Source organism: Sprattus sprattus (genome assembly GCF_963457725.1).
Source record: "Sprattus sprattus genome assembly, chromosome: 1".
NCBI lineage: Eukaryota > Metazoa > Chordata > Actinopteri > Clupeiformes > Clupeidae > Sprattus > Sprattus sprattus.
In genome coordinates, this window is record NC_137920.1 from 72748033 (window position 1) to 72868660 (window position 120628).

The 120628-nt window shown below is 43.4% G+C and overlaps 3 protein-coding genes across 5 annotated transcripts; all 3 read right to left on the reverse strand.

Annotated features, from left to right (window-relative positions):
- Window positions 1-7929: 7929 nt before the first annotated feature.
- On the reverse strand, window positions 7930-33752 carry slc7a1a (solute carrier family 7 member 1a). Of its 3 annotated transcripts, XM_080851361.1 has the most exons (13): window positions 27935-27961; window positions 26580-26771; window positions 25461-25907; window positions 23988-24146; window positions 22756-22924; window positions 22172-22305; window positions 18644-18866; window positions 15500-15636; window positions 14222-14324; window positions 12600-12805; window positions 11971-12122; window positions 11436-11544; window positions 7930-11057 (listed from the first exon to the last, which is right to left on the reverse strand). In XM_080851361.1, exons 3-13 carry the CDS (start codon window positions 25828-25830, stop codon window positions 10849-10851), a joined length of 1971 nt encoding a protein of 656 aa, XP_080707487.1. In that variant the 5' UTR covers window positions 25831-25907; window positions 26580-26771; window positions 27935-27961; the 3' UTR covers window positions 7930-10848. The 3 variants fall into 3 exon arrangements, with proteins under 3 accessions (XP_080707487.1, XP_080707486.1, XP_080707485.1); XM_080851360.1 differs by lacking the exons at window positions 26580-26771; window positions 27935-27961 and adding an exon at window positions 33615-33752; XM_080851359.1 differs by lacking the exon at window positions 26580-26771 and having other exon boundaries at window positions 27935-28059.
- A 240-nt stretch (window positions 33753-33992) lies between these two features.
- paxbp1 (PAX3 and PAX7 binding protein 1) lies at window positions 33993-47129 on the reverse strand. The gene is made up of 18 exons (XM_080836740.1): window positions 46691-47129; window positions 45856-45987; window positions 45049-45240; window positions 44184-44402; window positions 42883-42986; window positions 41753-41961; window positions 40825-41014; window positions 39710-39833; window positions 38862-38964; window positions 38107-38222; window positions 37718-37917; window positions 37275-37422; window positions 36962-37083; window positions 36670-36746; window positions 36375-36441; window positions 35953-36099; window positions 35204-35364; window positions 33993-34529 (listed from the first exon to the last, which is right to left on the reverse strand). The coding sequence occupies exons 1-18, from the start codon at window positions 47016-47018 to the stop codon at window positions 34412-34414; spliced, it is 2757 nt and encodes a 918-aa protein (XP_080692866.1). The 5' UTR covers window positions 47019-47129; the 3' UTR covers window positions 33993-34411.
- A 2098-nt stretch (window positions 47130-49227) lies between these two features.
- Window positions 49228-104028, reverse strand: gbe1a (glucan (1,4-alpha-), branching enzyme 1a). Its single transcript, XM_080832955.1, has 16 exons — window positions 103862-104028; window positions 95424-95593; window positions 90585-90700; window positions 84925-85050; window positions 84469-84604; window positions 82343-82433; window positions 79835-80044; window positions 70808-70923; window positions 70367-70494; window positions 68566-68664; window positions 61808-61918; window positions 60945-61116; window positions 58546-58730; window positions 57848-57978; window positions 56434-56551; window positions 49228-51398 (listed from the first exon to the last, which is right to left on the reverse strand). Exons 1-16 carry the CDS (start codon window positions 103954-103956, stop codon window positions 51336-51338), a joined length of 2067 nt encoding a protein of 688 aa, XP_080689081.1. The 5' UTR covers window positions 103957-104028; the 3' UTR covers window positions 49228-51335.
- Window positions 104029-120628: the final 16600 nt, after the last annotated feature.

Consider the following 120628-nt stretch of genomic DNA (forward strand, 5'->3'; position numbering starts at 1 on the left):
CATCTGCAACCCCCCAGACCCCTCCCCTTCCAAGTGAGCATTCCCTTTGTCCCCCCTCTTGCTCTCTCCCTCTTGCTCTCTCTCTCTCTTATTCTTTCTCTCACACACACATACGCATGCATGCATACACACACACACAAACACACACACACAGATGCGCACACACATACATGCAAGCATACACTTATATACATACAGACACATGCATGCACACAGACACACAGACACACACACACACACGGCATACCCACACACTGCAGTCAGTCAGTTAAGGTCTCTCCTGCATTGCAACCGAGCTCAACCCCTCCATTTCAGCAGTATGGAGGCGCCTCCACACAAACCTCCGTCCGACTGAGGAGACCCTCCGTCATGTTTCTCACAGACTTCATCACGCGCATCAGCAAAGGCGTTTTTAATGCCGTCACGCCTGATTTACTGCTTCCCTACTCATCTCATTCTGTACGTTGTATCTTTACGTGCGCCATGCTCACAGTGCAGCCAACACATTGCCTTGGCAGGAACGCTATGTTGACGGGGCTACGTTAGCGCACAAATTAGCACATTCTAACTCCTAACTTCCTTAAATCTGATTATTTTTTTTTATTTTTTTACATGTCCCCGGCACAGCAGGATGCTGACAAACGATGGGGACGGATCTGATTCCTTGAGAGCAGACATGCTGGTGGAAATGTATCTAGACACTACTGGAATCTGCTTTGGATAAAACAGGATAAAACATGTACCACCAAATGAATAAACGTATATTCATTATTTAGTTCAGTTTAGTAATTAATTTCCCCTTGCACAAGAGCGGCAAATCTAAACATATCTGTGAACACACAGTTTCAGCTCACCGTGGTAGATATTTCATGGTGTTCTCTCCGTGTTGCGGTCAGACTTCCAGAGGCCACACTGGAGGTGCTAGTCATTCATCTCCCTCAGTCCACATTTCCCAGGCAGGCCGGGCATGTGAAATGTATCGCCCACAGACCTGGTCAGAGGTGGACCAGATGAAGGGGTTTCCACCTGCGGAAAAGACAAAAGAAAAATGGTTCCGTGTGGAGTATTTCATTTTGAATTATGGCTCCCTGTGTGGCCACTACTTGTCTTTGTTGGTCTTATCTGATGTTTTTTTTTTTCATGTTCCTGATGGTTAGCTGAGTTTGTCTGAGTGAGCTATAGATCACTACACAACCCCCGGCTCCATCCCCCCCACACCCCCCACACCCACACCAACCCTCCTCCCTGGATGGTTAGATGTTCAGCTCTCAAAGCATATTAGGTACATATATTCTGATTATCTGACAGCAGACTTTACAATGTACAGTGGGGAAAATAAGTATTTGAACCCCTTGCGATTTCACAAGTTTGGCCACTTGCAAAGAAATGTGTGATCTATAATTGTAATGGTAGGTGTATATTAACAGTGAGAAACAGAATATCAACAAAAAAATCCAGAAAAATGCATTTTATAACATTTATGACTTTATTTGCATTTGATGCAAAAAATAAGTATTTGAACCCCCAAAACTGACTGACAAAAATGACTTAGTACTTGGTGGAATAACCCTTATTGGCAAGCACAGACGTCAGACGTTTCTTGTAGTTGGTTACCAGGTTTACAAACATCTCAGGAGGGATTTTGGTCCACTCCTCTTTTCAGATCCTCTCCAAATCTTTAAGGTTGTGTTTTCAATGGGAGGGAATGAGGGAATGAGGTTCAAGCCCAATATTCCACGTTACATGGCCCCATCCATAGCCCCCTTGATGCGGTGGAGTCGTCCTGTACCCTTGGCAGAGAAACAGCCCCAAAGCATAATGTTTCCACCGCCATGCTTGATGGTGGGTATGATGTACTCTTGGGGTCATATTCAGCATTCCCCCCCCTGTCAAACACGGCAAGTCGAGTTGATGCCAAAGAGCTTGATTTTGGTATCATCTGACCACATTCTGTCTCCCAATCCTCCCTAGAATCATTCAAGTGTGCAATGGTAAACTTCAGATGGCCCTGTACATGCGCTTCCTTGAGCAGGGGGACCTTGCGAGTGCTGCAGTACTTCAAAAAATGACGGCGTGGTGTGTTGCCAATGGTTTTCTTGGTGACTCTGGTCCCAGCTGCCTTGAGCTCCCCCTGTGTAGTTCTGGGGTTATTCTGCACCTTCCGAATGATCACTGATTCCGCACGAGGGGATATCTTGCATGGAGCCCCAGACCTAGAGCGGGTGACAGTTGTTTGGTGTTGCTTCCATTTATGAATAATCGCACCAATAGTTATCTGCTTCTCACCAAGCTGCTTGCCGGTGGTTTTTTAGCCCATTCCAGCCTTGTGCAGGTCTACAATCTTATCTCTGACGTCCTTGGACAGCTATTTGGTCTTGCCCATGGTGGTGAGGTTGAAGGTGTGAAGTATGATTCTTTGGACAGGTTTCTTTTATACAGGTCATCAGTTGAGATCAGGTATACCTTGTTAGACATAATGAGGACTAATCTGTGTGCTTTTTGGGCACATAACTGGCCACTGGGAGCCAGGATTATTGCTGTTTGCTTGGGGGTTCAAATACTTATTTTTTGCATCAAATGCAAATAAAGTCATAAATCTTATAAAATGCAGTTTTCTGGATTTTTTTGTTGATATTCTGTTTCTCACTGTTAAAATACACCTACCATTACAATTCTAGATCACACATTTCTTTGCAAGTGGCCAAACTTGCGAAGTCGGCAGGGGTTCAAATACTTATTTTCCCCACTGTAGATAAAGTTTACATACTTTACTTTACAGTATAATACAGACTAGACTATGCAGTGTGGAATATAGAATAGACTATAGGGGGTAGCAGGACAATATAACAAAAAAAGATTAGTAAGAAGATCCCATGAGATAATCTGGTAATCTAAAAATAAGGTAATAGTCTGGTATTTAGCAGACCCTTTTATCCCTAAGCGACTATAAAAGGCATCCTGTCGTTGGTAATATGATAAAGGTTCTCTGACAGATATAGACATAGATCTCACAGACAGAAATATGGACAGTGTTACTGACTGGCAGGTTATTCTGCTGTATATGATAAAGTGCTGGGATGGGAGGTTTTTATTATTTATGAAAAATGATCTTAAATCTGTACGACACAGATTTACTTTGTTCTCCTTGTGGCCCTTCAAACCTTATGGACCGCAAACATTTATGGCACTTCACATCAGGTGAAAATGATATTGAGTCTCGTAGTATTTCTATTACGTCATGTTATTTATTTATTTTGTGACACTTTCTCTTTAATCTGCCATTGTTTGGGTTGTAATCCATCCCTGCTGTGCGTCGCTTTAGATAAAAGCCTCTTGCCAAATGAACCAAATGCAAATCTATGGAGATGAGTATAGCGTGTTTGCAAACTGCTTACTAATACAAGACGCAACATAACATAGATGACCAAAAAAACTGTGTTAATCCATGGCTACCCTGTAAAACTACTGCACATACAGCTCTTTCATTTACATACAAACAGCACATTCCCACGGCTGCACTTCAATGCTAGTGGAGAGAGAGGCATGGGGGACTATGGGGGGGAAATGTCCTTATGACAGAGTCACTGCCTGTCCTCAGACTCGGTGTGAGAGAGAGCCCATTCTCCCATTTGACCTTCTGTTGTGGCAGACCTACCCCCCCCTACACCCACACCGTCCTGGTGGGTTGGGCTGACGACAGCTCCGCCATCACTGCAGAACCGTGATTAATTAGTAGGAGGAGAAGCAGCTTCAAGCCCACACAAACAAAAGCAGAAAATATGCAATTAGGAAATGAGAGGCAGAGAGAGCGAGAGAGCAAGAGGGAGAGAGAGAGAGAGAGAGAGAGAGAGAGAGAGTGTGTGTGTGAAGGGGCGAGAAAAAAGACAAGGTAGACAGTGGTAGAGAGAGATAGACAGAGAGGGAGCAGAAAACAGAAGGGTAGAGAGAGAAAGAGTGAGAGAGAGAAAAGATAGATAGATAGATAGATAGAGAGCGACTGAGACAAAGAAAGACAGTGGAGAGAGAGAATTCGATAAGCACAGATTCACAGATGAGATAGGGGGTAGTCCTTTAATCTTTGCTCATTATGAAGAGGAACCAATGAGGAGTCAGAGACGAGAGCCACCCAGGCAATGGAGGAGAACATGTGACACTCAGCATGCAGGTCCTACACTGGCAGATTCTCAGATTCAGCATGTAGGCAAAAAGGACATGAGGGTCGCGATATACATGGAGAGGGCATCATCAGGGATTTCATACCCATACTTTTTATATAATGAAGCGTCCCTCTACTGAATATAAAATAATTACATAATGTATATAATGAATGAATACGTAATTGGATTATTTTGAGATTCATGTTGATCTAGGCATCTAGGTTATGCATTACATAATCTGAAAGGAACTTAGTCATCTTTTTTTTCTTTTAAAACTTATCTATTAAGAGTTTATCTCTCTTTTTTTAGCCATATGGCTTCTGACAAGCCAGACAGGTAGTGGCGGGTGCTCTGATGTATGATGTGCTGCATGTCTGGCATCTAAGACGTGCCTGTGGGCCAGACTGCTTTTGAGTGGAATGGCTCAGGCAGCGTGTGAAGCTAACAGATGAGCTGGAGATAGAGGAGACAGGATAACAGATCCCTGAATACTTAAACACTCGCATGATGGATACGTATAGAGGCTGAAGGCTGAGGAGGTGAGCGAAGGGGTCATTCACACCTCTGGAAGCGCTCCAGAGTCCTAGACACCGTGAGTTGACACACACACACACACACACACACACACACACAGGCCTATAGACATACACACACCAGACACACACACACACACGCACGCACGCACACACACACACACACACACACAAACACACACACACACACCCACACTCACAGGCCCTGTAGACACACACACACACACACACTCTCTCTCTCTCTCGCTCTGCATCACATCCATTGATAAGAATCGTCGATACACACACACACACACTTTTACATCCACTCTTTCATGGAGTTGCTCTTTCATGGGGACCAGGAATGTGTTTTTATTAGCGTGGGGAGACACCATGTTTAAGTGGTGCAGCCCAGCAGTTTTAGTGTGAAGAAGTCTATGAGTGTACAAGCAGACTTATCCATCAGTAGTGGAGAGCGGAGCCCAGACACCTTTAGCTCTCCGTCGGGTGCTATATCCACTCCCACGAGAGGGAATCAAGGGCATTTTAAAGGCTATAATGGGAGAGGCAGCTTGGGTGGTTATTTGGCCTGCCATTACTGGAGGTCAACATGAGGGGACTGAAGTCCATCTCTTTCTCTCTCTCTCTCTATCTCTTTCTCTCTCTCCCTCTCTCTCTCCCTCCCTCTCTCTCGCCCTCCCTCTCTCTCTCTCTCTCTCCCTTGCTCTCTCCCTCTCTTTCGTATGTTTCTCTTTCGCCCTCTCTCTCTCTCTCTCTCCCTCTCCTCACAGGGAGGTAACATTGACCACTGAGTGACACCCATTCTCCATGTCTGATGAGAGTGTCACTCACACGCTCTCTCTCTCTCTCTCTCCTCACACACACACACACACACACACACACAATCACACAATCTGACCCCCTGATCCAATTTAATCTATTATTCCATTAACACACAATTATAAAAGACTAGCACTGGAATCAATAGCCCGACGCGACAGGAAAAAGCACTATCCTGTTACCATCTAAACAAGCTTGTATCAAATCCTAAATAAATTAGATTTCTCGGCTAGGCTACTGTTTTTGTTTGAATGCAGCGACACTAAGTGTAATTGGCAGAGACAGCAGATGAAAGGGATCAGGCCAAAGAAAAGTCCTTTTGATTTGCTTGCCTTGATGATGAGCAAAGGTTCTTGACAACTTATGGGATAGCCTGCATTAATTAACTTCTTTCATAGATGAAAAAATATAGAGATAAAAACCCCTCTGAGTGGAGTTAAGTCCTTCACTTCCACGCAACCCATTTCATGTATCTAATTAAAATCCTTTGGTGTAAAAAGACATCTCCTTAAACAAAGACGAAAACACAACACACAGCATAAATACAAGCACTAAGAGAAAAGGCAATACTGCTTCCCAGAGACAGCTCACTTCTCCTGCTTACAAGTGACTAATAACGTTTCTTCTCGACCCTCAGACATGTTTAAAGCATCAGTAGAGTTTGCTGTGAAGCACACACTGTGCTCTGGAGACTTGATCCAGAACCTCACTGAGGGAGGAGAGAGGACTCTAGGCTCCCCACACCACTTGCAAAGGATGAAGAGACAAAGAGAAAGAGGCAGGCTGTTCTACAGACTTTCCGTAGGACGATATGCTCACAGTGAAAGAATAAAAAAAGAAAAATAAATTCTTTCTTTTCATTTTGGGGCGCAGACAACTGGGCATAGATGTCCACATTTTATGATCTCCTGATCAGATTCATCATCACCATCATCATCATCACCATCATTATTGTGCTGTTTTTTCCCAGAAAAAAAGCGGGTGCGCTATGCAAAATCAGGCTGCAGGATAGCAAGTGCTAGTCTACCTGTGAGGAGACACATGTGGTGGTGTGATGGTGACTGTGAGGAAAGATATATAGGCTAAGTCATAAATCTGCAGACTCAGACAAGTAGTACGCAGGGGGAGAGAATGATGCATGTGGACATTTTCAATGAACCTGTGATTGCTTCCTTTTTAGTAGGATGCATCGCGATGACATGACAAACGAAAGAGATGGAGTTGAGGACTGTGTGGCCACCACAAAGATCCCCGCAAAGCAACGTTATTCCACAGCAGTCTGAGGGACTCAAAGGTTAAACAAAGACGATCTAAGAAGCTTTGGAAAAGGGGGATGAACCCGGCAGCTGAAATCGGTCTAATGGCCTGCACTACACTTTCTCCAAACGGTGTGAAAGGTATAGGCTAAGGGGAAGACAATTATCGAACAAAACTGGGCTTGAGTCTAGTAATTTCACGTAACGGTGATTCGTATGTAAATGGCAAATGAGAAGGCAGAATGCCCCGTTGTGGTCTTACTCCTGAACAACTGAAGTAGTCTTAGTAGCCTATTCACATATCACTCGTCGTGCGACACAAAGCTCAGGTTTCGACAATGGCTGTAGTAGCCAGTGCACCTGCGTTTCATGTGGCGTTTAATTTGCAGTTACCTTGCTAGAAATAGGAGTTCATAATTTGCGTTGTCAAGGATGAAGACACCATTATTTTCAGTTCTTCACCAACAACAGCAGGAGCAAGTCATCCGACTTTATTTAGATATTTTCTGAAAAATCATTAAGTACTTCCATTTTATTGTAGCTAATTTCTTAATCAATTATAAGACCTCAACCAGAGCTAAGGTAAAGAACGCCGTCAACAGCTTACCTTATATTTACGAAATGAGCAGTCTATTCCCTCTTCTGCACTCCAGGCTGCCAAAAACACAACAGCGTTTTCTCAGCTCGACCGAGACCAAAGAATATCAATAACACAGACGCGCACGGCGCACGCTTTCAGTGCATGGTATGGGTTCAGAGCATCCCCTTGTCCGCGCCCAATCTCTCCCAGGTGCAGCAGATCAGTTAACTCAAGTTGTCAAATGGGCTGCGTGCGCCCCCTATAGGTTGATATTTGAACCTACATCTAGTCAACGGAAAAACCACTGACAAGTGTTCTCTGGGGGAAACCCCTCAGACTGTACCGGAGGACATTAATTAATACGCATGGATTATACAGTATTTGAACAAGGAAATGTATGTATAAATATTATATTCTTTGTATAGTTGTATTGTCCACTTGTACTTGTCCAGAAATGTACTGTTCCAAATGGAAATCGTCTGTGTGCTACTAAACTACAAATATACAAAAAAGGACCTGAAGTCGTTTTATGAAAGGTTCACAACCAGGTCCTACACTGTCAGGAAAGACATGTTAAACCAAAGTACAGGTGCACAGTAAGTAGCATTTAATGCTTCATTTCAAGAATTCAGAAAACAAAGCAGACGCCATGACAAATAAACAATACAAGCATCATCTCATTACATGCTGCCTATCACAAGTATTGTAGAGTGCAGAAGTACATAGAAACAGAGAGCTTCCCACTGTGTAACCTGTGCTCTCAGGTATTTATGCAAAGCATCACACCCTTTTAAGTCTACATGACAGAAACCAGTCTTTGCCTCAAAGACGACAGAACAGGGTGAAATGTCACACTTAATAATCATAAGCAGACGCTAAACAATATTACGCCTGTGTTGTACCAGTAGCCAGTGTGGGTTTGGTCGAGTACGTTCCATTGCAAATCTTTCAGTGAGACCACACCACAGCTTTCATGGCCTAAAACAACTTCATCATAAGGTGAGTTTAGATTGTCCATTAGATGTTCCTTGGATTACAACAGATAAGGCAAACTTGAACCCTGACCTTAGATTAAAACAGATAGCCACTCAGGAGCTGGTGTTAGTACTTGAGATCTCCACAAGTTCAGCTAGTTACTGAATACTTTTCACTTTTTATTGTTTTTTAAATAAGCCATCACAGGAGATAATGAAACGTGTTGTACTTTTTTGACCAAGGATATATATATATATATAAAAATCCCACTGAGCTGTTCCAGGTTAATTTGGTGATATTATTTGTTGTTTTTCAAGCCACTGAAAACAAACTGTTCAGAAACAAAATGTGCAGCTGGCCTTGAGTCAAACATTCTTAGGCTGGTGACACATTGGGAAACATTGTGTGCAATACTGACAGACAAACACTGTTGAGTTGTTTACCAAATGATTCATACAAAAATAATTATTATTTGTTTGAGGCAAAAAACATCATTCTCTCTGCCCCTCTGTCTGACTATGTTGCTGAAAAATATCAAACCAAATGTACCAGGGTATACATTCAACCTGACTCTAAGAAAGCGTATTGTCTTAGGTACATAATGTGTGTATGTGTGTGTGTGTGTGTGTGTGTGTATATATTTATAAATACATTATGTTGCATGTATTCAGTGAGATTATTTACAGTTGCTGCAATGCTCAATATCATTTTCACATCTAATGTAAATAATTATAATAATAACAATAAAAAACTGATAATGAACACTGATATCTGACACACTATGATATGATATACATACATTTAGTGTTAGTGCAACACAACCATTCATGTGGAGAGATTAAAGAGACAAATGCTTTCTTTCTCTTTTTTCTTTTTACAAAATAGCACAACATAGAACAACACAGACACTTTGCACAGGCACTAGACAATGAGAGCAATATACACAAACCACAAAACATCTCTTCTTAATCTAGCACAGCCAGTAGCGGCATCTTGACATATATTTAAATTTTAGCTTTTACAAAAGCACAATTTTCCATTTACAAATTCATTCATTCATAGAGCAAGTATGAACCATATCTTATATACAGAAAAGTCTGACTACATGCTTTATTGCTAGAAGGCTAACGTTACCTTTTTCCTAATAGGCAAACGCCAATACAAGCAGGTATGTCTGGGACACAGAATGCAATGAGTTAAAACTCATGAAATGCTGACCAGACAATTCTGACAGTCTTATAGAGCAAGACGGATATTGCGAAATGCGTCTGAGGATAAAGAAAACGGGACAGGGTCTTAACGTGGGCGGGAATGATCAGCATGTTGGATATATTTGAAACATCCTAAACCTAATGTCTAATGTCTTTTGATGCTCTGGTTTATCTTGCTTGGTACTATTTTTATGACTGTCGTGGGTAAAGACCTTCAGGAAAAACAACGGAGAGGGGACTGTCTCTCAGAGATATGTCTGTACAATATCACCACTGCTAAACATGTCTACATAACTCACTAATACATTTGTACAACTCATGTGCAACATGTTTCTGGAAAAGTTAACTAAGGAGATAAAACTACATACAATTTTCAACCCACAAGACACTTTAGACGTTAGGTGCTGAGGTCGACTAGTTTAAAAACACAGTATCCAGCACTGTGCATATGTTCAGACCAGCTTTATTTCATGACAACACCACTATATATAACTACCTGATGCAGAGACGTAAAGCTCTTGGGGTGTTGGCTAAGAAATACTTGTGTCAGCCACGTCCAGACCTTAGCAGCTCAAGCGGAGTTTAAACGACAGACACAAATGTCTGATAAAAGCCAACACTGAGAAATGCGTTCAGATACACGCTCAAAATACGCTTGAGTATTAGGCTTGTCCAAACTCTATTTAGTATTATGTGACAGATGAGTCTTTCTCTACTGGATTGTCAAAAAATCAAGTCATGCCCACAAAAATATACCACCCGTAGATCAACAACTGAAATGTTCATCAGGGGACTGACGAAGGCAAGCCTTGCAAAGAATCATATGTTAATCGCTAATACTAAGTTAATACTTGATCTCCTGTTCCATTTGATAACACTTGTCATACAAAACTGAGCGATATCTCAGCACCCTTCCTCCAGGTGAGCCCCTAATCTGACACGTACATACAGAAGCACATCATTTGGATTTTTTTTCTTTCTTTTTTTTTTGGTTCGTCGGAGATGAAATACAGAGTATCATAAACCCTGAGCTTGCGGCGCACACACACACACACCGTAAAATCCAGGCAACTCAGCAGCCTTCAAATGCTGAAACGTCTGTCAAAGAGCCACCTTCTCTCTCATGCGGAGAGGCAGCTAGGCGTATGAAAGTCACACAGACGTGTCTCTGACAAGGTTTCCCTTTGGGCTGTGGTGTGCTCTCTCCTTCAGGCAATGGTTTGAAAAAAAAAGGTTTCCGGGTATCTAAAATGTAGACATCCCATGGTGTCCAATACACATTCTTTCGTATAAAATGTACAGGGAAGGTGTTTTGTTTTATGACGACTCTATGAGGTCACCCTCGTCGTCGTCGGCTCCAGCGCTTAAGCCGTTACTGAGGAAGGCCTCTTTCTCAGGGGACGCCCGGGCGGATCCGTTGACGGCGGAGATGGGCTTGTAGTCTCTGAGTTCCTCGTCAGGAATCACGCGAGAGAGACCAGCCTCAGCGCTGTGTCGTATTCCATACCCAAAGTAAATAACGAAGCCTGAATAGAGATGAGAGAAACACAAGAGAAATAAAACAAATTATTGTGAGTAAAATACGTTTTAGAGTCTTAAAAGAAATCTACTGTTGCTGTCTGGATGTATGTACTGACAATATAAACCCAAATTACTGTATGTGTTACATTTTGTGCTTCATCAAATACAAAGACAAATGTGTATGAATTAATTAGTCGTTCATTTTGAATCCCTTGTGAATACAAATATGTGAGTAACACACTTATCAACATTGTTATTATTATTATTATTGTTATTATAGTTATTATGAGAAATCAGCCCTGGTACACATCTCATACGAATGCATCTGGTTGATCCACCCTGACCCAGGCAGGCTTTTAGGCCACCTGACCTGAGGGACTGACCTATAGCCATCCAGATAGCGAAGCGGACCCAGGTGCCTCTGTCCAGCTGCATCATCAGGTACACGTTCACGAACATGCTGACCACAGGTAGGAAGGGGAGTAAAGGCACCTGTTCAAGTGGAGAGGATAGAAATGTGTTGTGTGTTTTACAGGAATCGAACCTCACAGGAGAGAAATAAATAACAATAAAGGGTGCGGCGGAACAAAGTAAGAGGTGACACATAACATAAAAACATGGGCTTCGCTTGCCAATCAAATACCTGAATTCCAAATAATTTAAAACATTTCACACTATTGGGTCTAAGGATGCAGAAACTTCAAAATCGAGTTGAAACGGGAAGAGTGGTTGTGAGTGCAAACCTTGAAAGAGAGTTTGGTCCTACTCTTGCGTACAAATAAAGTTTGATATGATTTGATTTGATTTGATTTGACCTGAATTCCAAATAATTTAAAACATTTCACACTATTGGGTCTTCTTAGGATGCAGAAACTTCAAAATCGAGTTGAAACGGGAAGAGTGGTTGTGAGTGCAAACCTTGAAGGAGAGCTTGGTCCTGCTCTGGGGTTGCCTGGAGATGATGAACACCAGGCCGAGGCAGACCATCACCAGGACACTCAGGGCCACGATGTTCCACCACACCGCGCCCCCCTGCACCGCCAGGATGCTGAAGGTCAGAATCAGCAGCCCTGCAAGGTGGAGAAGGTCATGAGAAATGTGTGAAATAAAACACAACCCTTCCACCAATCAGATCATTAAGCTATCATGTGCAATTTTGCAAAAAAGAAAAAGTCTTGTCTTAGGGTACATACTATAATAAAGAAACAACTGCTTTCTTCCTTGTTTATTTTTGTTTTATTATGTGCAATTCTGCAAAAAAATAAGTAGAAAAAAGATGAGGTTTCTATTGTATTGTCTGTTGTATCATTAGTGGCCACTGTGGTCTGTATTTCCTGCACAATGCAACATAGCAGCAAGATTACATTCTTCTCTTGGGATCAACAAACAATGTAAGTCTATGAGGAAATGTGTTGTTATTCTACAAGGGAATGTGTGTGCGTGTGTGTGAATATGAGACCAGCAGGGGCTGCGTATGTGAATCCTAAATCCATGAGGGATTGTGTTTGTAAATATAAGACCGCAGAGGAACGTGTTGCCGATTTTACCGAGCAGGCTGGTGCAGACGTTGACGGAGAAGCCTGAGATGGGTGAGGGATCGGAGTTTTCCGGAAAGAGCAGGGTTTTGAGGCTGAAGCGCTCGTTGGCACCGGGCAGGATGCCCATGCTGGGGGCACCCATGGACTCGGTCAGCTCCACCTCCTCCTGCGTGCTCGCCATCTGGTACGCCATGCTCGGCTGCTCAGGCTGGTACCTAAGCAAAACATACACACACACACACACACACATAAGCATGTGTAATCACACACACACACACACACACACACACACACACACACACACACACACACACACACACACACACATAAGCATGTGTAATCACACACACACACACACACACACACACACACATAAGCATGTGTAATCACACACACACACACACACACACACACACACACACATAAGCATGCATAATCACACACATATACACATACACACACACACACACACACACACAAATACCAATCCTCGCATAATTTAACACACACACACATCCAAACATAAGCATGCATAATCACACACACATACATGTACACAGAAACACACACACACAAATACCAATCCTCGCATGAATATACATACACACACACACACTCACACAGGCATATACATGCATATACCCATGAGGGCAAACACACACATGAATGAACAGAAACCATACACACACACACACACATACACAAAGGATACAGAAACACACTCAGAGACATCCACATAGGAGAATAAGCCACACAAACTTGCTATGTTTCCTTTTTCTCTTAACCTAACACAATATCACCTCTCCAAGAAGTCGTTTAACATCATCCTATGAGTAAACCAGTTTTCAAGCAGAACAACAATTCAAAATATAATAAAAGACTGAAAAATGTCTTAGTCTTCACTAATATGCATTTTATTGGCTGTTTGTGTTGAAAAAGGACTTGATAGATTTCCTTCCAATACCATGTATAGGTAATCGTCTGGCCTACCTAAGAACTAGGACAAAGACTGTGATAGGTAATCATCTGGCCTACCTGAGGACTAGGACAGGCTGTGATAGGTAATCGTCTGGCCTCCCTGAGGACTAGGACACAGGCTGCGATAGGTAATTGTCTGGCCTACCTGAGAACTAGCGCTCTGTTCCGTTGTCCATACCCTCCGTACCTACCATCCTTAGTTTGAGTATGTAGGGTGTTCCGTTTTCCGATTTCCCATTTCCGCGTCGAAAAGAAGTATACCCACAGGACCCGTATCTGTACTCATAACGGTCAAAACGCTGAGTGTGGAACCAGGGTACACTTTCCACACTCAACAGCCGCCATCTTGTCAACGTAGCGGAAGAGGCGGACCCAGGCAGAGCCGCTCAGCTCGAAAAAGACGAACGCGGGGCTTGTGGCGATCGTAATTTCCGGTAAGTGCACCACGGAGTATTAGATTTGGAACAGCACTCACCTGCTGAGAATCTGCGTACCTAGTGAGTGTGTACTGTGTACTGCGTATAAGTATAGGTACGGTAGGTACGGTAGGTAGGGAAAATGGAACATAGCGTGAGACACAGGCTGCGATAGGTAATCGTCTGGCCTACCTGAGAACTAGGACACAGGCTGGGATAGGTAATCGTCTGGCCTACCTGAGGACAAGGACACAGGCTGCAACGAGTGTGTAGGCCAGCAGGGTGCCGATAGACATGAGGTCAACCAGATCCTTCAGATCAAACAGGAAGGCCATGACCGCTACGGAGAAGTCAAAGGATGGACATAAGTCACAGGACAAAGGCTTGCTGATTGTTATGACAGGATTTAACTAGGACATTCTATTTGGAAATGTATTTTCTGAAGAAAAAAAAAGAGTAAAGCATAAAAGTATAAAACAAACATTTTGTGGAAAACGGGGATGAATATGAATGAATGTTTGTTAATGAATGTTATATATGCTTTTGTTAGTTATATAACATGGCACGCATAATATTGCATAATTACAACTAAATTACTATTCATAAGTAGCACAAGCGAACCAGCCCAGCTGTTCATCAGACCTTTGCCCTAAATCGTGAAATACTGTTGTGAAAAAAAAGTAAACTAGCACAGAAGGTGTGAATTCACAAGGTCTCATGAGATCAGGGGATTGAAACTGGTCCTGTGAAACTTCACATTAGGGAACAGCAGGTGAAAACCCTTAAGGGGGCTTAGAACCTCCTTGATGAGCTACCCCACTGAAAGACCTGCTGATACGGAGCTTACTGCGACCAGCAAATACATTTGGTTATGCAATCAAACGTGTGACCTCGCGGATGTTACACCTGCCTTGCTGGGCAGTCTTAAAGCAAAGAATGTTTTGTCAACAGATCAAGATTTGTGAATCAAATATTTTATTTTCTTTGAACATCCCCTATGTAAAGTTTCCTGGAAGCCTTCATAGAAATCATATGGGTCTGGACACATGATTTATGTCCATCTTATGGTATCAAATTACCTACAGGAAAATATAGTCTTGTGTATTAATATACTGTAAATGGCAAAATGAACAGCATTAAACAGCATTGCATAGATAGATTGCATAGCACTGCTCAAACACTGAACGGTTTCCCCCTTTCCAATTGTTAATCATGGAAACAATAGACTATATATATAACCATATAACATAACCATAGTAATCATTTCATCTGAGAGAAAAATGCACCACATGTACAAATCAATAAATACACATCCACCTTATGTGCCCTAAAAAAATCGTCTTCAAAAACATACAGTGTCATTTATCTGAAAGGATGTTTGGGGTAAACATGCACTAAATGTCGAACCCATGAGCAAAAAATGCTGTGCCCGTCAGACTCCCCCTCTCCCCCTGCCAGTTGCAGCGGCAGCGGCCCAAACACGTGGTCTCTGCCCTGCCCTGCCCGCAAGCTTACCGGACATGGCACCAGCTGCCATGGTGGACATGATGGGCGTCTTCCTCTCGCTCACGCGCGCCAGAGACGAGAAGAGCAGACCGTCGCGGGCCATGGCAAAGATTATACGGGGAAGGGGGAACATGGAGCCCAGCAGGCTAGCAGACAACAGAAACAAGGAAGAGGAATGGAGGAGGAGGAAGACAGGTTTCAAAAACAACAAACAAAAAGAAAACAACAAACAAACAAACAAACAAAGAAGGGAAGAATGAAAGAAAGAAAGAAAGAAAGAAAGAGAAGAAGGAAGGTATAGAAAAGTGGAGCTGCAGTTGAGAACACACTCTTGAGGCTTTGTGAGTCCAAACCGCAGGGTTAAAGCCTTCACCTGGAGAGGCTACGCTAAAGACCCTTTAGTAGCCAGTGCAGAGAGCTGACACACATACACACACTGAGGCCCATTCCAGAGCAGAGACAGAGGAGTGGGTTAGAAGATTAGTAACAATGGAGGCTCGTTCTCACCTGCCACTATGCCCGAGGTCAGAGTAGCAAGTAAAGGGGTTTTGGTTCGGGGGTTGATGTCAGCCATGTATTTGAAGAGCAGGCCATCTTCAGCCATGGCCCAGATTACTCTGGGCATCGGAAACATGGCACCGAGCAAACTGGCACAAGACACAAGACACACACACACACACACACACAGGCAGAGAGAATACAGCATGCCATGCAGGTCAAGTCGGTCAACCACAAACACCACAGACAACAGACAACAGTCCTGTGAGTTCAAGCCTTGCAATGTTAATGATGTCGCTGCTCAAATATAGTACCAGTCAAAAGTTTGGGCACACCTTCTCAGTTTTTTGAGAAGTTTTTTCTTAACTTTTATTATTTTCTACATTGTAGATAACACTTTTTTTTAGTTTAGTACATTTCGTAGTTTAAATGTCTTCAGTATTAATCTACAATGTTAAAAAATAATAAAAGTAAAGGAAAACTTCTCAAAAAAACTAGAAGGTGTGTCCAAACGTTTGACTGGTACTGTTTATGCTTCTAAATTTAGGATCTACCGGTCCGCATTCAGTGCCCGGAAACCACAGTATTAGTCTGCGGAGGACAAATCAAGTCAGTCTAAGACGCACAACTCATCATGGCTCTTCATGAGTTGCTTGTTGCATGCGGTTTGGAAAAGATCATGATCACATACAACATTACAACATTACATAGAGTAATAAAAGATATATGATGAAAGATATAACAGGTCAACTTGACCACCCATTTAAAAAGTGATGTGAGACTGAATCACTCTTACATAACCAGTCCAATGATTTATTACTCCCCCCCCAGAGACATTTTTAGCTACTTTTAGTAAGAGGCTCATATTTAACCTCAGTTATATATATACACATGCACTGACATGCACTCAGCCTCCCACTCCCACACCCACAAACGCACGCGCACACACACACACACACACACACACACACACACACACACACACACACACACAAACACACACACACAAACACACACACACACACACAAATACACACACACACACACACACACACACACACACACACACACACACACACAAACACACACTCACACACACACACTCACACACACACACACAGACACAAACACACACACACAAACACACACACGCACACACACACACACACACACAGACACACACTCAGACCCGACATGTCATGTAGGGGTGTAACGGAACACAACATACACGGTTCGGTTTACCTCGGTTTTGGGGTAATGGTTTGGTTCGTTTTCGGTGCATGCCGAAAAATGTGTTCCCTATTTATTTTGAACATTCATTTCATATTTTGGCTCATTACCCATAACTCCTCCTGTAACAGTTCAGGCACTCAAATACTGGCATATTGACAATAAGAAATAAATGTCAGTAACGCCCAATTGTAAGACTCGGACCTGTTGGTAATTCCTGAACTGCAGCTTGTGCTTGTTTATACAGGGCTGGCAAAGCTGACTGGCTAAAAGACACACTGTAGCCGGGCTCAAGCTCTTTCACCATCTGCTTTAATCCAATATGTTCTGCGACCGAGTATGGTTGCATATCCACAGCGATAAAATACTCTATGGCATTAGTTATTACTTAGGCACAGTACGAATCTGCAGTGAGAATCTGTGGAGAGAAGGACTTGCCTCCCAGTCGTCCATATGCATATCCTACTTCAATCGAACAAGGTTGGCATGCAGTGTAATGCAAGTCCTTGTCCATCCCTGCCAACATTTCAGGTTTCAAAATATGGGAGTTGTTTTCGGCTTGGGCGGAGGGGGGGTGGGGCATGGATAGTATATAAAAAAGTAAGTAAATAAATAACCGGATTTATTTATAACTTTATTTCTATTTGTATTATGTTATGTTATGCAGAAGGCTTGGGTTAAGGGTTGCCATGTTGCCGTGAGGGGTTGAAATGGTATGTAGTTTGTGAATTTTGTGTGTAGATTGTGATTCATAGATTGTCTGGCTATCTGGCAAACGTGGGTAACGTCAGACAAAACATACGGAATTTTTTGGATCCGTGTATGACGATTATTCCTAAAAGGACCATGCAATTACTTGAGTTTCCCGGGGAAAATAACAAAACGGGAGGGCGCTGGGAGAAACCGGAGAAAAGCAGGTGTTGGTAGGTTTATTGAGCTTGACTAATCCGGCTCACCAGGCTAAACCGACTAGCATCATACAGCTGATTCCGGGTAAAATACGCACTCTAGATATTTTTTTTCTGGGTGCGAGTAGTAATGCTAGACATAAACAGACTCTTCTGCCAGTAACTGTTTGGGTCACAGTGTGTACCGAACCGAGGAAGTCGTTCTCCGAACCAAGCCACCTGTGCCTAACAGTTTGGTATGTATATGCATACTGTTACACCGCTACTGTCATGCCACGTCAGGGCCAGAGCCGCAGTGCAGTGGGGACTCACGTGTGTGTGTGTGTGTGGTTGTGTGTGTGTGTGTGTGTGTGGTTGTGTGTGTGTGTGTGTGTGTATGTGTGTGTGTGTGTATATATATTTGTGTGTGTGTGTGTGTGTGTGTGTGTGTGTGTGTGTGTGTGTGTGTGTATATATGTGTGTGTGTGTGTGTGTGTGTGTGTGTGTGTGTGTGTTTCGGGTAGGCAGGCAGGCTTACCTGGTGGAGAGGGCGCAGAGGGAACCCACGGCCACGGCATAGGTGGCCCCCTCCCAGCCCACGTACTTAAAGGCCACGGGCAGAGGGCTGTTCTTGTCCAGCATGTAGTAAGGCATCATCATGGTGAGGGCGGCCGACACGCCGAAGTAGGCCACGAAGCAGATGAGGAGAGAGGACACGATGCCGATAGGGATGGCCCTCTGGGGGTTCTTCACCTCCTCACCTGTGGAGCCACACACACAGAAGTGGGGTGTTCTCAGGATCAGGCATGAGTAGGAGAATATGATGTTCAGGATCAGGCATGATTAGCAGAGTATGATGTTCATGATCAGGCATGATTAGCAGAATATGATGTTCACGATCAGGCATGATTAGGAGAATATGAGGTTGACGATCAGGCATGAGTAGGAGAATATGAGGTTCACGATCAGGCATGAGTAGGAGAATATGATGTTCATGATCAGACATGATTAAGAGAGTATGCTGTTCATGATCAGGCATGAGTAGGAGAATATGAGGTTGACGATCAGGCATGATTAGGAGAGTATGCTGTTCATGATCAGGCATGATTAGCAGAGTATGCTGTTCATGATCAGGCATGATTAGCAGAGTATGCTGTTCATGATCAGGCATGATTAAGAGAATATGATGTTCACGATCAGGCATGATTAGCAGAGTATGCTGTTCATGATCAGGCATGATTAAGAGAATATGATGTTCACGATCAGGCATGATTAGCAGAGTATGCTGTTCATGATCAGGCATGATTAAGAGAATATGATGTTCATGATCAGGCATGATTAGCAGAGTATGATGTTCATGATCAGGCATGATTAGGAGAATATGAGGTTCACGATCAGGCATGATTAGCAGAGTATGATGTTCAGGATCAGGCATGAGTAGGAGAATATGAGGTTCATGATCAGGCATGAGTAGCAGAGTATGATGTTCATGATCAGGCATGAGTAGGAGAATATGAGGTTCACGATCAGGCATGATTAAGAGAGTATGATGTTCATGATCAGGCATGATTAGCAGAGTATGATGTTCATGATCAGGCATGATTAGCAGAGTATGATGTTCATGATCAGGCATGATTAGCAGAGTATGATGTTCATGATCAGGCATGATTAGCAGAGTATGATGTTCATGATCAGGCATGATTAGCAGAGTATGATGTTCATGATCAGGCATGATTAGCAGAGTATGATGTTCAGGATCAGGCATGATTAGGAGAATATGAGGTTCACGATCAGGCATGATTAGCAGAGTATGATGTTCAGGATCAGGCATGATTAGCAGAGTATGATGTTCACGATCAGGCATGAGCAGGGAGGACAGAGTGCCAGTAGGGATGGCCCTCTGGGGGTTCTTTACATACACAAAGGTGTGTTCAAGAGCAGGATTACGCAGAAAATTGTGTTCAGTATCAGGGTCAGGCGTATGAATATGAAGAAAGACACTAGTATTAACAGTGAGGACATGAGGCTAGCGGGGATGGGCCTCTGGGGGTTCTTTACATACACAAAGGTGTGTTCAAGAGCAGGATTACGCAGAAAACTGTGTTCAGTATCAGGGTCAGGCGTATGAATATGGAGAAAGACACTAGTATTAACAGTGAGGACATGAGGCTAGCGGGGATTGGCCTCTGGGGGGGGGGGGTTACACAAAGGTGTGTTCAAGAGCAGGATTACACAGGTAAAAAGTGTTCAGTTTCAGAGATACACACAATGGTGTGCTCCGCACCAAACATATGAATATTAAAGACACTAGTATTAACAGGGAGGACATGAGGCCGGCTGAGAAAGGATACACCAACAAAGGTGTGTTCAAGAGTGACATTACACAGAAAAGTATGTTCAAAAACAGGGCCAGACACAATGGTGTGTGAGCATATAATTAAGACACTAAGATTAGCGGGCAGAACACGAGAACAATGGCGAAGAGGTCCGCTATCTGTTCTACATCCCCTTACCGGGGGAGGGTTCTGCACACACAAAGGGGAGTTCAATCTCAGAGGAACACAGAATGGTGAGTAATAAGCAGGTTAGAAAGTAGGACACTAGGCAGATGGGGAGGCAGGACAAAGTGCTGAAGGGGATGGCATGCTGAGGGGTCCTCAACACCTCACCTGTACAAGGGAGTGTTCAAGATCAGAAGTAATTACGAGAGCATGAAGTCAGACAGCAGACAGATTAAAAGGGGGGGGACTATGCCTGTGGTTAGGGCCTCTCACCTAATCATATGCTCATGACCAGAGAATATTCTGAATATAAAGGGATGTATCTGATATCTTATGATAACAACTGTTTTGTTGTATGACAGTGTTCTGTTGGTCAAGCAAATGTTTATTATGGAACGCTGGATATTAGTACGGAACACGGGAGTTTAGTATGGAACGCTGGAGTTAAGTGTAGAACGCTGGAGTTAAGTGTAGAACACTGGCGTTTAGTATGAAACGCTGGAGACCAAATGACCTACGGCTGGGAACACCAAGTAACATTGTAGTGGAATGTCTCTCCTTTGCAGTTAATGGCGAGGGGTGCAGTGAGAATGCAATAAGCCTTGAGAAATCAGCTAAACAGCATTTCCTTGCATTATTTCCTAATGTTACAAACCCTGGCACACCTTCCACTATTACAAGCTGAGTCCCCAAGGCACAATCTCCTTAGTCCCATCTGTAGCTCACAGAGGCCCTAAGCCTGGTCTTACTCACGGTGTTGAAATCGACTGCTCGACTGCACTGTGTGGGTTTGTGGGTTCAGGCCAGTTCAGGCAGTGAGTGGGGAGTGGGGTCTGACTACACAAAACAGGCTGTGATATGTTCTCGCTTTCTCCCTCTCTTTCTCTCTCTCTCTCTCACTCCATCTGCCCTCCTTCTCTCTGTGTCTCCCTCTCTCTCTCTCTCTCTTTCTCTCCTTTCCTCTCCCTCATTTTCTCCTATTTTCTCCTTCTCCTCCCCTGCCCTACCTCTTTCAGCCAATAAAAGGAGAGGATGGCAGGGGAGTTCCCCATGACAAGGCTGGGAGTGTGGGGAAAAAGAAAAAGAAAAAAAAAAGAGTGAAAGTTCTTGCGAGAGGTGAAAGCAGGAACACACAGCACATGTTTGTCAGACCAGATTTAGGGTAATTTCTCATAACAAACAATGCATACCATGGTCTTTTAAACTTTTAAATACCCTAAGAGAGTTGATCCATAACTCACTGGACAGTGGTGCCAAAGCAAACCAAGGCTTGATTTCGTACGGAAAACGTGCTAACGAACGACATAAACACGGGCAGCACACTTCAGTGTTCTGTGATGGAGCCACGTGTCATCTCGGGGAAACTGCAACCTAACACGCGTTCCGGACTCTGCACAAAAAGTTCCTCAGAAGCAACGTCCTTGAATGTCTTGGAGTGTCTTCCATATTCCCCCTCTGGGCAATGACTCATCTTGTAATGTTCTCCGAAGCTAGTCTAATGTTACCAGTGTTGCACGCACTGGCGCTCGGTTGCCAAGGCTGGAGACCTCGGCACTGGCACTAACCTGTGGTGGCGATGCAGTCGAAGCCCACGAAGGCGTAGAAGCAGGTGGCAGCGCCGGAGAGGACGCCGGTGAAGCCGTACGGCATGAAGCCGCCCACACCCAGGTCCACACCCACCAGGGCAGGATCAGTCCCACTGGTGCAAAAGAACAGAGAAGGGGGCATTTGAGGAGGGCATTTGAGGAGGGCATTTGAGGGGAATTCACTCTCTCATAAATCACCACAGAGTCTTATCTAGAGCAGAGAATCTGAGGTAGAACATCAGCCATTGGTTCAGATAGGCCTCTGTAAAAGTAAAAAGCCGACTGACACAGCGAAACATAGCTAACTTACTGTGCTCTGATAATGTTCATTTCTATTCACACAGACAAAAATATCCTCCTGAGAACCAACCCATAGACTTCGGTCCTCTGTAGTGGACATTTGTGTTTCTCTCTTTTGAGCTATTCTGTTCATTTTTTCTTGGTTCCCAGGAGGATCTAAATGAAGTTCATGGGTATGGATAACATGGAAGTGTCTACTTGGCATATGGTCCATTTCAACAGAAAAGGCAAATCTGTGGAAACCTCACTTCACTGCTGCTCACTTAAGACTGGAGTTGGTTCCGTTGAGGATCTCCTCAGGCACCAGCTGCCAGTTCTTCAGGGTGCCCTTGACGAGCCCAGACACCACCATGAACACCAACACCAGCACGTTGATGCAGGTGAACACTTTGTTTACTACGGCCGACTCCTTCACTCCAAAGGATAGCAAGCCTGGAGACAGCATTGGAAGAAAGAGAGAGGTGTTAGAAGAATATATAGTATACAGTAGAAATATCGTTACTGAGAAAGTTTGTCAAAGAAATATCAATATAGATATATAATCTTTGAGAAACATTATCATAGAAATATTCAAATTCAAATATCCTCGGGGACAAATATAGACATAGAATATAATTACAGAAATATAGAACTAGCTTTTTAGATGAGAAGATGTAGGATAAATATATGCTGCTAGATTGTATCTCAGGTAAGGCTTTGTGAGATTGTGGTCTAGAAACTGTACAAGACTTAGTTTGACAGATTTCTGGCGAGTCATTCAATGAGCTGCAGGTGGTGGTTTAGGTCATAACAAAAAGGAAGCACTTTTTCTTTTAAATTCAATTTTGACAACATGGCTGCTTTCAAAGAAGTTTGAATGTTTGACAGGACCTCATGCTTATGAAGCTGTGATGTACTGACCAGGAAGTCATAATGGCCTTTAGGAAACAAGTCAGTTACAAGAGTATCTTGTCAAATGCAATGCCAATGGCCCTTTTGAAATTTAAGGCAAGATTTCCAGACTAGCATTTACATGGTGGAAACTCATGGAGATTTTTAGCACCCGAAATTTTACTGAGAATCACATGCCTCTTTGAGAAACCAACATACACATTCTGTGTAACAAATAAAGGTGTTAAAACTGACCCATTGCTATACTGCACAAAACATTACTAAAACACACTGAAGCACACTGCCTAATTACTCTATGAAGCCACTGTAAGGTAGAGAGTTTGCCTAATTACCTCCGCCAAGGAGGTTATGTTTTCGCCCCTGTATGTTTGTTTGTTAGCAGGATTACGCAGAAACGCATGGACCGATTTCCATCAAACTTTGTGAGGAGATTGGGTCATATAATGGCAATAATTGATTAGATTTTCAGATGTCAAGGTCAAAGGTCAAGGTCACAAGGCGGAGGTTTGCATTCTCTGAATGCTCCCATTCTTGTTACTCTCTGAAGCCGCTGTATGATAGAGAGTTCCAGGGAACTCCCAGGGCCTCTCCCTGCATTACGCACCTGTGAGCGTGATGATGATGAGCACTGCGAACATGTCGGGGTACTCGGCCAGGATGCCCGGCGCGTTCATGGGCATGTTCAGGCGGCAGAAGGCCTCGATGTGTTTGCCAATCAGCTCATCGAACGTAGCGCTCCATGCCCTAGCCACACTGGAGGTCCCTGCAGGGCGCATGAAACCATGAACACCGCATCAGGTATGGACACCTCTCCTCAATAACACCAATACATTGGACTTAATTCATAGAAAGCTGCACACATTTAGTTGCTCAAAGATGATTGATATATGAAGAGGAAAACATACAACATGGATGAATTTGCATCCATGGTGTATTTCATTTGGTTAAACATAAACATGTAAACATAAAAGCACTTTATGCTTACATACTCATAACCCTACCATTACTCCGGTTACTCAATATGTTACACCAATTAGTATAGTTACAATGAGTATAGTTATGGCTTTCAGTCATGAACAAAAAGTTTTAGATCACTCTGAACACAGGGAATGCATCGGAAATTAAGTCATTTGCATGAGACTGTGTGTGAGATCCTTACATCGGCCCATTGTTGTTACTTTTCAATTGACCATCACACAGTAAACACATCCTTATGCCACATTTCGCTGTGTTTTGCCTTTTTAAAAACACACGAAAATTGGTAAAAAATAAATAAATAGTCGCCAGACTGCTTTCTGTCCAAATATGTCCCTGAAATCCTAAATTTCACGACTACATTGTGAACTGCAGACTTACTCCACTTTAACTACTCACTCATTGCTCTATCAGAATATCGCCCCTGACAATGAACAACAATATGTGCCCTCTGGACTTCTGTGAGTGATGCTGACGTAAACATGACGCAGTCTCATGCAATCAGTTTCATTTCAGATGCGATCACTGTGTGAAAAAGGTATATTTTCCCAAGAGTGATATTAAACTGTTGTCCATGACTGTACAAAGTATGTATTATCACTACTACCATGAACCACTTACACCCAACCCTAGAAAGCACTAACCTGCCACTGCTTACCTAATCTCTTACTCGCAGAGTTACACTTTATTTACCAGAGAAGTTATGACGTAACAAGGGCTAACTGACAACAAAGAATGGCCCAAAAGCTGAAGTAGTATCTATAATAAGGACCAGTGATGTATAACAGTAGAAAACACCAACATGCCGTTACTCTCGCTTTTGTTCACAGTGTTATGCTGAATGTAACTGTACACAAAGTTACATTGTAAGAGGGGCTAAATGATAGCAATAACAAAGGTACATTGTTAGAGGAGCTAACTGATATAGCAATAACAAAGTTACATTGTGAGAGGAGCGAACTGATAGAGAAATAACAAAGTTACATTGTGAGAGGAGCGAACTGATATAGCAATAACAAAGGTACATTGTGAGTGAGGCTTCCTGATAGAAAGCCTGCCTAAATATTTGAATTGGTGTCTCGTGTTATTGCTCCATTGTTACCGATGACGTAGGAGAGGATGAGGTTCCAGCCGGTGATGAAGGCCCAGAGCTCCCCGACTGTGACGTAGCTGTACAGGTAGGCCGAGCCCGTCTTCGGAACACGCGCCCCAAACTCGGCATAGCAGAGCCCAGCCATCACAGACGCCAGGGCGGCGATGAGGAAGGACAGGACGATGGCGGGGCCGGCGCTCTCCCGAGCCACCGCGCCCGCCAGGACGTAGACGCCCGCGCCCAGGGTGCTGCCCACGCCCAGCGCCACCAGGTCGAAGGTGTTGAGGCAGCGGGACAGACGGGAGTCCTCCACGCTGCAGTCTACCACCTTCACCCTCAGCAGCTGCTTGCCAAAGTCCAGTAGCTTGTGGAGAACCATGGTTCCGTTGTTCTATCTTCTGCTACACGCTGCTAGATGCGGGACATGCAGGAGCCAAGGCTTGGACTTCACTGAACCTGTTGGGAAAATGAAGACAATTCTTGTGAAAATAGGCTCTTTTTTTGTGATATAGTGAGATAGTGACATTCAACAAGATTACTCATTGCAATATCAAGTTCAAGACCTCTGTTAAAAGCACTGTTTCAAGCACATCTTGTGCAAAGACATTACTTATTTACTCATCTACTTCTCTATCCCTAAAACAGACTTTATTTCAGTGTTAAATATATTTAAATGCATTACTGGCTTTCTGGATATTAGATGTGACAATTTCTGACCGTACGAGTGACTCTGTAGAGAAAGACATGCTGGCTGATGTAATTAGGATTTCATGTTTTTCCCCAGAATACAGTAATTAATGATTCATATTTAATTGACTTTCAGGTCCTGTATATTGGAAATTCTAGAAATGTCGATGTCGATGTGTCAAATCACATTGGATTATTTAGATAATTGGATAGTTGAGATAATTTAGTCAATTATTGTTTATGTTATGATCAAGGCATCATTTATAAAACCTCTGTTTAAAACATACTCTCTAGAACATTTATCTACTTTCTAGAACAATAAGACACCAATTCAGACGTATTGATTATATGCTACACAACCACAGGGAAAAACCTAAGGGCTTCATTCATGAGTACAGTAGCTAAGACTCAAGCATTGTGCTTCTCACTCATACAGATCACCTGTAGTACTGTTAAGTATTGCATTGTTTCCCTGGCATCATTGGCTAAGTCGTACGGAAATCCATAAAATGTGACTATTGGCAGCAGTGACGAAGCACGCAGAGGATAATCCACTTCCCGAGGAGCCGGACTTCATTCAGTCAGCAGAAATGAATTATGCGATAGGAAATGTGCTTATGAAAAATGTACCAACTGAAACACAAGATTATAACTGAAGTTAAGCAGTATAAGTACACCACTATACAGTTTCCTTAGGGTTGGGGAGTCCATAGTTCTTATAATTCCTGTGATGCAAACACAGTTCTGTAGTTCATACACGAAAACTACAATTTAATGCTTCAAATGTGTGGCAGTATTTTGATAAGCCCTTGATAAGCCCATTTACTTTTACCCAGTACCACAGAGGAAATCGACCATACTTTGATACGTTAGGCGGGGGGGGGAGAAGGTAAGCATTGAGGGGGAGCTAGAGAATTGGGGGGGGGGGGGGGGGGGGGGGGGGGGGGGGGCGTAGCCATGCACCCCTCATAGTATGTCCTGCAACCCACGGCATGACCCAGTTCCTCCCGGGCTAGCATCCAGAACCACATCAAAGACGGAAAAAAAAGAGGTCCAGGGAATTTTGCTTCCTGTCACGCCACTGCAGATCGGAAAGTTCCACAGACAGGGGGTGACAACCTTTTTCACCTCTCAAGATGCCTACGGGCTATCAATGTCCCACTTCAGATGCAGTCCAGTACCAAGAAATGTACCATGTTTTGAATGGAGGTATGCAGGGTCATACACGCAGGGGCACTTTAGACAGTTCACTAAGAGAGAAGCAACCAATCAAATTTGCCTTAGATTCTGCAAGTTTGGCAGCTGAAGCCCATTGGCCGATGCTGGCTTAGTAGGTTCCCCAAATTAAGCCAAAATGCCGAAGGTTCATTAAAAGGAGATTACCATCTGCAACATAATGCAACGCAGACAATCAAAGGTAATCTGGGGTCTTACGAAAAGTGCTGAAGCCTTGCAGGAGTGGGCCATGCTCCAGGTGTCAAAGTCTTATGCATATTTCATTGAACTAAACTAAAACATTGATAATAGCAGATATTATGGTGACTTGACTTTAGACTTGTTGTTGACAGGAACACAATTTTCTTTAAAGAAATTACCTCTATCCAGTTAAAATAGCAACAGGCTATTTATTAAAGTAAATAACTGAGGTACATTTCCTGGTTCCTATGACTACATGAGAGACTACGTATCCTAAAACCATTACTGAAGTAATTACCTCAAGATGAATATAACCGTAATATGTGCCATCATATATAGACATTAAATCATTAAGCTGTGAGAAAGCAACATGTACTCACACAGAATTCACAAAGGCTTCAGCTAGCACACAGCACTAGAGAAAAAAGCGAGACAGAGTGAGAGAGAGAGCAAGCGAGAGAGAGAGAGCGAGACCTATCACTGAACTCTATTCTTCAGACACCCCTGCAACTGTAGCCCATTTCCAGGGACGACCTACAAATAGAACGTCGACACATCACATGGCCTGGCTATTCCCAGCTGCCTCCCCCCCCCCCCCCCCGACGACGACGGCGAGCCTTAATGCTGTCAATCAAGCCGGTTTCCCACCACTAACGTACGGAAGCCAGACGCCAGACCTCCCAGAGACAAACACACCTGTCCCGCTCACCAGGGCTGCCCTGGCACGCTGGCACACTGGCACACTGGCGACAGCGACTGAAAGTTGTCACCGCACATAGAATAGAATTGAATAGAATATATTTATTTGTCATTGCACAAGTGCAACGAAATTGAGGTGGCAGCTCTCAGACTTCAGTGCTTTTGAAAAATAAAAAAAAAAAACAATACAAATATATACAATATAACTAAACAAATTTACACTATGAATACTCAGCTTAAAAAAAAACCACAAGACATATTGCACATTAAAGAGACAAACAGGTTAATTTTGTGCATTGTTAAGTGCTATGATGGCTCTTAAGGAGAGAGTAGAGAATGCACCTGCCTCTAAATAGGCTAACAAATATGCGTTGGTCTCTCAGTCGTCCTAGGGCATATTGCCTCAGGTTTGTCTGTTTGGAAAAACCAGCCCCTTAAACCCTGACATTACACATACATCTGCACACATGGTGGAAATGTACACATTCATGCGTGTGATCATGTTCCGAAACTTCATTTTAAAGACACACAGTTCCACGTATGTCCATCAGCAACGCGGAAAATGTATCTTAGCAGTGATGTTTGTGTGGAAGGAAAGGAAAGTAATACTCGTGTTTATTTCCTAAGAGACAAATCTTCTGCCAGCCAGCCGCCACCGTTACCTGTACCAAGTCACGACTGAACCAAATATGCCAAAGGAGAGACCATCTTCTATTACACCTTCAGGTCTTTCTGAAGTGTTTAAATTGTAATAATTTGCCAGATGCCACGCTATTATTCAAAGTTACTTAAAGTAACACTATGCAACAACTTGACACTTTTTAAGGTATGGTTTTATAGGCAACTAGTTTTGGTACCATTCTCTAATTCATTTTGATAGCATATGGTCATGTGAAGGACAGATAAACACCTGTGTTTTCCCCACTAGCCTTCCAAGATATGCCCTATGTAGTTCTGTGTAGTGGGCTGGAACAACCTGCAAAAATGGAAGAAAAGCTTTCACACGCATGACATGCCAGCTATACTGCCAAAAGACACCAGTTAGTGTGTTGGGGTGGTGTTGGCAAGGTTTTTGCATGCCTTTTAGGTAGTTAGCTTACTAGTTGTAGAACAGGACTCCGTATTGCTGCTTTAAAGCACAGGTCAGGCACACATGTTATCACAAGATCAATGTAGTAATTTCATGAATTCAGCCGGCACTAGTCACGCTGAGACCAACCCCCTGCGGTAGGCATGATTCCTCACTCCTTCAGCCAAGCTGAGAGAGAGGCGGCAACCGTACTAAGAAAAAACCCTGGGCATTATAAATAAATCCCACACTTCCATCTGGAAGTGAAGGTTGTGCAAGGTGTAGGGTGCACATGGGCATCATCTGATACCGCTGGAGAGATTAGGCTAGGAGGGTTGGCAGGAACACACACACACACACACACACACACACACACACACACGCACCCACTCATGCGGGCACACACGCACGCACGCACGTACACCACACACACACACACACACACACACACACACACACACACACACACACACAAACCACACACACACAGCAATGGGATTGAGGTACACAGTGGGAGTGAGGGACGTTGGGGTGCATATTTAAACTGGTAGCCAAGGCAACGGCTCTGTCTAACTTTGACACTAAATAAAGCCGCTGGGACAGGAAGAGGTGTGGTGTCTGTGTGAGGCCCCAAATCAGGATCTTGGACATAAACTCATGTAATCATATAGGATCCTGGACATGAACTCATGTAATCATATATGATCCTGGACATGAACTCATGTAATCATATATGATCCTGGACATGAACTCACTCATGTAATCATATAGGATCCTGGACATGAACTCATGTAATCATATAGGATCCTGGACATTAACTCATGTAATCATATAGGGTCCTGGACATGAACTCATGTAATCATATAAGATCCCGGCCAGATAGTGCCCTCTCCTACCCTCACTGGCTATTCCAATCTTTAACGACAGGAAAGGTTTGTTGACAGAGAAATTAAGGTACAGAGTGTGTTCGAGCAGAGCCTTCTTCTGGTATGTATTAATGGCAACAACCACAAAATGAGAAGGAGTTTTCCTCAAGCTCCCAATACACACTTGACATTTCCCTACCATCATGCTACACATCGGAAAGGTGAGCGGCCCCTTTCAGTTGACAAACTATGGGTTGATACGTAGGAATGAAATGCTAAATGTGACCCATGCAAAAAATAAAATACTTTACACGTACAGATACATTCAGTTACAATCTAATACATTCAATTTGTACAGGGAATACCTAGACATCTCCAGGAAGAAAAATATTTGTTGTCAATACAAACTACTAAAGAATAACGCATTTTGTCAGATTTTCCCATGAGTACGACAAAATATTGGGCCTTGGGTTACCTTGAATCTATCGTATTATTTTAGAAGAGTGCTTGAAAGGAACATGAACGATATTCAAATATGTGCTGCTCTAGGTGCCAAAACTCTTATGCAGGTGTGCTAACAGTGCATACGTAGTTTGGCTAGGACACACCTTAAAATTGCTCAAGGCTAAAGGGATCGAAGCAACACACGTCAGTACGTTTAAAACCAACACAAAGTTCAAGGTCTACACAGTGAATCCACACAAACAAAATAAGCATGAGTGCCTAACTCACGATGCCTCAAACATGCCGCTAATATTAAAGATTCAGAATAGAATGCAGCAACTGTACTGGTAATAGTGTTATAAAAACTAATGGACAAAGCAACTACATTGGTGATAGTGTTATAAAGACTTGTTGATAAAGCAATTGCTTTGGTGATAGTGTTATGAAGACTTATTGATGAAGCAAATGCTTTGGTGATAGTGTTATGAAGACTTATTGATAATGCAACTGTGTTGGTGATAAGTGTTATGGGGACTTATTGATAAAGCAACTGCCTCGGTGATAGTGTTATGAAGACTAATGGATAAAGCAACTGTGTTAGTGATAGTGTTCTGAAGACTTATTGATAAAGCAACTGTGTTGGTGGTAGTGTCCTGAGGTCTAATGGATCAGCTATGACAGGACAGAAGGACAGAGGAGTGGCAAATAATGTATATTCACACAACTGGTGAACATCACAGCCCAGTGCAAAGCACTAAAAATGTGGATAATAGAGAGTCAACGAAGGTCACTGAGTTTGTGGGCATAGTTGAGGAGCCTCACAGCTGTCCAGCACTGCCGAGCACCTGTGTGGCAGTCACTGACCTTCCCACAGGGAGATTTACTAGCGCTCACACCACCACCACCACCACCACCACCCCCCCAGCTGCCTTGGCATTCCCACAGACCCAGGAGGACTTGCTGACTATACATGCGCTGCTTCTAGAGAGAGGATACAAAGGGCTGTTTAAGATGCATGGATGACACGGATGAGTGTCCACTCCGTCCTGTCTTGTCCTAATTCTTTGATAGTGTGCTTGGTCATACTACATTTTAAGTAACATAACGTAGTGTGCTTCAGAAAAAAAAGTAATTAAGGGTTTATTATGGAGTAACATGTTATTATACGAAGCTCATGTAAGAGGTTATTAAACAAACTTCACCTTTTTAGTGGATACCAACTAGACTATTCAGTGGGAGTCATTTTAGACCAAACCAAACGAATCCGATCAGGGATTTCATCCTTTGCAGGTCATGCACTTCCTGTGGCTTCCTGTGTATCAAGATTACTTTATCTGTTCCTTATTCCTCTCGTCTTTCTTCATATCTCTCTCACGAAATGAACAACAGGACAGGATCACAGTTGGAATGGAAAGATGGGAACATGTCATTAACCGGCCTTATAACATACAACTGGATATGCTTCCAATATACACTCCCCATCCACCAAAATAATCTCTGCATGCTCCTACTGTGTCTGTGTGACATATATAGTTGACGCATGATTTTAGACTTTTGAATAACATGAAATATAGATGACAATGACCTCTTTTAAAAGTGGAAATCATTTTTTTTAATGTTAACCATGTTGTAGGCTATTTATTTGATGAATTGTTGATGACTTGATCCATAGGTCTAGATAACAGAAACACAACATACTAAAATGTTGTTATGAAAAGATGTAGGTGTCGAATTGGATTTTTTCTAGTCCTGTATAACAATTGCATTAAAATGCGTACAATTCCTTCTAGGCTTTGCAGTAGAATTATTGTAGACACAGAATTTGGATTTTTGACAGTACAACTACTTTTTACAGCGTCAGTTTTTCTCTCAGGGTAAGTGCTCTTTCTAGCCAAAGGAACCACTCTACCGGCACAAATACCCCACAGCCTTATTATTTAACCATCCTAATCTCAGATAATTACATTAGACTTACAGAAGGCCTGACGTAAATCAAATACAAAATAAGTAATAGCCTACTCAAAGTAATACCTTCCGCTTGACTCAAAGTAGCCTACAGCGCTACTCACACAAGCATGCAAGGATCGCGGAGGTCAAATCGGGTCTACTTAAAAGCTCCCTTTTAGTGAGTCTCTAGCCTGGCATTAGTGTAAGATTTGTCGCCTCGCTTTCTCATGTGCCCTATTAAAATGAGCGCGACCCTTTAATGAAAGGGTCCCTTGGTGAACGTAGTCTTTTTATGAAAAGTGCATTTCAACCCCTACTGCTTTCTTATTCTGCAAGATTTGTTGGGCAGCGACAACATCTGGCTACCGCACAAACTTCCTCTCCAGTGTAACATTACATGCGCTACATGGCTATGGACGCATGACGTAAGGCACGATACAAGCAAGCACATGAACTAAATGTTCTACGTCCACCGTCAATACCAACTAAGTTTGTAAGCTGGGACCCAAATGTTTGCAAGATTAATGAGTCTTCATGCATATATGCAGTTTTCACGAGTAAGTGTTGTTAATATCCCAGATGTTTGTTTACAACTTAGATATCAACATTACTTAATATAATTGTCACTGATTTTGGCGACAATTTATAAGTATATCGACATTATGTAGATAACCAAATGCCCTTTTCCAGCGTTGCAGCACTATACTGATTTCAAGACATCAAGTGAAACTACTGAAATTCAAAGAAAGTGTCTTCCAGCGAGGAAGACCCCGCATAGACTCCATGCAGCGAGGGAGACCCCGCATACTCCATGCATGCATAACCACAATCCAGACACCATGTGGGCGACTGAACTAAACATGCTTGCTTGATATTCCTGAGTGATACAACTGGCTGCAAAGTTTAACCTGCTCAGAACATAAATAGAACCTATACTGCCCTTAATACTGCACGTTCCACGTGTTCCTCCCGACGGTTCACGCAATCAGCTCAGACTTTCTATGACCAAGACTATTATCCATACACGGAACTTACCTGAAAATGTGGTCTTTGTGCAAAATAACCCAAGCAGTCCACAGAACTTTAGTTGTTTTTAGTTTGGGATTCAACCTATTTTGAGTTTCTTTTCGCTTCAGGAGTTCGTTCGGAAAGAGTTTGTGTCCTAAGAAGGCGCGCTGGAGTGGTCTCTTGTACAGTAGTCGAACCCCGCCCGTTCATTGGGATACCATTCACACTGCGGTGGGGGCCATCACACACGCATTACATGGACTGCGATGCAACCTGCGCGACGGCATATGTACATCACATTACCTACACTGCAATCTCCATCAATCAACGCGAAGCATCATTTTGTTTTGTTTAAAAAAAAAAATGCAAGAATGGTATTACAACTTCAATAAAATGGTGACAAACTTAAGCATAGCCGTAGTCTTTATTTAGTCATTGAAAATCTATCAGGAAAATTAAAATACAGATGGCATCTGAACCAAGGAAGGTTGAGGAAGGATTTTGGCACAAGTTTCAACTCTGAGGTGAACCAAGTGCTATAATGAGGAGGAGAAAAAAAAGGCTGATCAGTCACACAAGGTAAAAACATATCCCAAAAAAATAAACATGTACATGTTGGAAAACAGAGGGTACAATTCCACCACACTACGGCGTGAGGTCAGGGTGCAAGACGTGTTGAAACAAGAGCGTGTTACTAGTGCACTTCACCAGACGAGTGGAATCCTTCAGTAGCTTTCAGTAGTCCAACAGCCAAGTCCTCCCAACATAATAGTCCATGATTAAAACCGCTAGCAAGCTAGCAAAGTGAGCCAGTCTATAGTTCTTCACTTGCCCTCCAACAAGGGCTTGATGTCTTTGATGCCATACTCTGTAGCCATAGCGATCACATGGTCGACAGCGTTAATACGACACAGGAGCTTCATCACCTCCTTGATGTGTTCCCTGTTAAACAATAGGACATAAAAGACAAAGTACAGTGAGCAATACTGTGATTGTCATTAATGTGAGCAAAGAACCTACTTTAAAAGTTGGCTTTAATAGAAACAGTTTTGAGTTTCATAATTGTCTCTAAGCTCCGTTATGAAATACATCATCTCTCCTCAGTTTCAAGAAAGAAAAAAAAAACCTCTGTAATTGTTATTTTCTGAAGCTGATAATGTCTATCTTTGACAGCGCTGAAAGGGTTTGTCCTGTTTATATGTACACTCATAGCCTGCTTCTCCCAAGGGTATTACCAACACCAGTGAACCAAACTGCTGTAATGTAATGGAGAACGCGATGTGTACATGTGCTACACCTACATCTATGGGTGATGGGGGGACAGTGGCTAGCATTAGCACAGGGGCGCATATAGCACTGGGGACGGACATGTCCCGCCCAGATTCATATTGATCCTGATCCGTCCCCACCACTCTCCCTACGTAAGGCTACAATCATCAGTAAATAACGTTTAAAAAATTTTTTTGCGTCCCCCCCAGTTCTAAAATCCTATCTGCACCACTGCATTGGCATCATGTGAATGGCCCTTGCAAGTCGTTTGGGATCAAAGCGTCGGCTACGTATCGAACCTTTACCTTCCCCGTTTCCTCACAGATAAGTGTGTGATTCCTCCTCACCTGCTATTCCTGCGCTCCAAGTCTAGTCCGCCCAGGCCGCCGCGGTACAGCGCGCCCGCCAGGTGCTTCAGGTAGCGGCAGAAGTTCTCCAGCTGAGGCAGCGTTGTCTGCTGCTGCCCCTTCAGTGCACTGAACCACTGCGGGGGGAAGCACTCCACCACCTGGGGGCAGCAGAGAGCAAAAAACACACACACAAACACACAAGAGGATGTGAGTTTGTTTTGAAAAGGCGTTGCACAACAGCGTCACATCGCTCCCGAGAGCCGGTGTAAATACCTGGAAGGGGGTATTACTGTTTACTGCAAACAGCTTAACACAGCTTTTTACCTGACCTGCCCAATAACTGTTATAGCTGCACAACAGATTTGTGTAATTTACCGTGAAATTTCAATCTGTCAAATTGCTCACAAGGGAACACACTTCATTGCAGTTGTGCAAGGTGTTACGTATAAGTTCATTGTTGTGAGTTGGGTAAGCATTCATTAATTCATTAAGCCTCAAATCAAAACACTTTAAAGAGGTGAGAAAACCAACAAAACAGAAATGCATGAAAGTTTATCCAAGCCAATCTCGGTCTATCTTCAGTGACCAGATGGTGTTGTTAACCCGACGGTCATTGTTTTGATTCCCAGTGAGCTTAGAGCACATAATGATAAACAACAGGAATAACCTGTAACAGTAACTCAGTCTGGTTAAATGGTTTAGCATTGGGGATATACATTTCGGGCGGTCGCATCAAAGGTCCTCACCCTTCGGCTCTTCTCGATGCAGTCCTCCCCGGGTTCCGTGGTCTGAAGGGCGGAGAGGATGTAGCGGTTGAGGGTGCTGTCTACGGCCAGCTCCTTCAGCATGGAGTTAGACAGGATGCTATTCCACTGGAGGATGTTGCTCAGCAACTAAATCAACGAGAGAAGAAACGTTACTTACATATGGCTGCTATAGTCTGCATAAACAAACAAGGGTCTGAAGTGGATAGCTTGATTTATTTTTTCTGAAGTTCGGAGATGTACGTTATATAAAGTTAGGAGGTGTACGTTATATAAAGTTAGGAGATGTACGTTATATAAAGTTAGAAGATGTATGTTACATAAACACGTAAACAGAAGCACAACACGGTGTGCCATCATACACAATGTTATAGATGTCTTAGACCACGGAAGACTGCGGTTACCTTCACACAAGTCCAAAACTGTCTGTGGAAAAACAGACACGGCCCAGAGTTCTTCTTCTCCAGCACGCTGTGTGAAACAGACAAGTCAAGTTTGAGGAGAAATGAAACTTTGCTTTAAAAAAGTACAAATAAGATAATAGACGAGTTAGAAAACTGTCAGAATAGGATAAAAGAATAAACTTTGAGGTGAAGCGAGTAATGTAAAAAAAGTGGGAGAGTAAGGAAACTGTGAAAAGGGGACTGACGACCAGAGGTTAGCATTCTGATCCCTTTCTCTTTCTTGATCAAGACTCACTTCTTAGGGAAGAGAGGCATGAAGATGTCATCGTCCAGGGTTCGCCTCGTACGCATCACAATGGTCTTCAATAATTCCTAAAGGTTCCAGAGGAGGAACACAGGAGGAGACGTTACCATAGAGACGTGGGATAAAATCACTCCAGCTACTTAAAAGGAGTCCAGCTAGTCAAAATCAGGTAAATAACCCTCTACATCCACTCCCCTTCTCTGTGAACATCTCTTTGTCATATTCCTATTGTAGTTGCATGGAATAGTCCAAACTCGTCAGGGTTGCGGTTTGCAGTACTTACCTGTGTGTTTGTGTTGCTCCCATTCAGGACTGTAGGGTAGCCTTTGATCAGTTTGTGCATGAAGGCCACCATCCTGGACGTCTGACTAGTCGAGAGGGGGTCCCACACCTGATCCGCAAAAACTGTACAACCGAGATAAAGAATCCCTTTTAATTTCATTCAAAATGTGATGATGGAGCCCTTTAAACAATCAATCAATCAATCAATTAGGCTATGCCAAAGCCTGGGTCTAGGAACACCAACAAGCCCGGGATAGTAAACTCCTTCCCCCCTCTCTTCCACACTTGGAAGGGCTTCATTAACGGGTACATACCGGCCAGTTTGGGCAGGATGACTCTCTCCACTATGGAGGGTAACAGGCCGAAGTCGTTGTCTCCTGTCTGTAACGTGGGGTGATCCTCACAGCCGTAGAACAGCAGCGACTCGAACCACAGCATGTACTCAAAGTTAGGGCACTCGGCCTGTTTGGACAAGCACACAAACGTAAGGTCAGAGGAGAAGCGCACTCAGGAATGCAGCGATCAAAATAAGCTTGCAGTTCCCTTACAGTTCCCTCATTTGGCACAGCTTACAAAATTCACCCCTTTACATGTGCAAGTTATTATCGTTAGGCTCTAAATAAATAAATAAATAAAAACAAACAAACAAACAAACAAACAAATAAATAAATAAATAAATAAAACAAATACCCATCGTACTTAACAGTAAGCCACTGGCACAGAGATTGGTAGTCATAGTGACGGAGTGTGTATGTACCTCCAGAGGGGACCAGGAGATGAGCTGCAGCCGGACCAGCGGGTTGAAGAGCTTGGGCAGGCACAGGCCTATGTACGCGTCCCGGTAGCAGGTGAAGTAAAACTTCCGCCACACCTCGAAGCGGGACTTTATGCTGTCCAGAGAGTGGAAGTCGTCCACAACGTCCTCAAAGATCTTCTTCGACTCCTTATTAATGTGATCTATCGGGAAGAAACGGAACAACAGTTACGGCTATGGAATCATTCTTGCCTTGAATATCGTGCAATTTTTTTTCCCCCGACTGTGTGTAAAAAGGTGGAAATATCTGCTAATGTGATTATGTAGGGGAGGATTTAAAGCTTGTGGAAATATCTGCTAATGCATGTATGTGTTTACGGGAGGGAGGATACCTTTCTCTAGGTCAAAGCTGGTGAGGTCAGTGGAGGTCTCCTCATCGTCACTGGAGAGACCCTCATTGTGCTCCGCCCGCTTCCCGTTCTGCTCTCTGGCTTGCCGACGCCTCGTCCTGTCCAAGGCAACAACAACAAATAATGCGGACCGTCACCGAAAGTCACCAAAACCAAATGTAAATACATTAGTCCAGTGTTTCCCAAACTTTTTACAGTCCCGTACCCCTTCAGACATTTAACCTCCAGCTACGTACCCCTGGACTTCTCTCTGGAATGGGGATTAACTCTTTTTAACCATTTATCCATTTCCGTGCAGCAAACGGAATTAGCTCCCGCTTCTTTAAACAGGGCATCAGCGAGTGGAATTCTGACGAGGGAGCTAACCGTTGTGCCAATGTTTTGACCAACCTACCTGTAGCTATTTTTGGCAGTGTAATTATTTCGCTGAACACTACAATGTATGCATGAGTGTTTTCTTGGCATTGCGACTGGGCTTTTCAGACTATTCAAGATGTCATGTCTATTTATAGGTCAGTTTGAAAATGTAACAGGCTGTTTCACTTTGGAAATGCAAATCAAATCCCCTCCGTGTACCCCCTATGTCCCTTTGCGTACCCCAGTTTGGGAAACACTGCATTAGTCCAAACAAAAAAGAAGCTAAGCCACGTATATACATCTGTAGATGACACAATGAAATGGGAATATTTTTTGGTTGAACAAAACGTTTAGATTTTGCATAATTTTTTTGTGCATACCGTCTAGCCTCGCGCTCGGCAATGCGTCTCTGTTTGGCCTGCTCTTGATAGGCTGTTCGGTCTCGGCCAAACGGGTCAAGATTGGGTGCCATCACAGCCTTACCTGAAACCGGGAAGAGTTCCCAATTACCCAGCAGCACCAACAACTCAAATAACACAAACACACCAAACTCTGATATTAACCTACGAGAGAGCCAATAGACTAAGCTCTGAAATATCTTCATTCATCTAATAAACATTGCACTACTTCTTCTGTTAAATACTTGCTGGAAAAAATACAGTCAAATACTTAATGTCTCTTTTTGAGGTAGAATACATGTTAAAATATGATAAATTGGTCAATTGATTGTCATCTCTGGGATCATGAAATCAGCTCTTTTCCAGAAGATTGTCTCGACATTTCCTCTTCTCTGAAGCACTTTGCCAGTGACTTGAATGCACTTACCTTCCATCCGCATTTACTAAAGGCAATCACAGCTTCCCTTTTACAAACATAACCACAGATAAAATATCCATGATCTGCAAGACCAGCTTAGCCACTTGCATGATCTCCTTTGGCTTGCATGTGTTTTCCCCTAGTTCCCCATCATAGGGGGCTGGGGGTCACATGCGCTACATTGTCTCAAGAAGCACAAAGTGCCAGTTTCCAGTACACATAGGTATAAACAGGACACTGAAAACTGGTAGTTTACGTATTAGCATAACGCTCACATACATACATACATACATACATACATACAAACATACATACATACATACAAACAAACCAGACACATTCTCTCACTTCAAACAAGAGAATGCAACGAGGCCGTTCAAATAAATAATAAAAACCTTCAAGATGGACTGACTTGAATGGCTTGAAAACTCCGATGATTCATCTTTAATATCATCCTGTCTTCTCTGGACCAGCCGCGCTGCCCGCTGCCTTAATAACTGGTGCATGGCTGCCTCCAGCTCCAGGACGGCCGGCACCTGAAAAATACGATGGCTTTTGTGACTTTTGCTGAACGATCATCACACGTGGTGCAGGAGACGACCTGCAAAGGCCACCACGGGCTCCGCAAGCGCTACGGCTGGGGGGGGGGGGGGGGGGGGGGGGAGAGGACGTTAGCGGGTTTTAAGAGCCAGACGCACACAATATTCACTTCCTGTTTGACCTCAGAAGTCTGAGGAGAACAACAACAACAACAACAACAACAAGCCAGAGAGGGCCTCTGCAAGGGCTTTGCATTTTTTTTCCAATCAAAGGAAAAATTCATCAAGGTTCCTCCTCAAACTATTTTGTGTGGGGCAGTTGGTACCAAGATGAAGAGCAGATCATCAAGCCACTTGGTGGCAGCTTAACTGGCTTAGTGCCCTCGACTTGTCAGATCAAGTCATTGCAAGTGAATTATAACAAGTATAAGCGTGACCTAAGAGTATGTCTTTATATCATTCTGAGAGCTCCAGGGGGATACTTATTAGGGGGGAAATGGATAGAGGTCAGAGGCCCTATATCTCTCTCTACTCCCAGAGAAAGACTCTGCTGATGTCAGATCGCTGTCTGAGGAACTGGCATGCTGGAATAGAATACAGTCAGTGGGAGAGAGTCGTGTTAAAGGGCAACCCTAGCCACGTAGCCAAGCCAGTTTTCTGGATAACTCCCATTTTTCAAAATCTGAGGAGAAAGATGATGCGTTTTTTAACGATGATATGTTATGTAAAATTCACAATGACAGGTTTGGTCAACATCTGGGTAAGCTGTTTTTATCCGACCTACCAAATATGCCTAAAATAAATAAATAAACAATCTTCTAATATTTTACAAACACAAAACTAAGAATTGTGTGGTACAGATAGAAGTCTCTCAGAGCAGTAAACTTTACTATCAAAGCACTAGAGACAGCTTAACTGAGTCCAAAAGCATCAGGTATTTAGACAAAGCACAACAGCCGTAAGTGGGCGTCAACTGTTTCTCCCTTACCTTTTCGCTGAAACACTCAAGCAAGTCTCGAACATACCCTCGCATTTCTTGCAAGAATTTATACTGGTCAGATACGTCTTCAGAGCTGCCCTCCAGCCTCTCGATGGCACTGTTTGAAGCTTGCAGGTCCTCCTGGATCTGATCAAAGCGCCTGGAGTTGATATTATGCCCCTGGCGCAACACGCTGAGTCTGAGGAGGGGTGGGGTGGGTGGGGGGGGGGGGGACACACACAGAAGAGGTACATACAATAGTCAAATCACGCCAGCACCACAACACACCATCTCATCATACTCATCCCCACAGTCTGGTAATTCATAGTAATTCACTCCATCTCTGTGTCTCCTATACCTCGCCATTATTCATTCTGTATACGGTTAATTGCTCAAGCATAGCAAGTGCAGAGACTATGCAAGATTCATTGTTAAAATATTAACAATAAGAGGCCAAGGCGGTTCCAGAAGAAAGCAGGTCGCTAAGCAACTTGAGAAACAGCAGCTTTTACGAGGCCTTAAATAGTGGGGGTTACCTGATTTCAGAGGTTAAGGCTTTTGAAAGGCTACATTTCAACATTATAAAAAAAGGTAGAGGGAACTGATTCTGAACTCCTAAACCCAGTACTTCCTCGAAAAGAGATGTTTTGATACAATTTTATAAATATGGTAATACGCATATGAAATCTTAGTAATAATATGTGTTCTGGATTTAGTTTAAAGTCCACATTACAAAACCCTGTCTTCTTTGACTGTAAGTTAGTAAACTAAATTCAGTTGAGCCAAACAGGTGTGTTTGAAACAAAGACAGAAGGTCTGTGACCTTTTTTTCCATAGATGCATTCTTGCTTAGAATTACAAATGCATCACGGATCTGATGAATAGAAATCTATGGGTGGGGTTGTCCCATTTACAGCAGTATGGGATCAAAGCCTACCTGTCTTTAAGGCGTTTCTTTACCAGATCTGTGGTAATTGGGATAAGTTCGTTACTGGGGACAGAATAGTTTACAGAGTCCTTGGGTTTTGGTGCCTTCTCAACTTGAGTTGTGTATGTGTAAGGCATGTTGTAGGACGACCCATAGGGCTGGGTCTCAAAATTGCTTTGGTAGTACAAGTTTGTATCCTCAGGTTGGCTGGCTAGGACCTGCAAGTAAAAAAAGAAGAGAGGACAAGGTAGAAGAGGGGTAAACAAACAGTGGTTCCAAACAACATTCTTTAATTCAATTTCACATAGGGATGCTAAGAAGATGAATGAGTGCTGTCAACGCTTTTACAACTATGTGTCATTAAAAGAGTGTGTTGTCTGGGTGTTTACCAATGGGATGCTGATGTGATGTTAAGAGAGTGTTTTGTCAGGGAGATTTCGCTGCAGGAATCTGAGGTGATGTTAAGGGGAGTGTGTTGTCAGGGAGATACAGCTGCAGGAATCTTGAGGTGATGTTAAGGGGAGTGTGTTGTCAGGGAGATATCACTGCAGGAATCTGAGGTGATGTTGGGGAAGTGTGTTGTCAGGGAGTGCGTTGTCAGGGAGATACAGGTGCAGGAATCTGAGGTGATGTTAAGGGGAATGTGTTGTCAGGGAGATATCGCTGCAGGAATCTTGAGGTGATGTTAAGGGGAGTGTGTTGTCCGTAAGATATCGCTGCAGGAATCTAGGGTGATGTTGGGGAAGTGTGTTGTCAGGGAGTGAGTTGTCAGGGAGATACAGTTGCAGGAATCTTGAGGTGATGTTAAGGGGAGTGTGTTGTCAGGGAGATACAGCTGCAGGAATCTGAGGTGATGTTAAGGGGAGTGTGTTGTCAGGGAGATACAGCTGCAGGAATCTGAGGTGATGTTAAGGGGAGTGTGTTGTCAGGGGAGTGTGTTGTCAGGGGAGTGTGTTGTCAGGGGAGTGTGTTGTCAGGGGAGTGTGTTGTCAGGGGGATCCAGCTGCAGGAATCTGAGGTGATGTTAAGGGGAGTGTGTTGCCAGGGAGATATCGCTGCAGGAATCTGAGGTGATGTTAAGGGGAGCGTGTTGCCAGGGGAGTGTGTTGTCAGGGGAGTGTGTTGTCAGGGAGCCGTACCTGTGGGATGCTGATGCCCTTCCTGATCTGCTCCTGCTCCCAGCGGTTCACTTCCTCATCCTGGCCGCTTGTGTCCAAGGCTTCGTCATCACTGCCTTCAATACCTGAAGCAAGAATAACGTATTATCAATATATTCATCAAGGGTATATAGACATGGATTCATTACTGCCAACAGGGTTTGTGAAAGAGCTAACATATATTAGCTTGCACCATTAGTGGCAAGGTAGGAAATATAGTAATTGGTTTAAGGCTGGTCCAATGGTTATACAATATTAACCTGAAGTCTAAGCCCATTAGGCTGTAATAACTGGAATCAATCTCATATGATACGTCGCCAGACCCAATCTATTCAGGAATTGAATTTGGGTCTGTATAGCTATATATACCCTGCTATTACTCTTCCCCACTAGAGAACAGGATTTAGTCATCCACCTCAGCTGTACCTAGTAGGTACATAAGAAAATGAGCCTGTCTTGCTGCTGCAAACTTCCTCAGTAAACAGAATCCTAAGACATCCACCACTCTCCTTCAAGTTTGGGTTAATAATGTGGTATTTCCCTGTGCAGGGTGAACAAAATAAGTTCAGTGTTGCTAAAGTTAATTCTGAGAAGTGATTTGAAATGAAGGGGCTTCAGAAATTGTCCCACATAGTCTGATCACTTCTGGTTTGGTCTCACCGTTTACCTCTTCAAAAGCTCAAGAACCATCACTCCAAATATGAAGGAAAATAACATTTTAGCCAATGGGAGAGCTTTTTCGGGGTATACAAACAGCTAACTAATAACACATACCTCCCACCCTAAAGCATTCCTGGATATTAGACAATTTCAAATCACATGGGCAAAATCAAGCTCCTTGATTGGCTGAAGAGTTTGTTCATGTTCCAGGAAATCAATGTGTTGAACAATAACAAAAGAAAACGGTAACAATTTTTCCAATCTGCCTCAGCAATTACACATTTATTGGTCGTTCACTGTTTAATATTCACTGAGCAATATTAATTTTGCTTGTCCCAAAACTACACTTGTCTTATTTTCTGTGGTGTTACGCAACCAAATGTTTAACGAATATTTAAACGGCATTTACGGTGCCCATGCATATAAAAATCAGCTACCCATCACCTGGTAGCACGATCTTAAGTTCTAAAAAAAAAAAAAAAAAAAAAACTCCGGGTCTACACTGATCTCATAAACAGCCTCTCTTCAATCCAATTGACGGAAATCCACCGTAGCGACGGATAACTTTAATCTTGAGTATACTGATGTTACCCATTTTATTGTTAAAAACCCTGCCCACTCACCGATCTCCTCTGCGATTTTCTGCCGCTGGGTCTTCTGCTTGACGCCGCTGAAGTCGATCCTCTCCTCGTCGTCGTCGTCGCTGCCACCCTGCTCGTCCTCGCGCACCAGCCGCTTTTTGGAAGCGCCCGGGTCCACCAGCGGTGCGTCTCCACCCAGCTCCCGCGCCAACTGGCGCCGCTTCCGCGCTGCGTGGATGAAAGCCGCATCTGGGATCTCACCTGCACACAGATGGGACATGGGTTATCTACAAGAGCATACTAATGGAGACGTAGTGAAACAAGTTGATAAAATCCCTATGAAGTGTTTGATACGACTGCTTAAAAACTGCTTTCCAGTCCTTTATTGACACAGGACAGTGAAGATACGACAGGAAGAGAAGGGCATAGAGAAAAATGGGGAGAGGGCTTGAAAAATGGCCTCAGGTTGGACTCAAGCCTGTGTCCTGGTGGACGCTGTGCCTGTGTGTGTGGCGTGGGACTCCGGTGCCATCACTGCTCTACAGCTCACCCGCTTGATACCACTACCGAAACGTGTTGGATATCAGGTCAGTTGGATGAAGTATACTAAACTACTGCTTACTGATTGAAACGTGTTGACATTGCATTGAGTTTCCTAGACTTCCCTAGTTTCCAAATCATACAGCAGTAAGTTAGGAATCAAAATGACTGTGAGAATAAAAATCTCATTGAACTATTAAACCGTCAAAAAATATTGGCTATGAAGTAATTTTTGAGACGCTTACTAGACTACCATAGCTTCCAAAATCACACAGAAGTTAAGCACCTTAAGACTTCTCTGTTTGTTAAAGTGTGCTATATAAATTAAATTCATTATTATTCGAAGTTAACTAGTTTCCGCAGGCACCTGGTCTCAGAGAGCTGAGTGTCGACAGGGTCTGGAATGAGGCTCCGCCGCCGGCCTTCACGTCACCCTCGCCGTCCTGCTCGTCGTTGCTGTCCACCTCCATCTCCTCCTCTCCTTGCTCGCTGCTGGCCCGACTGCCTTCCAAGCCCGGCTCCTCTTTAGGTGTGAGGAGAGGAATATGCGCAGAAGCCGCTGAAGGACACAGCAAACATTCAGTTTCAGTATGAAGAGACGCACTTCACCGTGGCACAACACATTCAATGGTCACACTGTGCGATACACCCATTTATCTGACTTTCAGGGAATCTGACAGGACGCTACTAAGGGTAAATTATTAAAAACATATTTTAGATATTTTTTACAAAGAAATCACACAACCATATTATTAACCATTCACAAGGATGTTATTTGTCATAATTTTTTTTTTGTTCACATCAAACAGACTGGTTACTGTCAAATATGTCAAAATTAAGCTGCATTGTAGTGCTACATTGGTTGGCCATAGTTAAAAAACAGAAAGCAAAATTTTTATAAACAGATTATGGCTATTCCATTTCTATTTACCTATTCCTATTAACTGCCTCATCTACCACATCAGCCTACATGGATAAATGACTGGTACAATCCAGTAACACACAATTAGTTAACCAACAACATACAACTTCTTATCGCTGCATTTTAACTTTTTTGTAGGACAGTGTAGTCCAAACAACTCCTAAAATGAACGTGAATACGACTGACAATAAACTTACAGAGAAACAGAAGAAGAATATACGTGATCCAGTGACAAATGTTATATAATCTTACCATCGGTGCTTGTAACAGGCTCAGATAAAACATGACCGCTCTTCACCAAGTCCTCCTTGTATTCCTTCTTCAGCTGCTTATAAATCTTCTTACTATGGTTGGATTTCTTCACTCGAAATACCTCGGTGTCATCTAAAAAACATGATTCATGTATTGGCAGTTTTAGTTTAGTCTTTGGCAGCAATGCGGCATGCCTCTTCGGTGCATTATTTTTTTTTTACTTTGTCACAGGGAAGGTGACAAATCTTTTTCCCGATTCCCCCTATAACACAACACTGTGCAGTGCTGACTAAGCAGATAGACAACACACCAAAACTAGTCATCTCAGCAAAGTACGTCAGTGGAGCATAGCGCTGAATCGCCACAACCTAGTTTAATGTCATGGTGATGTGTTGACAGCAGTCAGTTTCCACATGGTATAACGCTGTTACGGTACGGGGCTGTCGTGTGTTAAGGTGACTGTACATGTTAGGTAGTTAAGCTGACAAGACATTTCCCATACGTTTAGGTTAGGGTTATTATAACATGATGATAACCGACGTGCATTGTCCTCTAGCTTGATATGTAGGTAACGTTAACCAGCTAGTTCACGTTAGCGGTCAACTACCTAGTTACCAAACTAGCTAACATCTAACTGTTAGCTATTTCAGTCTACATTGACTGATAATTGATTGCCTATAGCTTAAACTGAGTGTTGTAGTACAATGGGCAATCTAAACGATACATTAACTAAACACGAGGCTACGTTCCTCTCTACTATTCTATTAAGGCTAATTAGTTACAAGTTGTTTACGTTTGTTAGCCTAGCCAGCGATTTAGCCAAGTTAGCAGTTACCTTCATCGTCTTGAAAGCTCAACAAACTTGCTTTCGGAGCTTCACGGTTATCCTTGGTCCGCTTTTTATCTTTATATGCTTTAGAAGTGGTTGTTTGAAATCCATTTCCATTTTGTATGTCCAAAACGACACTTGTAACGTTAAATGTCTCTGGAGTGTTCAAATTTGCCTCCCGGTCTAAGCCTTCTTCTGCAACAGGCCCGCATGGTTGCATAGGCTGCGGCAGCGGCGGCTGCTGCTGCTGCTGTTGCTGCTGGACGTCTTCTTTCTCGTCGTCATCGGATTCATTCCTCCTCCTCAAGTTAACCTTTTTTACTTTTTTAAACATGTTGATCTATTTCTGAAAAGCTATTAGAGATGCACATGAAAATATACCATGATTTCTAATGACTCAATGAGAGCCGCAGAGACAGCAGATACCTGTGCGCTAACCATTTTAGCGATAGCGGATAGCTGTTGTCCCTAAATGCTTGAGAAGAGGCGGACCCGCCAGCTCGGAATCTGTCCACGAGGCTTATTACTTCCGGTTTACGTTTGACACTTACATTTCAAATTAAAAGCTGCTGGCTGTCGTTTATCTATGGTAGGAGATCTATTATACAGTTTATTTGCAATCATTTTTTTTTATATTTTGCGTTTACCTATTGAACACTAAACAGTGAAATTCTTAATGGTATTTGATTGTGTTTATTTTCAGCACACCATATGTAGTGAATAAGCCATTATCATGTAACAGCCAGAGAATGTCTGGTTCCAGGCATATCTTAACAGAAAAGTCTGTTTTGACTGGACTGCACTGGACATTACTATTGATTATATGGCAGTCTTTTACTGCCATCTAGTGGGCTGAAGTCAGTAATATCGTTGTGAATGTAGGTAAACAGATCACGATACGATGTGGGTTTTTCATTTGTATTTATTTTTGTTAGACCAAGGAGAACTTCCCGATTGCGGAAAGGGCGAAAGTAGATGGTCACCATGGACATACAAACAGACTGATCGTAACTGTTACGGTCATGGCTTATGAGGAATGCCACTGCAATCTCTTTCTCTGTGAGAGGAGTGATTTGTTTCGTGTGACATCCTAAGATGTCATTTAAGTGTACAAATGAAACTCAAGAATAATGAGTTTTTCGAATTCCTGTTTAGCTGGACTGTCAACAACCCAGAATTTATCCAGGGGGCCTGTCCACATGGCATGCATTGAATGGGTATCTGCATAGACACATGTGAATTTTGTATGTCTCTTGGGTGAAATGTTTTTATTAGCCTAAGCATATCATCTGGCTGTCAGTCTGCCAGACGGACCTGTCCCCAAAATGGTTTATCTCTTCCTGTAAACCTCCTGGCATAGAAGGATTAATCATATTACTGGATTTGAAGATGGCTTCTATTTGTCAGTCATGCTTTAAAGGGTACAGCAGGCAGAGGTACACTTGTGTCTGTCAAGAAACAGATATATTGTGAGAAAATCACCAAATCTTTTCCACCACTCAACTCCGCAGGCACACCTCTATTTAATTCAAATGTGAATGGTTTTTTTCACCCCTGTGCAGTTTGTGCTGTTGAGTTTTAGCATTTTATTCTCCCCTCAGATTTGGTCCCTTTCTGCACCATCCCGACTCTGACTCCACGGAGATGGAGAGAGAGCAGTCACCTCCCTCAGCCAGAAACCCTGGGATTGGTGCAGTAATGTAGCATGGCACTATAAGCACACACTCGGCTATATATAATTATGTGAATCTTTGCCAAAAACCAAGTCATCCCACTGTGGCATTTCCCCCTATAGATGGCAGTATGTCCTCACTCTTACCTCAGTTCAGTGGTTTCTCCATGAGCCATTTCAAAGCTGTAGTGCTGACTTGCTCATATCTTGGGTTGGAAAGTGAACAGCTGTCTCTCTTCATAGCTAGGTGAGCTGTCAAACTAATTATTCCTTGCGAGCAGGAGAGTACTCCCGAAACCATAGCAGAATGAAGTATACTAAAACCACTCAGCTCTATTTTGATTTGTCTTTTAAAATTGTCTAGTGAAATACAAACTCATCAGACTGTTATGCACACATTCAAATGCCATTGAGGAAATGTCATGAATTATTTTAGACCGACAGTGTAATGACTTTACCTCCTACAATTTATCAGATGTTGCCTTGACAGACTGAAGTACAAAATCGCCATGACTACTGTCTTCCTATGTCACTCTTGGCTGCAGGTGAACATGATTGCTGCACACGAAGGTAAACGGATGGAAGAACCAGGAGACCGTTCACTGAATATTGATGTGCTTCCTCTCAATATTTTTCCAAAGGGAAATCCAATCAGAATGAATATTTCAGATAGGGGTGTTCTCTGAAGGACAGGGAGGTAACAATCAGATCATAGTAACACAGGGACATGGGGAGTATAGTGGATAGAGAATACAACACCATGACGAGATAAGCCATGGACAGCCTGAGATGTATCTTACACAAGTCAATTCAGACCACAAAAAAAACAGACATATATATATCCCACACTTGTAGAATCTTTTAAGAGTTATTTATTTATTGCAGGCACTAGCCTCCACAATACATGGCTGAAATGCATACAACTATTGCACCACCAGGAGAGTACATAATATAGTCATGTTCCCCCAAAACGTCTTTAAGACAGAATAATCATCACATAGATGGGCCGTCATATTTCCCAGAGGAAAAACAGCCACTGAACTATGAGGGTTCCCCTGTAGTGTTTCCTGTGAATGTGCAGAGAGGAAGACACAGTGACTTATTTAACCAATAAACTATAATACAGACTAAAAGAAAACTATGGAAGGTCATTCTAATATATATATATTTTTAAACACATGTAAAGAACACATATATAAAGAACATTTTCATGACTTACAAATGATTATTCCAGAGAATAATAAGCCAGAAACTAAATTTGAAACTATTTGTGTTTAATCGGTTTGAATTCCAAAGTCTGAAATGTCCTACGATAGACAGCACTGCCCTTTAAAGTTGTATATCTAAAGATTAATGAATAGGTTTCTTAATGCATCCAAGGGCATTGGGAATGTTGAACTATTCATGATGCTCAATACTGTTTTTTTAATGAAACATGCTACCTCTAAGAACCCCAATGTCAACTCCGTTGACTAACGGTCACATTACATGGCAAGATGATCACAGAAGAAATGTAAGTGCCACAATAGATTTCACTTTCTGTAAATTAAGTGAAGTAATTAGAGAAAAGGAATAATTGGCCATTCAGACTATAAAACGAGATTCTTTTTTTTTTGTCCCTGCTGTCATACTTCCACTCTTGCATTTAATCGTTTTTTCCTCAGGGACCTGAGAGAGCAGGCAGCTCATTCGTCATGTGACCCCTGAAGCAGTTCACGGTGAGAGGCTCCGATACCGATGTGATGTTACCTCATAAAGTAAGACATTTAATGGAGCTCCAAATTACCAGTGCTTATTAAAGCTCCGCGAATGAAAGTGGGGTTAAAAGTGTGTGTGTGTGTGTGTGTGTGTGTGTGTGTGTGTGTGTGTGTGTGAAGGAAGAAAGCGAGAGAGAGAAGAGGGGAAGCACACACTGCCAGAATGAAGGGGATGAGGAAGAGGGGTTATATTGATCTTAGGATTTTCAAGAGCTTTGAAGAGAGGAAGGCTAAATGTATTCATCATCTCATCTGCAGTCAGAGAGGTCTGGCCCTGTTATCATCTACATCAACTTCATGAAAAAAAAACTATACTCAAGAAAGTGTATTTACCAACCAGTCCTGCCTCACTAAATGTTAGATATGCCCTCAGAGTGATCAGCATGTAAAAGAAAAAAAATAGATTTTCTTTTTCAGATCAGTTTTCTTTCTAAAAAAAAAAAATTTTCTGATGACACTAATCAGCCTATTCCCCCCACAGCTATCCAACATGCCAATGTGAGTTATTATACCCCAGAAAGTGTATTTACCAACCCACCCAGCCTCACTTAATGTTACATATGCCTTCAAAGTGATAGTCAAGTAAAAGAAAAACAGATAGATTTGAAAAAAATAAAAACATTTATCCTCACACTAACTACCTATTTCCCCCACAGCCAGCTAACAGGCCACATGTGATAAGTCATCTTCTCACCCCAACTTCTCCTCTCTCTCATTCACTTTCTATGTCCACCACACATACTGTATGTTAACAGAAGTGCTGATTTACACAAATGGCAATTGGGCTTGTTTGTCTGCTGACGTTAGGCTCATTCAAGTGTTTTACAAACTCCTCCCCTCAGGTTCAATTAAGTTGTTGGCAGACATTGCCTCTATAGGACGAGTAAGTCAACAAGTATATATCCAGTGACAACAGGATCAGTGGGGGCTATTTTGTCCTTCCAGGTTGAGACGAGCCATGTGGATTTGGAATACGACAGGACAGAACAAACACTGATGACAAGATGGCATCTAACTCTAAAGTGCACCCGGCCCAGATTAGGGCCTGGTTCGGGGCCAGTCTCGGCTTTGATTGGTGTACAGTTGTAATGTTACAGAGCTGAGTTTTGCTTTTTTTTCCCCCAAAGGGACACCAACACTTCCTGGAACCCATGAGTTGGCGGTGATTACGGCTTGGTCCGGCGCTCCGCTTCATTCTCCGCTCCATTCTCCGCTCCCATGGCTAATAACAGTAATCGATGTCCTCATTTGCCAGGACAAGAGCCGTCCTGCAGGGTATGTAGATCTGTGGAGACAGGAGCAGGAGGAAACACTCAGCAATAGTGAACAAGGGAGGGGGAGAGAGAGAGAGGGGGAGAGAGACAGAGAGATAGAGAGAGAGAGGGAGGGAGAGAGAGAGAGAAGGAGAGAGATAGATAGAGAGAGAGGGAGGGAGAGCGAGGGGGGGAGAGAGAGAGAGAGGGGGAGAGAGAGAGAGAGGGGGAGAGATAGATAGAGAGCGGGCATGGAGAGAGATAATTATTTCTGCTGCCAACGGACTCTTAGCAGAATGTGTTTAAAAAGGGAAGGAAAAAAAAGAGGGAAAAAAGGTAGGTCTCTGGTCCTCTTGAGGCCCGTAACTGGAGACAGTGTTCACCATGCTGAAAAATGCTTCTCTTTCTGGGGAGACCAGCAGAGGCTAAGAAACTAGCTTTAACTGTGAGAAGCTCTGATAAATAGAAGCTGTTAAGATGCAATGCAAGATACCCAACACTGAAAGCTAAGGGGAGAGGGAATAAAGCCCCGACGGTAAGTGGAAAATCCTGACAGGTTTAAAGGCAGCCCCATTTCTGGTAAACAGAAAAATAAAAAAATGCTGCCACTTTATGTAATGTACAAATCAGATTAATTGGCTAATCGTGACCCCTGAAACAAACTGCACTGCAACAGAACGACCAAGAGAATAGAAGTAAAGTGACGAGGTTAAGCTGTGATGGAAAGAAGGGGGGAGGCAGAGAGGCAGTAAATGGAGAAATGTGGAAAAAGAGGAGTCAGGAGTTAAATTATGGCGCAGTGAAAGGAAAGGTCATTCCCAACATTGCTATGAGTCCATGAGGGGGGGGGGCATCTGCTGCAGCTTCATTTGGGATATGGGTAACCTGCGTCAAGATGATCACAATACCGCACAGGCAGACATGGCAGGCGGAAGTGCTAGCAAGGAAGCTAAACCCCATTGGTGCTGTGGTGTGTCTCTTACGGAATTGGGCTGTGATGGCCACCATTAAATATGCACACACTCCATTGGGATTCCTAACCAGTTGGGGATTGAAACAAAACCCTTTGTAAGATTTTTATCATGGAAAAAAAAAGAGCTGATCGGCGCTCTCAAAATTGGTTTAGAGTGAGAATGTCTGTGTGTGTCTGTGTGTGTGTGTCTGTGTGTGTGTGTGTGTGTGTGTGTGTGTGTGTGTGTGTGTGTGTGTGTGTCTGTGTGCGCAAGTATGTGTGCGTGCATGCATGTGTGTGTGTGTGTGTATGCGTGCGTGCGTGCGTGCAAGTGTGTGTGCGTGCATGCATGTGTGTGTGTGTGTGTGTATGTTTGTGTATGTTTGCGTGTGTGTGTGTGCGTGCGTGCGTGCGTGCATGCGTGTATGTTTGCGCGCGCGCGTGTGTGTGTGTGTGTGTGTGTGTGTGTGTGTGTGTGTGTGTGTGTGTGTGTGTGTAAAGACAAAAGGTGCAGATGCAGAGGCACTTGAGGAATGACTGAATCAGACATTTTGAAATATCACGTCACCTTAATTATGAACACCGCTGCGCATGTTGATTTCCACCAATTACTCGGCCACTTCACATAACAAGTTTCCAGCGCGCTGATTAAATAGCCTACCATGGACAAAAGTCTCTAAATTTAAAATAAAATGAGCGATTACTGCGTACTCCACAGTAATTTATTTCAAGTCCACATCAATACATTTAGTCACATTTCTGAGGCTCAAGAGCATTTACAACTTACAAACTAGTGCTTTTTGTTTAATCAAAAGAATTATATGCATGCTAATATCCTGTGAAATGTAAATGGCTTCAGCGATTAGGAGACCTTTTAAACAGCTCTCATACCGAAACAGCATGAAGTGTCTCGTCGAGACCTTGCATAATCACCCTTCAGTGAACTCATCAGGACCGTAATCACAGTCTACAGGCTATTACCATCAACATTATTTCAGCAGACCCAGCACAAGTCAGGTCATTTATCAGCCAACAATTTGTCCTCACTATGTGCAACTTTTATACATTAAAATCGTAATACGGTGCTATCTGTGTCATCTTGAGATAGCAAACACTGCTCCAAATCATGATCACAAATTCCTAAAACAGCAAATGTGCTGCAACCATGGCTACTCGTCTGTCTGGCTTGATCATACGTTCACTTAAATACGTTCTCCATAACCAAGGATCTGAGAGGCCATCTCCATGGCTACTTCATTTCTTTACATTTACTTTATTTCTTTTATGGTGGAAAGTAACTCACAGAAATACTTGCTTGTTTTTAAAAGAATATTGAATAAAAAGTGGGGACATTCAGTTTCAGTACTATTTGCTCCTAAAGCCCAAACCACTTTATCTCTCTCTGCTCCCTTATGGGACTGTCAGAAAGCAATGTTCTGGGCAATGAACAGGACGAATAAGAAAAAATACCTGCAAGGTCTAAAGTTCTCTCACCTCTCTCCTCTCTGCTTACTGGGAGCGAGGGAACTGTCGGTGTAACCATGTTGCGGCACAACGGCAAACCCACCCATAGAAACTCTTCCCTCATCCATCGGCGTGAACCCCACCCTATGTAGTCCAGCTCAACTTGCAACCAAAAAGTTTCGACTTGCAAAACGCTTCAACTTGCAAAACGTTTCAACTTGCAAAACGGTTCAACTTGCAACCAAAGACAACTGACTCGCAATCAAAACGTTTTGTGATGCAAAAAGGACAAACTCGATTTTTTTATATTAGTGCAAGAAATATGTTCTCAGAACTGTCTTTTATGCTTGCATGAAAGTGACACAAAAAAAAAAATAGATATGTGAAACCATTCATCCTCCCTCTTCTAAGAAAAGAGAGAGTTTTCCTTTTCTTTCTCTTTCTTTCCTCTGGATGAGGAAGCGCAGTGATGAGAGATAGAGGAGGAGAGCAGAAACACAGAGAGACTGAACCAGCAGATGCTCAGGCCCCTATCTCCGAACATTAAAAGCCATTTCATCAAGACTCTGGGCTGTATCGCCTGCACACCTGCTGTCCAACAGAAAAGCACAGAAAGAGAGAGAGAGAGAGAGAAAAAAAAAACTTTCAAACTAAAGCCGAGAAACTACCCTTGTGTTCTTTTCTTTGCCTCCTCTTCAGTTCACGACTCCTTCCCCTTTGGTAGAGAAAAAAAAATAAATAAAATTCACTTGGCCCGTCTTTGTAATTCATGGCGGTCTGCACCAAATCGCGGCGAGCATTCTGCAACATAAGCAAACTTTTTTTGCTCCGGGGCACCAGAGGCGTCGGCTCTGTGTCGGTTTAAGATCTGAGATATAAGAGCACACTCTCTCTCCTAGAGAGCTCGCCGTCGTGACAGATGCACGCGCCTGGAGTGCAAAATGGGAGTTTACCCGCACTCTGAGAAGGGGGGAAAGAGGGAGGAAAGGGTGCTAGAGATGGAGAGAGGGAGGGAGGGAGGAAGGAAGAGAAAGCGGGGAGAGAAGATGGAAAGAGATGAGGGGGTAGACAGGATGGTAGCGCTCCATTAAAAACAAGAAAGATGAAAGGAGGTAGAGCTATAAAACTGACTTTAAAGCAACAAGAGGCTTTTTATAAATCACGCTGAGAGTCTACCTTTAAAGCAACAAGAGGCTTTTTATAAATCACGCCGAGAGTCTCCCTAAAAACGGGCATCACTGGTTAATAATTCATTTCCTGTCATAATCAGAGAAAAAAAAATGTTCAAAACATTCCTAGGTGAATCCGTAGGAGCCGTTATACAGTGACTGTTTCTTTCCATACATTTTTAACTATGTTTTCAACTCAAATTCCGACAATGGCAGTGATAGAAATATTAAATACTCGGAATATGCATGAAGTACTGAGTGCAGAAAAAAGTTAGTTAGTTTAGGAGCACCATGTTCGACTGCTACTTGGTAAATACTACACTATCGTATATAATAAAATCACTACACAACACTAGAGCGTCACAATTAAATCACTCCAGTTTCACTTTAATCAAATATGGTAATGGAAAGTAAATAAATCTGCAACTGACTTTAACGTTTAATTATTTTAAAACAGCCAATTCACAAAATACTACACAACATGTTTCTGAAGTGTTTCACAGTATGGACAACTAGAGTGCTTATGCATTGTGTTATTTTGTATCCAAGATGACACGTTCTTAACAAGAGAGAGAGATGTTGGCAATATAATTGGGTGCTCTCTGAATCATGACAGATTTAAGAGTCTGTCAAGGCAGAATGTGGATAATGTGATGAGCAAACCAGCCAAACTTGATGGAGAGACAGTATGGACAAACAGTGGAGAGAAGAGAGACATTTTTCTTTTTTTTTTTGCAAGAAAATGACTAATATGGGCTCTCCAGTCTGACAGCTGTCTGGCATTTTTGAGGACAACTCAGCGGGACTTGCTACCTCAGTGGGATATTTTGTAAACACGCTCCCCTAATCTCCTGGTCCTCACACAGTGCTGTGGACTCAACTCAGCGTACGCCAGCGAGATGGTTCTTGGCTACCGTGGACGGCTGTGTGTGAGCCTAACCATGAAGTGTGTGTGTGTGTGTGTGTGAGTGTGTGTGTGTGTGTGTGTGTGTGTGAGCCTAACCATGAAGCCTGCCAAATCTCATCAGGCCCTCCGCTCATTAGCGGCTCAAAAGAGTCTCTCTGAGCTACACGGAGCGCTAAACCACAGAGATGCTAACTCTCAGCACAGAGTGAACCTGAATCCGGGGCACTTCAGACTCACTGGGGTGTCACTACGAAACAGAGACCAGTCAGCTGTCAGGGAGTTCTTAAGGATATTTTAAGAAGCTTTGACATGTTTTCAGCAATGATGAAGGTGTTAAATACTACCACACACTAGCAGATTAAGAGAGGGTTAAGAGAGACTAAATCAAAGAAATCGTTAGTAAACAAACTCCTTATACATCTAGTGCATAGTGTCAGGGAAAATTAGAATAAATGTAAGTACACTTTGAGTATTCTCTGTTTCTTGAAATAGGGCGCCACACAGAGAGAAAGAGAAAAAAATACTAAATTTGTAAAGACTAAAGCTGTTTGTTAATTTCACGGTGCAAGACTCACCTTGAATGAGTAGGGTCGATCTTTGAATGCCATGTCCTCCGTGAAGAAGTCAGTGTTGTGTGACAGCCGTCCATGGCCCCCAAACTGCTCGTCATCAGAGTCCAGTTTAATGGTGTATCTCAGGTGATGGGCGGTCAAGGACACAGGCACAGTGAAATGTTGTGTGGTCACGTAATCAGAGACATCAGGCACCAGGTAGTTTATTGACATTTGCTTTCAAGGCGGTAAAAGTCATTTGCGTTAATGATTTAGGGTTAGGTCTTTTAAGGCGGTAAAAAATCTTTTAAGGCAGTAAAAGTCATTTGCGTTTATGATTTCTATGATTTGTGTGTGTGTGTGTTAGTCTGATAGAAAAGAGAGAGAGTGAGATTGCATATGCAGTGGGAAAGGAAGAATGTGTTTATTTGTTTGTTTGTATGTATGTGAGAGTAGTGTGTGTGTGTGTGTGTGTGTGTGTGTGTGTGTGTGTGTGTGTGTGAGACAAAGGGAGAGAAAGAAACTGTAAATGCATTAAGGCAGGGGATGTATGTGAGTGTGTATCAACTATATTCTTTACACAAACACGCGATGCGATTTAGCCTTGTGTGTGTGTGTGTGTGTGTGTGTGTGTGTGTGTGTGTGTGTGTCTGCTCTCCTTTGAGCGCCTCTGTCATCCGTCTCTCCTAATTGGAATCCCCTCATGCCCACAACCCCCTCACAACCCTCACAGCAGCTATGTTCCCCCCCCTCTCATATCCAACACGTCTAATATACAGCAGTCACCTCTGTCCCCACACAGCCAATTAAACATGGTTTGTTGGTGGGCAGAGTGTTAAGCCTCCCAGTTTTGCTCTCTGTGGAGGGCGAAGGGATGAACTATTCGTATTCTAAAGGTGTGTTTCCTGGCCGGCTCTCACAAGCACTGCTTTCAGAAGAGATATTATCATGAGGAATATGGTACTCAGCAGACATGTGGGTATGTTCCACCAGCTGCACAGGACTACACACACACACACACACACACACACACACACACACACACACACACACACACACACACACACACACACACACACACACACACACACACACACACACACACACACACACACACACACACACACACACACACACACACACACACAGTCTCGAACAAAAAATAGAAACAATACAATGTTCAGATGTGTTTGAAAGTCCCTACTACAATTGTGTACACACTATAAAGAAACCCATTACAGAGGGTACATCTGCACTTTAGGACCCCAAACCTTACGCAGTTCTGATATCTATTCTCAGAATGTTGTTTGGAAGCCGAGGGATGGCAGTGGTGTACAGACTGACAAGCAGAGGGAGAGACTGGTCAGGGAGTGTGGTTTACACACACCGCACAGCTCTGTTGCTGTTGGCTACCGTTACCGCATACAGACAAGGATACTTCCCACGAATGCCAACGGGGACCCTGTAGTCACTGTAGCTGTACGTGGGGTGGAAGTTGAAGACGAAGAGAGCCTTGGAGCGCTCAAACACGATGACCTTGTCTTCCTGGTTCAATGTCGTCACAACAGCCTGGAACAGTGAAAAGTGAAAAAAAATAAGTCAGATCACAAACCACCGATTTATGATTGTACACCTGGACCACTTCCTGTTGAGTTTATTGGCTGATCTATTACTGTGTGTCAATGTCACTGATGTCATGAATGACGTCAAGTGCAGTGTGAGTGTGTGTGGGTTGAGGGGGGGAGGGGTATGACAAGCAAAAGCGGTAGGTAGAAAGGTGGAAATAGGGAGAGAAAGGCAGAGAGAATAATAAAACGTTACAGACAATATGTCCAAGAAAGAGAGAAAGGGTGTCCTTTGGGTTATGAAATGTACTCATGATATGACACAATGGTGCACCGTCTGAGTGGTTGTAGTAAGCATACTATGACTAGTCACACACTGACGATGGCTTAAGGCCGAAACGCGTCTGTGCGAAATAAACTGGCCTTATCATTAAGGAGAAAAGCTTGAGAGTGCGGTTTTTATTCTACTAATAGTTACCATTCTTTTACTCGCACCCGAAAACGCATTTATATTTTTTTTGAAGTAGAGCGCGCCTATCCCTACTAATGGTTGTAGTAAGCCCCAACTCACCGGTGCGGAGGCCAGCCAGCCGTACTTGTCCTCGGTGCGGTTCATGGCTCGGTCGAAGGCGTAGAGCTGGTTGTAGCGCAGGTGCTCCATGTCCAGCAGGTGGTACTGCCGCCGGGCGTAGCTGTAGCTCTCGTCGTTGCCCTTCCTGGGGAAGTCCAGCCACTCGGGGTGGCCAAACTCATTTCCTGCATGTTGGGAGTGAGCGTTGAGAAGTTGTGAACATAGCAATCTGACTGTCAGAGCTGGTTGCATGTTGGGAGTGAGCGTTGAGAAGTTGTGAACATAGCAATCTGACTCAGAGCTGGTTGCATGTTGGGAGTGAGCATTAAGAAGTTGTGAACATAGCAATCTGACTCAGAGCTGGTTGCATGTTAGGAGTGAGCGTTAAGAAGTTGTGAACATAGCAATCTGACTCTCAGAGCTGGTTGCATGTTAGGAGTGAGCATTAAGAAGTTGTGAACATAGCAATCTTACTCAGAGCTGGTTGCATGTTGGGAGTGAGCGTTAAGAAGTTGTGAACATAGCAATCTGACTCTCAGAGCTGGTTGCATGTTAGGAGTGAGCGTTAAGAAGTTGTGAACATAGCAATCTGACTCTCAGAGCTGGTTGCATGTTGGGAGTGAGCATCGTTAGTTGAGAAGATGTGAACATAGCAATCTGACTCTCAGAGCTGGTTGCATGTTGGGAGTGAGCATCGTTAGTTGAGAAGATGTGAACATAGCAATCTGACTCTCAGAGCTGGTTGCATGGTTGGAGTGAGCTTTAGTTGAGAAGTTGTGAACAAAGCAATCTGACTCTCAGAGTTGGTTGTTGATGCCTTCCCAAAATAGTGGAAACATATTCTCAGACAAACATTTTGAGGTTACGTTTAATACATACACCATTCCCTCATTCAAAAGCTTGTAGTATAAAGATATCAGAAGAATAACAGCATATACACACACGTTTAAATCCTCCTCCTGCACCATCAATGGAACAAACACAAATCATTACCATGAGTCACAAGTGCAGATCATTGCATTAATGTTCTGATATCCAGCATAATCAGTAATATATTGTGTTTGTTTTTGTATTGTGTTGTAATGTATATTTTGTGTAATATATGTGTAAGCACATTGAGAGTCAAAACACCAGGTCAAATTCCTTGTTTGTTCTAACTTACTTGGCAAATAAAATCTGATTCTGATTCTGATCAATGGATAGGACTGGACCTGACCAGAGAGACAGACAGCAATCCCTGTGCTCTCATCTCCTGTGTCTCCATCCCTACGGCCCCCCGCTGATATGACTAAAGGTGTTGTTCACAGTCACTTCCCACCTCAGGCCCCCACCTGTGGCACCCACCTGTGGCCCTCGTCTCTCGTATTCACAATCCTGTGTCCAGTCTCATCCACCCACCTCTTATATAGACAATGTTTTTAACCATTTATTTGACGTAACTAAATGTATTCTTTAGGCAGATGCTCTTATCCAAAGACCCTCACAATTTATGAACAATATTTAAGCCAGTAAGTTGAGAGACCTTTGAAGTAAGCACAAGGTACAAAAGATATAAGAGGATATCAGAAGATTTGATTCAGCACATCACAAGCCTCTTTAAACATTTCTGTACTCGACCATATCTGAGTACATCTGCATTCATTTATTCCCTTATCTGAGTATATATGCAGGCATTCATTCCCATATCTGTGAGGGAAAAAAGTAGGAAGAGACCAGTCACCTCACAGCCTTTAAACCAACTATACACGGAAATAACGTCGCACCCAGACTGCAACACCAAGCAGGCAGGCCCATTGGTATGGCCGTCAGGGCACATACTCAACCATAGTGACGGCACCACCCTGTTACATGCATTAAGCATGCCACACTGTGGCTCAAACAGTAGCCCCGACCACATCCGGGCTTGACGCTCAAGGAGGTCATGGGTTCAATACCAGCCTGATGCCATTTCTCCTGTCCACTCCCCACCTCTTCTCCCTCTCATTTCCTGTCACAATCTTCACTGCTCTGTCAATTAAAGGCACCCAGTGCAACTTTATGTAAACATTCAATGAAAAATAAACATTACATTTCTAGTCTTTTTTACATGTAGTAAGTTTCAATAACTCCATACCATTACATATCGATTGTTGTTGTTATCGATTTTCTATCAGTTCTCACCACACAACGACGTCTCATCTTTGCTGCTTGAATGTCGGTATGTAATGGTATGGAGTTATTGAAACGTACTACGTGTAAAAAAGACTAGAAATGTAATGTTTATTTTTAAGCCTCGAAAGTTGCACTGGGTGCCTTTAAAGGCATAAAAAGCCCCAAAACAAATCTTTAAAAAAAAAAAGCATGCCACGCGGTGTTCATAAACAACCTTCAGTCTCTCCCCCCTCCTCAGGCTTGCTTACCCATGAAGTTGAGGTACCCCTCGCCTCCCAGGCTTTGGGTGAGGAGGCGAATCATCTTGTGCAGCTGGATGCCTCGGTCAATCACGGGTGTCATGGGAATCAGGGAGCTCATGTTGGTGTACATCTCTTTGTCCATCAGCCAGAAGGCCAGAGACTTGTCCCCCACCAGGGCCTGGGTAGCAGACAAGAGGAGACGTCACAGCGTCACATGTCACGAGTCACACTTGGTTCATAGACTCACTTTAAAGTTGCAGTTCTTGATCCTGGCCAAATTTTTTTTAGATATCTAAGTTCAAAAGCCAATCGGATAACCCTCCCTTCTGTGTCTCCATAGCAATGTTGAAGCAAGAGCGCCCCCTGTTGTTGATTGGCTAGAATAGTGTTTATAGAGGTGTTTTTGAATGCACACACAATGGTTGGACAGCTAGAAGAACATGAGGAAAATGTTGCTGAATCTCATGAGAAGTCTAATGAATGATAATGAAGGACTGTGCCTTTAAGTAGTTGTCATGTCAACAAGGTCTAAGACATGTCTTCCATCTCCAGTATTTTACAGATAACCCAGTTGTCAGATACAAGCTACGTCACATTTTGTGGTTAAAAACCCTAATCCAAAATCCATAATGTCCTGGAACATCCTGTGTAAGAAAATGTTCTTCCCCCCTCATAAGACCATCGTTCGGTGTCTTATCAGATATGAGTGTAAGCTTCCCCATACTCTCACCGTAAATGAAATCTTTCGAGGTGGTTGCTCAGCCTGCCGTTTTCAGCCAACACGTTTCAGAACAAATTGTTTTTTCTGGAGCATTTATGGTTCTGGTGAAAAGAGACAGCGCTCACTCTCTCTTTTTTTACAGGCTCACCTGGTCATGGCTCTCCGCGTAGGCGATCGATCCCTCCTGCCGTCGGCGGTTGGTGAGTGTGTGCACGATGTTCTGCAGGTCCCACTCTTCATCCTTCTGCTCCTTCAGGATCTGTAGAAGAGGACAGAGGGAAGGGAAGGAAGGCCAAGGGACAGGGTCAGGGAGAGAGCATTAGTGAAAGGACCAGGCCACATCTGAACTCAATGGGTTTATGTAAGATGAGAGCGATGTATGTACTTCACTTAAAGAGTGTTTGTGAACTGAAGTGGGAACTTTTTTGTATCGTCTGAGGCTGCTGGTAAACAAAGCAATGAATGCTTTAATGTCTAGTCACCTTGATTTAGTGAAAGGACCAGGCCACATCTGAACTCATTTAGATTTTGCATTTAGTCATTTAGCGGACGCTTTTATCCAAAGCGACTTACAAGGATGTATACACATTCTTTACATATTACACAGATGACCTCCTGTACCACTGTCGCCCCCGGGGTTAATGTAAGATGAGAGCGATGTATGTACTTCACTTATCGAGTGTTTGTAAACTGAAGTGGGAGCCTTTTTGTACCATCTGAGGCTGCTGGTAAAAAAAAGCAATGAATGCTTTAATGTCGAGTCACCTTGATTTAGGCTTAAAAGAGCTGACACATGCTTTTATCTTCACACACACACACACTGAATATGGTAGCATTTTTCCCCCTGTATTTCCACAAAGGACAATAAAAACTCCCTTCAATTTGAAAATATGACCGCTAGAATACACAATTGTCCAATCAAACACAATTGCTTTTCATCTCTAGCTAGGTCTCTTTACTAGATCTGTCCTTCTAACGCAGTTTGAACTTCTCTTAATGGCATTGCGCCTGACACCACCGCTCTGACCTGCTTGCTGTGTGTGCAAACCAGACTGAAATCTCAGCCAATCTCCCAAATCCCTCAGCCAGTCGGCTCATTCCTCCCCCCCCCCCCCGCGGTGACTCCCCACCGCCACACACTGTGACCCCGGGAGCATGCCTCACCAAACAATGTCCCTGGAGTCTGCGGCGGCTTAAGTGGAACAGAGCGTTCAGAGATATATATATGTGTGTGTGTCCTCTCCTGCTAGCCACTCCCCTGCCAATGCCTCATGTCATCCTGTGAGTGATACCTCTCTGACAGAGGAGCAGTCGACTCCCCGTTACCGTCGGCAACAGGTGATGGACAGCTGAGGTAAACCTTATATTACACATCAGACCTAGTGGCATTGTGGTAATAGTCAAAAATCAATGATAGCAAAAGGGGAGCAGTCAACAATGACCTGCTCTTGTTCAGGTATATAAATCCAATGTGAGTGTTTGGAAGTGATGGTTCAGGAACACAGAGGCATTTCTACCTTTCAAAGTCTTTTTCTCTGTTTCTTGTAAAGTAGTGAATCGTAGTTATTCTGAAAACCTGCCACAGTCTCGTTGTTATCCGAGGACAGTGCTGACAATTTAAAAGTGAAAGAAGTGATTTATGAAAGGAGTCTATTATATCTTTTTTTATTTATTTTTTTACCAATTGTGGATTTCTGGATTGGTATAAAAGGAACTCTGAGGCCTCACAGGTCTGTTAGAGACACATATGCTTGTCTTGGAAGCCTTTTAAAATGCCAAATCACAGGTTCCAGTCTTTGAAACTGGTGTATTGGGGACAGGACCTGTTGTTATGATAAGCAAGTTGGAAAAGTATGCATTATGAAATAGTAAAGCAAGTGTTGAGTGTCTGAGGGCAAATTAGACATATTTGCCTTTTGCCCTCAGAGTTAATCATGGCTCATATATGATATCTTTTTTGTACACGTTACTTCTGTAAGTTGATATCATCCATTATAACCCGTATAAGACACATAAACCCAAGAGGAACAGAGACACTTAGATCTTAGAAGTCAAAAAGAAGACAGATGAGGAGAGTGGCGCTCGAACTTGTTTCACTTTCGGAGCTAAACACAAGGGCCTGTGAAGATAGATGCTTTTTGGGGAACACGAGGTGGTTTACAGGAGCCTGTCTCGCTGCGGTGATTTGTGCCCTTACTCTGAGAGGGGGACAGCAGAGAGCCGAAGCAGTCCCACCACTGTGTCACCCCCACGCTGAGATAGCGCCCGTTTGTGAAGTGAGCAGCCGGGGGAAGAGGCACGGAGCCGCAGTAACACTAGATGAAATGATCTAGGCTGGCGGTATAGATATATGGCGTTCCATAAAAACATCTTCCATTTACAACGCCATGCTGTTTAGACGGTCTGTCACCTCTGCTGTCGACAGCTCAACAATACCACACTGCCTAGGCCGCAGTATGTCACCGTCACTTTGTCGAACATGACAAATTAAGTCATGTGGTGTCACTTATGCCGTTTTAGTGGGAGTCGAACATTAAAAATGAAGTCGTGTTGTGTCACTTATGCTGTAATAGTGGGATTAGAACGTGACAAATTAAGTCCTCTTGACGTGCTCCCGACAGCACAACACAGACAGCTGTCAAAGTCAGAGATTTCAGCTCATCATAACGAGAAGAAAACAAACATGGAGGAGAAAATAATCACAGCAGTCTTTCTACTAACCTTGGCGCTTAATTACACATAATTGCTTCATTGATCCCACATCCCGGATTAGTTGGTCACACTTTATTTGGATGGTCCCCTATAGACTATCTACAGATGCTCAGATTATAAACAATCTATCTGTTGTAACTCTGTTGACTACTATTTGCGGGTGAGGTTAAGGGTTATGGGTTGGGTATGATTAAGGTGATTTAAAGGGGAACAATTCGTAAGACTGAACTTGAATTTCAACCCTAATAGTTATACGAGAACCCCAATAAAGAGTACAATTACATATTTATACTGTAGTGGAAGTAAAATTGTGCAAATTAAAATATTCCCTGACTCATACAGGAAGTCCCAAGAGATGAGTACGGCAGCCATTATGAAGACGATCTGTAAACACAGATATGTGGTTAAGCTCCATATCCCTTTGGACACCACTGCATACTGTATATCAGGCTCCCCAGTGATCCTACAAACAGCTTCTCATGAACAAACAGCTGACTATCCCAGTCTTATATATATTAGCCAAAGTGCGTAGACAATGCACTAGTGTTTCCCCCTTGGCATACAGTAGTGTCTAGCAACAAACCCCTCACAGAGCCCCTCTCCAAATGCATTGAGCATTATGTCAGGTCCCTGGTAGTTGAACTCCCTTCATATATCAGAGACACAAGTGACCTTATCACACAGCTCTCTCATCTCACTGTGACTGGGAATGATGAAATACCAGCAACCGCGCGTGTTGTTCGGCTCTGCACAAACATTCCCCACAACAGTGGCCTGACGCCACTAAAACAATTCCTTTTCCTTGATACATGCAGTGGTTTGTGCCCTTCCAACGTAATTCGTTTTGGATATGTCTGACATGGTTTTGAAAGAAGCCTATTTCCTATATTTGGTCATGACTTTTACAAACGGAACATCAGATTTGCGACGGGTGTTGCCTCCGCGCATTATTTTGCCAGTCTGTCTCCCGGCATGACTGAGGGAAGATACATATATTCTAATAACGCCTTTTCTGAAAATATCCTGATCTACAAGCCGTACATTGAAGATTGTCTGTTACTTTGTCTGGGCTGGGAGTTCAGCACTTCTATCCATCTTGTATATCAGCAGTTTATACGAAACTATAAAGTTCAGTACAGAATGTGACCCCACCCCACTCCTTCAAAAGAAGGGCTCCAATACAGTCAGCTCCTGAGGGTGAGGAGGATGTGCAGTGAAGATGAGGATTTACGGATCCAGTCAGACAATCCGCACGGGCAGTTCTTGGCCACACAATAAGAGGCACTGAAGGGACACTGGGACACCGAAATAGTAGAAGAACCATTCTGTGCCCGACGTTGTACCACCTACATGCCTCTGAGCCGCCACATAAAGCAGATCATCAGGAAACCCTGCGCCGTCCTTAACACAGATCCGCAGGTCAGCTCCACTTTGTTCAGAGGTCCCCCACTGTTTACCTACTCCAGAACCAGGAACATCAGTGCTGATGCTTTTGATTTCTCTACGACACCACAAGAAGGACTGGACAGCACAAAGGGATTTATTCCCTTCCGTAGCTACACACCCTACACCAGCACAGGCATGAGGAGAACTAGCACCATTTAGATGCACCGTTTCAGAGAAAGAATATAATATAAACAAATTCATCACTTGCAGCTCCTCTTCTGTTTTACACTTACTCATTATGTCCATGCGGGCGACAATACCCTAACAAAACAAAAAGACAATTAAGAATCAATGAACACAAAAGCACCATCCATAGGAAGGCTATAAAGTCATCCATTGCCCAGACACGATGAGAGAACTAGTGGTGGTTGGTAATGCCCATTGCCCAGACACGATGAGAGAACTAGTGGTGGTTGGTATTGCCCATTGCCCAGACACGATGAGAGAACTAGTGGTGGTTGGTATTGCCCATTGCCCAGACACGATGAGAGAACTAGTGGTGGTTGGTATTGCCCATTGCCCAGACACGATGAGAGAACTAGTGGTGGTTGGTATTGCCCATTGCCCAGACACGATGAGAGAACTAGTGGTGGTTGGTATTGCCCATTGCCCAGCCGCAAGGGCAGAGGCTTCTTCAAAGGGAGGCTTGGTAACTCTACATGTAGACATTATTCCATAGCGGACTGACTGAGGAAATGGATTTAACTTGTTTTCTTTCTTTTCCTTTTCTTTCACATTTGCTACTTTGTTCCACACGCACTTCTTATTTTTTGACATTTTAATTAGCTTTTAATTTCACTGTATACCTACATAATTGTTATAATGAAATAACAGGACTTTGCCAAGTATCAGGTGCCGGTGATTTAATTCGATTTAATTTAATTTAATTTAATTTAATTTAATTACCATATTTGTGTAAATGCTCTCTGATTGGTCACTTTTAATTTGTCACAATTCAATGTCTCTCTGTGTTGCTGCTTTTTATCTGTGTGATTTCAAAGGTTTTGTTTGCACTGAAGATAGGGTCACCCAAAACTTCTGCACATCCATATAAATATTAGGCACTCTATGCATACTATACTAAATATCACATATTTAGTCACAATTCCCCAGGGGACTTCTTGGCTTTTTTTTTCATTTTTACACCCACTTTGAGTGCGAATTGCCAAAAAAACTTTGAAAGAACTGAACAATAAGACAGCTGGCGAGGAAATGGATAAACCTTAACACACACACAAAAAGAAGTTTTATCTTCATGAACAAATCAGAGTGGGGGCTTGGGGCCCCTAACATCGAATGGATTTATACAGCCACCAGGAGAAGCCACCTATTGTGTATGCTAAATAACGACGACCCCAAAGTCCGAACAATGGCCCGGAGCTCATTGCTTTTGGACCTTAGCAAACGTAAGATTCCCCTTCCCCTTCATGGAGAACCAAGCTTTCTTGGCTTCAGAATGAAACCCAGCAAGAAGCTGGACACCAGGGCCACAGGATTTTGAGTGCGCTCAGATTGGCCTGATCTGAATGACCTGTGTAGCAGCAATAACATACAGCTAAATAGGAGTCGCACAAGCGGAGAACAGGTAAGCGTCAGTGAGGAACTTAAATGTGCATGCTGAAGCGACTCTGCACCATGACGAATCCAGCAAAAAGCTGAACAGCCGGACATGAAGGTTTGAAATCCTACAACATTTTCACTCACAACAGCGCAATTACTGGGTAAACCTGCACCTCAAGGGTAAGCTTGCATGCCTACAGTGCGCGGACCGGCCGGCAGTATCACATTTGGCGCTACATAATCCAGCTGCCAACGCAGGCATTAAAAAATGTGTCATCAACTTTCTACATGGTTTCCAAAATGTCATGAACCATTATGCTTGTTGCATAATGATAAACAATTGGAATCAACAGCACACCTAATGAACGGATGCCCCGCATTTAAAAGACTATACATTGCCCGTCACAATCCATTGTTGACATTACAGCAAATGAATTACTCAAAGCGTATGGACAAAGCGCAAAACACACAAACCAAAAAATACAACTGAACTGGTACACACATTTGAACGATAACTCCTTAGAAAGTGTTCTTAGAGACTCTCCAAATACTCCTGACATTGTTGTTGTTGATGATCTTTTAAAAACCATTGTGATTCTGGAAGTGGGTTGTGGCTTTGACATGTATATGGACCTGTGTTTCATTTCCATTATGTCATGCTCTGACAGTAGGTGGTTATCGTACAAAACTAGTTGTACTCCTTTATGGTAACCTTGGACATTTACTGTACATAGACTCTGTGTTAGAGGTTTGCAAATTGCTGGACTTAATAAAAACAACACTAAGCAAATAGGGTATGGGGTTTGTGTTGTTGTGTGGGACATAGTAGGCTCTTTATTAATATTTGGATGCAGTAGGCTCTTTATTAATATTTGGATGCTGTGGTGTTGTATCAGTATTGGTCATTCCAAATAAATGAATCAAATGTGTGTGTGTGTGTGTGTGTGTGTGTGTGTGTGTGTGTGTGTGTGTGTGTGTGTGTGTGTGTGTGTGTGTGTGTGTGTGTGTTTGTGTGTACACGTCTTACATTCCATTTTGTTGGAGCCTACACACCACCAACTTGATTAAGCCACATACAAGGAGCGTATTCATCTCCGGATATCGGTAAAAGTTTCATATCCTGCCACACAAACACCTCCTGCCCCAGGGGTGAAGCTCTGGGGGTTAAAGCTCAGACTCGCTACTCACCTGGATCCACTTATCTGGCACAGCCATGGCCAGCCGATAATCAAAGCCAAGCCCTCCCTTTGTGATGGGTCTGCAGAGGCCGGGCATGCCAGATACATCCTAGCACAAAGAAGCCAAGGGGGGAAAGGAGAGGAGGAAAGGGGGGGGGGGGGGGGTAAGAGAGGAAGATAACATCAAACCAAACCAAACATAATAACAGTGGTGTGGTGGTTGCACATTTCAAAAATATTAACCATCAGGCGAAAGATAAAGCGATGTTCAGCCATTTTATTGTAGCAAGCTGTGGGTAAGGTACTACTGAGTTACACTCACAAATACTCCTTTAAACCTGGACTAAAAACTTTTTTATTCAGGAAGGCATTTCTGGCCTTGTGTTAAATCTTTTCTGTTATGCTTATGTTAACAATTTTCTTCTTTTTTATTGTATTATTATAGTTAGTTTCTAATATGTAGGTACTCTGAGATTCTTTGAATGAAAAGTGCGTTCAAAATAAAATTAATTATTATTAAATATTACAAAAACAATCATCTCCATCTGACGGGGAATATGGGCCAATATTTACTGATTTAAACATTTATTGAACCGAAATCCCATCGAATTAGATTTAGACATTAAAAGCAAAAAAGAAGACATGTGTAGGTGGCGAGTAAATTAGTTGAATTCTGGGATAGGATATCAGGCATTTGACTGAGCAGTCACACTTTATTTGGATCTACAGATGCTCGGATTGTAAACAAGCTATCTGTTGAAACTCTGTGTTGTTAACTACAGACTTATGGTGTAGAGTAAGGTTTAGGGGTAGGGTTTGGTTAAGGTGATGCTTCAGCAAACAATTAGAAAGACTGAGCTTGGATTTCAACAAACCATCTGTGAAGTGTCTGCAGGCGGACTATCCAAATAGAGTGTTATCGACTTTTTCTTGGGTGTGAATAACAGTCCTTTGATTGTCAGTACAATAACTGCTTTAGGGACGGAGTGTACTAGCATGTGGTTGACTGTAGCTGACTGCAGATCAGCCCTCCTACTCCTAATACCGGTCTTACCAGTCTGGTCTTAAACTTCATATCTCTCAATGTTTAATTTGTGCAGATTAGTGCGTAGGATCGTACCCTACTTAATTTGAAGAAGCCATAACCAAAATGTAGCTTTAAGAATAAATACGTTAGCTTAAGCCTCAGCTAATGTTGTTCATCCCACTTCTTTCAATGTGCAGTTTTTTTTTATAGAAGAAGCAGGTTGGGTGGTCATATCCCTTTCTCCCTTTCTCCCTCTCTCTCTCTCTCTCCTCTCTCCTCTCTCTCTCTCTCTCCTCCTCTCTCCTCCTCCTCTCTCTCTCCCTCTCTCATCTCCCTCTCTCTCTCTCTCTCTCTCCTCTCTCTCTCTCTCTCTCTCTCTTCTCCTCTCCTCTCTCTCTCTCTCTCTCTCTCTCTCTCTCTCTCTCTCTCTCTCTCTCTCACTCTCTCTCTCTCTCTCTCTCTCTCTCTCTCTCTCTCTCTTTCTCTCTGATTAAAGACATACCGGTGTGATGAAGAGGCCAGTCTGGAAGGCCTGGTCCCAGACAGGAGGATAATTCATCACATTCTACCCCCCCCACACACACACACCTACAAAGAGTTCTCTGGACAGTACTTTTAATCCCTTACTCCAATTTTGAGTTAAAGTACCAAATCGGAATTTCCATGACAACTGAATGTGCTCTCTCTCTCTCTCTCCTCTCTCTCTCTCTCCTCTCTCTCTCTCTCTCTCTCTCTCTCTCTCTCTCTCTCTCTCTCTCTCTCTCTCTCTCTCTCTCTAGCGTACCTCTGCAATGGTGATGCATTCTGGGTAGAAAGTATGGAGGAAGTGATTAGACACCATCAAGTAGACCAGGGCGTCCTCATCCATATGCATGCCGAAATATTCACTGTAGCCTTTTCCGAAATTCATGCCTGTATCAAGGACATGGTGGAGTCAGAACATAAACAAACATCTCCTCTCTACAATGCAAACGTAATGGACTGAGTATTTGGTTTGACTTTATTATTTACTGTTACACATTTCGTACAAGAGTTGCAATTCAAAGTGCTTTACATAAAATCAATGAAAGCAAGCAGCAGGAGCAATACATGAGATAAATGATGAACATCGGCTTCTTGGATTACTAAAATCATGATAAAATGAATAAGTCATAAAACCCTTAAAACAGTTTAAAAGAGAAAAGGTTAAACAGCTATCTGTTCAGAAAAGTGGAAACAAACTCACCGATTCCATGATGGTGGTACAACATGGATGTGACTCCATCGAAGCGGAAGCCGTCAAAGCGATACTCCTCCATCCACCAGCGTAAGTTTGACAACAGAAAACGGAAAACCTCCCAGCTGGTAAAGACGATACAAAAAAACAGAATACTACCCTTAAAAACATCATTACACTGCCAATACAACACAATACTGCCCTTACAAACATCATAACACTGCCAATACAAACATCAGAATACTCTCCTTACAAACAAACAAAAAATGCTGCCATACAAACAAGTCAACACTGTCCTTACTTACTTACCTAGTTAATTAGTCTTTCTAATTGTTCACTAAACATCATCTTAACCTAACCGAACACCTAACCTTAACCTACACCATAAATTGTAGTTAACAGAGTTTCAACAGAAAGCTTGTTTATAATCCAAGCATCTGTAGATCCAAATAAAGTGTGATCACTCTGTCAAATGCCTGATGTCTTATCCCAGAACTCAACTCAGTTACCTGCAGCCTACAGAAGTATTCTTTATTGCTTTCGTGTCTAAATCAATTTGATGGAATTTAAATGAAGTGTGACCAATAATACTGCAAGCAATGAACCTGTCCTTTATCGTCCTAATCTGGGATCCTGTGGATGAAAAATATTCATTCCAATCAAAAGCAGAGGTATGGGCCATAAGAATTGATCAGAAATATTGATCAGATCAATTCACCATCCTCATTTTTAGAGTATGCCTGTCATTATGTCTCCCTGTAGACTGCAACATGAAGCAAGAGGTGTTGGGACAGATTTCATGAGTATTAACGTTACATCTTCTGCTAATTATCAGGTTTTCTATTACGACAGCATTGTGGCAATGGTCCCTTATGTACCCACAGGCCAACATCAAGAGCAATGTATCTGGGGTGACGACCTAGCACTGCGGTAGGCAGTAGATGGAAGTCATGTAAAACCAGTAGCCAAGATGTGTTTTCTTCAGTAACAGTGTGATTCAGACAGATAGTACTCTCACCTTTCCCTGACAACTCTTTACACCAAAAGTAAGCCTCACACAGCATGATGAATGCGCACTGAATAAATGCATAGTCACATTTTACTAACATATGCAATCCTGATAGGAACAACAATAGATCTGCAGAAGGTTCACACAAACAGGCACACACACAGGCCCACTCTCTCACTCTCTCACTCTCTCACGCTCTCACTCGCTCTCTCACTCTCTCACGCTCTCACGCTCTCACTCTCTCACTCTCTCACTCTCTCACTCTCTCACTCTCTCACTCACAGTACATTTTCCAGGCAACTAGGGAGCCTGTCAGTCACCCCTGGCATTGGAGGTGAATGTATTAACTCACTCCTACTGTCTGTTTTTTTTTTTAAGGTGGCACTCCTCATCTTTACCGCATCTTGTGACAGCAGTGGCTCCTTCTCACACGTCACAGTGCAGAAACAGAACCCATACAGAACCCATACAGAACCAATAGCACCCATCAGCATTCCAACTTTCAGCTCTCCTCACCAATCTGACACTCTGGTAAACTAAACTAGCTTAGCTTAGCTTAAGTGAAGACTATTTTAACTTGGGTCCCGACCAAACAAACTTCCACAGCACAGGCTGTCTGCAGGCGCAGTGTGTGCGCAGGCATTTGGGGAGGTGGCAGATGCACCAAAGCTGGCTTCTCCTGGTGTTATTTTCCCCTCTCCCAGAGAGATTTATCTTCTCTCAAGTCTCCCCACATTATTTGTCAGCTTCTCAAAATACCCATAAGGCATTGCAGCTCATGTTATTTGGCCTCAGGCGTGACTCCCAGCGTTCATCTGTCCCCCCATATCAACCCCCCCCCCACCCCCCCCCGAACCCCCCTGAACCCCCCCACCCAGCTCTTGCTCTGATTCCCTCTTCAGCACTGATCCTTCAGTGCTGCTGGCCCAAGGGTGTGAGTTAAGAATGCAGGTGTCACAGACTTCACTTCTGTCTGCGTAGAATTGTATTAATAGTCTGCACCAGTATCTATATGAATACATGCATGTACAGGATGTACCTGTCTATATACCTGCATTGGATACAGTGTACCAGGTCCATACCAGTAATACACAAAACACATGCATTTTCAGAGTGTATTGGTACTCTATGTGGGGAAAATGTGGTCATAGATATTTCCAGGAGAAAAATAAACGTCTCCAATGAATCAAAGCATCATCGTCTTGCACTCCCATCTGCCCTGCTTTTTTTCTTTCTGTTCATTGAAACTGAATACAAAATTCATATTAGACCTTGGGCTTGCTGTTTTGTTCAATATCACATAATTCCATGGATTCAAATGCTGACTAGTATCCATAGCAATGGGGTCGTCAAGGTCCCCTGGAAAGGAGTAAGCTGTGAAGATGGTAGAACATCTTATGCCCGTTCTATTAATTCTATGTCCCTAGAGGACTCCCTATGTTATCTTAAGAGATAAAAGAGATGGAAACGGTATGACCTTCATGGTGCCAAGCTAGCGCAAAGCTATTTTATTCTGGAAAAAAAATGTCTCACGTAACGCAGTCTTCAGCAGGACTGGATCCACGGCCCATTGTGGCCTTTGATCTGTTGATCTTGATTGATCTATGGACCTATTGGCCTTGATTGATCTATTGATCCATCGTGTTTGTGTTATTTAGAGGGGTGTTTCATACTTCTACTGAAAGCAATCTGGCCCTCATCCGTGCCTATGGATGGGTGCCGATCCACTGGAGGGAGAGTCATCTAGCCGCTGTGTGGCTAACGATCAATCAGCGATCAATCAGCTCAGTGCCTGCTCAGTATAAGTATGAAACACCTGTCTAAAAAAATAAAAACAAAAACACAAACATTCACCTCTTGCATCAATAATTGATTAAAGATTCGATCTCGGCCCAGTGTGCTGTCATTTGAGATTCCCCTCGTCTCCCCCTGTTTGGACTCGGGAAGGAGGCCCTGGGGTGTCTGGCTGTGTGTGTGTCCCTCTCCCCCTCTCCGGACCCTAGATGGAGGCCCTGGAGTGCCTGGCTGTGTGTGTGTCCTGCGGAGAGGGCCGGAGGCCTGACAGCGAGCCCACAGTGTGATAACCGACCCCCCTGCAGAGAAGATCATCTGGCCTCTTGCTTGTGCTTATCTCCCAGCCAGGGCTGTGGGTCTGTGTGTGTGTGTGTGTGTGTGTGTGTGTGTGTGTGTGTGTGTGTGTGTGTGTGTGTGTGTGTGTGTGTGCGTGTGTGTGAGTCTGTGTGTGTGTGTGTGTGTGTGCTCATGGTCTTCAGTGAGGTTGGCATCAGAGACAATCAATAAGGCTCGCGGTATGGCTACTGAGGAGCTTATACAGTCAGTCAGAGCCTTTCTGACCACACACTGTGACATTCACACCCACAAGCACACACACACACACACACACACACACACACACACACACACACACAAAAGCACATAAAACATGTACATAAAAATTCAAAAATAGACAGATAGAGTCCAGTTGAAGGTCCAAACACATTCATTCAAACAAGAAGCTTTGGTCCACTGGGACTTAATTAAACCCAGTTTGATTAGATTTGTAGAACTGCCTCACGGGCCGAGCTTTTTCGCATGTCGAAAGTGCTAAATGTTTGTTTTGACAGCATGGCTTCGGCTTGTCAGAGCACACTCCAACGATTGATCTGCTTGTGCTTCAAAAAAATAACATTTACCCTGCGTCATTATTGCTAGAATGTGTTCTTTAGTTGTACACAACGCTTCTATAAATTCATTATAATGTATAATTAGTAGGTGCAACCTGGAAAACATTTTTCTGTATACAATACAATAAAAATGGTGGCATTTTCCCCAACCATACCCGGGAACAACAGAACTACACCGGAACCATACCCGAGAACAACAGAACCACACCGGAACCATACCCGAGAACAACTGAACCACTCCGGAACCATAACCAAGAACAACAGAACCTAACCGGAACCATTCCAGAGAACAACAGAACCACACAGGAACCATACCCGAGAACAACAGAACCACACCGGAACCATACCCGAGAACAACAGAACCACTCCGGAACCATAACCAAGAACAACAGAACCTAACCGGAACCATTCCAGAGAACAACAGAACCACACCTGTCTCAGAGCTACTGTTCATCATGTAGAATGCTAATATTTTGCAATCAATTATCTCCATAAAAGGGTGCATACTACATTGATCATATTCATTTGGGGAACAGAACGTAATGTTTTGTGAAATATTGAAAGTCCTCCATGCAAGACCCACGCACTACTATCACTGACAAACCAACATGTTGGTATACAAACATCCTCCAACAGATTGTTTTTCCCACCGCAGAGAAAGCTTGGAAAGTTCTCTAAATGAGTGACAGACAATACGATATGATGAGAGTCCCAGTGTAACCATGGTTACGGTCAGAACGCCCCCAACAGCTTTGCTAAACATACACATCTGCTACTGGCCACCTTGGTAGCATACCAGAGAATGGAGAACAGCATGTAGAGGAACAGAAAGAGGGTGATTGGTTGATGGCTGAGGTTGAGGGAGATGGTGTGTGCCATTGATGCTGGATTTCTACAAAGGACATTTGGAAACACCAACACGGCCTCACACACTTACTAAATCATGGTACTCCTTTACCAACAGTTTGGTCTTCGACTTAAAAAAGGACGCTAGTTTCAAGGCATGATTTCATCATCATCACAAAACATTCTTCAAATATTCCACTTAATTCAACCCACTTGTGTACAGTTTGGTCTGTGGCTATAAAAGGACACTCTAGTTTCAAGAAAGATATTGTTTCAGCATCATCACAACACCTTCTTCAAATATTCCACTTAATTCAACCCGCTTGTCTACGCATGGCCATTAAATAGCTATTGCGGTTGTCTCTCCCCACCAATGTATCACTTATTTGCACGTAAACTTATGGGCAATGGCTTTTACCATTACATCAGACCGGATCATATCAAAAGATTGTGCAGAAGACAAAACAAAAAACTTTCTCTGCAAAGATTTGAAATCACAAAAATCTAGTAATGTATTGACTTTTTTCTTGTGGCAGGGTCAGTATCGGTTTCATACACCATGTCAGTTTTGAAACTTTTGGTTTGCTCTTGTAAAGTGTGTGGCTGGGGTCAGACGGCCTGTTCAGTGGCTACACTATACTATGAAGCTTCGTCAGCCGAATGAATACAAAAAAAAAGAGTCTGTGAGACGGGGATGAAATCGTGCCACTGTTTGTCTTGCCTGTGTGTTTGCATCCAAAGAGTACGAGGAGCAGATAACCTCCTCATTATAGAACGGCAATTAAAATCAAGCTGCTGCCGGAGTTGAGCTTTGCCATTACCCCGCGGCATTCTGGAGGAAGTGCACAATCAATTTTGAAAGGTAGCGACAGAATTCGTGCTGCAACGATTTACGTCTGAGATCAAGTATAACGAGACCGTTTTCCACCAGTGGCCATAGACATACACATGCACACGCACACACACGCTAACAGCTATAATGTTTTATCTCATGTTGGTCGAGGAATCAGTTGTGTTTTCACAGAAAAACCTACAGTATATTTTGGCCTCTGAATATTTGATTTCTTTCCCTTTGTACTTTACTTTTAACATCAGCAGAACACAGCTCTTTGATAGTGATCCAGTTGGGTATTGAAGCCTTTTTCGCTGGACAATATATTTTTTATAAGAGGGAAGTTGGATAAGATTTCTGCCTTATGCACACAAGAATGAGTTTCCTTTCTCCCAATTTTAATCTAGGACTAGGATTACAAAAATAATTTAAAAAAAAAAACATGTTCAACACATAATGACTGTTATGAGTTCTTCTGATCAGCTAGTTATTAGAAGTGGTATTCATTACAGAAGCTGCAGACTCTAAAAGCAGATACTATGATGGCCATGAGTGCCCACAGATGAGTGAAGTGTCTTGCATCTGTAGCCAATTTGCCCAAATACAGGAATGATTGATAAATGCAAGAGGTAATCAATGTGTGAATGTCTTTGTGTGTATGTGTGTGTGTATGTGTGTGTGTGTATGTCAGAGAAAGAGAGTGGGTGTATATGTGCAAGTATGTGTGTGTGTGTGTGTGCCAGAGAGAGAAAGAGAGTAAGAGAAAGTGTGTTTGTATTTGTGTCCTAGAAATCGACAGGAGAGAGTGTGTGTGTCTGAGAGATCGACATGAGAGAGAGAGAGAGAGAGAGAGAGAGAGAGAGAGAGAGAGAGAGCGTGCACAGGAGGGTGAAAGATCGAGCGAGGGATGCTGTACAGGAGGGAGGGAGAGATGGAGATGGAGCAGGAGGAGACAGAGGGGTCCCCTGTACATCACCAAGGGCAACAAAGGGAAAAAACATAGCCAATCAGCAAGGCTCATTTACAGCACAGAGGCTTCAGCTGCAGCAGCATCAGCAGCAGAGGCAACAGGGCACAGATGAAAGCCTTCACAGAGACAATTCAAAACAAGACAGCAACTCAACTCCATTTCCCGGGGCTGCTAAATTTAATTGTCGCCGACAAACACCAAAAGATGTGAAGAAAACAAAAAATAACAAAGCCTTCAAATAAAAAATCTGAAACACAGATTAACGGACAAAAAAGGGAAGTCATACATAAACAAACAAATTACACAGAAAGCTTTGAACGCTTTTGTTGCTTCATTTCATTGATGCATAGACCTTGTTTCATGAGCTGCTCTGCATAACAAAATCCCCCCACTATACCTACAGTGGGTCCCAATTAGTTTTAGTGCCGTGAATAAGGAAAATGACTGGCCTAAATAATCAACATTCTCATCAGTGCTTTCACTTTCTTAACAACAAAACCACCAACAAAAATCTGTGTTTATTAGATTCAAAAGTTCACAAGCCGCTACTGAGCAGTCCATCAAAACACAGCTCCATATGAGAAGAGATAAATGTCTTTTCTATTAGGATCTACTATTGACTCGAAGATGGACACTAATGCAGGACTTTGAGTCAGAGGTTAGAGAAGTACTGGGGAGATGGCAGGAGTGTTTGCCATTAACCTGTCCGTCAACAGGCTCCACAACTCCACAGAGCTGATCACTTAGGGGAGCCAGGCTAGCAAACATCAATCCTAGCTAATGAATGTGAATACCACCCAGGGATACCCTGAAGAATAATCAGGTGATTTAAAAGAGAGAGAGAGATGGAGAGAGAGAGAGAGAGAAAGAAAGAGAGAGAGATAGAGAGAGAGAGAGAGAGAGAGAGAGAGAGAGAGAGAGAAAGACGAAGATGCAGAGAGAAACTGGCAGCTGTGATACCGCTGATTATTATAATAACAATGTGAAGTTCCATTAGAGAAGCAGATACACAGAGAGAGAGACGGAGAGGGCGTCTCACCGCGAGGCCGACAGCAGACACTCACAGCACGACAGCGGGAGCCAGAGGAGGAGGAGGAGGAGGAGGAGGAGGAGAAGGAACGAGCAGAGAAAGTTCATATTCCAGGTTCCTCTTTTCAAGTTTCACATGTGAAACTCAACGCAGCAGTACAGAAACAATGAGCCCCCACTGACCCCTGTTGAAAGCCTCGATGTATATTATTGTCAGTGAGGCATATCTTTCTGCCTTTTTGTACTTTTTTATTGTCTTCCTTATCATTAATGATCTCGTTTAGGTGCAGCTGTGCTACAGTTACAAACACTCTAATGGTGTTTTGATCTATCAGCTGTTTGGCTGAGGGCAAATAGATTTTTAGAAGCAAAACCATAGCATAGATTCTGAAGGTACTGTGTTTCACTTAAGGTGAACTTCTGTTCTTCAGGAAACTTTTGCATTTAGTATCTTTGTAAAGGCATTCAAGTGATATTGTGTCATAGATATGGGCTGCAGCTCGTAAAATGTGTTTAGATGCATTCATTTGACAGATCTTTATCCAAGGTGATTGTAACAGTGAGATGGAATTCAAGCAAATGGAAATTCAAGGAGAAAACATAGAAAGAAAAAGACACATCTCAATTTCATCAGAATTGTAAAAGAAAGAATGAAAAAACCAGGGAAGGACATTTTTTTTTCAGAGGTGGAGGATAAAAGGGCTTCGGGTTTGTAGATGATCACAAAGCGTCAGATCTCCAGCTGTTCTCTGAAGACCGAGAGGGAAACTGGGCAGTGGGAGCGGGGCAGCTCATTCCATCACATCAGAACCACAGAATAAAAGGTGTCTAGATTAAGACTTCCTGTCATGCAGTGGTGGCACTGCCAGATGCTGTTCCCTTTGCGGAGGAGTAGATGAGTGAGATTACTATTGCATAAGGTACTGTTCTAGTAGCGACTCTCTATCATTAACATTTACATTTAGTCGTTCAGCAGACGCTTTTGCCCAAAGCGACTTACAAGGGAGAAAACAGTCAAGCTACGGGCATTCGAACCCTAGTGTAACAATAAATACTACTTTACATAAGAAATAAGAAAAATGAAATAGAAAAGAAAAAGTGCAGGAATGTAACTGCTGTAAGTGCAAGTTAAGCACCACTCAAGGTGCAAGTTAGGAAGGGAGGTGCTCTCTGAAGAGTTGGGTCTTCAAATGCTTCTTGATGGTAGAGAGGGATGCCCCTGCTCTGGTAGTATAGGCAGTTCGTTCCACCAACTTGAGAAGCTCTAGACTGCTGATGAAGAGAAAATCAAAGCTGCTGTGGCTCTTCAGGCCCTTATGGCTGAAGATAGACCAGACGTTCTGGGATGTATTGACCTAACAGAGAGGGGTCTGACTGAACAGCAGCTGCTGCCACATCTCTTAGCACAGAAACGCAGTGGTGAGGAGCCATCGTTAACCATCCCTAAGTAGTAAGTAAGGCTTTATTTATAAAGCTCATTTCGTACAAGAGTTGCAGTTCAAAGTGCTTTACATTAAATCAATAAAAGCAAGCAGCAAGAGCAATACATGGAGTAAAAACTACATAAAAAATGATCAACATCGTATCAGAAACTGGTGTTCCGATAGGCTTCTTGGATTCCTAAAACCATGATAAACTACAGGGACTTCCTGGTTCGGCCTCTTACCTGGAGTAGTTGAAGAGCCTGCTGCCCCAGTGTGAGTGTTTCCCCTGGACACCCCCGTGGAAAAAGCACGAGTCGGTGCCGTCGAACCGGTTGAGGCCGTCGTCTGTGTTGCTGGAGGCATGGCTGTGAACCACGTCCAGAACGACCGTGATGCCCAGAGAGTGGGCGGTGTCCACCAGCCTCTTCAGGTCCTCAGGAGTACCGAAGCGACTGGAGGACGGAACACACACAGAAAGAGGCGCCTCAGAAAGGCAAGATGGATGCTGCAAAACGATTTATATAACTATACCAATAATTATAAGGTAACATAAAAGAGTAAGAAGGAACAACAAAACACTGATACGTAATAATTCCTTTGATGAATTAGCTGAAGGGTGAGGGTTATAAGAGTGTTATGTTAAAATACATAAGTACTGCACTTACAATTTAGTTAAGTGTATCAAGGGCTTTGTAATGAAAGAAAGTGTTAATCATCCTCACAAGTGGTTCCCTGACAATAATGAAGTGGTAAATATCTCTCTTTTTTCTTGGCCAATCACAAGAGAGCAGGGTAAACAAAGGAAGTGCCCTGATGTGTGCTCAAGTTCTGTGTGTTCACATTAAGGCACAAATGGAGGAGGCTGATTGGTCAAATCATCAAAACAACAGGAGGAGTCACTTTAAGGAATAATGAAGTATGGAGCATCCACATGGAATAACGCTGGGAGTACATGTTGGACGACTTGACTTTTTAATGAACAGAAAAATAACAGAGATAAGAACACACAACTTTATTGCTTTTCTATTTTCTATGGGCATCTGTGTAACACCGACCCTTTGATTTCCCATGTTCAGCCAAATAAAGCAATGCATCAGAATATGAATTAAGCTGTATGATATAAGCTAGAATTCAACAGTCATTTGGGAAACACATTCAATCTCACACACAGGAGAAATAAAGGGTTCGGGGCAGTTGCCGAATCAGCTTGATCAAACCCTGTTTTACCTCCTACCCCTGATCTCCCCTATGGCTTATATTACATGCATGCATTTCTCTCAGAGAGAGAGAGAGAGAGAGAGAGAGAAAGAAAGAGAGAGAGAGAGAGAGAGAGAGAGAGAGAGAGAGAGAGAGAGAGAGAGAAAGAAAGAGAGAGAGAGAGACAGAGAGAGAGAGAGAGAGAGAGAGAGAGAGAGAGAGAGAGAGAGACAGACAGACAGAGAGAGAGACAGAGAGAGAAAATACACTGGTAATATCCCCCTACTGCTTTCCCTCTGAAGCAGAGCGGATTGGGTTTTAAATGTCTTTGAGTGATCAATCATGGATGAAATTACTCTGCATGCATTAGACTTTATCTAGCCCCTCTCCACCCGAGCGAGCTGGCCTGGACAGACCAGTGGGCCACTGGCGGCCTGGTAGATAAAGATCCCCCAAACGATATTTACTCTGCCTACCAACTATGCACTGTTCTTTCACGGGAGTTCATTTTGGATGTATGTATAGCGCTTTATTTACAGCGGTTCATTCACACTACACTACTCCATTTCAGGGTAAACTGATGTGAATGCAGCACGATCCTGGCTCTTGACAAGAGTTTTATACACTTAATTATCAATGGAGGTTTGCCTGAGCACACAGCCGGCAACTTCCCAGTGCTCTCTTCTGCACTAGGGCCTCTGGGAGATAGCGAGTGTGCACTCCTCCGCTGCAGGCTCCCGGAGGCTGCCTAGACTAGTCCTTTACTGCAGGCTACTGGGAGCTTCCCACTGGGAATACAGTGCCTTGTTCAAGGGCACAAGAACAGCAACAGCAGTTGTTACACAGAGTGCAGCAAATTCGTAATCCCCTACTAGCTCTTCCTAGATGTCTGCCTCATTAAGCAAGGGGTGTGAGTTGCTGCTGCACAGGTGGATAATGCCGTTTGATGTACACTAGAACAGGTAGCCTGTGTTGGAACACTCTAGAACACTCTATTTCCTGAAGAGAGTGCGTAAGCAGTGGGTAAGTTCCACACACGTCACCATGTTCACGTTTTGAGAACACACAGAGGCTCTACTACAATAACAATCAAATACCCTGCAGTATGTATATTATGGATTTCTGATCAATCTCTTTTCTATCATCTAGTTGTGTTTTAATGCGTTTCATGACAGTGACCGATACCGATAACATTACGCTGTTATATCACTGGGCCCTGAGAGCCGTGACATGTTGTGACGGTTTGCGGCGTTGGCCACAACATGGTTATGTCAGTCTTATGATGAGGGGGGGGGGGGGGGGGGGGTGGGGGGGGCTATTACCAGGAACTCCCCTAAGACACATTTAAAAGAGGAAGAAAAAGAATGCAGTAGCCTCACAGTGCAATAGCACCACAGGGGTTTATTAAGCGAAACAACCAGAGAAGCATTACTGAGCTTCATTATTCACGGACGTGGACACAGATTGAGCTGATATAAAAAAGAAACATGAGGTAATTTGAATTGTTTGTCTGCATAATTAGAAACAATCATGAGGACGGCTGAATATATTACCTGGAGGCGGCGAAGAAGTTGGTCACTTGATACCCAAAGCTGGCATAATAAGCATGCTCCATTACTGCCATAAGCTGAATGCAGTTGTAGCCTTATGAGGACACAAGCATAGAGTTAGGGACACGATACTAACGCTGGTAGACAACTTGAGTGGTGAGTAGATTGAAGGATGTTTAGGATTAACAGTAAATCAATCACAAATGTATGGGGGTGTTAGAAGAGGGTTCCTTGATATTTAAATTCAATGAAGCTCTATGGACTGAGATAGATAGACAGACAGAGGGGTTGGAGGTGAAGGAGGAAGAGGAACAGAGAGAGAGAAAGGGAAGGAGAGAGAGAAAGGGAAGGAGAGAGAGAGAGAGAGAGAGAGAGAGAGAGAGAGAGAGAGAGAGAGAGAAAGAAAGTGAGTATTCAGTGTGACTCGATCTAGCCTCTCTACTGGAGTTGGCCTGAAGGCTCAGCCGTGTGCCTGATCCAGTTGTGGCCTGTGAGCCTCCCCAGACTAAGACAACCTGAACCACAGAATAAGACTACACTACAGCGTCTGAGGAAACAGCCTCAAGCATATCAGACTCAGAGGGGCTGGCTGGTCGGCCACAGAGACCAACCGTGACCCAGTTTCGGCGGATGTCTTTCTGTTTCACCCATTCCTGCAACCTACAATGGTGTCCTTCCAAACTCAATGGAAGATCAAAACATATTAGATTCCAGGTGGTTTAAAGTTGTAATGCCGTACAGTTAAGGTGTTGATTGCAATATACAATATCTATAGTTCAGTTTAGAGTAGGTTATGGCTATGTAACCATTATGAGTGTCAGTTAAAATGGTTGTATCTAAATATGCATGCATAACAGTTAAATAAAAAACATTATATATGGAGCTCAACAATTAATAAACAACCCTTCATCAATTGGCATTCTTCAATACATTCTCACGTCTGAAACATGTTACACACTCCTGCGGTAACATGGCCAAATAAAAAATACAGCAAGACTTATGCAAGCTGCTTTGAGTAAAACACAGGAAACTACATGGGGCAGTGAAGTGCAGAGGCACAGCAGGCTTCAGATGGAGAGAGATGCTATGGGAAACGCTACTGAACCCTCAGGTGGAGAGAGATGCTATGGGAAACGCTACTGAACCCTCAGGTGGAGAGAGATGCTATGGGAAACGCTACTGATACCTCAGATGGAGAGAGATGCTATGGGAAACGCTAACGAGACTTCAGGTGGAGAGAGATGCTATGGGAAACGCTACTGAGACTTTCATCAGCATCATAGCTGGGCAGGACAAACAGGACTGGTACACAGTGAGTCAGCCAGCACACACACACACACCCCCCCACACACACACACACACACACACACACAACACAGGTAGGCAAGGACAACCAAAGAACAAAGGCACAACTCTCACTTCTCTGCTCTGCTCTGAGATACTCTTTTACAGGGCATCAGATCTTCTCATGGTCAAAAACTAATGTGGCACAAAAAAACACAGATTCACACACACACTGTCACAGACACACACACACACACACACAAACACAGGTAGGCAAGGACAACCAAAGAACAAAGACACAACTCTCACTTCTCTGCTCTGCTCTGAGATACTCTTTTACAGGGCATCAGATCTTCTCATGGTCAAAAACTAATGTGGCACAAAAAACACAGATTCACACACACACACTGTCACAGACACACACACACACACACACACACACACACACACACACACACACACACAATCACATAGAGTGGGAGGCATAACTGTGTCAATGCCTCCCTCAAGCCAGTAGGTTGTGCCAATCCAGAGAAGGCACCTTTTATGTGTCAGTAAAATGTTCCTTTCCGACATTTCATCTAATTACAAATATCAGCAGGAATATGCATCCTAAGAATAAAGAAATCTGTGTGATGTAGCCTCCCTCTTGGTTCACTTAATGTATTAGTGTGGATGGCTGATTCCTAGTTCTTACATGTCCTAAATATTAATACAAATGTACAAATTCAAATGTTTGAGTGTTAAGTGTGAATTTCTACAATCCACCATTTCAAATGTGTCTTAAGTGAACCAGTGGTGAGTAGGCAACGTGACTGATGCCTAGTGATTTCATCGGCACTCACCCAAATCTTTAATGCGTGGGAGAACGTTGAGGGTGAAGTTCTTGTAGGTGGCGATCTCCTGCTTGGGCGAGGCTATGCCCACGTGAGCCTCATATATGCGGAGGCTACGTGGCTTGGTAGGCCGGGGGTGCTGGAGCTGGGAACATACCGGAAGAGCGACGCAGTCAGGCTCTCTTTGCTCGCCTTCATTTCCCAATTTGAAGCAGCCATGAAACATTGATTGTATGGCGAGTTGTTCCTCCTTTTCAAAATCAGTCACCAGTGACAAGCACATCACATTACCTCCACTGATAATTATCGCTAACTTCTATCATTACCTCTCACTGTCAGAGATATAAGCGGAGGCATAATAAGCCAATCAATCACACACATTAAATATTTATGGAACTACCAACTTTGTCACTTCATTTTAGGAAATGTGTGGAACATTCCGTAATCTTCCATTGTTACTCTTACCAGGTAAGGTTGAATGGGATCCCAGTGAATCCAATCATATGTGACCGAATCTAACATCTTTGTGACATACTTGGCCCAGGGGGAGATCCGAAACAAGTATTCTCCCTCTTCAGTTAGGATAACAAGCTGGAAGCAGAAAAGAGGAAAAACACACACACAAACACAAACAAACACACACACACACACACACACACACACACACACACACACACACACACACACACACACACACACACACACACACACACACACACACACACACACACACACACACACACACACACACACACACACACACACACACACACACACACACACAGACACACGCACACACACACACAGAAATAGATTACCCTTAAGCTTAAATGCCAGGGAAAATAAAGGCATTTTGGTATTTTTAACCGTGTGAAAGCACAAAACAGCCATTTTTCAGTTGTACAATAAAGACTGAAGCATTCATTGTTTCAGTGTTAGTCATATGACAGCCCCATCCAAAACAAAACCTCCCCGTTTTCTCCAGAGACACCTAGTCCTCTCTGTGAGTGTACAGACAACTTTCATAACACAGGAATAGAACTGGGGTAAACCGAAGGGCTTCAGGTGATGTCACGCTTCACTTAGACATCTGGTTGCCAAGCGCAGAAGTGGTCAATGTTTGATGATGTTAGATTACTCTGGGGAAGCGATGGCATGCTGTAGAGAATGCTCCTGGATGGCTTAATCACTGCTCCTGGTCTGTCAGGGGATGCCTTAAAGATTGCAGCGGATCAATTTTTTATTTATTTTTTATTATTCTTTATTTCAGACACCAAGTTCCATATAAAGTAACAGACATACAAGTATAATACATAAATTAAAATAGAAATAGAGAAAAACAAAAAGATAGAACAACACACATAATACAGTGCATTAAAAAGTATGAAGACATTTGTGCCAATGTCGTCTTAAGTTTGAGGTAAAGCGATAACAGCTCTTTAGAGGGTTGACCAGAGCCTCTACTATGCAGTTCTCAGACTTGTCCAGTCGACACATGAAACCATACATCAGTTTTCTCAAGAGCGCCTCACAAGTTGGTACCTGCTTAGAAACAAACAACTGACTACCACTATGCCACCTAGGCACATGAAGCAGCAATCTAAAAGCATCATTGTAAGCTACTTTCAGTCTCTGTATACTCCTTTTCCTGTAATTAGACCACAAATGAGCAGTGTACATTGGTGTTATGTAGGTTCTAAACAGGGAACATTTAACCGAATCTGAGCACATAGAAAACTTTCTTAATAACATATTGGCCTGAGAATACAGCCGTGCAGCCATCTGCCTCCTATGGATGTGACCGGCTAAAGTGTGGGCTGTAAAAAGAAAAAATATGAGCGATTACCATGCCCAAATGAATGAGAAGTGGGCCTCCAGAAAGAAACAGGGCCACCATTAGGAGAGAAATAATCTGTATGCAGCTATGTGTGCACAGCGAGGTTATCGTCTGGTTGCATCATCAGAGAGAATGCAGGTGTGTGTATATATGCGGTGCTGCGCTTGGAGCGACTTGGGTTCAACAGTTTGTGGATTAGCATGGCTTTCATTTAGGGCTGAATACGTGATCCAATTTCTGTTGGGCACAAAAAATAAGCAGGGCATTTCTCAATGTCAACGCAGCGTCAAAAAACCCTAATTAGATTTTATTTCCATCAAAGCCACCCCTCTCACCCCCCACCCCTACCCCCCTACCTGACAGCACTATTGTAATACCTCCTGCACTCCCCCCCCCCCATACCTCACGGCACTATTGTAATGCCTCCTGCACCCCCCCCTCATATCTCACAGCACTATCATAATGCCTCCTGCACCCCCCCCCCCCCTCATATCTTACAGCACTATTGTAATACTTCCTGCACCCCCCCCCCCCCCCACCCCCCCCCCCACCTGACAGCACTATTGTAATGCCTCCTGCACAGCAGAGCAGAGGCTCCCTGACACACACACTCTCTGCCCTCCACTGCTCAGAGGGATTCTAGAACATTCTAATGCACCCGCAGTTCACATATGGCCTTCAAAGCAGCTTGATGTCACTTAAAGAAGGGAAAAATAAAAATACTTATATCGCTTTCAGATTAAAACTAGGCAAACCCTTTTAGATATAAATTAGTTTGTAATCTGCATTTGTGTGACATGACATGAACACTTGTGAAGGCCTGCCAGCAGCAACAATTAAATGACCATCTCTGTGGACACCCATTAGTTTGATACAGAGCTATCTTAAATCTGCATTGTGCCAAACTGACCCATTAGTTTGATACAGAGCTATCTTATACCTGCATCGGGACAAACTGACCCATTCGTTTGATACAGAGCTATCTTATATCTGCATTGTGCCAAACTGACCCATTAGTTTGATACAGAGCTATCTTATATCTGCATTGGGCCAAAGTGACCCATTTCTAAAGCAGACTTGATGAACTGACTCTTTCTCTCAGAGTCAGTATCTCCACTGGATCTCACAACACTAGACATCAAGTAGAGTGTTTCTGGAGTCAGTGAAATGGTGGGGGCGTGAGGTTATGTTTGTTAACACTTCACTGCCAAAGAGCCCATGGCTTCAAATCTGCAAGTGTGCCGTAGCAGGCAAAATAGACAATTAGACAAAGCAAAATAGACAAAGATTTGGAATAGCCAGAAAATGGACACAGGGGCTAACTGCCGATTAAACTAAAGTTATTTGTGTCGTATTTCGGTGACATTTTAGCACAGGCTGGACTGCTGAATCTTGCGGCTTCATCGTCAGTGTGATCAGAGAGGGCTCCGGTCTGGCCTGGCTTTGGTTTCCAAGGGCGGCGAGGCATGGCATTCTTCACGGGGCCCCCTGAGTCACCACAGGGCAGCTGGGTAGGACAGAGCGCCCGCGGTCAACGTTGGCATGGCCCCTGCGAGTCATGCGCTGGCCGGCCTGGGCGGCCCATCTGCCGTGACCGTGTTGGCGGACGGTGATTAACCCAAAAGTGCCAAGTCAAGTGGCTCGACTCTCTCCGAAGGCCCTGCGCCCTGCCAAACACCCAAACACCCTCAGGGAGAAAGGCCTGTCCACAAGTCAGCCACCACACCCACCCACCACCCCCAACACACACACAGACACACACACACACACACACACACACACAGGGAGAAAGGCCTGTCCACAAGTCAGCCACCACACCCACCCCCAACACACACACACACACACACACACACACACACACACACACACACACAGGGAGAAAGGCCTGTCCACTAGTCAGCTACCACACCCACCCCCCCGAACACACACACACACACACCACACACACACACACACACACACAGGGAGAAAGGCCTGTCCACTAGTCGGCTACCACACCCACCCAACACACACACACACACACACACACACACACACACACACACACACACAGGGAGAAAGGCCTGTCCACTAGTCAGCCACCTCACACACCCCCAACACACACACACACACACACACACACACACACACACACACACACACACACACACACACACACACACACACACACACACACACACACAGGGAGAAAGGCCTGTCCACTAGTCAGCTACCCCCCCAACACACACACACACACACACACACACACACACACACACACACACAGGGAGAAAGGCCTGTCCACTAGTCAGCTACCACACCCACCCCCCCGAACACACACACACACACACACCACACACACACACCACACACACACACACACACACACACACACAGGGAGAAAGGCCTGTCCACTAGTCAGCTACCCCCCCAACACACACACACACACACACACACACACACACACACACACACACAGGGAGAAAGGCCTGTCCACTAGTCAGCTACCACACCCACCCCCCCGAACACACACACACACACATCACACACACACACACACACACACAGGGAGAAAGGCCTGTCCACTAGTCGGCTACCACACCCACCCAACACACACACACACACACACACACACACACACACACACACAGGGAGAAAGGCCTGTCCACTAGTCAGCTACCACACCCACCCCCCCAAACACACACACACACACACCACACACACACACACACACACACAGGGAGAAAGGCCTGTCCACTAGTCGGCTACCACACCCACCCAACACACACACACACACACACACACACACACACACACACACACACACACACACACACCCTCAGGGAGAAAGGCCTGTCCACTAGTCAGCCACCTCACACACCCCCCCCCCCCCCCCCCCAACACCACACACACACACACACACACCCCAACACACACACATACCCTCAGGGAGAAAGGCCTGTCCACTAGTCAACCACCCCCCATCCCCCCCAATACACACACACACACACACACACACACACACACACACACACACACACACAGAGACGTGACTGCGACTAGCCCCTATTAATATGCAATCACCGAAGCCGAAGTCTTCCTCACGCTCCTGACGTGACAAGGTCACAGCTGAGATCCAGATCCAAACTCATCTGATGACAGAGGACAAACTCATGACAAATATGGCAGCAAGCTATTGATTCACCCGAGTGTGCATCTTACTCCTTTCTTATTGAATCACTGGAAGTCATCATCACGCTATGGCAAAAAAAAAATAACACTTAGCCAGGGCACTGGGAAATGAACCCCGTCACAAATGTCCACATAAACATTCGTCTTCCATACTGCTTCTTTAATGCATCTATTCTTATACCAGTATTAACTGACACATTCACATTCACATTTTGAATGCGTTCAGGCCATGCTCAATAAGGGCTGGATTGTACACCAGATGATAAATGTAATTAATGTTCTTATATACTTTTGTCTTGCATGTCGTAACTGAATGTCTTGACTGCATAAATGGTGTAAATAAAAAATTGATCACAAAAAAAAATAAGGGCTGGATTCAGCCCACAGTTAGCCAGGCGCTATCTGGTTCTAAAAGCATAACGCCGCTCTTGTTCTGAACTCATTTGCCCTCCTCTGTGAGTCATCCGGTCCACACTTTTCTGCATTTCCTGTCTGTTAATGCAGCAGATATTTCCACTTTTGTCTCCCGACTCCCTCGTCCCCCCCTGTAGCTGCACTGTCAGCTGAGGAGGAGACGGCGAGGGACCCAGAGAGACTCAGAGCGCCCTGCAGGGGGCTCAGATCTGCTCTACGCTCTAGACCAAGGGGGAGCAGAAAGTCCACAATTACGGCAAAAAGGGTTGCTGATATTCGCGCTCAACAGCCAGTCACATTACAGCCCTGAAATGTGTTGATTGGTTGGAATTGTTTATTTGTTCGGTCTGAGCCACTCTGTTTGTGTCTCTATTTGAAGAGTCAAGGCTGTGTACGCAAACTAGAGTTTTTTTTGGAGCGCACACACAGAACGGATAGCTAGAGGACCGTGAGGGAGTAATTCGCTGAATTTGACAAGTGAATCCGATTAGAAGTGTGGACTGTAGCATTAAAGTGCAATGAAGTATTTTTATATAGTCATTATGCCACTATTAATTGTAGATTATGGCCTCAGGTAGGGGCTTATGTTCACCATAAGTGATGATGAAGCTGATTATTCAAAGAGAGAGAGAGAGAGAGAGAGAGAGAGAGAGAGAGAGAGAGAAAGAGAGAGAGAAAGAAAGAGAGTGAAAAGAGCTGGCACCTTAAGTTTGGACTCGTGCGCCACGGCTGGAGACTTGTCTCGTCTCGGCGGGAGGTAGAGCTCCCACTTCCCGAAGTCCTTCTTGGTGAAAGGATGAGAGGTTTTGTTCCAGTTGTCTGGAGAGAGAAGAAGAAGAAGAGGAAGGAAAAAGAGAATGAAATGATTGAACATTTCTCATTATGCACAAAAGGGGGTTTCAGTAGGCAGCGCATGAGAGAAGCCTGTCCTAATTTTCAATTCAATCCTGTTGAAGAAGTAACTGAGCTGAATTAATTCATATCCACACTCACACTCACTCACTCACACACACACTGCCACACGCCTGCTCATATTAACCAAGACAGCCCTTGTGATATAAATAAACCGTGAACAATTCAATGCAATAGGTATCAGCTGCCAAATATACCGTGATACAGTGCCGCAAAATATCACTCCTACTAGTCACATTCACCAGTGCTCTGTTAGCTCCCTCTTAATTAAACATTCATCTATGAAACTGTCAGTCTACACGTGCATATGCCTATGTGTACGCACAAACCTAACTGCACTACGTTAAGGAACCTTTGAATGGCATGTTATCGGTGAGGTGAAGCCAAGGCAGTAAATGCTAATGGCTAATTCCAGGGCGGCGTTTGAGGTGGGCCTCTTCAGCAGCTGAAGGAACGGGAGATGTACGAGGGCAAATGAGGGCAATAGCAGGGAAAGGGAGATGTACGAGGGCAAATGAGGGCAAAAGAAGATGTACGAGGGCAAATGAGGGCAAAAGAAGGCCAACACTGCCAGGCCCTCTGACCGGAGGCAACCAGAGGGCTTGGAATAAAATAAAAGCCTGCATATGTTAATCAGCCCATTCCAGTTGTTCAGAGAGAGTGTTGTGATCTGGCGTGGGGTCTTCATTAGGTCATGTCAGAGTTCCTCGGACTCAACCTATTGGTTTCCTCAGAGCAGCGGAGGGGGAAAGGTAAGTCACAGAGGTCACAGAGGTCAAATGACCCTGCTCCTTTAGAAGGCAGACAGAGCAAGCGAGAATTTGTCACATGCCATTTCATCCTTACCCCTTTCCTTCTCCGTGCAGAAAATAAATAAATAAACAAATATGGAGGAGACATCGCATTATGCATCCACACCTGCCCCACTCTGACAGCAACCAGAGTTGACTCCTGGGGTTCTCTCTCTCTCCCTCTCTCCCTTTCTTTCTCTCTCTCTCTCCCCCCTTTCTCTCTCTCTCTCTCCCTCTCTCTCCCTCCCACCCCCAGTCTCTGTGAAATTGAAATGGAATACTATGAGCAGTGTCAAAAATGCAATAGCTCAGTGAATTAGAGGTTGGGGTTTGCCTTGACATTGCTGCTGGTTGTCTGCGACGGAGACAATTTAAAAAGCAAGGGATTACCAGAAAAGAGGAGAGAATATGAAATAGGATCCCGAGGGGAAGGAAGGGGGCAGGTGGGTATATGGATGTAGGCAGGGTAATGGACAAACAGATAATGACCAAGACCTTCAGGCGGCAGTTGGGTTTGCTAAACCGCATTTCCACCCATTTCCGAGGTCTGAGTAACAACAACCTCAGGATTCTGGTATTACACCGAAAATGCTGCATGCAAGCTTACGTGACAGGAAGTATAAAATCACATTAGTTATGTTAGAAGTCACGTTAGTCAGCTAGGTACTATATAAAATGATAGTTCTGGAAATAAATAATGCACTCATTTTGCCCATACAGTAATATACAGACTTTGTAAGTGTCCAAAAAACAAAGGAAAGTACACAAGGACATATAGAAGACAGAAATTAAAAATACTAATTAGTGACGACCGACATCTGACTGGCCGGTGTGTCGAGCGACGCATCACGACAGACACAACACAGTCTGCTCACATATTTCCACACCTATCTCCACGCCATATATCGTTTGCCAGGCGCTTTTCTGTTTTTTTTACATTTTGAGACTGATCCATCAGTCCCATATCCTATTTTCTTCCAATTTGGGAAATGGTGTGACTGCCTGAGCGAGCATGAGTGTGTTGGATGGTGAGGTGTGGATGTGGATCCCTTCCATTCCAGCATGTGTTGCCAGCAGCGTAGCATTGACCAGCAGCCAGGGATCTTTTCTTTTCATTCAATTCCACAGCAGTGAGCTAATACCTTAAATAAGATAATACCAGGCAAGCTGTGGCCTTCAAGTGCGTCTGTTGAATTGTGGACAGAAAATCAAATATATATACGTGGTCATGAATAACAGTCTGGGAAACAGATAAAAAAATACGGATGACTGAGATTGCTGAACCCTTTTCAAGGGTCTTTAAGCAGACGACCCAAAGAAAGGGCAAATCGGTAAAACTCAAATTCCCTTTCTGCAAAAGAGCGCTTAAAAAAAACACACACACACAATATAACTATACAACTATAAAACCATCCATATTATTTCACTCACGTAACAGAATTTCAGTAGTAGTGAAGACACAGGTTGACGGGGTATAATACACTACATTTGGCTCTCTATTGCGATGTGACTTTCACAACGGTTCAAAAAAATCAAGCCAAAAAAAACTATAACAGACAGCTAACACTGATTGAAGCCGGGACTGTTTCCTTTAACGGCTGTAAGTCACAAGATCCATTTAAAAAGGTGCAGCTTAAAAAGAGCAAATGGTTATGAGCTCGGTCACACTGAGTGCACAGTAGCAGTAAAGGTTCTGCACTTCTGTCGGGGCTAGCTAGACCATCATGCTTTGCAGCAGAGCCACAGCTTTTCTTCAATCAAAACAGGCGAGTGTAAGAGAGTTGGGCTCTAAAGGGGAAGCTTCCCCCACTGCTCCCCACTCAGTACATGCGGCCTCCTTCAAGTGCACTGTGTGGCACCGCGGCTCTCTCTGGGAGAAGCGCAATTAGATCCCTGTGGGGGTCTTTAGGGTGCACAGACTAGAGAGAGAGAGAGAGAGAGAGAGAGAAAGAGCGACAGAGAAAGAGAGAGAGGGAGAGAAGGGGTGGGAAAGTAGAGAAAGACAGACAGACAGAGAGAGGGGAAGAGAGGTATGGATAGAGAGGGAGAAACAGAGAAAGAGAGAGAGAGAGAGAGAAGAAGAGGGGGTAGGCAGAGAAAGACAGACAGAGAGAGAGATAAAGACAGGGAGAGAGGTATGGTGAGAGAGGGAGAAAGAGAGAGAGAAGGAGAGAGAAGGGGGGAGGTAGAGAAAGACAAACAGACAGAGAGAGAGAGAGCTAAAGACAGGGATAGAGGTATGGAGAGAGAGGGAGAAACAGAGAAAGAGAGACAGAAGGAGAGAGGGGGAGGCAGAGAAAGACAGACAGACAGAGAGAGAGATAAAGACAGGGAGAGAGGTATGGAGAGAGAGGGAGAAACAGAGAAAGAGAGAGAGAGGGAGAGAAGGAGAGAAAGGGGTAGGCAGAGAAAGACAGACAGACAGAGAGAGAGAGATAAAGACAGGGAGAGAGGTATGGAGAGAGAGGGAGAAACAGAGAAAGAGAGAGAGAAGGAGAGAGGGGGAGGCAGAGAAAGACAGGCAGACAGAGAGAGAGAGATAAAGACAGGGAGAGAGGTATGGAGAGAGAGGGAGAAACAGAGAAAGAGAGAGAGAAGGAGAGAAAGGGGTAGGCAGAGAAAGACAGGCAGACAGAGAGAGATATAAAGACAGGGAGGGAGGTATGGAGAGAGGGAGAAACAGAGAAAGAGAGAGAGAAGGAGAGAGGGGGAGGCAGAGAAAGACAGGCAGACAGAGAGAGATATAAAGACAGGGAGGGAGGTATGGAGAGAGGGAGAAACAGATAGAGAGGGAGAGAGAGAGAGACGAGAGAGGGAAGAGGCAGAGAAAGACAGACAGACAGAGAGATAAAGACAGAGAGAGGGAGAAACAGAGAAAGAGAGAGAGAGAGAGAGAAAGGGAGAGAGAGAGAGAGTGACGGACGGAGATGGAGATGGAGAGATCTCGGCTGCACTGTAATAACAAGCCCATGGTGCTGGTGTGGCTGTGTCATCACCCTCACTGATCCCCACTGAGTTAAAGACAAACAGAACCCACGAGGCAGGGGGCAGGGGGCACTTTAGGGAGGGCTAATTTGCAGTGTCAGAGAGAGAATCTGTGGGGGGGGGGGGGGGGGGGGGTTCAAAAGAGAAAAAGAGAGTTGGTGTGTGTGTCTGTGTGTTGGGGTTGTGAGAGAGCATGAATGTGTGTCTGCTTCTGTATGTATGTGTGTATGTATGTGTGTATGCATGTGTGCGTGTGTGAATGTGTGTGTGTGTGTGTGTGTGTGTGTGTGTGTTAACCTGTGCATCTCCTGTGTGTGTTTGTGTGTGCACATGTATGCGCGCCTGTGTATGTGTGCGTGTGCGTGTGTGTGTGCGTGTGTGTGTGTGTGTGTGTGTGCATGTGTGTGCGCATGTGTGTGTGCACGTGTGCACGTGTGCTTGCACGTGTGCTTGCACGTGTGTCTGTGTGTGTGTGTGGAGAGAACATACGCATGTGTGCATATGTGTGTCCACGTGCATGTATCTGTACTAGAGGCACGGTGGCAGGCGTGAGCATAGGCCCTTACTGAAGTCTCCCGTCAGGTAGAGCTCCTTGGCGTGTGTGTGTGTGTGTGTGTGTGTGTTTGTGTGTGTGTGTGCTTGCACGTGTGTGAGCATAGGCCCTTACTGAAGTCTCCAGTCAGGTAAAGCTCCTTGGCGTGTGCGTGTGTGTGTGTGTGGGTGTGTGTGTGTGTGCTTGCACGTGTGTGAGCATAGGCCCTTACTGAAGTCTCCCGTCAGGTAGAGGTCCTTGGCCCCTGGTGCGTGTGTGTGTGTGTTTGTGTGCTTGCACGTGTGTGAGCATAGGCCCTTACTGAAGTCTCCCGTCAGGTAGAGCTCCTTGGCCCCCGGTGCCCATTCCCTGAAGAACATGCCGCTGTTGGGCTGCCGCTGCGCGCCGTACGACTGGTAGCTCTTAGTGAACTGATCAAAGTCTCCCTCCGTTCGCTCCACCTGGGCCAGACGCTCTTCAAACAGCCTGTACCTGCAGTCCCACCAGAGATAGAAGAGACAGAACGACAGAAAAGACAGAAACTCATTAATGCATTACCAAAACAAATATATACAATATAGTCAATAGACTCTAAACTGCCCACTAAGCTGTGTATTACGTTCAAAAACATAGACAAACATAATTTGCAATGTGTAGAAGCTATGAAGTGATGAATGGGAGACAGTGACAAGCTACATTAAAGCCCAGTGTCTTATTTCACTCCAAATATACTCATCATTATGAATGAAAGGGCAGTTTTGGTTATACAATTCAGTATATTTTCACAAGGGATTGAAGCACAAAGTGTCAATTTGTGTACTCGAGAATCTCTGTCAATCATACGAGACTGAATTGACACACATGGCAAAAGAGTACAAAGTGTTCATGTGAAACATGTTGACCTTTTATCTTTAGGCATGTTTGAGCGAGAGAGAGAGAGAGTCTGTGTGTGTGTGTGTGTGTGTGTGTGTGTGTGTGTGTGTCTGTGTGAGTATGTATTCAGGGGGTGGGGGGTGCCCCGTGTTGATCAGGCTATCCTGAAATAGAAAAGGTTCATGATATTTCAACAGAGGAGCAAGGAATGTCTTCAGGCAGTAGAGCACGTGTAAGCATGTGGAAATATCACACCCCTAAGAGTAGGTTGTCCAGCTGGTGATGGCTCTTGAAAGAACTGGCTAAGTTCTAAGGTCTAAATTCATTCTTGTAAACTATCACCTTGACCATGACCCTGGTGACTTTGCCCCTTGAAACCATTTCACATGGGCTCACACTTCCAGTTCATATGCTGAGGACTTACTGAGGTTTTATTTGGATTTCAAACCATCTACCTAAGCAACTGTAATTCTGTGTGTTGACCAGTATAGATTATATTTGTTTGGTTATGTTGACATACAACATATAGCTCAAGTATTTACTCAAGATTGAACTTAAAGTAACACTATGCAACCATTTAAGGTATGCTTTTTTTTAGGCAACTAGTTTTGGTACCATCCTCAAATGTATTTTGATAGCATATGGTCCTGTGAAGGACCGATAAACACTTGTGTCTTTCCCACTAGCCATCCAAGATATGCCCTATGTAGTTCTTTGGACCGGGCTGGAATACCCTGCAAAAATGGAAGAAAAGTTTCACAGCATGACATTGCCAGCTTTACTGCCAAAAGACACCATTTAGTGTGTTGGCAAGCTTCTATCAGTGTCAGCTGGGCTGTTGGTGGTGTTTGCAAGGTTTTTGCAAGCCTTTTAAGTAGTTGGCTTGCTAGTTTTGGATCAGAACTCCATAATGCTGCTTTAAGTATTGGTATCATCTAAAGCCTACTGAGATGGATTTCCCTTATTGGTGTTGAGCCTTGGTAACCAAGCAACCAGATCACCATAGAGATAAGGTTGGAGAATCTCTGCAATGCTACCCAGATTTAGTGGAAGACTAGCCTAACGGTTTTGGGGGGGGAAACAACACATAAAGCAAATGGACTGAGGGTAAAGGATTCAAAAAATAACATTTATTTAACATTAAAAATACCCAAATGCATATGAACAAAATGGAAAAGCAGCACATTTGACATCATTTGGAAGTTATTAATAGTTTTAAAATGTGGAGTCTCTGTATGAATCTCTGTATTAGCTTTCCTGCCACATGTAATAGGCAAACAGAGGTGAAAGAGTTAAGGGGGAAAACATGTGAGGTGTGTTGGTGGTTTGCAAGAGACTTGGGTCAAAGTAAGACTAAATACTGCAATGTGCAGAGAACTCTGATTTGTTGTATCCGGTTTGTAGGCTACGATTTTGATTAAATGGAACCTAAGCCTAATTATTGGGTTGTTATCAAATGTTGTCACACATTTTTTTCATGTCATGTCACTTCACATGTTTTCCACAACTTCAAATTCAAAATGGCTGACACTACCCAGATAAAAACGTACTGATCCGATTTTTTACATTTTATTTAAATCGCATGACATACTGTATAATAGGTTAAAGGCAGGCATTGCCAAAGACTAAAACTTAGACCACGTGAACAGTTTCAATTTCAGTACAAAATAACACTGAGCATAAATACTTAAAATGAACTATTTCTTTATTTGACAAGACTTTCATGTTTATGCATGTTATTGCATCAGGCCTTTGATAACCCATAGGCTACCGCACAACTTAGTGCTGTCAGAGAAAATTTCTCATAGCGTATTTCCACTGACCAGCAGGAGTCCGTAGAGTGCATTCAAAGCCTTGAGAAATGAACCACTTCTCATCACATTTGGCTTCATGAAGCTTCATCTTGCCAACACTAATTGTCATACCTTTATACTCAGGGTTGGGGAGTATCTAGTTACATGTAATTAAATAGCACAATAAATTAATTTGAATACCTTACAATATTCGTACTGTTTCACTGTCTAGACAGACTCCACTCATTTGGCAGTATGCGCTCAAACTTTGAGCGTAGTTTTGTATTGGTTCATTTGTTTGAATTTGCACCACATCTCGTCTGCCAATCAAAACATAATAGAAAGTAATCAAATATAATAAATAACATTACTTTGCTTAAGCAATCAAATGAATTACATTACATTTGTAACAGAGTAACTAGTAATCTGTAACCCATTACATTTCTAAATTGAACTTCCTTACAATAGCTCATCCCTCTTTTACCATTACACATGGATTTCAGTGTTACTGTGGGCTGACGACAGAGTGAAAGAAAGAGATACAGAGAAAGAGTGAAAGGAAGAAAGGTAGGAAAAGAGAGAGCGAGAGAGAATGAAAGATGTAAGGAAAAAAGAGAGCAGGGGGGAGCAGATAGTGTGTGTGTGTGGGGGGGGGGGGGGGGGGGTGGTGGCAGAGAGGCAGTTTATTTGCTGTGAGTTGTCCGTCTCTTGCATTGATCGCTTCAGGCTGCGATGACTCACCTTCTCACAAAACAAACAAACTCTTCTATACGAACACTATCCTGTGCTGTCAATACGATTGTAATGGCCATGTCTGAGAAACTATTGCCGTTTCACAATCCCACTATACCCACCATTGTCTTCCTAAACTCCCTTCCTAAACAATCAAGTAGCCTTAACTTAGTCATAGACTGGGTGTCTGGGAGATCTTGTTATGGAACAGGATGTGTCTTCTTCTGCAGTACGTGTCATTTCCTCCCCAAGATAGTCCATATCTCACCATGGCTGTGTCCTGACATTCATGTTAATATAACTCTAACATCTGGTCATTTGTGACAAAATAAGAACTTTAATGAGAGAGGAAGGCACACAGAGGACCTGTGGGGCCATTACCAACAGATGGCTGGAGGTCTTATGATTCACATTATATTCAAATAGAGACAAGTCTACGCAAGACACGAACAGCATCTTGGAGACTGTAGAGTAAATTGGTCAGGCCGTCTTTTCAACATTGCCTGTTCTACCAAAATAACTTTAATCTAAGGAACTGGCTCATTTGTTTAACAGTGAGACTTAGAGTTAATGTCTACTGATTTTGCTTTGTATCCTGCTCTTTTCTTGCCCAGAGAATGCCAATGTAAAATAACACATTGATAAACATAGTTTCTCACAAAGTTTCAACACTCTTTTATCACACCTTTTGTTACCTATACAATTTCAAATTAGCAGATAGGTGTATACCTACAGGTAGGCGTATACCTACTTGACTTGGCCCTACCACCCTCTGCCTTCAGAGTGCATTTCATAAAAAAAAACATATACATATATATTTTAAGTCAGCTCTGTGTGTGTGTGTGTGTGTGTGTGTGTGTGTGTGTGTGTGTGTATGTGTGTGTGTGTGTGTGTGTGTGCAGTGTCCATAGAGCATAAGGTCTTACAAGTGGAGCAAGTACACGAGAAGCAATTCTGCATGCCCTGTGCTTTAATTAAAACATCTCTCTGAGGCCTTCCTGGGCCGAACAGATCCTGTCTGCTGGGGTTGACAAAGGGATATGCCACGCAGCGGAAATTGTTCACTCCAGTGCCTTGAGCACTGCGCAGTATTGCATTGTTGTAAGAGGTCATGACTGCAGAAAGTGTTATTCCCATTTCTGGGCTCTGGGTAAAGCCTGTTAGCATGTTAGCGCTGGGATACCTAGCCAGCAGCTGGCTTTAGCATGGATCATGACCAAACCCTAACCAGCAGGGTTGCAAAGGTCACTTTGAAATGAAATAAGATACAGATTACTAATTACCCTGTTAAAAATGTAATAAGTAATGTAGCAATTTGTATTACTTCGGTAAAGTACTGTAACTTATTACATATAATTACTTTTTACAGCTTAAACAGATGAAAAAACAGCTGAAACAGATGAAAAGGGTTAAACAGAGCAAAGGAGTTTCAACTTATCATTGTTTCTATCTGATATACGTTATAGTTTGTGTTTGAAGCTGACCCATGGACCATGTAGGTTTAAAGTCCTACTTCAACTCCTCTCTCCAGGCTGCTGTCTAATGGGCTAGAAAAAGAGTACATTACATTTCACACTTGTCCCATAATGCAATGTGTGATTTACACCTGGCTTAAATTGACTACCGAATGAAACAGCCTACACTCTCCCCCCCTCTTTTTTTGGTCACGGTTTGTCTTCATGGTGAAAGAAAATATTGCTACTATTCTCTCCCTACGTCAGAGATATGGTGATCTTATACAGTAACAGCAGTACCAATAGCCAATCGGTTCAGTTCAATCCATCCAGTTGTTCTATAATCATACATGTTGTTATGTGACTGCCCTAAACTCTTACTACTGCATTCGTAAAGCTCTGTATCGTCAGCTGCCCATCTCCTGCGGCAGTTGTTTTCCACTGACAATTTTCTTTAAGCGGTGATATTATCCTGGGGTGATAAACCCCCCTTCAGTCAGCTCACCTTGAGCAGTGCAGGCACTCAAGCACAGTGGGGACATTCACCAGGTACATATGTGGGTCAGATCCCCCATACACTTCTGTTTACACGACCCTTGTGAGCAATCATGCGGACCAAAAAAAATCCCTTCAAGGTACCAATAAAAATGGAAATGGTAATTCCGCCGTAAAGAAAACGTCATAAACATGTGAATACAATCTGATTTTCTATGGGAAATTATTCATTGCCTCCTCTGCAGGTGGCTTGTTGGGCGTACCTTAATGCAGTCCTTTCATGAAACTACCTGAAAACAATAACTGACTATACACACAGGCCTTAAATAAATAGTGAAGGTCAGGCACTATAAAGGAACAGAAATCTCATTAAGTTGATAGATGGATAGAATAAAAATGCCTCACATGTACTGCAGGCTAGCACACCAAGCTTTATGTTCAAGCACCGAGAACAGTTTGAGTTCAAATCAAACTTTATTTATACGGCGCATTTCATACCAAGACATAACACAATGCACTTTACAGACGTTCATCGTCTTGCTTAGAAACATCATGCAGACGTGTGGAGCCAGAGACATATTAGGATGTCTGAATTTAGAGGGCAATTAACCTTCCAACCCCCCACCCTCCAAATATTATTTTTGTACAAAATGAAGATAATGCAAACATACAAATATTGTATGAATATGAAGATACGTGATGGCTTGCCATCTCCAAGCTGAATTACAGACAATTTTATAATAGTTGACAGTAACACCAAATATGTTTTGTGCTAATTTCATCATGATTTTTCTCTCTGGAAGATAAAAGTCACAAACAAACAGATTTGTGTGTATACCATCTGATAAACTGTTGGTATTTTGGTTGCCAAAATCTCTGCAAGTGTGAAATTATTTAGTTTTCTCTGCCCTTTGTGCAAGACTGTAATAGAAAACTACACACTATCAGGTCATGGTTGTGCCTAGTACAGAAATGTAGAGCATTCCCCACAAAAACACGATCCTCAACAGGGATGATTACCCTCTTACGGTCCTCCAATACAGATTCATCAGGGCAAATTCTCCATAACAAGGCTTTTCTGGCAAATTCTTGAGTGTCAGAAAATTGATGCAGGTAATTTGAAACAGTGCATAACAATCTGAAGTCGAATTGAATTAATTCCAATGATGCTTGACAAGAGAAGATGAACTTGTCATTTCAGTCATTTTATTTTGTATACATTGTCATAGTGTGCTGGGATGAGCAAAAACTGAAGAAATTACCTCTTACATTTTCCGAAGAGAAACTGTTTATTGGATAGAACCCATGCCTTTAACAGAATTGTCTTTACTTCCAGTCTTGTATGTGTATATTTGTTATAAGAGTTATAAAAAGTATATTAGATATGTGGTATGTATATATTTATATCTATATTTGAAAAGTAGACCGTTCAAGGTTTCTGGGGGTGTTTTTGACGCGGTTTGGCTCTGCGGATGTGGAGAACCCTGAGCGGTAAAGACACAGGAAGAGTGTTTCTTTGGGTTTAAGTTAGACCATTAACAGAACTTTAAGAAATGTCATAGATGTTTCTAGAGACATTTTGCTGACAATGCCTCACTCTCCACTCGATCTCTCGCCTACCACTCAGGTTCTCTATCTCCTGCAAGACATCTCACCACCTCAGCATAGCTGCAGCTGTTACACACAAAAAGCCTGACATCAAAGCTTTCTAACAAGACATCGCAGGAATGCCTGTCTGTGGCGTGTGGGAGTCCTGCCAAGCCTGAGCACTGTCTTCCGGAGTGAGACTTCCCAGCGCTAACCCTTTTCTCAGCCCAATTAGCAGAGTTCTGCCGAATGGATCTGGCGAAGGCATGTGACAGTTCCACATTTTCCGCACTCGCCCACCTCCGCACATGGTTGTTAATCAGCCGTCAGACTGAACTGCGGCACGGGCACGAGGGCATCTGCATGTATGCCAACTGAACTGCGGCACGGGCACCAGAGCATCTGCATGTATGCCAAGTGCAGGGCTCAAAGACAAGACCCGAGACAACTCTTCAGTGTTCCGTGTATTAGTTGAGACAGTCACCACACAGGGACGTGCCAGAGAAATGGGGCTTCAGGAGCAATTTATTGTTTTTTTTTTTAAAAAAAGCAGGACTTATGGTTAGATGTTTAATGTAGGTTAATGGATTCTCTAAAATTAGTTTTAATATGGTTCAAGATTTTTTTTATTGGAGATGTTTACTCTGTCAATATCTACCTTCCGTGGCCTCCAGTAGGCATGAACTGATAAACGAACTGATGAACTAATAGCCTACTGGGTGAATATATTGACAAAAAAAGTGCAAGTTAAAAAATAAGTACATTCTGAAAAGTATAAATATTCAATCATTAGGTACCCAAAACACAAAACTACTAACCGTTTTACCACCACCTTATAATTCAAAATGTTAAAATGAAGAGCCTTGATTCTGGTGAAACTATTGGACAGGCAACGCTTGCATGAGCTCTGTTGTGTGAGGACAGGCCAACCGTGTGTCTTGCTCGGGCCCGGGGACAAGATGATCTCCAAAGACCCTCCACCCCGTTGGACTGTGTGTTGTTGTTGTTGTTGTTGTTGTTTTAGCATTAGCGTTCAGGTTAGATATCCCTTATGTCCTTTTTGTCTGTGTTTTTACAGTTTTATGTAATGTTTGTCTAGCAATGAGCTGTCTAGTGTGAATGTTGATCTCCCCTGTTGTTGGCCCACTGAGTTATGAGTTCGCCTGTGAGTGCTTCCTGCCTGTCATGCTTCAAAATGAAAAAGCTTGAAGCCAAATAAACAATCTTCTTTAGAGCTTCTCTCCGACCTGTTTCACTGATCATTTCTTTTCGTTCATAAACCTTTACGTTTTATCGAAATTGACAAAACATGAAGTACAGGAAGAAAGGAGAGGGGATCTTTCACCTTGGGCTATACCTCAAGCATTCTGAAATATTTGTCTATAGACACATTACGCCTTGTAACCACAGACAGAAGACACATCTCTAAAAAGACTTCTGCACAGGATTCTCTTGTGTTTCGCGCACAGGTCCTCTGTCCTCTCTCCTCTGGTAGCAATTTAAAAAATGATCCGTCCTTCATGACGTCACACTTCAAACAATATCCGGGGCACGAGTTTGAGGACTTGTGAGGAACCATGCCATCTACGTTTCGGAATGCACGTAAACAGTCCTTGACACCTTTGCTGCACCACCACGTGTTCTTCCTTATAGTTTACTGTGCGTTATGCAACGGACATTGTTTTCTTTGTGCAGACAGCCATGCCACATGCGTGTACTTTTTAACCACCGTAAGAGAGTTGTAAGAACTTACACTGAAACCTGTTGTATCTGTTGTATTCATGCGTAGACTACACAAGCACTGTATTACAGAATCTGCACGTTACCTGCGACGGAAGTCTCCTTCAAACTGGCGCAGGCTGGGTTCCAGTTGGAAAAATTCTGTGAGTTCCAACTCAGCATTGTTACTTATTTCAGCCATCGTTAAGTTTCAGACTGTTGAACTTTGCGTTGTACGCGTTCACTCTTTTCCCGTGGAACTGCGTTTCAGTGGCCCTCTGTATAGCAAAGTTTAAAGTTAGAAATGGGCGTACAACAGTGGGGGGCTAGTCAAACACCGGTGGCCAATCGGTCACTCTCTCTCGTGTGTTGCGCAATCTTACTGAACATAGCCCCATTCAAACGGAGGCTTTGCACAGTACAGCTTCTTCAGCGTCAAGCTGTTCTGTTTCCCCTCCAGGTATTACAAACGTTCTCAAAAAGGTGGGCGTGGCACCGGTGTTCGTGACCAGTAGCAAAATGTGCATGATTTATCAAACTATCGCGTGATCGACATGGCATTAATAATATGGAATTTATGTTTCCTCTTTTGTTATATTTTACCAAAATGATTAGGCTATGTCTTTATAAGTCACTGCCAGATGTCTTCTCCCTTGTAATTTGTTTTAAAAGCACAGTGTATAGCCCTGGGGTGGGGTGGGATGGGAACAACAAGATGTCAGGAATAAATGCTGGTGCAGAGAGTGGAGCCCTTGCACCCAAGGGTGTAACCATGCTATATAGACATTGGGGGGGGGGGGGGGGGGGGTCCAAATTTATATATATATATATATTACGTGCATTGCCTACAATTCTTTATTTATATATGACAATTTGCACATTAAGAATGTAGTTTCCAGGACTACATTGACCATTTGAATTCACAACTAAAGGAATAGTGTAATTTCTCAGAGAAAGTATGTTCTAAATGTTCAAATAGTAGGCCTAGATTAAAACTAAGGTTGTAAGGCTGTCTAGTCTCACATTCAAATTTCACACCTGATCACCCGCATGTCCAGAGCATGAACCCTGTCTGGCAACTGCTTTCAGCAACCAAAGAATGCGTGGTTAAGCCCTTGCTTGCACCCCATTTAAAAGAGGGGTCTTTCCTTCATTAACATGTATTTATGTTGCACACAAGTGACATAGACTACACAGAAACGTGTTCATCACCACAAAGTCCTTGCCGTGGTGTTCTTAGTACCTTGCTTTACCAGCTGAGCTACAGAAACACTATCTTGTTGTCCTCTTACTGCACAATTCACACAATTGCTTTCTTACATTGCTAACAGCCTGGACACATTTTGCCAGTCACAATCCCAGTATCCTCTAGAGATGTGCACATATTCCCAGTAGTGTAGTGTCCTTGGAGAAGTGGGTATACTCTTATTTTTTTTTTAAGCAGCCCATACAGCACAGGATAAACGCCCTGTTTTGAGAAGTGGGTATACTCAATGCTGACTGAAAAATAAGTGGGTATACTCCGTATACCTGCGTATACCCTGGACTACACCACTGCATATTCCTATAAATATAGCTTCAGTATAAGGGTGTCAGAGGCAAGCTAGCACAAGCCCAGATAGCACCAGTCTGTTGAGCTCCTCCAGCCCAGACCTGATTCGGTGTCAGCATGCCATCATGGACATGACAGTGGGAGACAGGGTGAGCGAGAGGCCAGCCGTGGGCTCCCCTCGGGGAGAACCTCTGCGTTTCCGTGCCGCTCCGTCCGGGTCAGTGACCCTTCGTCACGGAGGGCGGGCAGCCCAGATGGTTTCGCCCTGCTTGCTGGCTGCCAGTCCGTTCGCCTCGCGGGCCTCCACCATGGAGCTGCTGCTGTCCTCCTCCGTATGGCCGACAGGGCTCCTCATGTTTGAGCTTCACCCCTCTCACTCCTCATGTTTGAGCTTCACTCCTCTCACTCCTCCTTCACTCCTCTCACTCCTCCTTCACCCTCTCACTCCTCATGTTTGAGCTTCACTCCTCTCACTCCTCCTTCACCCTCTCACTCCTCATGTTTGAGCTTCACTCCTCTCACTCCTCATGTTTGAGCTTCACCCCTCTCACTCCTCCTTCACCCTCTCACTCCTCGTGTTTGAGCTTCACCCCTCTCACTCCTCATGTTTGAGCTTCACCCCTCTCACTCCTCATGTTTGAGCTTCACCCCTCTCACTCCTGTTGTTTGAGCTTCACCCCTCTCACTCCTCATGTTTGAGCTTCACCCCTCTCACTCCTCGTGTTTGAGCTTCACCCCTCTCACTCCTCATGTTTGAGCTTCACCCCTCTTACTCTGGCAACAGCTAGACACTACAGATCACCACTCCACCACGTCCTCTCTTTCTCTCTCTCCCTATCTCTCAGCCCCCCCCCCCCCCCCCCTCTCCATTTCTCTCTTACTCAATCTCTGTTTCCTTCTCTCTCTCTGTGTATTAGTAAATGTGTCAGAATGTGTGCGTATGCGTGTGTGTGTGTGTGTGTGTGTGTGTGTGTATGTGTGTGTGTGTTTGTGTGTGCTCACTATACCCCCCTCACAAACACTCCAGTCTTTCTCTCTCTCTCCGTCTATGTGTGTGTGTGTTTGTTTGTCTGTGTGTGTACAGCCACCCAGCAGTCCCTTGTGTGTGGGTGCATCTGCCATGGTCACCATTTAGCTTGAAGCAGATTGTTTGTTCCCTCTGCAAAATATCCTATTTATTTGCTCAGCATGTGGTTTAGACAGTAGTGCTGATTCAGCCAAGGACATACTGCTCAGGAAAAGAATATATTTATGTGTGAGAAAAAGTTCAACAAAGCAGATTTTTTTTACACATGAGCGGATCAGCTGTGTTTTTTTTATTCTTCATAAGTCGTGTAAATAAATGAAAAATAGCCGCTGGCAGCGAGGCTGAGGGCCAAGGGGTGAAGGGAAAGGTGTAGAGGAAGGTACCAGGAAGAACAGTGAGGTTTAGACCATTCAGTTTCACACAGCTGCAAGTCTTTTAATTGTTGTATATTAATGTTATGTTATATGTTTTATTGTTAAAGTGTTATAGAGTTACAGAGTTATATGTTGTTCTTTAAGTTGTTGTATGTTAAGGTTATATGTTATATGTGTTATTGTTACAGTGATATAGAGTATATGTTTTTTTGGTAAATGTTACTTGTTATCTGTATGACGTCTACTGCGTAGATGATGATGCTGGCCAAGTCTTAAGAATTTTGCTGTACTGAAGCAATATGGTGCATGCAACAATAAACACTTTGACTTTGACTTTGAAGTCATGGACTGCAGTCATTTTGTAATCATTTTAGACACAGGAATGTATAATTAAATTGAAAGTTTTATTACGTCTCATAAAAGCTTGTAGATTTGAATGAAATGACACTGGGGGAAAAAGTGCTGTTAATTATATGATTTCAAAGTATTTAAGTGTGGAACTGGAAAAATGCTTTCCAGATCTCTGGTCTCAGCAGTATTGTCATTAGGGTTGCCAGGAGCTTTTTTGCCCAGGACTGCTAGTGTTCATGGGTAATGGGTGCATGTGTTCATGGGTAAAGGGTGCATGTGTTCATGGGTAATGGGTGCATGTGTTCTTGGGTGCAAGGCTGCTAGTGTTCATGGGTAATGGGTGCATGTGTTCCTGGGTGCAAGGCTGCTAGTGTTCCTGGGTGCAAGGCTGCTAGTGTTCATGGGTAATGGGTGCATGTGTTCATGGGTAATGGGTGCATGTGTTCCTGGGTGCAAGGCTGCATGTGTTCATGGGTGCAAGACTGCTAGTGTTCATGGGTTCAAGGCTGCTAGTGTTCCTGGGTGCAAGGCTGCTAGTGTTCATGGGTAATGGGTGCATGTGTTCCTGGGTGCAAGGCTGCTAGTGTTAATGGGTGCAAGGCTGCTAGTGTTCATGGGTAATGGGTGCATGTGTTCATGGGTAATGGGTGCATGTGTTCCTGGGTGCAAGGCTGCTAGTGTTCATGGGTAATGGGTGCATGTGTTCCTGGGTGCAAGGCTGCTAGTGTTCCTGGGTGCAAGGCTGCTAGTGTTCATGGGTGCAAGGCTGCTAGTGTTCATGGGTAATGGGTGCAAGGCTGCTAGTGTTCATGGGTAATGGGTGCAAGGCTGCTAGTGTTCATGGGTAATGGGTGCAAGGCTGCTAGTGTTCATGGGTAATGGGTGCAAGGCTGCTAGTGTTCATGGGTAATGGGTGCAAGGCTGCTAGTGTTCATGGGTAATGGGTGCAAGGCTGCTAGTGTTCATGGGTAATGGGTGCAATGCTGCTAGGGTTCATGGGTAATGGGTGCATGTGTTCATGGGTGCAAGGCTGCTAGTGTTCATGGGTGCAAGGCTGCCAGGGGCAAGGGGGTGCAGCAAGGGGGTGAGTTTCTTTTGCCAGTGCTCAGGGGTGTGAGGCTGGACCGGGGTTCATGTTCCTGCCACTGCAACAGTGCCTCCTGCTGGCGGGTTGGGGGGGAAGAACAGGTGGTAAACACAAACTGCATGGAGAGCCGCAGCGTGACCTTCTGCTGTCTCTGCGGTCCTATAAGTGACTTATGTTCATGGAGGATGTTGTGATGTGCTGGTTTTTGGCGAAGCATTAGTCCAGCCAAATGGTACACACTCCTGCAACAGTCTTCACTGCAACCCAGTAAGTATGACTACCTGAGAGAAGCTCTTAACCTATGTGTGTGTGTGTGTGTGTGTGTGTGTGTGTGTGTGTGTGTGTGTGTGTGTGTGTGTGTGTGTGTGTGTGTGTGTTCATATGAGCACCCCAATATATGGGTTTTGCCCGTCTTTTTCGAAGTCTTTCAATCACAGTAACTTGGTATTCTCCTGCAACAGTCTTCACTGCAACCCCAGTAAGTATGACTACCTGATCTAGGTGCTCTGTGATTGTGGAAGACTGTGGATTAAAGCATTTAGGAAACGTGCAAGAACGTGGATTGAGTAAGACCTCTATTTAAATATCAGAATTTAGTTTAGTTACCATTTGAAAACAAAAAAAGCACAGACTTTCCTTCTCCTGCCAACATTTAGGCCTGATTACCAGCCATCTCCGATGCCAGAGCTAATCATCCAGCATTTTTGTATTTAGCTGTATTCATATGCAACTGCTGCTTCAATGGAGGATTTTGTACATTTCATTTTCCTCACTACAGTTTTGGCCGTCCATCCTCGCGCAGAGAGCACTGTTGATATGTCCAGCGTCTGTCCCTTCGCCCAGCGTCTGTCCCTTCGTCCAGCGTCTGTCCCTTTGTCTGCTTGGAAGAGAGAGAGAGTCCTCAGGGGCATATGTGCCAGCTTGGCACTCAGCCCACCAGTATGGGATAGACTGTTGCTAGGGTTGCAGTGACAGTATGAAAGGGAGGCACAGGTATCTATCCTGTGACATGGACCTTTGCACAGCATGATCTGACCGACCCCACCCCACAAACACCCTCTCCATCTCTCTCAGAGACGGACAAAAGCACACAGAGAAAAACAACATAAAACATCTTGTCAAAATGACGTTGAGTATGGCAACCCTAAATCAATGCCATATGTACCCTATATCAGAACTATATGGAGGAATATAAAAAGCTTTAGACATTTAACACATTAATATTTATGCATTATGTCTGGACAAAAGCCTACCAACAAAAAATATGTATGCGACAGTATATCTATGACCATAAAGCTTTCTAAATGAACATGACAATAGATGGATCTAGCCTTCAATCTCTGAATCTCTGTGTTGAGGCAAGATGACGAGCTTCTTGGATGTGAAGATAAAGACGTCGTTACATGTTTGACACTCCAGTGCAAAGGCCTCAGGAAGAACTGCAGTACTGCACCGTTGCAGCGCGTGATTACATGCGACACACATCATTTACTGTTCAAGGTGAATGCCCCAGTGAAAACTGCGTAGAGTGGTCCAGATCCATGATGGGGATGATGCAGCCCTCATTCGTTGAGGAGAAATTGTGATTTTGGGTCATTAAATTTCAAATTGCACGCCATTTTCTAGGCAGCGATCTGTGCGAAAACCAGCTGCTGCTGGGTCATGCTAAATCGCACGCCAGCGCTCGGGCATCAGGGAGAACCTCTCAGTTCAGCTCAGCACAGCACAGCATCAGAAATTATTATTTTCAATAAATGTGGTAGTAGGCCCAGGAGCCGTTTACTGTAGCTCACTTTCACTGTTATCTCGGAACTTAAGTTAAAGTGTCAGCCTTGGATTTGATCCTTTTATTAAATCTATTTGGCCCTAATACTTCCCATGACATTCCCATGACATACAATCATTTGTGAAAGTCGATTGTTATGTAAAGATATAAGTGCTGGTTTAATTGCTGATGTATATGCTAACCATACACACTTTACATCAACATAGATATACACATATACTGTACATACGCATACGCATACACATACACACCCACATTTACACATAAACATACACTTATACAGTACATATACATATACATATACATATACAGTATGTAGTCTCAAGATGGCACACATTCTGGAATAGCTGTTGTACCAAGGGGGACAATTCTATCACAGATGTAGCTCATCCAGTATCTGTTACTTGATGAAACTGTTGGCTGAACACAGTGCTGTAGTCTAGTTTTCTGTGGTGGGTATACTGTCTGTGATGGGTCGGTGCCACAGCTCCCCCCTGGCCTAGGTTTTAGTGGAGACATAGGTTTTAGTGGATATACGCAAACCCACAAACGTTTTAGGTGGTAATACGGCGTATACCTGCGTATCACGTAGACTACAGCCCTGGCTGAACATCCTAAATGTACCAATGTGTGCACCAAACTGCACTTGATACAGACAAGAATTTTTAAAGGGATTCCGCCTCCAGATGTTAAAGAAAAACAGTAACAATGCATGCTAATGAAGTAGGGTGTCATTACCGATATTCAGATGAAGCCACGCACGCATACGCAAATCATCTTGCAATAAGGATCTTTTCTTTTTGCAGATTGCAGTGGTACAGTAAAGATTATGATAAGCAGCATCCCCCCCCCCCCCCCCCCCCCGCATGGTTGTCATGAGGTGAGTGTATTAGTTTTTCCTACAATATTTGCATGTGTTTACCACAAGTCCCTGAGGGGAACATTGCCCTAGGGGAGAAACAAGACACAGTAGAAAAACATTCAAAAGAGTTCCACATTCCTACAGGCCCTGTGAGAGGGGCTCGATTCGTGACAAGCATAAACTGAGGAATTGGAGGGAAAAGGCAAAGAGAGAATGAGAGATTCTGCAACATCAGTTTTCAAAGTATGCTTTTCAGCCTCAGGGCACAAATCACATTCTCTCCATTTTCACAGAGAGAGACAGAGAGAGAGAGGGAGAGAGAGAGAGGGAGAGAGAGAGAGAGAGAAGAAATACACACGGTAGGGGAAGGTGTCTGAAATGGAAACAGGAAAGAGAACAGAGGCATCAGTGTGGCATTCTGTTTTGTTCTTATTTTTGTCCACATAATTGGGTTTTAATTGAATTTAAAAGTGAATTACACGCCAAATAGTTACCTTAACACATTCCGAGGTAAGAATGAAATAACATGATGATCTTTGTGATTAATATTACAAGTGGCACGCTGATCCATACTAAAACACAAGGGCAGAAGTTACTGATAATTAGGAGTATGGCAAGTTTCTTTCTTTTACCACATTATTCTGACTTAATTACTCGTACTTCCATCAAGTCATGATGTATCCTACAAAATACTAAACGTGTAGTATTAAGTAAAATTACATGTTACTTGTGCAAACACATCGTGCCTTTATGCAGACTATTATTGAGGAGAGATTATAATCTTCATTTTGAAATAATCTAGTAGTACACCACTAAATATGTAGTGCTGTGCACGTGTGTGTGTTAGGATGTTGGACAGAGAAGCTCTTAACCGATGTGTGTGTGTGTGTGTGTGTTCATATGAGCACCCCAATATATGGGTTTTGCCATCTTTCAATCACAGTAACTAAACAGATGTGCTTTTTTATCTTAGAACAAGTGACAGGGATCAATTGTTTGTTCTATCTGATCAATCAGATCTGAAAGTATAGTTTTCTTTCTGTGTTGTTTTGTAGTGTAAAATGAACCGGAGCAAAATTGTATGCATGGCACGACGGTGGTCTTCCGTGGTATTTCACCGTATTTGGTCGATAACAGTGGTCTGTCTAGTCGACCTATTCTTTGCAGGAGCCTTCTTCAGCGAGATTAGACAGCCTTAGGGGGCTAGAGGAAGTACACCATAATCAGGCCTAGTTTAAATTGATGCTTGAGAAATGGTCCCCTGGCAGGGCCGATTGATTTGAGGCCAATATATTTCTCTGGTTCCAGTGAAACTAAAATGGCCCCCGCGTGCCTCTCCTCACTTCCAAGTTTGTGCCTGGTGTTACTATGGTTACTTGTGATTACCTCTGCCTCTGGTTTAAAAAATAAAAAATAACAAAAAAAGCAATACAAAATAAAAAAAAAGCAATCTCACAAGTTCACAATGTGATAGACATGCCTACACTGCTCACTTTACGTAACTTAATATTAAGGTGGGTGTTAGATGATCGCAGAGTGGAAGAAACACAGAATTTGACAGCGACTGCCAGATGCATACATACGAGTGTCATGTGAAAAGGGAGTGCTTATAGAAGTCTTCTCTCATGAAGGATGAACGTAAATACAGGAAATGACACAGCGTTCTTTGATGAATACCTGAGCTCTGTACATGCCAAACTCTATTTAATGAATTCTGAGAAAGAAAAAAGAAAACATTGAATACGTTGCTGATGGATAGACAGCTCGAGTCTCAACAGCGAGCGAGAAAAAGCTGGCAGATATGGCTTTCATCTCTGTTGGCAGTGTGTCTGAATCCCATCCCTAAGGTTGTGTGTATTCATGCACAAGGACGATCACTACCCACAGTGGCACCTGTATTGGAAAAGCAATAGGCATGGGAAATCTGGCATCTGCGCTGCAACCAGAACTGTTTTTATTGTTCAGATTATAAACTCAGGTGGTTAGATATCCAATTCTAAGTCTTAATCGCCTTATATTTGATTCATTGTGTTGTATATTAATATTTAGCCTACAAAGCTACGGCGGGGTAGAGAAGTATTCATTATTTCAGAATTACTTTTTAAAAGCCTGCTTGGGTGTGTATCAGCAAGGGGCCTGCCTATTTCTTTTCTACATCCTTTTCTGCTTCTTATTTATCAATTTAAAAGCATGTCACTTTTCTTCCCCTTTCTGCATTGTGACTGTAATCCTGCCTTTGTTACGGTAATCGTGTTTGTATTCATGATATAATGGGATGAAACACTTCCCTGTCTGCGGGGATTGACACAGCAATTGTTACCCAGCCGGGGCTTGTTTACAGGCAGCCTTCGACAGTGTAAAATGAATTTCTGTCAACAATGACAAGGCCCACAGAAAGAAAAGCTTACGTCCCCCCCCCGAAATGGAAGAGGCTTCAGTGCAAAGTGAAAAGAACGAGTGGTCAGCTATTCATTCTGTATGAACGGAGTTTGCTTTTGATGGTTTGACGTGTGGTGGTTGGAGAGGCAGAGTGTGTGTGTGTGTGTGTGTGTGTGTGTGTGTGTGTGTGTGTGTGTGTGTGTGTGTGTGTGTGTGTGTGTGTGTGTGTGTGTGTGTGTGTGTGTGTTCCCAGTCTTATTTGTTTGTCCTTCAGTCTGATTACTTAAACAGATGTGCTTAAATCTTAGAACAGATTCAAGGGAGACTAGTTTGTTCTGAATACACTTAGGCACAGATCAAATGTGCATGATTTTCTTTCTGTGCTGTTTTGTAATGATCATATATCAAATCTAACCGCCTAACACATTTGAAAGTATTATTTTCTTTGTGTGTTGTTTTGTAATGATCATATATCGAATCTAACTGACGGGGGGGCGGGTTGGGGGGGGTTTCTTCTTGACGTCTTGGGCTGGAAACTTGGACTCTCTTGCAAAGCATATCGAGATGACTCAAAAAAACACCAAACTAACTCAAATCACCACAAATAAAACGAAATAAATCTTTGTGCTCAGCCCCAGGGTGTGGTGATTGGACGTGAGTCACCGTGAGTGAATAAGATGACTGAGTAGTACATGCGCATCACAGAGCCCTGAATGGAGACGAGGAATAAAATCCATGACCTTTACCCACTGATCGAAACAAGTGCCGGTGAGGCACAATCCACTGATTGGGCTCTCCGAAGGCACAGATGCACTGCTTGAGATACATGTGAATGGTTCTGGTGAATGAATCATGTTAAAACAGGCAGGAACATTATAGTGTGTATGAATGAGCATGTTTGAAGCCTTATTGGAATCTTTATCTATACAGAATTACATGTAGTCGTCATTTCATAGTCAAAAATATTTCATGTTTCAAGTACAAGTATAGTGTGAGCAACAGATGACTTGATGGAAGTACAGTTTTAAGTTTTGGTCTCCTTTCCACACATTTGTTTGGTCATTTTCAAATATTTATTATTTATATTTTTAAGGCCCTCCCACTCCTGCTTTGTACTTGTGAGGGGAGGTGAGAGGAGGGGAGGCACCAAACTGGATTCAGGGTGTGTGACATTTTGTCTGATTCCCTTGTGGGCATATTAATGACAAATGGTAGTTTTGAAGCTTCATGAAGTATTCTCCTTGATCGCGGCGTGATCGTGGCATGAGAGGCTATGGGAGATCCTGAGAAGAGTGCGATTCAAAGGTGCCCCACAACTGGGCTTTGTCAGGCACAGCATACATTATGAAGGGCAGTGTTTAACATAGCCGCTAACACGCGGTGCAAATCCTTTGGGGACTCGACGGGACCTCTCTCTCTCTTCTCTCCCTCCCCCCTCTGTCACTGTAGACTTTAGGGAGCCGCCTGAAAACTCCCGAGTTTATTGTATTCAGATTGAACTTGAAAGGAAATCTCAGAGGACAACTTGATCATAGATCTCTTCTCTGTGGCTAAAAAAAACACTATGGAGACGCCTCACGTGTTTGGGTCTCATCAGTGAGCCTAGTTTAGACACAGAGGCTTATACAGACACAGGCTCGTTCATATAAATGTGTAAAATAATAAATATTCAGCTCTGTATCTTCTAGTTGAGAGCCCCTGTATTTCCATAGCAAATGTTTCGCTCGAACTCGGCCTGTCTGCTCTGCGCTTGTATCCTCTCACTCCTGGAGATCGAGGTCAGCGTTCCCACTTGGCCATCAAAGCCTGTGGATTTGCCCTGAACACCTGTATACCTCTCTCTCGCTTGCTCTTTCGCTGTGTGTGTGTGTGTGTGTGTGTGTGTGTGTGTCTGTGTATGTGTTCATTTGCATGTACTGTATATGTGTGTGTGCTTGTGTATGCCTATGTGCATGTGTTTGCCTGAGTGCATTTGTGTGCCTGTATGCTAACGTGTGTGTGTTAGTGTGTGTGTGTTAGTGTGTGTGTGTGTGTGTGTGTGTGTGCGTGCGTGCGTGTGTGTGTGTGTGTCTGTCTGTTTGCATGTGGGTAAGCAAAACACTAGCAGCAGCTGCCACTGATAGGCCTATGCTTACAGTGTGAGTACACACAATATGGGGTCCTACATATTACATGGCCATTTATTCAGCCTTTTGACACTGATCCCTCTCATCCACGTTCAGAGTGTTTGCATTGAAGCCCAATGCGGTTGTACAAGCATTTCCTGCAACAGATGTGACAGAAAAAGGCTGCTCCATTAATGCACAAACACATGCATTAATCAGAGTCTGTCTAAGAGCCTGGGCCAAGGGGCAAATGTGCTTGGGAACAGTAATGTGCCCTGCTCCTGAAGGTTAAACATGCATGAGTTTGATTTATGAAACACGAAACATAAATATTATTGTGCAAACCAAATGTCAGTTAGGTCAAATGATAAACATGCTGAAAATGAATTTGGTATTTTTATAGACTTGAGTTACAGCAAGTTGGGTTGAAAACGATCCAAGTGTTATACAATGACTCGAGGGTTCATGATGTGCTTTGGTAAAAGGAATGTCCACTCATGTAGGGGCAGGTAGAGCAAAGGGCTAATAGCACTAGGGCAGTGGCGTCGAATCCCAGGGAGCACACACACACACACACTGTTCAGAACATTACATCGATGAAAAATACAGCAATGACAAAGCACAGTTCACACAGAAAATGGTAACCGGTAGAAATAACGAAAGAAAGAAAAGGAAAGAAAGAAAGAAAGACAGAAAGAAAGAAGGAAGGAAAGACGGAAAGAAAGAAGGAAAGCAGGAGAGAATGAATGAATGAATGAAATGGAAATGGTGTATCCCTTTCTTCCTACCTGCTGTGTCTCTTATTGGGCATGGTTTAATAATGGTGGTTAAAACCTCCTCAAATATGACATATTTTGTATATATCTTATTGGGCATGGTTTAATAATGTTGGGCAAAACCTCCTCAAATATGACATCTTGCACAAATCATGTAATCTTGCCTGTGCAGGGACTAGACATGTTGCTTCTGCGAGAAAAGCCTGGGGCATCGGTCTCCATAGTCACACACACACACACACACATACACACACACACACACACACACACACACACACACACACACACACTCAGTCTCCATAGTCACACACACACACACACACACACACACGCACACGCACACGCAAACACACACACACTCACACTCACGCACAGAAACACATCAGTCTTTATAGTCCCACACACATACAAACACACAAACACACATGCACACAAACACACACACACAGACACATCAGTCTCTATAGTCCCACCTGACAAACTGTTGCACTTCTGTGCCAGCGAATCCATCACCACACCACACATACACACACACACAGATCTTTTACAGCGTTTGGCTTTATTTCAGATTCATCTGTGTTCTCAAAATGCCCAACGGCACTGGACCTGTGTGGGAGTAGTGTGTGAATATCAAATAGAGAAAAGGAGTAGGAAGATGATCAGATATATGCCCACATCTATGATGAGAGGGCATTCATGTCCTGCAAAGCAGCTCCAAAAACTCTGCACTGCAAAATCCTTCCCCTGCTGCGCGAGGTCGAGCATGTACGCTAGTGCTTTACGGTGCAGCCCTTAAGTTCCACGCCTGTTGCTAGGTTAGAATACTGTGCTGTTTGCTACCACATCAGTATCTGATGGCATGGCTAAGTGTGCATGCTACAGGAACCTGTCGTTTGAAAGGATGTGGCGTTTGTGTTATCTCAAGAGTATGGAACCGCGGTGACGTTTGTGTTATCCGAAGAACTTGGAAATGTTTCTGGGGTGCCAGGAATTTATCAGACAGCATTCAGTCATGTCTTCACTTGGTGGTGTTCATTACATGTTGAGTAGAGTCCGTGTAGCAGTTACCCTTTGAGGTGAGTATAGTATAGTCAGTGTAACAGTTACACTTTAGGTGAGTACAGTCAGTGTAACAGTTACACTTTAGGTGAGTATAGTCAGTGTAACAGTTACACTTTGAGGTGAGTATATGATATTCAGTGTATCAGTTACACTTTGAGGTAAGAATAGCAGTTACCCTTTGAGGTGAGTATAGTAGAGTCAGTGTATCAGTTACACTTTAGGTGAGTATAGTCAGTGTAACAGTTACACTTTAGGTGAGTATAGTCAGTGTAACAGTTACACTTTAGGTGAGTATAGTCAGTGTAACAGTTACACTTTAGGTGAGTATAGTCAGTGTAACAGTTGCACTTTAGGTGAGTATAGTCCGTGTAGCAGTTACCCTTTGAGGTGAGTATAGTAGAGTCAGTGTATCAGTTACACTTTAGGTGAGTATAGTCAGTGTAACAGTTACACTTTAGGTGAGTATAGTCAGTGTAACAGTTACACTTTGAGGTGAGTATATGATATTCAGTGTATCAGTTACACTTTGAGGTAAGAATAGCAGTCACACTTTGAGGTGAGTATAGTCAGTGTATCAGTTACACTTTGAGGTGAGTAGAGTCAGTGTAACAGTTACTCTTTAGGTGAGTATAGTACAGTCAGTGTAGCAGTTACTCTTTATGTGAGTATAGTCAATGTAACAGTTACACTTTGAGGTGAGTAGAGTCAGTGTAACAGTTACTCTTTAGGTGAGTATAGTACAGTCAGTGTAGCAGTTACTCTTTATGTGAGTATAGTCAATGTAACAGTTACACTTTGAGGTGAGTAGAGTCAGTGTAACAGTTACTCTTTAGGTGAGTATAGTACAGTCAGTGTAGCAGTTACTCTTTATGTGAGTATAGTCAATGTAACAGTTACACTTTGAGGTGAGTAGAGTCAGTGTAACAGTTACTCTTTAGATGAGTTTAGTACAGTCAGTGTAGCAGTTACTCTTTATGTGAGTAGAGGCAGTGTAGCATTTACACTTGTGTAAATTGGTGGGTGAAATTGAAATTAAATAGAAAATCGAGGAGGAAAGCCGGAGGAAGTGGCGGAGTATCATTAGCGTGATGACCAAAACTCTGATGGGACTTCACTCTCTGTGCTCCTAATCTGCTATGCCATTATTAAGGGGCAATTCTGGACTTCTTACATCTTAATGTCTTGGAAATAGAATTTCTCAGATCACGTAACACCTTTAATCTGCATCATTTTCCCACAGTCAGTGTCTCTCGCCACCCCACTCCCACCCCCTCAACTATGCCCCTTGTTGAAATGGCATTCATTTCTGTGGCAAAGAAAGTAATTATCTCAGGTAATTAATACCCTCTGCTCATTCAGTCCAAATGAAAAGCACATTTTTTTCGTCCCCCAGAGTAATAGTATCCGAGTTTTAAAGTCCTCTAATTGAAAAGGATGGATCCCGGGCTTTAAAGGGTCCCCAGGTGATCAGTCAGACGGGAGTGTGTGGCTTGACATCATTGTCCACGATAATTAAACCTCAAAAATCTCTCGTTTGGAGATGTGTCGAGAGCAGGGAACGTTACAGACGGCGGAGTTGGACAAAAGGACGCTGACAATTAAATAGTAATGTGTCCCCAAATTAATCCATGCAACATTGATGTCACACTGTCATATGCTTTATGTTGGGAATTACAGCCTTACGACAGGACTGTCATGGGCTATTTCATGTAGCTGCTGCTGAGGATGAGTGAAGGGTCTTCCGTGTATACTAAAAGAGGTTCGTTTAATAGTATTAACAAACAGCACATGAGCCACTAAAGCTTATGGAGTCTATAATATATCATAACATGCTGATTAATCTACAGTGTTTACCAAACAAACAACAACACAATCATTTTAACATTTTTGAGGCAACAGAGAAAAATCTAAATACACTTCTTAAGACACTCACAGGAAAGGTTTTTCATTGTACCAAGACAAGTGTCAGACATTTCTGTTCCTACACATTGTTGCATATAGGCTTTCTTCACAACCAATAACAGAAGCCTCTGGTTAAAGGGGCCTCTAAGGACCTCAGCAGCAATAAGCCCTCGTATCAAAATAATGGCTCTGAATGTGTTACTGTTTTTTCTTGGGAGCTCTGTGTGAAATATAACATCTCTAGCAATTCAAATACATCTACATCAAACTATATACATACTGTATATATATATATCCATTATAAGAAGATGACAAAGAGGAGCAAGACGAAGAAAAAGAAGAGGGAGAGGAAGAGGAAAAGGGGAGGAAGGAGATGGAGTATATATCAGGGGCCGTATTCACAAAGCCTTTTATCTTACCACTAGGAGTGCTCCTAACTCGCGCTAAAACCTTTTACGTAGGAGTAATTTCTTAAAAGTGATTCACAACGGCTCTGAGACCTACTCATACTAAGGATAATACCAACTCCTAAGCTTAAGATAAAAACTCCGTTGCTATGGATGACGTCGCTTCTCATGCACGAGTTTAGAAGGGGGGAGGACGGTGATTGGTTGTTGACAGGCTCTCTCATTAAAAACTCATTCGTGACGTCTCTCTAACAATCCCACTATATCGACTGAAAATAAGAGAATAACCTAGGCTTCAAATTAAGTCATATTAAATAGTTATGGACAGTGCAGTTAGCAGAATGCACACGCATGATGACAAGTTTGTGCATCCAACGGGAATGACACTTTGCACGTCAAGAGAAATATAAAGCGATCAATATAAAATATGGCAATTGCATGTAATCAAGGCAGTAATAATTAAAGCACCCAGCAAACTGTAAGTCTATTATATTTCCAGCCCTTGACCACTTCAAATATCAGCACATGCGGCCCTTTAAGCCCTCCAATCTTAATTGATCAAAGCGAAACGAACGTGAAACGTATAGTCCCAGGACCAATAGCCACTGTCACCCCAGCGGCATCCAGCTGGTAAGTTCTCAAAAACCTGCTGCAGACCGCTCTGCGTTGAAATGCACAAGTCATCGGTACATCCAACTGTTGGATGATGTGGGGTCTACAGTGCGTTGATAGTTTGATGAATTAAACGGCTGAATGATGATCCCCAGTGTCGTCATTTGCGTTTTCCGCGAAGCCAAATAGCCTATCTTTATGTTTCCAAACATTTCACTTCGGGACACATCGTTGTTTAAAGGCGTCATTGCATCCCGCGCTAATTCTACGACAATATTAATACCTTCACGGTTTAAGCAATTTGATCAAGTCTTTTATCAATTCCAAGTCGGCTGCAGCCATCTTACGATTTTTTGTGAATAGGTCTTAGTGACTTAGGAGTCCTCATGAGGAGTTTTAAGCTGTCCTAGACTTAGGTGCTACTTTTAGGGATAAAATATTTTGTGAATTGCTCTTAGTAAAAAAAATTAGGAGTCCTACATTTAAGACTGACACGCCCATTATTTTTAGGAGTTTCTCCTAAATTCGCCACTTATGAGCTACTTTTAGCCCTAAGATTCTTTGTGAATACGGCCCCAGGTCTTTCCAAGAT

Coding starts and splice junctions, on each gene's coding strand:
- slc7a1a (XM_080851360.1), bottom strand. CDS start 25,830: ATGGTTCTCCACAAGCTACTGGACTTTGGCAAGCAGCTGCTGAGGGTG. Junction 22,306..22,755: donor GGAACCAACTCCAGTCTTAA/GTGAGCAGCAGT, acceptor CTTTTGCACCAG/TGGGACTGATCCTGCCCTGG. Junction 18,867..22,171: donor CGACTGCATCGCCACCACAG/GTTAGTGCCAGT, acceptor GTGGCTCCACAG/GTGAGGAGGTGAAGAACCCC.
- paxbp1 (XM_080836740.1), bottom strand. CDS start 47,018: ATGTTTAAAAAAGTAAAAAAGGTTAACTTGAGGAGGAGGAATGAATCC. Junction 44,403..45,048: donor ACTCAGCTCTCTGAGACCAG/GTGCCTGCGGAA, acceptor ATCTGTGTGCAG/GTGAGATCCCAGATGCGGCT. Junction 36,100..36,374: donor AGTTTTGGACTTGTGTGAAG/GTAACCGCAGTC, acceptor TCGTTGATTTAG/TTGCTGAGCAACATCCTCCA.
- gbe1a (XM_080832955.1), bottom strand. CDS start 103,956: ATGGCTGAAATAAGTAACAATGCTGAGTTGGAACTCACAGAATTTTTC. Junction 82,434..84,468: donor CCCACGCATTAAAGATTTGG/GTGAGTGCCGAT, acceptor TGTCCTCATAAG/GCTACAACTGCATTCAGCTT. Junction 80,045..82,342: donor AACTTCTTCGCCGCCTCCAG/GTAATATATTCA, acceptor TCCGTCCTCCAG/TCGCTTCGGTACTCCTGAGG.